At 37.2% G+C, this 102526-nt stretch overlaps 1 protein-coding gene across 2 annotated transcripts; it reads right to left on the bottom strand.

Annotated features, from left to right (window-relative positions):
• Window positions 1–8472: 8472 nt before the first annotated feature.
• On the bottom strand, window positions 8473–82387 carry SEC63 (SEC63 homolog, protein translocation regulator). Of its 2 annotated transcripts, XM_072831869.1 has the most exons (21): window positions 82192–82387; window positions 65865–65964; window positions 61175–61289; window positions 59444–59556; window positions 52460–52521; window positions 51391–51449; window positions 49806–49856; window positions 48444–48552; window positions 46002–46096; window positions 45763–45895; window positions 44164–44256; window positions 42607–42761; window positions 40641–40788; window positions 37685–37767; window positions 34902–34961; window positions 34503–34676; window positions 29666–29824; window positions 25518–25619; window positions 22216–22314; window positions 10994–11098; window positions 8473–9574 (listed from the first exon to the last, which is right to left on the bottom strand). In XM_072831869.1, the coding sequence occupies exons 1-21, from the start codon at window positions 82313–82315 to the stop codon at window positions 9431–9433; spliced, it is 2283 nt and encodes a 760-aa protein (XP_072687970.1). In that variant the 5' UTR covers window positions 82316–82387; the 3' UTR covers window positions 8473–9430. The 2 variants fall into 2 exon arrangements, with proteins under 2 accessions (XP_072687970.1, XP_072687971.1); XM_072831870.1 differs by lacking the exon at window positions 65865–65964 and having other exon boundaries at window positions 82192–82327.
• Window positions 82388–102526: the final 20139 nt, after the last annotated feature.

The raw sequence follows: 102526 nt of genomic DNA, 5'->3' as shown, positions 1-102526 counted from the left end.
TTTGCAAAGTATACGAGACACGGAGACACGGCACTCAGGTCCTCCTTCAAGGAAGGTCGTGCTGCCTAGCGGCAGAGAGTGTGCGCGGTCTGCAGAGAGCCTCCAGCCAACATTTTCTTCAGGGTTGGCCTTGATACGGAGACGTCCGCCCCTTGTCAAGGTCATGCCCCCCCTGAGGAGCCCATGCTCTTCACTGAGCAAGGCAGGACTCTGAAGACACAGCTTTTCAGCCTGACATGGGATGTACTAAGGAGCAATATTCCCTCTGGAGCACCCCCTAGCATGGCCCAGGCTTTGCTAGGCCTCCATCATGGCTCAGCTCCTTTCTCTGCCCCATCCTGCTCCCTCCCTCTTTGGTTCGCAATAAACATCTTGGTTCTCTTTTTTTTTTAATTTTTTTAACTTATGATAGTCACAGAGAGAGAGAGAGAGAGAGAGAGAGAGAGGCAGAGACACATAGGCAGAGGGAGAAGCAGGCTCCATGCACCAGGAGCCCGACATGGGATTCGTTCCCGGGTCTCCAGGATCGCGCCCTGGGCCAAAGGCAGGCGCCAAACTGCTGCGCCACCCAGGGATCCCCAACATCTTGGTTCTTAATAAATATCTGGCACCACAAACCCCTTCTCAGTGTCTGTTTCTTAAAGACTCGATCCTCACAAAGTGTCACAATCGGTGACACAAAGTGTCTTTTTAAGCCTATTGCCAATTTTCCCATTGTCTCTCTTTTTTCCTTACCAGTTTGTAGGAGTCTTTTGTTTAGTATGGATTTGAGTGCTTTGTCAGTTATGTGTGTGGTGAATATCTTGTCCCACTCAAGGGCTTCCGTTTTTCTTTCCTTATTGTGTCTTTGAAGAACAAAAGTCCTTCATTTGGATGTAATTTAATTTCTCCATTTTTTTCCCTTTTTCGACATGCTCTTTGTATCCTACCCTAAGGTCATAAATATCTCCCATATTCTAAAAGCTTTTATTGTTTTGCTTTGCAAATTTAGACTTCCAAGCCACCTGGAATTAATTGCTGCATAAGGGATGGGACAGGGGCCACGCTTCGGGTATTCCCTCCCCCGCCCCACCCCATGGGTATCCTATGATCCCAGCGCCGTATTTTGAAAATGTCCTTCCTTTCTTCGCTGTCCTGCAACACCAACTTGTCACGCACACCAGGTGTGTGAGTCTGTCCACATGTGCGGGTCTGTCTCTGGATTTCCATTCTGTATCGCTGGCCTTCTGCTTTTGTCCTAATACCACACTGTCCTAATTCCCATTCTCTCTCAAGCCCACCTAGAACAGGGCTTTGTCTCCGATTGTTCCACCAGGATTGCTCTAAGGGGATCAGCAACACCCTGCCCAGCCAACGCCAGTGTTCACCTTACTTGCCCTCTCAGCAGCAGGTGACATCCATGGTCCTTCTCCTGGCACAGTGTCTTCCAGGTCACCACACTGTTGGTTTTCCTGCTGCCACACCTCATGCTCCTTCACCGCCTCCCTTGTCCTGCCATTGCCTCTCCCTCTCCAGCCTGGTAATGTCAACCCCCCTCAGGGCCCAGACCTCTGCTTTTACTTCTTTGGGGATCTCATTCAGCATGCTAATGCCATTTAAACCCCAAATTTATATTCCTAACTAGACTTTGTTCACAAACTCCAGACCCCTATACCCAGCTGCCTCCCCTAACTTCTCTCCATTTGAAGAATTTGAAACTAACATATCCAAGCAGGATGACTCATCTTTCCCCCCCAGATCTGTTCCACATCTTCCCTTTACTTTCTCAGCTGACGGCACCTCCATCCTTCCACTTGCTCAGGCACATTCTTAGCAGCTTCCTTCCCCCTCTCTTTCTCTCATAACAGCACGTCCAGTTCATTAGGAAATCTTGCTGGGTTTACCTTCAAATGCGTACAGCCCAAATCCAAACGCTGCACCCTACCTCCACAGCTGTCCCCCCGTCAGACCCTCCGTAGGGACAAAGGCACAGCACCAATCGCCTTGGAACAAGGTAAAAATTCCAGGGAGATTTCTGCAATCACCTTCGCACTGGGTCTTCCCTTTCCAACCCCTCTCTCTGTAGTCTGGTTTTCGTTTTGGTTTTAAACAACAGCCAGAGGGATCCTTTGGAGACACAGGCAGATCTCATCACCCCCTGCTCCAGACCTGCGATGGCTCCCACTTCACCCGGAGTAGAGGCCGACGTGCTTACCGGGACCTGCAAGGCCCAGCCTGCTGTGACTCGCTGCGTCTCCCCTGGTGGACTCGGATGGGGCCGCGGGCCTCGCGGGTGCTCTGCGCGCACTGCCAGGCCGGGGCCACTGCCCCCGAGTACCTGCAAGGAGAACTTGCCACCCCTTCAAGGCCGGGCGTCGGCTTTGAGATGAAGCTCGTCTTGACCATGAAACCTGAACCTGCCCTCCCTCTACCTTCTGTACTTTACTCCTTTTGTCCACTACACTGACCGCGCTCACACGTACTATTTACATCGCTTATCTGTTTACTGGTCACTCTTTTCCCCCCTAGAGTGTCTGGAGGGGATCTTTTCCCGATTTTTCTGTTCTTTGTCCCAAGCACAGGGCCGGTGACGTGTACTGCTGGCCCTGTCCCCTGGCCCTCCTGCAGCTCCAGGGCCCTGGAGCCGGGGCCTGCGAGGAACTGGGTGGTGGAGCTTCTGCTGGTAGCTCCGCCCTAGGAGACCTGCGGTGCAGGTGGACGTGGGGCTGGGGGACGTGCGGCACCCTGTGCGGAAGGGGGCCTGCATGCCTGCTCTCGTCTGTCACCCCTGTGACAGGTGACAAGTTAACTTCTCTTCTTTCCCTCCCTCCCTTTTTTTTTTTTTTTTTTTAAGATTCCAGCCATTTATTTGAGAGAAAGAGAGAGAGCACAAGCAGGCAGAGAGGCAGGCAGAGGAAGAAGGAGCAGCAGACCCCCTCCCTTGGGGCAGAGAGCCCCACATGGGGCTCGATCCCAGGACCCCAGGATCCCAGGAGCATGACCCCAGCAGAAGGCAGATGCTTAACCGACTGAGCCACGCAGGCCCCGGCCCCTGGGTCTTCCTTTCTCTGTCTCCCTCTCACACCAACCCTCTGTGCATGAAACTGCGAGTGCCATTTACTTCAGACTCCAGAGAGGGCATCTCATAAGTTTCCAGCACTTTCCACACTTACCAGATTAAGCCTGATATCCCAGACTACAGCCCGGGGATTTCATTTCCAGTCCTTTATTCTAGCTCGCTTATGTGGGGCGTTGGCAGGCAGGTACTCTGTTCAATCAGGTTATGAGCACCCTAGGATCAAATGCAAAATAAACTTTACAAATCATACGGAGTGGAATGAAGGCAGGCTTTTTTTTTTTTTTTAAGATTTTTTTTCTCCAAAAATTTCCTTTTTAACACACATTCAAAATGCTACTCAAAACTCAATTTTTAATATTACCAAACCCAAGCTCCTATCTGAAATGTGCTGCTCCTGACATGTCACTCCTGACATTTAGTGAGATACCCTGTCATTAAGTCAGCAGACTTGAAAGATGTGGGGGCTTTCAGTGTATAAAGAAATAATGCTGTGAATCATAACACTACAGTTTCATCTCCAATTCTCAAAAGCATTTTGCTGAAAATCACATTAATCCTTATAATTTCCATGATAATAGGCCTACAACAGTGTTTTGTGTGTAGAGGGTAGGGTGAGTGGGGCAAGGGCTCCTTGAGACGGTGGGAAAAGGAGTAACTGCAGAGTTCTGAACCAGGAGGGGCTTGTGGGGCATTCCGACACTTGGGCAACCCCCAAGACACTTGGAAGGGGGGTGCCTCGCCTCCCTTCAGCTGGGACACCCCTCCTGGGGCTCCCCCTTCTATGTGTATGTTGTCACAGTAGGAGGAGAAATTTGGAAAGCGATGTACAGCACAGCCAGTGACTGAAAGTCCTAAGAATGTGGCAGAGAATCAAGAAATTAAAAAGCTGGAGAGAAATTAAGACAACACTATTAATTATACTGGAATATTATTTTAAAAGCTGGAGAAACTTTGGATGTGATGATAAAGTAAGTAGACTGATTTTGCAAAGATATAGATGCAGACTAATACATAGAAATGAAGGAGGCTATAGTTATCCCAGTATGATTATTGGACGTCTCGAACGCAATTTGATCACAATTTTTAAAGTCTCTCATTGAATTTTAGTCACATGCCTAATTCTTGATCAAAATGTCTACCAGCAAATTTGATTACCCTCCCCATTCATCTGCATAATCTCCTGGGCAACTTTTCGTAGTCAAAACCAAAAATTAATCTTCCCTCCAAGGATGATCATAGGTGGCAGCACGATTGTTCAGGGTATCTCAGAGGTTCCTCAGTTTTAACCAGAGGTCCAAAGACTTTCTCTAAATACAGGTACTATGTATTTTGAATTCCAACTTTGGAGAGACAATTTTCCACGGAGAGCTCATGTTTCTGCATACCTTGTGAGCCGAGGCACAGACCTTTTGTTCCAGGCTTTTAATGTTGATGGAGGAAACTCGCTTCGAAGACAGAGTATCTCCCTCTTGGACAGCTTTACTTGTATACCCTTTAAAGACTAGATCCAGAGCTAGAAATTCCTCAGCTGTGATGCAAGCCTATTCCATGTACAGCATCTGGGCTGTTCTGCGTAGCTCCCACAGAGCTTGGGAGACAAGAAGAGCAGATGGGGAACATGAAGCTCACGCAGTCTGTGGTGCCTCTGACCCGGGACTCCCCTGTCTTTGGCTAACACCCATGACACGGTGGCAGGTTAACTTGTCAGCCTGCACACAGCCTCAGTCTCGGACCCTCCCTAGTTCTTGATACCAATCACTCCGCAAATTTAAATTTTACAGAATAAAATGATTTTTTTTGTCCTAACTTCCTACCTCAAGCAAACGATCTAATACAATTCCAGCACAACGAATAAATATGGACTGTCTTCTGGAGTTTGTTGCAAAGGGATCTAGTATTTCCAGCCAGAAAACTGAGAAGTAAATATAATGTATTAAAGGATACGTGTAAGAAAGACAAAGGTTAGATAGGGCTAAAAAAAAAAAAAGGAGTAAAGGGGAAGAAAGTAATTCTAGAGGGTGGAAATAGAAATAAATTACAAAGCGTGTCTTTTTGTTTCATCCCACAGGCTAAATCATTCGTTACTAATGAAAATTATAGCCCTATCGCCCTCTACCGGAACCAGGCTGGAAACTGCAGGGAAATAGTTTTGAAGTTGATCTTTATGAAAACTGCTCACATCTCTGTTATTTATTGTTACCGTTTTCCAGATTATTATTTTTTTCGTTTTCCAGATTTTTAAAGCATAAACCTCAGATGTTCAGAAAGATAAAACAACACAGCTTCCTTTGCATATGCAGCCTGACAGGTTAATGCTGAACAACCTAGTGCCGAAAAGAGTAGACAATCCTCCCCACACTCACCTTTAATTTGTGGCAGCCAGATCACAGGGACCACTAACAGCATAGCCTTTGCTGGACATCCCAGCAGGTAGTCCCCAGCGCCTCTGCCTCTACCTACCCCACTTCCACTTCGTGGACGAGATCCGCTCAGAACTCGTCCCTCATCTATTAACCCCATCATGAAACAGACTCAGTTCCATCTTAATAAGTATCACTGCTCCTGGGGCCTACAGTAGGGCTCTTCCAACAGAGTAACATCACACTGTGAATTCAAATGGTGAGTGCCAAAGGTCCAAACCTTCATTTTAAAGGTCACCCTATCTATACCTAAAAGCAACATATCCAAATGTTTCGATCATGCACTGAAATCAGAAAAAGTTATAATGCACCAATAAATGTATTTATTTATGAATTATAGAAGTGTACAATTGTACAATATATTATGTACATTATAAAACACACAAAAATAGAAATTTAAAAGGATGAGAGTAAATACAAATAACCATTTTAACATTTTCCCAACGGACTGATTATCTGGATACCCCAGGGATTTAACACACCCCTACCTGAAACCACAGTCCTAAAGCATGCCAATGATTGCTGTATTTGGATTTTTAGCTCAGGTTACAGAAAAATGTATGATATCACAGCTTTTTAAAGTTTTGCAAAATAGCCCTAGTATCTAGTTTTACTGTGTGAAGATGTTAAGATGCTAACTTATGACATATTTGGCCTAATCACAGCTAGTGTGAAATGTTACTTTATGGCTCACTAATAGCGGTTTCATTTTAAGGCAAACTAAGTAGGGAATTTCACAGAGTTAAGAATCTGGAGAGGAAAAAGTGCTTTATAGAAATACTTAAACGAAAGGATGAGGATTTGCCTATGAAAAAAATAAAGAGCCAATAGCTAGCATCTGAAAAAAAATAATTCCTCTGCCTACAGTAGAAAACTTAAAAAAAAAAAAAAACCATTGCAAACAATGGCCATTAGCTAACACAAATGGATTAGAATGGATTGCTGCACATCCGCCTGTCCTAATACCGGTGAGTCCTTAAGAACAGGAATTCTTTTATTTCTATAGCCCCAGTATCCAATCATAAGCCCAGGCACACAGAAACTCAGTGAATATATGATGAATGATGAACAACTGCTCAAAAAGTATGTAGAGTACTGAATTACATTTGAAATAATTGTTGCTAAAAAACACTCCAGCATCTGGTTTTGATTTGTTGAAGCAAGTAACTAGATGAACGTCATGGTCAATGACACACTCAGAGAGCTTCATTACTTTCTTCAACATCCTCCCACTCCCTTTCCCATCATTCCTTTGGCATCCCCCAATTCCTACTGCTTGCACCCAAGGTCTGAGCTTCCCACCATGGAGTGGAGTGCAGTGGAGTCGTACAGCCGGACAGTCTTGTCCTTCTCCACCCCTTACCTTAGTGCAAGCGAGGAGAAATAAGAGTACTGTTCTATACAGAGAATCTTTTTCAAAGTGCTCCTTAATTAAAAAAAAATATTCATGAAAGCTTAAACATTTTTAGAAAGGACATGAAAATCTGACTTTTGAAATCAAGATACACACATGACAAAACACTGTGGGGCCTCCATCAAGTTTTATAACACTAAAATTTACAACTGCGAGACTTTCAGTTGTGGTCTCCTCATGACTTCTTTTAATAGGTACCTCATCAATTTAAAGAGATTAAAATATTACACAATTTAAGTAACTTAATTTCATAAATAACCAGTCTCATTTTGTGTACACATGCTGAATGTTTTCATCTATACGTTCATTTATTCTGCTGACAAAATGTCAAGTTTCTTGATGAAAACAGAACTGAAATTACACTGTTTCCATTACATTAAATGCAAACCAGGGTTAGTTATCAAATCTTGATCAAGAGAAGGGATATGGAGTTCAGAGATTTGCTGGAGATGGGAACCATATGAAAGCTTAGTTCTTTCACTATCGCAATATGGAAGGAGTTTTTTTTTACCTAAAGTACTTATTAAAGGATAATGTACTTAACGTGGTTGGGAAGTACATATGTATCACACAAAGGACAAAGGAAAACAGACTGGTGGGATTTTCTAAGGTCAAAATGATGTTTTTTAAGCACTGTGGTGAGTTACTGAGTTGCAAAATCATCCTCTCTGGAGGTTTAAAACACAGAAAGCCAGTTGTTTGGATGAATCAAGTCTCAGACAAAATAGCTACTAGAATAGAAATACTTTTCTTGAAAATTATCTTTTAAGAAAACCAGGACATGTGCACATTAAACCTTGTTTGGTTTGCTCACATGTTTTCTCAAATCCCTCCTTTTGCTTGTTGCTACAGGCTGGGCTCACTCCCTTTTATCGCACTTCGGTGACCAGCAGCTGTCTCACCGGACACTGGAGCTTCCAGAAAAACCTGACTCAAAATTGAACCCACCCACCGTCTACTTGTAAAATGAAAACAAATCCTCAGTGGCACTACTGCCTGCCAAGGAAAGGTCTCATTAACATCTTTAAAAAGAAAAACAGGTGATGGAATTTCCAATGAAATTGCTTTGAGTATACTGTTGAAATTAGATCCTAAATTTAGAACCAGAAAAACCATTCGTGTTTTTGGTAATTTTCAAATTTTATTTCCAACTACCACAGTAACAAAATACCAGTGATAATTCTGCATGGAAAGTGGCAACCTTTTAAATCAATAAGGTCACAAATTAGTATTCCAACAGTCCTTTGGCCTATGGAGATTTTGATAGGAGAGGATTATTACAATCAGTCCTATTATATTATAGACATATGCTTCCTCAGTATATAGTAATAAAAATATTCATCTTACCTCAATGATTCATCATGTATACATTCCTACTCTTTATAAGCACTATCTTTCTGGGTTGCAATGTGTGAGGGGGAAATTCCTCCCACGCATGGGTTTTTCTATACCATACAGAAACAGCAGTCACTTCAGCAGTAATGTACATTATTAATTTTTTAGTTGAAAAATAAGAGTGAATTATCCTATTATATCCTTTCTCTGGAAGTAAAAAGACACACACCATTACAAACGTAAAATGAGTCAAACTTCTATTTTATTGACAGGAGTCCAAAATGAATACAAAAGAATGCCTCCTTTGCATGTTATGTATTTTTTTCCTTAAAAGGCTTCTGAGTCAGGTAGATTTTAAAAGCTAAGAATGTACTTCAGCTTTTATAGTGAACCTTTTAAAAAAGGTTTAATAACATGAGTCACCAACATCAGAGAACACATGGTCCCACAATCATTTTTAGACCTATAGCTTATAAAAAGAATTAGATCCTGCACTGATCTGCTAAATAGAGGCTTAAAAATGTTTTAAGCCATTAAAAGCCATTTTTATAATCCGTCTGATGACTCTGGGCAATTAAGAAAAGGAACATCCTCAAATGTAGCCCTCTATATTATGTGGAATGTGATAGAATGTCAACTTATGATCAAGACAGGTAAAAATAAAAATTTCAAAGCTAAAAAAAAAAAAAAAAATTTCAAAGCTATGAATGGAACTGATATAAATAGTCTTGTATCACTGCAAAATGTCAATAAATGAATGGCAGAGCTTATCAAAAGATTAAAACTTGATCAGATGTTACTTAAAACGTGTGGTGTTTATCATACTTCAATGTTTGCTGAAAACTAAAGCTAAACAAAGAAAAATTGCTCACTTATAGATTGGTTTTTATGTACCTTTACTTTTACTGGGACCATAAACTGATCAGATAATACATAGCCCACACTTCTGGACAGTTATAACAAAGGGTTTATTATCATTTGCCCATGAAATAAATGCACCATCCCATACTTGAAAGGCTTTAACAAGCCTTAAGTGTTTTTCAGACTGTACCAAGGCATCACCACTGCCTAGTTATATTATGCACCCATTTCTAGTAAAGCACTAACACCTCCCTCAACATCAGTTCTGCACTGTTTCCGGTTTATTATACACTTCCAAAACAGCAAACATTTGCAAATACTGTGGTCCGTTCATAGTACTGCTTAGTCATCATCTTCCTCCTCTTCTTCCTCCTCCTCAAAGCTATCTTCAAAGCCTTCGCTGTCCTCCTGGTCTTCATCCCCCTCTATTGCTGTATCCCACTGTGGGTGATTTTCTGGTACAGGCTTAGCCTCATGAACTTCCAACTATAAAGAATTGAACGCAGACATCAGAAATTTTGGGAGGAAAAATGGAAGAAATATCTGATATAAAGAAAAGGTTTTCTTTGACCAGAGCAATTATAAGAAATAGATTTTATGGTTAACTCTAAATTTAACAAATTTATTATAATAGATATTTATAATCTGTTAACAGACAAATATGGTTAAATTTCTAATACAGTTTGACATTTTAATTCTATAGAGGCTATACTATTTATCCTATACAATGAAAGATTAATCACTGTGATTCTTCAGCAAGAACACAGAATTATGTCTTCATAAGTCTTTTTTTTTTTTTTTTAAAGATTTTATTTATTTATTCATGAGAGACAGAGAGAGGCAGAGACACAGGCAGAGGGAGAAGCAGGCTTCATGTAGGGAGCCCGATGCGGGACCAATCCCATGACTCGATCCTGGGACTCCAGGATTACACCGTGGGCCGGAGGCAGGCGCTAAACCACTGAGCCACCCAGGGATCCCCGTCTTCATAAGTCTTAATAAGAATTAAGAATTATGTCTTAACAAGTCTGCTGAGGGAAGAAAAACCCAACTATGACTTTCAAAACGGTATTTTGCAGGCTCCATACTCATCACGTAATATTCTATAGACAATAAGAAAAAAATATAGCACTCTCATGGGAAAAAACAGGTATGCCTTTACCAGTTCCCTTTACTTTGGGACTCCAGGGTAGCCCCGGTGGCACAGCGGTTTAGCGCCACCTGCAGCCCAGGGTGTGATCCTGGAGACCCTGGATTGAGTCCCACATCAGGCTCTCTGTATGGTGCCTGCTTCTCCCTCTGCCTGTGTCTCTGCCTCTCTCTGTCTCTATGAATTAATAAATAAAATCTTAAAAAAAAAATACTTTGGGACTCTAGCACACAGTGGAACAATACTTCAGCACAACATTTACACAACAATGCCTTTTATAAAAACCACAAATGAAGCTGGTAAACACTGACAGGAATGTGCTTTAAGTGATACTTATACAAAGTGTATACCTTGATAAAAACAAATTAATTTCAGAAATCAACATTCCAACAGAATCTGTGGGAAAATACATCTGCTTTTCTATTAAAAAAAACCCCAAAATACAGAACTCAGCTGATGAGGTCTTAGAAAGTTAACAGTATGTAACACATTAAGACTACACTTAAGTAATTTATACTTAACAATCTAAATCATTTTAGTAATTTATATTCTAGGTTCTAAAGCATTATACTACTTTAACTCAACAAATTAAGTTTATTATTGAAAGAGCAGACCATCAAGTATATCACATACAAAGTATGAGAAGACATCTTTTTCCCTCTCTTACTCTACATGTCAGAACTAGAAATGCTTTCATAGTATGTTAAACACTTATTCAAATAGGCAACCATATTTATTGAAGTCACTATTCTTACCTTCAAGGGTTTAATTTGATCCAAACCCATATAGGAGTCTGATCTCAGAAACACTGTATATTGATAATTCCCAGGCTTGCCTGGTGCAGGAAACTTCAGTTCTACCTAGAAGAAAAAAATAGCACTTAAAAATCTGTATTTTTGAGAAATGGAAAAAACATCATCTATATCTTTTATTATATTCTTTAATAATAAACTAGTTAATATGTTTCCCTGAGTTCTATGAGCCATTTTATTAGCAAATTATCAGACCCAAGGAGGGGGTCATGGGAACCCCAATTCATATCCAGTTGGTGAGAAATACAGGTGACAACTTCAGACTTGCAACTGACATGTGAAGTACTTGGTGGGGAGGCAGTTTTGTGGAACTGAGCCCTTAACCTGGGGGATGTGATGCTAATTCCAGCTAAAGAGTGCCAGCATTAAGCTGGAGGACATTGCTGGTGTGACAAAGAATTGCTTGGTGTGGGGATAAACCCATACACCTCATCAGTCTCAAAAGTGTTTTGAGTATGATACTAGTGTAAATGAAAAACACACAGAAGTGAGTTTTTCCTTTACAAATGCCCAATGTGGAAAATATTGAATGATTTTACTCATATGTGGAACCTAAAAAAGAAATAAATGAATAAATAAAAAACAGAATTTGACCTATAAATACAGAGAAGAAACTGATGGTTGCCAGAGAGAATGGTGAGGTGACTAGCAAAATGGGTGAAGAGGAATGGGAGATACAGGCTTCCAGTTATGGAATTAATAAGTCATAAACAAGAGGCACAACATAGAAAATATAGTCAATAATATTATAATAGCATTGTATGGTGACAGGCAGTAGCTATACTCATTGTGAACATAATTTAACATATAGAGAAGCTGAATCACTGTTATATACCTGAAACTAATGTAACATTGTATGTCAACTATACTCAAATAAAATAATTTTTTTAAAACATGCCCAGTGCTGGGGTGCCTACGTGGCTCAGTCGGTTAAGTATGTGCCTTTGGCTCAGGTCATGATCCCAGGATCCTATAATCGAGCCAGTCGGACTCCCTGCTCAGTGAGGAGTCTGCTTCTCCTTCGCCCTCTGCCACTCCTCCTGGCTTGTGCTCTCCTGCTCTTGCTCCTGCTCTCTCTTAAATAAAAAAGAAAAAAAAAACCCATGCCCAGCACCTTAAAAGATCAAGAATATATTTATTACCTATTAAATCATAAACTTCATATACAGTTACAAACTCTTAAAAATTTCAATTCCAGGGAAAGGATGGCAGGGGAGCAGGAGGACTCTAGGCTCACATCATCCCATGAATACAACTAGGTAACTATCAAATCATCCTAAATACCCCAGAACTTGACCTGAAGACTGGTGGAAAAAAAAAAACGCCACAGCTAAGGGCAGAGAAGAAGCCATGCTGAAGAAGGTAGGAAGTATGGAGACACAGTTTGGGAGAAATGGATCATGGGCACTGTGGTAGGGAGGGAGCCACAGCTGTGGAGAATGGCAAGAGACAAACTAATACACAGGGGAGTGCACATGGAAAAGGAAATCTCATAGCAAAGGCCTTGGAAAACAAGAGTGCCCAAATTTCATGAGTTCTTGCAACTAGCAGGGCTTAAAGCCTGGAGTTTTAAAGGTCAGCATGCTTGGCTCTGGGAGAGCTCAGAGGGCATTGGGGCTGCTCTTAGAGAAAAGGCAGGGCAAACAGACCATGGACATACAGCATGGAAACAGTGACCTGAAAAATAATGGGGCACACAGTGGGGAGGGCATGCACTCACTTCAGAGGGCATCAGAGAGAGATGGTGTTCACGGAGAGTCCTCTGGCTGGGGCCATTACCCTCCCCTACCCCTCGCCTCAGACAGGAAGCAGCAAAGTACCAATACTCACTACCTAACTTGCTCACATGAAGCCCCCCAACACCTATGTTCCAGCAGAACCACCCCTTCCAGTCATACTTGCCTCAGTCCCAGCACAATGGGCCCTAAGTTTGGCAGGGCCTCAGTTCCCATGGAGGTGGCAACAAGACTCGTTTTACAAGCAGAGCAAAACAGAACCTAGTTAAAACACGCCACATTCAGGGGACCAAACACTGCCTACCAACAAGCAAAGGGACCATCTGTAGACTAATGGCCTGAAGGATAAAGCAGCCAAAACACAAAACCAAAGCCCACAAAGCACACACTGGAGACATTCTCTGAAGCACCAGGCCCTTGGAAACAGGGGACACTACACTACAGAATACTACAGGACCTCCCCTAAATAAAGCCATTACTCTCAAGAACAGAAGACATAGCTGACTTTCCTACACAAAGAGGCACAGAGACTTAGACAAAATGAGAAATCTCTCCCAAATTAAAAGAACAAAGGCCACAGCAAGAGATCTAAGCAAAACAAATATAAGTAACATGCCTGATAGAGAACCTAAAGCAATAATCATAAGGATACTCACTGGGCTTGAGTAAAGAGTAGAGGACATCGAGACCATTAACACAGCAGAAAATGAATAACAATAGTAGAGATAAAGAGCTCAATGAACAAAATAAGAAACACCTGATGGAGTGAATGGCAGGCTGGAAGAAGCTGAGGAATGAATTAATGATCCGTAAGACAGAGTAATGGAAAGTAAATCAAGCTGAACAAAGGAAAAAGAATTATGCAAAAAACAAGAATAAAAGTAAGGAACTCAGAGACTGCATCAAGCATAGTAACATTCATATGATAGGATCTCAGAAGAAGAGAGAGACAAGGGAACAGAGGCTTTATTTGAAGAAATAATAGGGGAAAACTTCCCTAATCTAGGAAAGGAAACAGATATCCAATCCAGATCCAGGAAGTATAGAGAACCCTCAACAAAATCAACAAAAGCAGATCCACACCAAGACGGATTATTATTAAAATGGCAATATAAGGTGATAAAGGAAAAAAATATTAAAAGCAACATGAAAAAGACAATTACATACAAAGGAAATCCCATAAGGTTATCAGCAAATGTTCCAGCAGAAACTTTCCAAGCCAACAGGAGTAGCATGATATCATGCTTGGAAAGTTATTTAAAATGCTTAATAAGGAAAAACCTGCAGCCAAGAATACTCTATCCAGCAAAGCTATCTATCATTCAGAATAGAAGGAGAGAGAGTTTCCTAGACAAAAATAAGGGGGTTCACGACCACTAAACCAGCCCTGCAAGAAATATTTACAGGGGACTCTCTGAGTGGAAAGGAAAGACCAAACATGACACTATGAAGGTAGAATATATAAAAGCAGCAAAACTAAATAGTTCTGTAAAAAAAATCAGTCAAGAAACTCACAAAATTAAAAGGATATAAAATATATATCTAAAACATGGGGAGGAGTAAAGAATGGGTTCAAACTTAACCATCAACTTAATATAGGCTGCTATATGCAGAGATTTATATACAAACCTAATGGTAAACACTAATCAAAAATCAATACTAAATATGCAAAGAATAAAGAGAGAAATCCAAACATACACTAAAGAAAACCAACAAACCACAAAAAGACAAGGATCGGAGAAAATTTTCAGAAACAACCATAATACAAGTAATAAAATGGCAATAAATACGTATCTATCAATAATTACTCTGAATGTAAATTAACTAAATGACCCAATCAAGACACAGATGGATATGGATAAAAAAATAAGACTCCTCTACATGCTGACTATAAGAGACTCATTTCAGATTGAAAGACACCTGCGGATTGAAAGTGAGGGGATGGAGAAGCATTTATCATGCAAATAGATGTCAAAAGAGAGCTACAGTAGCAATATTTATATAGGACAAAAAAGAGTTTAAAACAAAGACTATAACAGGAGACAAAAAAGGACACTACATAATAGTAAAAGGGACAATCCAACAAGATGATGTAACAATTGTAAATATTTATGCTCCCACCATGGAAGTAACCAAATATATAAACCAGTTAATAAAAAAACATCAATGAATTAATAAAAAATTACACAATAACTATAGGGGACTTCAATACCCCACTTATATCAATAGATAGATAATCTAAACAGAAAATCAACAAGGAAATCAAGGCTTTAAATGACACACTGGACCAGATGGATTTAACAGATATATTCAGAACATTCCACCCTAAACAGCAGAATACATATTCTTTTCAAGTGCATGTGGAACATTCCCCAGAAAAGATTACATGTTAGGTCACAAAACAAGTCTCAACAAATTCATACCCTGCATCTTTTTTGACCATAACACTATGAAACTAGAAATAACCCACAAGAAAAAATCTGGAAAGACCACAACCACATGGAGGTTAAATAATCTGCTACGAAACAATGAATGTATCAACCAGGAAATAAAAGAAACAAATGAAAACACAATAACTCAAAACCTTTGAGAGGCAGCAAAAGCAGTTCTGAGAGAGAAGTTTATAGCAATACAGGCCTACCTCAAGAAGCAAGAAAATTCTCAAATAAACAATCAAACTTTGCACCTAAAGGAGGCAGAAAAAGAGTGGCAAACAAAACCTAAAACCGGCAGAAGGAAGGAAACAATAAAGATTGGAGCAGAAATTAATGATCTAGAAACTAAAGAAAACAATACAACAGACCAATGAAGGCAAAAGTTGGTTCTTTAAAAAAAAAAAAAGGAAAGGGAAAAAAAAAATCAATAAAACTGATAAACCTCTACCCAGAGTTATCAAGAAAGAGAAAAGACCCAAATAAAATCACAAATTAGAGAGGAAAAATCACCACCACCACAAAAATACAATTTTAAGAGATTATTATGGAAAACTATATGCCAACAAAATTGGACAACCTAGAAGAAATGGATACATTTCTAGAAACATATAACCTACCAAAACTAAAACAGCAATAGAAAACTTGAAAAGACTGATAACCAGCAAAGAAATTTAATCAGTAATCAAGAAACTCCCAAAAAAACAAAACTCTGGGACCAGATGGCTTCACAGGTGAATTCTACACCATCTAAAGAAGAGTTAATACCTTCTCCAACTATTCCAAAAAATAGAAAAGGAAGGAAAACTTCCAAATTCATTCTATGAGGCCAGCATTACCCTCATACCAAAACCAGATATATTACGAAAGAAAGAAAGAAAGAAAGAAAGAAAGAAAGAAAGAAAGAAAGAAAGAAAGAGAAAGAAAGAAAGAAAGAGAAAGAAAGAAAGAAAGAAAGAAAGAAAGAAAGAAAGAAAGAAAGAAAGAAAGAAAGAAAGAGAGAACTACAGGCCATTATCTCTGATAAGAATAGATGCAAAAATCTTCAAGAAAATACTAGCAAAACAAATCCAACAATACATTAAAAGAATCATTCACCATGATCAACTGGGATTTATTCTTGGGTTGTAAGATTGGTTCAATATATACAAATCAATGTGATACAGCACATCAATAAGAGAAAGAATAAGAACCTTATGATCATTCCAATAGACACAGAAAAAGCATCTGACAAAGTACAACATTCATTCGTGATTAAAAACCCTCAATAAGAGGCACTTGGGTGGCTCAGTTGGTTAAGCATCCAACTTTTGATCTCAGTTCAAGGTCATGAGTTCAAGCCCCACATTGACCTCTGTGCTGGGTGTGAAGCCTACTTAAAAAAAAAAAATTAAAAATAAAAAAAGAGCCCTCAATGAAGTAGGTGTAGAGGGAGCATACTTCAGTGTAATAAAGGCCATCCTCGTATGCAAAACCAAAGTGCTAGCATCATCCTTAATGGTGTAAAACTGAGAGCCCTTCCCTTAAGGTCAGGAACAAGACAAGGACGTCCACTCTCAATACTTTTATTCAACAGAATACTGTAAGTCCTAACTACAGCAACCAGACAACAGAAAGGTATCCAAGTCGGTAAGAAAGAAAGAAATCTTTCAGTATGTGCAGATAACATGATACTAGATATAGAAAACCTGAAAGGCTCCACCAAAAAACTGCTAGAACTGATAAAGTCACAGGCTACAAAATCAATGTACAGAAATTTGTTGTGTTTCTATACACCGAAAATGAAGCAGCAGAAAGAGAAATAAGAAATCAATCCCATTCACAGCTATACCAAAAATAGTAAGGTACCTAGGAATAAATCTAACCAAAGAGGTTTACTCCTCTACTCTGAAAACTATACAATACTAATGAAAGAAACTGAAGAAGTCACAAAGAAATGGAAAGACATTCCAGGCTCATGGGTTGGAAGAACATATATTGTTAAAATATCTCTACTACCCAAAGCAATCTATATTCAATGGAATCCCTACCAAAATACCAACAGTATTTTTCCAGAACCAGAACAAATAATTCTAAAATTTATATGGAACCACAAAAGACCCCGACTAGCCAAAATAATATTGAAAAAGGAAAGCAAAGGTGGAGGCATTACAATCCCAGAGTTCAAGTTATATTACAAAGTTGATCAAAACAACTTTATATTACAAAGTGATCAAAACAGTATGGTACTGGCACAAAAACAGACACACAGATTAATGGAACAGAATAGAAAATTTGGAAATAAACCCAAAATTATATGGTCAATTAATCTTCAACAAAGCAGGAAAGAATATCTAGTGGGAAAAAGTCTCTTCAACAAACAGTGCTGAGAAAAAAGGACAGCAACATGCAAAAGAAAGAATCTAGACCACCTTCTTATTCTTACATCATACATAAAAATAAATTCAAAATGGATTAAAGGCCTAAATGTGAGACTTGAAACCATAAATATCCTAGAAGACAGGGAGTATCTTCTTTGACATTGCCCAGAGAAACTTTTTTTCTTGTCTCCTGAGGTAAGGGAAACAAAAGCAAAAATAAACTACTGGGACTTCATCAAAATAAAAATCCTGTGCAATAAAGGAAACAATCAATAAAACTAAAAGGCATCCTATGGAATAGGAGAAGATATTGGCAAATAATATATCTGATAAAGGGTTAGCATCCAATGGGGCACATGGGTGGTTAATCAGTTAAGTGTCCAAGTCTCGATTCTGGTTCAGGTCATGATCTCAGGGTCATGGGACTGAGCCCTGTGACAGGTTCCTCACTCAGCTGGGAGTTTGCTTCTCTCCCTCTTCCTCTGCCCCTCTCCTGCTTACACATGTGCACGTTCTCTCTCTCAAATAAATCTTTAAAAAAAAAAAGTGTTAGTATCCAGTATATGAAGAACTTATAATTCTCAACACCCAAAACCCAAAAAAATCCAATTAAAAATGGGCGGAAGACATGAACAGATATTTCTTCAAAGAAGACATATGGATGGCCAACAGACACATGAAAAGATGCTCAGCATGACTTATCAGGGACACAGAGGTCAAAACTAAAATGAGATATCACCTCACACCTGTCAGAATGGCTAAAGCCAAAAACATAAGAAACAACTGGTGTTGACAAGGATGTGAAGAAAACAGAACCCTCCTGCACTTTGGTAGGAATACAAACTGGTGCAGCCACTGTGAAAAACCCAAAAAGGTTCTTCAAAAAGTTAAAAATAGAAGTACCCTATGATTTAGCAATAGCAGTGCTAGGTATTTACCCCAAAACACAAAAACACTAATTCAGGGGCACCTGGGTGGTTCAGTTGGTTAAGCGTCTGACTCCTGGTTTCAGCTCAAATCATGGTCGTAGGGTCATCAGATCAAGCCCCATGTTGGGCTCCGTGCTCAGCAGGAAGTCTGCTTGAGATTCTCTCTCCCACTCCTGTGCCCCTCCCCCTGCTCTCTAAAATAAATAAATCTTAAGAAAAAAAAAAACAAAACACTAACTCAAGGAGATACATGCATCCCTATATTTATAGCAGCCTTATTTACAATAGGCAAATTATGGAAGCAGATCAAACATCCACCAACTGATGGATGACCTTAGATGTGGTATATACAAACAATGGACTATTAGCCATAAAAAAAGAATGAAATCTTGCCATTTGCAATGAAAAGCTAGAGAGTATAATGCTAAGTGAACTAAGTCAAACACTGTAAGATTTCACTCATATGTGAAATTTAAGGAACAAAACAAATGAGCAAAGGAGATAAAGAAAAAAAAGAGAGAGAGAGAGAGAAACAAAGAAACAGACTCTCAACTATAGAGAACCAAGGGTTACCAGAGGGGAGGTGAGCAGGGAATGGGTGAAAATGGTGATGGGGATTAAGAAGTGCAATTGTGATGAGCACCAGATGATTAAAGAAAAAGTTTCAATTCCACTTAAAGGAAGGATAAATTATTAAGATGGCATTTTGATGTTCTGGTGATCTGCCTCCAATCTCCAAAATTTAGATTTTTGTAGGTAAGATTACTAAAACAAACTAGAAAAAACAAACTAGAAAATTCATGGAAATATCATTTTTAAAAAATTAATCTCACAGTTTGACCTAAGTACACCACAAAACCCAGAAATTATAAAAGAAGAAATCTAATCACATTATCAAAAATACACCAAGTAAATGAATAAATATTTGTATTTTTGCTTGGTAAAAACAACCATAATAGTAAAACAAATTGGGGAGAATATTTGCAAAAAATATCACAACGGGATATAATATTTAAAACAAGAATTCCTCCAAACAACTGAAACATCAATAACCCAACAAAAATGAAAAATAGTCACAGACACACAAAAAAGTACAATTCAAATACACTGAAAGATGTTCAGTTTCACTCTTAAGAGAGATACAAAACTGACATTACGAGAATAATTAGCATAGTAAAAAGTGATTCAGGCAAGAATCATCAATGTATAATAAAATGAATGGGTAAAAGACTATTAGAGAACAAGATATTAACATAGTGCCCAAGTATTACCCCAAAGATTAGAGGAAAAAAATATGTTCTAGAGTAGAGAGAAGCCTTAATTAAATGTTCAACCATGGCATGTGGGGCAAACTGATATAATGTGCCCCAATGCAACCAACTAAGATTATATCACTTATGTAGTATTTTTGCCAAAAATATTTAAGATGAATATAATCACGAGTAATCAATGAGACAAATTAAAACTGAGGGATATTCTACAAAATATTTTGCCTGGACTTTTCAAAAATGATGGCATGAAAAATTTAAAAACAAAAATGCCAAAAAGAGTTCTAGAATAAAGAGGAATGAGAACCAAATGCAATGTATGATCCTTGAGTTTAAAAGCAAAACAAGAAGCACCTGGGTGGCTCAGTGGTTGAGTGTCTACCTTTGGCTCAGGTCATGATCCCAGGGTTCTGGGGTTGAGTCCTACATCAGGCTCTCCATAGGGAGCCTGCTTCTCCCTCTGCATATGTCTCTGCCTCTCTCTCTGTGTCTTTCATGAATAAATAAAATCTTTAAAAATAAATAAAAATTGTAACATATGTTAGTGAAATATTTAAGGAAATCTGAATATGGATTGCATTATTAGATGAACACCATATCAATGCTAACTCTCCTAAATATAGTAATTTTATTGTGCTTATGCAGGAGATGGCCCTTGTTCTTATGAGATACGTGTCAAATATTTAGGGTTATAATTTTATGATGTTATAGATATCATGTAGAGAAAAATATTAAACTATCTTAAATATAAGAGAAAATGTTAATTCATCAGTGTAGATGAAGGATCTTATGATGGAGCTCATGATCGTGTGCTTGCAACATTTCTATAGGCTTGAAACTTTTTAAAATAAAAGATCAGAAGGAAAAAATAACACTAAGATGCCATTTTCACCTTTCTGATCAGCAGTGACACTCAAAATGTCTGACACATTGAGAAATAAAGGGCATTCTTAAACATTCATTCTCCTTATGGAGAAATAAATATCTAGCATACATCTAACAAAACTACAGTGTATACACAGCCTCTGATTCACTAATTCTACCTCAATGAATTAATCCTGTATGTTTATACAAGAGCAAAATGACATATGAACTTATTTACTGAAGCAAAAGAAGTAATTTTTAAGTCTATTAAATGGTAGAGTGCTACATAAAAAATAAACCACTCAAAAGAGTATTATGCAGCTGCAAAAACAAATGAGGAAGGTTTTTCTGTAGTTAACTTGGAACAAATTCCAAGTTATATCACTGAGAGAAAAAGGGAAGGTGTATGCTATTTATATGCAATACTGGAGAAAATATGCATATGTATTTGCTCATAATTTACATACAGTATCACATGAAGAATACATAAAAATTTGATAATATTGATGGCCTCTAGGAAAGGAAATGGGTGACTGAGAGACAGGGATGTTTCAGTGGGTGCGCTTTTGTATATCTTCTGAAATATTAACTAGAGGAATATATTATCTATTCAAAAATAAGTAAAACTTAAATTAAAAAAAAATAGAACTGCTCTATCCAAGAAATACCCTTACTTTAGCTCTAGGTGTCAAATAAACAAAAACAAACTATTCATGTATTTACTACTCGCTTATAAAGTTGGAAAAATACTTTTTGGATTAAAAATCAACATCATAGAACTATCTTGATATTCAAAAAAAAACCTTGCTCTTGTCTACCAAGTCCAGGCAGAAAGAATCTTCTTTCTAGAAAAGTAGCATGAAGAAAACAAGAAAACAGAAAGGAGTTCCCAAGGACAAAATATGTTCATCGCAATGATGTATTAGTGATGTCATCAACAATGAATAATGCCACATATTTAAAAATTCCACTCTAAAAACTTAATTACCATTTTTTTCAAAAGATTTGTAAATTTATTTATTCATGAGAGACAAAGAGAGAGAGGCAGAGACATAGGCAGAGGAAGAAGCAAACTCCCTGCTAGGAGCCCGATGTGTGGGACTTGATCCCAGGACCCTGGGGTCACAACCTGAGCCAAAGGTAGACACTCAACCACTGAGCCACCCAGGTGTCCCTAATTACCAGTTATTAACTTTGTTTTTAAGACCAAAGACATTTATCTTAGCACTAATCCAATGAAGGTAAAAATCATAAATTTTTGTAAAATATAATTAAATTCTGGACAACAAAACAAAAAGCATATATTCTTAGACATTAACAGTGAAAACTCCCAAAAATAAGTTGAAAACAAGTTTTTAGGACTGATCAAGTTGCCTGCCTTTAACAATACTGTATAAATTTCCAATCAGCTACCAGCCCAAAAAAAGACGCAGAGAAAAGTTATAAAATGTGTCTTAACAAAAAAAACAATAAGCAAAATATGATAAACTGATTTCTAAAACAGACTTTATGAAGCAGCATGATGGTGAGACACCATACATTTGTAAAAACGGAAATAATGTTGTTGGATAATTACCTCTTCTGTATCTTTTAGTGTACACACATGATATGGCATAGATATTAATGTCTGTTCCTTCCTATCTGCAATATAAAGCCACCACCATTCTTGTTTTTCCTGCAAAGAAAAAAAAAGAGTGTGTGTTATCAGAAAGAATTAGATAATTGTTTTGCCTTGTCTTCTTTTAGAGGCATTGTTCTGGTTTTATCATTAAAGTATTTCTAGCACAGATACAGTGCCTGGTACAAAATATTCAATATTTACTGAATGAATAAATCGTTCTTAACCATTTGTAGATCTATTGTCCAAAAGAATTCTGTATGTAATTTTGGGGTCTTAAATGGCCCCTTAAAGAAATCCTAATGATGGGCCTCTGTATTAAAAACCCCTGTACTAATCTTAAATAAAAGATAGTCTAAAAAATAAAACATTATAAGCTACTACAATAACATCTAACAAATAATCTTAGTAATCTTACCTAGTAATAAGCAAAAGCCAGAAAGTAGGAGTGGAAGGGACTCGGGCAACCAAATCAGAAATCATTGAAACTTACTACTCATAAGAAAGCATCTCAGATTCCACTCCACATGATTTTAGAAGTATAGTATTTCTAGTTGTACCTCATAAAAGATTAGGAATAGAAAAAGAGCTCAGTAAAGAAATTGTCAAAATGCAGGAAGAACTGCAATGACAACTGGAAGAACTGAAAAGAGATAGAAGAGCTTTTTTTATAAAGCCCCCAAAACAGAAGCCCAAGTAGTCTGGAAGCACCAAATTTCAGTGTGATCAGTGAGCATGGCTGTACAGGACACATCAGTAACTATTAAGTCATATCTTGGTATCTACTGCTTAAGAACTGATCAGGGAAGATAGCTTTCTAAAACGGCTTTTTTGGGGCTAAAAAAGGAAAAGGTCTTTTTAAGCCAAATCACTTGCACTTTCTATTTTATTTTAACCACAAGACATTAAAATTTGATCATCTTTCTAAGAATGCTACACTAAGGTCAACTAAAAAAAAACTCTTGTAAACTACAAAGAACTACAACAACATTAATAAGCAGAATAAATAAATCACAAGTACAAATAAATCACAATTTAAGTTAAGCAACTTCTGCTTAACCCAAGATGGATTACCACAATAGGTGTATGTATGCATGTTTGTCTATATGTGTCTTGTACACACAAAGCAGGTAAAGACATAATGGACTCAAAGTGGGCCAGAGTCTGAGTCACAACTACTCAACTCTGCCAATGGTAACATGAAAAGAATGAGTGTGACTGTGCCCCAATAAAACTTCATTCAAAAAACAGGTAAGGAGGCAGACTTGTCTGCAGGCTGCGGTTTGCTGATGCCTGTTTAAAAGCCACACAGACTGTTTCATTTCTCTAAACCTCGCTTTTCTTCTCTGTTAAATGATTGAGTGTCTACCTCAGGCTGTGTTATGAAGATGAACGGAGATAATACAAGCAAAAGATATGTTGGAATGTCTAACATATTGAGTGTGATAAATGAAAATCATGATTGTTAATGAAATAAGGTAGACACATCGATCATTTAAGTGGTTCTGGCAGTTCACTGTCAAAAATCTCATTACCAGAACATATACATAATGTAAGCAGCACAGGGATATGCTCAAGAATGTGCAATTCTTCTTTATCTCTCCACCAAAAGAATGCCTTTCCCTCTTCTCTCCCAGATTATTTGATTAAAATGAGATTCATTCAAGAATATTTATTAAGAAACTGGTGAATATCAATCCATAGCAACGTACCTGTGCCTAGACTCTTTGATGCACATGGTGGAAGTGGAAAAGATGTTCTAGCATGAGCTATTTGCACCTTCAACACAACAGTTTTTCTGTTATGTGAGAATCCTTCCATTCTTAACACATTAAGTATAATGAATGAGTTTCAGTAACATATAGGTCAATTACAATCATAAAGCTTCAAGCAATTTAAGCGGGTAGTCTGGTTGTTAGGATAGTTCGGTAGGTACACGGGAAGGTAGGTAAATGTTAGGAAAATCCTAACTAAATTTATCTAATAAATGGTACATTGAGATGTTTACAGTGTAGTTGTAACTTAAGTTAGAAAAAAGCGTTTTCAAGGTTAACATGTTCTAAGGCAGTGAATGGATGTTTTGCTTATTAACTAAGCATAGACTAAAATGAACTATTAAAAGGGTACAAATTATACAGCTTATAATATCCCATGGCACTTTTAAAACCAATCAATGAGTGGATCTACTTGCTTGATTTCGGGAGCCCTGGGGCTGGCAAGCTACCACCGCAATGGGCAAAGTGCCTTTACCAGATGGGCTAAAGCTCAGGACATGCCAGAAGATCAGCGAGCGTATTAACATGGAATCCTAGGCTGACTTCTTTCCAAGTCAAAACAACAGTCTGTGCAGAGCCATTCATTTATTATTAGGAAAGCCAAATTACTTGGGAATTTGCCTTCAGCAGCCCCCAGCAACTCTGGATTGACATTCTAAAGCAGAAAGCAGATTTATACATGAAATCACCTGCCAAACATGAGTGCTGAGCAGAAGGTTCTATGGCAAAGCTCAGAGGCAGTCTGTGGAGCAGCATCACTGAACTAAGAGGCAACCAGTTCTTGACCCCTGGCCATAGACAGAGTCATGGCAAAAGCAAAACGTCATGCAAATCCCAAATTCATTTGAAAGACAAAAAACTCAAGGAGATCGAAAGTTGAGCAGGCCACAGCCACAAACTAAACAAGGACAAGAGAACAAACATCACTGATCTGTCCTGAACTTGGGGTTCAGTCACTCTCAACTCCTACTTGAACTTAGCTGGTCCCACAGCCATGGACTGGGGAAATTACTAAGGCCAGAGCAAGTGTAGTGGCTCCAGGTGGCCAGTATAGGACCATCAGAGAAAACCCATGGGAAAAATTTAAGCACTTTTAAAATCCTTTTTAAAATTTGATAGAAGTGACAGATTCACAAAACCCATGTAGTCCTAGGATGAGGACAAAATACACATTTGTCTGAAAGACTGCCTGAACTGCTAAAGAGAAATTATTATTCAGCACAACCTTCAGTAATCCAGGCATGAAAAAGACAAAACCCAGAAAACTATAGAAATACTTAAAAAGTTAACAATCCTCTCAATAAATACCACGTTCACTAAATTTAATTCATACTGAAATGTATCCTTCAAAATGTTGCCTATCAAGAACAGACCATCTTTAGCACATTTAAGCCAGTGTACACCAAAGAGGGATAAAGGGCATATGAAAAATCCCCAAAGAGAAAGTAAATGGATAAGGAAAACATTGAGGCATGAATAACTCACCTCAGGAAAGTAAAGACTATAAACAGGATGTGTTATCTTTGATTTGGTTTCCAGTAGAGCTCTCTCCTTCCGCTGTATACTTTGTTGTAATTCTTGCCACTCCTAGTAAAGCAAAAATCAAACATTTGAAATCAAGTATGTTTTTAATGAAGTTTTCATCTTCTAACTATTATTCCTAACAATGCTAACTACCACAGAGTTCAGTTCCACAAACCTGATCATTTCCCTGCTCAAAACCTACAATGCAACATTTCATAAATCAAATCTAAGCCCTTTAGCATGAACTACACAGTCATGATCTGACCTGGGCCAATCTTTCCAATCTACTGCCACTGCCTATCTTTTTGCACTTTCCATTCTTGTCAATTCAAACTACCTTGACTTCTCTGAACTCACAAAGCTATCTCACTTCATGTCTGGATTTTTGTTTTCTCTTTCTTTCTCTAATCTGGCAAATTTCTATTACTATTCCTTCGGGAGCCACTAAAGCCTAAACCACGAACTCTTGAATACCAGAAATTTCCCTCAAGTGAGCTGACCACTCACTCCTTTGTGCTTTCACTGTACCTTGCACAAAATGTGCATAATCTCTTTTGTACATTAATGTTTTATTTACAAGTCTGCCTTCCCCACTAGCCTACTGTATATCATGCAAGGGCAGAAACTGTTTTACATTTGGCTTGCATTCCTCTCATCTAACATAGTGCTTGCAATGTGACAGATAATGAATAACTGTTTGTATAATTATTTGACAACTGAATGAATGTATTTTTGGTATCTAAAGAAACTAGTCTGTCACCTCTATAATCCTAATACTATACTCAGAAAGTAATATGTCAACTTCTCAAAGTGCGGCTGGGGAAATAATTTCCTTTAATAGGCTTTAATTTCTTGGCAATCAATTTAATTCCCAAAGTACAAAACCAGTCGAGGGCCAGCAACTGCTAAAAAGTCATCCTCATTTTTCCCCACCATTCTCAAGGGCAGGTACATTACAGGCATACCTCATTTAATTGCACTTTGCACATTCATGCTTTCCAAATATCGTGGCTTTCACAAATTGAAGGTTTGTGGCAACCCTGTGTCAAGCAAGTCTATTATTGCCATTTCTCCAACAGCATTTATTTGCTCACATCATGTCTCCGTGTTACATTTTGGTAATTCCTGCTACATTTTAAACTTCATTATATTTGTTATGGTAATCTGTGATCATTTATCTTTGACGTACTTTAATAGTTGTTTTGGGGCACCACGAACCATGTCCACATAAGATGGCAAATTTAATCAATAAACGAGCATTCTGACCCATCAATGGGTTGTTCCTCTATCTCTTCCCCTCTCCTGGGGCTTCCCTGAGACACAATATTGAAATTAGGCCAATTAATAATCCTACAATGACCTCTAAATGGTCAAGTAAAAGGAAGAGCTGCATGTCTCTCACTTTAAATCAAAAGCTAGAAATGTTTAAGCTTAATGAAGGAGATAAGTTGAAAGGCCAAATAGGCCGAAAGGTAGGCCTCTTGTGCCAAACAGTTAGCCGAGTTGTGAATGCACAGGAAAAATTCTTGAAGGAAATTGAAAGTGCTACTCCAGTGAACACACGAATGGTAAAAATGCAAAACAACCTTATTGCTCATATGGAGAAAGTTTTAGTGGTCTGGAGAGAAGATCAAACCAGCCACAATAATTCTTTAAGCCAAGTCTTAATCCAGAGCAAGGACCTGCCTCTTCAATTCTATCAAGGCTACAAGAGGCGAGGAAGCTGCAGAAGAATAATTTGAAGCTAGCAAAGGTTGGTTCATGAGGTTTAAGGAAAGAAACTGTATCCATAACATAATGGAAGGTGAAGCAGCAAGTGCTAGTGAAGAAGCTGCAGCAAACTATCCACAAGACCCAGCTAGGATAATTAATGAAGATGGCTACACTAAATAACAGATTTTCAATGCTGACAAAACAGCCTTATACTGGAAGAAGATGCCATCTAAGACTTTCACAGCTAGACAGAAGTCAATGCCTGGGCTTTGAAAGACAGGCGGACTCTCCTCTTAGGAGCTAATGCAGCTGGTAATGTTCAGTTGAAGCCAATACTCACCATTCTGAAAATCCTAAGGCCCTTAAGAATTATGCTAAATCTACTCTGCATGTGCTCTCTAAATGGAACAACAAAGCCTGAATGACAACACATCTGTTTACAACATGGTTAACTGAATATTTTAAGCCCAGTGTTGAGACAGATTACTCAAAAAAAAAAAAAAAATCCTTTCAAAATATTACTGCTCACTGACAATGCACCTGGTCACCCAAGAGCTCTGATGGAGATGCAGAATAAAATTAATGTTTTCATGCCTACTAACACATCCATTCTGCAGCAAATGGATCAAGGAGTAATTATCACTTTCAAGTCTTACTAGTTTAGAAATATATTTTTTAAAGTGATAGCTGCCACAGATAGTGAGTGACTTCTCTGGTGGATCTGGGCAAAGTGTATTGAAAATCTTCTGATTCACCCTTTTATGTGCCATTAAGAAATATATATATATATATATATATATATATATATATATATATATATATTTAAACATTTATGATTCATGGGAAGAGGTCAAAATATCAGGATTCACAGAAGTTTGGAAGAGGCTGATTCCAACCCTCACAGATTACTTGGAGGGGTTCAAGACTCCACTGGGGGAAGTAATTGCAGATGTGGTAGAAACAGCAAGAGATCTAAAATTAGAAAGGTGCCTGAAGATATGACTGAATTGCTGCAACCTCATGAGAAAACATGGGCATATAAGGAGCTGTTTCTGATGGATGAGCAAAGAAAGTCACTTCCTGAAATGGAATTCACTCCTGGTGAACATGCTGTCCAGACTGTTGAAATGACAACATAGGATTTAAAATATTGTAAAAACTTAACTGACAAACCAGTGGCAGGGTTTGAGAGGTCTGACTCCAATTCTGAAAGAAGTTCTACTCTGGGTGAAATACTATCAAACAGCATCTAATGCTACAGAGAAATCATTTGTGAAAGGAACAATCAATGCAGTAAACTTTTTTGTCATCTCATTTTAAAAACCCTAAAGAATTAGCAGCCAACAACACTTAGGCAAGAGCTTCCACCAGCAAAAAGGTTTAACTCACTGAAAGCTCAGATGATGGTTAGCATTTTTTAGCAATAAAGAATGTTCTAATTAAGGCATGAATATTATTTGAGACAATGCTATTGCACACTCTATAGACTACACTACAATATAGTGTAAACATAACTTACATCCACTAAGAAACCAAAAAATTTGTTTTATTTGCTTTATTGCAATGCTAGTTTCATTGTGTGTGTACTAAGCCTGTAATATCTCCAAGGTATGGCTGCCGTTCCTTATACTTTTATTCTTTGCCCTTTACTTTTTTATTCTCTTTCTGGCCTCAACCTGTGTCTAACAGGTTATTCAGGGGTAACTTTTAAGGTCAATGGCCCAATCAGAAAGAACAGAACACCACAAACATAAAGGAATTGCTGATCAGCTTACAGTTCATTTGCAGTAAGCCTCTCAGGACCCATTATTTGTCCACCAAGTCCTCTTTTCTAGAACCCAACCATAAACCAGGTATAACTTAATGCCATACTATGAGATTTTTTTCAACTCTCTCTACCCTCACCATCTAGTAAGTTCCTTAGAGACTCCTCCTTTCCTTAATGTTTCACATATCTCTTGAAACAAGGTGGCATTCTGTAAATGTTATCTTCCCCTTAACCAACCTCTTGTCATTCAAGTCCACAGTGAGGTTTCTTTAAGTATTACCTGGAACTTCTGAAAGATTCTTCTAAGTAACTGGTTAGGCCATAATCCACCTTTCCTAATTCATTTGCAGACTCAACTTTAATGCTAAAAACTACTGTAAGATACCAAACTGACTTTACCTCAAATCTACATCCTATACTAATAGCAATTTAATATTTAAGAAAATTAAGAGGTCTAATCCTTGTTGGAAACTATTTTTCTTTATAATTTTGGCCACCATCCCACATATTCTTACAAAATAAGATTATAACATATATTGGTATTAAGACAAACAAGTAAATAAAAAAAAAAAAACAAAAATCAAAACAGAGGTATATAATTACTATTATTTAAACCTATAATTCTTACTGCTTCATCATCTTTGTTTTGTTTTTCATCTTGCTCTCTATCAGAGTCTCTGTCACTACCATCATCTTTTTCACTTTGGGATTCTCTATTGGTTTCTTCTTCTTCAGAATCACTGCCTTTGTCAGAAACTTCTTCTTCATCTTCCTTTACCGTAGCTTCCTAAAAGAAAAAGCAAACACAAAAGTTCTGAATATCTCAGTGAATTCTAAGTCCCTGAAGCTAACTTATTGCCATTATAATTAAATTAGCTCAAGATTATAATTTTACTATTCACACATAATTTTAGAGAATTAAAAACGCACTTATTTGTAAACATGTGGTACTCAGACTAAAGACTTTAACATTTAGCTTATTTGTCCATTGTTAATCATTTTTCACGTTTGCAAAACATCTTTATTTGCAAAGTATACTACACAATGGCAACATGGCACAACTTTCAAAACACCAATTATATTATATATGCACACACATATATATACATACATTTATTTATTAAAGACAATTATTTATTTGAGAGAGTGTTGCATGGGGGTGGGAGGTGTAGAGCAAGAGAGAATCTCAAGCAGACTTCTTGCTATGCTCGGAGCCCAAGAACACAGGGCTCCATCTCACGACCCTGAAAGCTCTCCCTGAGTTAAAACCAAGAGTCAGACACTTAACTGAGCCACTCAAGCATCCCAATTATATAAAATATTTTATTTAAGATGAGGAAATGGGAAGCTCATAGAAAAGTACTGCTTTGAGAAATTAATATGGTCTTCTATAGCTGACATAGTATAATGTAGTAAGGAAAGGCAACATCCCAAACAAAATATTTACTAATCCATTTCAAGAAGAAAAAAGAACAGCAAATTAAGTATTAAAAAAGTCAAAGTATGTAATACAGACCCAAAATCAAAGAGAAGGCAGATATACAAAGGGAAACTTAAAGCCATTAAGTTGGTTTGTTGAAAAGATTAATAAAGCCGAAAGACTTTTATTAGGCACAACTGATCAAAGGGAAAAGAGAATTTGTATTTCTTTTTGAGAATTTGTATTTGGTAATACAAATTACCAATATTAGGGAGAAAAGAGACATTACTATAGATTCAAAAGATATTACAAATAAAAAATATTATGAATAACTTTGTCAATAACTTTGATAACTTAGAAGAAATGGACAAATTCCTTGAAAAATATAATTTACTAAAATTGATAGAAGGAAAAAAGGAGAATTTGTTAAAGAAATGGACTCTATAACTAAACCTTTTAAAAAACCCTACACCCAGATGGTGTCTCTAAATAGTTCTTCCAAATAAGAAACCCAATCTTATACAAACTCCTCCAGGAAAAAGAAAAAGAAAGAATACTCCCCAACTTAATAAGGCCAGCATAAACCTGATATAAAACGTGGCAAAGGGGGCAGCCCAGGTGGCTCAACGGTTTAGCGCCACCTTCAGCCCAGGGTGTGATCCTGGAGACCCGGGATCAAGTCCCACATCGGGCTCCCTGCATGGAGCCTGCTTCTCCCTCTGCCTATGTCTCTGCCTCTCTCTCTCTCTCTCTCTCTCCCCGTGTGTCTTTCATGAATAAATAAATACAAATCTTAAAAAAAAAAAGTGGCAAAGGTACCACAAGAAAGGACAATGGCAAACCAATATTCTCTCATAAAAACAGATGTAGGAATCCTAAACAAAGTATTAGCAAATCCAGATAAACATGAAAAAGGATAATATGACAAAATGGATTTGTCCCAGGAATGCAAGGATAGTTTAAAATGTTTAAATACATCAACATAATTCACTACATTACAGAAAGGAGAAAATTTCATCATCACCTCAACAAATGGAGAAATGGCATTTAATAAAATTCAGCAAACTGGGAACAGAAGAGAACACTTCCTTAATCTAGTAAGGAAGATCTGCAAAAAAATCCTAGAGCTAACATCACACTTAATAGTTTGTTCCCTTTCTCCTGGAGATAACAAGAAGACAAGGGTGACCACCATCCTCATTCCTAACCAACATTACACTTAAAGTTTCAGCCAATACAGAAAGACAGAAAGGAAGAAAAAGCAAAAAAGATTAAAAAGAAAAAAGTAAAACTGTCTTTATTCTCAGATGGCATGATTGCATACCCAGAAAATCTTTTAAAAACTACCTACAAATGGTTAGAATTATAGGCATACCCTGGAGATATTGCAGGTTCAGTTCCAGACCAATGCAGTAAAGCGATTATCACAATAAAGTCAAATGACTTTGTTTCCCATTACATATAAGTTATGTTTACACTATACTGTAGTATGTTAAGTGTGCAAACAGTATTCCGTCTAAAGTACATGCCTTAATTAAAAAATACTTTATTGCTAAAAAATGCTAATGACTGTATGAGCTTTCAGGGAGTTGTAATCTCTGATCACAGATCACCATAACGAATATAATAACACAAAGTTTAAAATAATTGAGGGAATTACTAAAATGTGACAGAAACACAAACTGAGCAAATGCTGCTGGAAAAATGGTGCTAATAGATTTGCTCAACATAGGGTTGCCACGAACCTTCAATTTGTAAAAAAAAAAAAAAAAAAAAAAAAAATGCAGTATCTGCCAAGCGCAAGAAACTAAAGTACAATAAAACAAGGTATGCCCATATTGTCAATTCAAGACTCCAGGTCAATATTTAGAAGGCAATTTTATGTCTATGCACCAGCAATAAACACTGAAGGATGTCTTTTTTTTAATGTTACATGCAACAGCTCTAGAAAGTATCAAATACATAACGGTATTTTCTAACTAAAAGGTGCCATACTTCTGCTACTGGGAAATTACAAAACACAGTTGAGAAAAAATTAAGGAAGATCCAAATTAATAAAGATAAAAAAAAAATTAAAAAAAAAAGAAAGTGACAGCATTTTGCCACTGCCACTTCAATTGCCAAAACTCCCTTTCAAAAAAAAAAAAAACAAATTAATAAAGATAAACTATGATTATGAATAAAAATACTCAATATTGAGGGGCACCTGGGTGGCTCAGTTATTAAGTGTCTGCCTTAGGCTCAGGTCATGATCTCAGGGTCCTGGGATGGAGCCCTATGTCTGGCTCCCTGCTCAATGGGGAACCTGCTTCTCCCTTTCCCATACCCCTCCCCCCACTTGTGCTCTCTCTCTCTCTCTCTCTCAAATAAATAAAACTTTCAAAAAAAGACTCAATATTGTTAACATGTGAATTCTCCCCACACTGGACCACAGAATCAAGGCAATCCTCATCTAACCTCCAGCAGTTTTTGGTGGAAACGGTCAACCTTATTTTTAAAATGTCAAGGGAGGGGTGCCCAGGTGGCTCAGTTAGTTAAGCATCCATCTCTTGATTTCGGCTTCAGTAATGATCTCAGGGTCATGGGATCAAGCCCTGAGTCAGGCTCCACCCTCAGCTTGGGATTCTCTCTCCCTCTGCCCCTCCCCCATGCACTAAAATTAAAACACACACACACACACATACACACACAATTAATAAATAAGTTGAGGGAAATGCAAAAAACCTAATATAGGCAAGATAATTTTAAAGAAGTAAAATAAGAGTTTGAGGACTTATACTAACATATTTCAAGACTTAATATAAACTCATGATAATTAAGACAATGTGTTTTGACCCAAGAATAAACAAATAATCAATAGAATGGACAAGCAAATCCATAAATCGATCTGCACATATATAATTATGGTCACTTTTTTTGGTAACAAATCACTACTGCAATTCTGAGAAAACGATGATGTTGTCAATAAATGGTGCTAGAATAGGTGGTCCAAATCCCTATCTCACACTATTTGCAATAATTAATTCAAGATGTTATCTAGAGCTAAATATAACATGTAAAATAGTAATAGCTTCTAGGAGAAAACAGAAAAACATCTCCATGTTCTTTGACAGGCATAAGTGTCAACAGGACACAAAAGCACTAACCATAAAATGGATGAAAGACTTCCTTAAAATTAAGTACCATCAAAAGCTACCAGTAAGAGAGTAAAAAAAGACTCCTATCCAGAATATATAATGGAATCCTACAAATCCATAAGACAACTCAAAGAAAAAGGATATCCAAATGGCCAGTAAGTATATGAAAAGATGCTCAATATCATTGTTATCAGGTAAATACAAATAAAAATCACACAAGAAGAGATACCACTACAGATCCACCACAGTGGTTAAAATAAAAAAGATGGTAAAACCAAGCATTAGTGAGGATGTGGAACAATTGAACTCATGTTTTGCTTGTAGAAACATAGAATAGCACAACTTTGGAAAAACAGGCTCTTTCATGGAGTTAAATGTACACTTCTTTTATGACCCAACATTCCACTGCTAGGTTCATACCCAAGAAAAATGAATGTCCACAAAATGACATGTATATGAATAAGTACAGCATTTTAATTGAATAACAGGCAAAACTAGAAAGAACCCAAATGTCCACCAACCACAGAACAGTTAAATTGTAGTCTATTCATAAAATGGAGTATCACATACACAGAAAGAATGGGCAGCTGCTACACACAACACAGATAAATCTCAGAGTCATAATGCTAAATGAAAGTAGACAAACATATTTCTACTAATGTGAAATTTAAGAATAGATAAAACTAATCTGTGGTAGTAACAGCCAGAAATGTAGAGTATGGAGGTAGATGGAAGGGTCACTGACTGAGAAGAGACACAAATGAGCTATCTAGGATGCTAAGGTTTTCTATCTTAATGTGGATATCATGGGTGCATACATATGTAAAATTTTAGGAACCATTCACATAGGATTTGAACATTTTAGTGTAAGTATACCTCAATAAGGATAATAACAGTAATAAACTTACACTCCCAACAATTCCATTTGCCTGCTTTTGTTTCTGTTGCTTTGACTGTGGTAAGGGCACAGGTGTAGGTTTTTTTTTTAAAGGCTTCTTTTTTTTTGATTTAGCAGTTTTCTTGGGTCCTTTGCTCTTCTGTTGCCATCCTCCTTTTGTTCTGTTCTTATTAGTATCACCCTGCTGTAAATCACAAACACACATATAAACTCTGAAGTTACTTTGAAGTTACTTTGAACTCTGAAGTTACTATTGCTATAGTTTCATTTGGAAGTCAGAGTAATTTTGAAATGAAAATGGCTACACTAAATGTTTTCATAAATTGAATTACTCCCCTACAACACTATGAATCAGAAAACTAAATATTTCCTTCACCAGGAAAGATAGGTAAGAAAAATCAAGTTTTACCCCATCTTCTGCTGGCTGTTCCTCTGCAGCACAGATTGACTGTTCCTTTTCAAATACTTCCTAGAGGCAGAGAGAAGAAAAACATAAAGTCTATCAACCTATATTTATCTTTCAAATAAAGCAATCTTCAAAATAGATGACCAATAAATTTAACTGATGACAACTTGATTGGGGGGGGGAGAACAAGAGACTTGTAGCAATTACTAAATGATGTGTGCAAAGTTAGCAATTACTATGACACTTTAGAAGATAACTTCTGAAATATCTCACATCTGTCTTGAATACATTTTAAAAAGTACAGTCTACTTAAATTTACAAATGTCATGACTTAAGATTATATAAACTCATTATAAAGTCAAAAATATTTCTTAGTTTAAAATAACTATGGAAGGGCACATGGCTGGCTCAGTAGAGTGCGCAACCCTTGATCTTGGGGCTGTGACTTCAAGCACCATATTGAGGGTAGAATTTACTTAATAAAACATTTTTTTTAATTTTTAAAAATTAATTACATATATAAATAAATAAAATAATTAATGGGTGGAACACCAAGAAAATCCATATAATCTAAAGATATAAAAAATAAAAATAAAGATACGTCTATCATATAATTCACTTAGGATCAGTATAGAAAGCATAAATTTAGGATTTAAATTCTAGTGAGATTTCAGTTAGAATCTATACTAAAAGATAATAAGCGATGTTTGGCTGTGTTTAATAATCTCCCTGGAATTTAATTACTAAAGTTAACAAGTAAAAACAATAATTTAGGCTCTAAACTGTTAGCCTAATTCAGGAGTCCACAAACTATAGCCCACTGCCTGGTTTTTAAATAAAGTTTTACTGGAACTCAACATTGCCCATTTGTGAATTCAACAGTTGTTACAGAAACTATGTGGCCTATAAAACCTAAAACATTTACTAACTGGACCTTCATGGAAGTTTGCCAATCCCTAATCTAATTCTACCATCTGTTTCTTTCTTTTTTTTTTTTTTTTTTTTTTAAGATTTTATTTATTTATTCATGAGAGACACAGAGAGAAAGAGGAAGAGACACAGGCAGAGGGAGAAGCAGGCTCCATGCAGGGAGCCTGACATGACTTGACCCCGGGTCTCCAGGATCACGCCCTGGGCTGAAGGCGGCACTAAACCTCTTGAGCCACCAGGGCTGCCCCATTTGTTTCATTTTTATATTTATTAGCTGGGTTCTAATACTGAGTTACTCTGAAGTTCAGTTCATACAAGAACTTGAAGATAAATGCTTGATTCTTTCCCTTGCTCCAGGGCAATTTTGCTTTTTTTTCCCCTACCAATTATCCCGTAAGTGTCAACAGCCCATTTTTGCTCATTTTTTCAGGCTGGAATTCCAAAACATGTAGGTAGTACAAATTTGGATTCTACAGCCAATCCTAGCCACTGGCTTTGAGTTTCCTCTTCTTCTAGGGGGGCACTCCGAATCCAGAGTCCATGACACAAATGCTTTCTTACCACTTGCTACTAATAAAACCAAAATCTTTGATTTGATATATCCTACTACAAAGTATGCTTTTCTGACCAAAAGTTTTAGAGATGGACATGCAGAGTATGTTTCCTGCAGATGTTCACAGACCTCAGAGTAGAATAGACTAAAATCTACCACTAGTTGAATATGTGGACTTAAAAATAGAACAGTCAACTAAAAACAAGTTATAATGATAGTTCTAAATTAGGAGGTAATAGTTGACTTGGAGGTAACACATGTTATAGAAACTAAGAAAAACAAAATACAGGAAACATATACAATGTGACTGAATTTAATGAAAGAGAATGAGAAAAGTATCAGTGTGTATATATATATACATACACTATAAAGGCCCAGACAGTAAATATGAGCATGGGGAGAAAGATATGCAAGGATACACACAAGACTAAATTCTGGTCATCTGGGACTGAGACAAGGGGTTTCCTGAGGGAGATGAGTGAGAGAAGGAATCCATGATAGTAAAAACATCATTTAACCCCATGGGTATTCATCCATTAGGATAGCTAAAGTGATGAGCTTCAAAATCAATAATCTCAGAGTGGCAGGACTTTAGGTGATTTTAATTTCTTCCTATAGTTTTCTGCATTGCCTGAATTTTTTTCCCAGGTAGTATAAATTTTTCATATAAGTAGAAAAAAATATTTTCACTGTAATTTAAAAAATTAAGAATAAATTCAGAATTAACCAAGAAGAAATAGGTAATGAAATTCTCAAAAATAATCAGTAATTAATCTTTGTATAGCACTTTGGAGTTTAAATACTATGCTCACATTACCTTGTTATTATAATGTTTTACAGGGAATTAACAAATCATCACATGAAGAATTAATCTATTTTCCAAGGGTTTTTGTATGTAAAACCTAATGTAAGAAATTATAAAAATCAATTTAAAGTATCAAAACAGCTAATAGGACTTGCAAAATTAGATTTTACCACTATAATAGTTTTGACTTAGAGAATATGTGACTTAAAGTGAGAAAATAAATATAAGAACTTCAGCACATAACTTTTTTCTCTTTTTCTCCTTGAAGTATAGTTGACACACATTATGTTAGTCTTAGGTGTACAACACAGTGATTCGACAACTATACTCTATCACCTTTTAACACTACTCTAATATATATGCCCTATGCTATACCTTGAGTCTCATGACTTATTCCATAATTGAAAGTCTTCACCTCCTTTTCCCCTTCATCTCTTAACACATAACTCTTTTTAACACATAACTCTTAAAGCATAAAAATAAAAAGAGATTACTTACTGCCATTGTTTGCCTTGTCAATTTAACCAACACTGTAACTAGGGATCCTACTGTGATGTTGTTGCTATCTTCATCATCCAATACTGTAAAATAAGAGTAAAAAAATCAGTAAAAAATAAAATTCAATTTGGTACTTCACCATTTCAAATATATTCTAACCTTAATAAAAAAAAAAACTTGACTATATAAAACGCTCCACTAGCTACCTTCAATAACATACTCATTTCATCTTTAAAATAGCTCTATGAAGCATTATTATTTCCACTTTAAAGAAGAAAGTGAGGTTCAAAACTAAAGTAAAATGCCTGAGGTCACATAATGGCTATACTGGCACTGCCAAGTTTCAAACTCAGGTCTTTTAAAACAAAGTACAACATGATGACTATTGTACCCCAACTTTTTTCATAGTGATATAAAAATCTGTCACTCTATTAAATTGTGTAAACCTTGTATTCACAAGATTTTACCTTAATTATCAATGCCACCCTGCTTGTCAGAAATAAAATAATTAGAACTAGTATTTCCAAGCCATATTAAATTTATTTTTTAAGGCAAGAACTTCAAAGTTTTGTTTATATTAAAAATCACCTTAACAAGTTTTCATAATGTTTTTGCAATTGTTTAATTAAGACTACATTTGCTACACATATTGCCAAAAACTAATAAACTTATCATTAAAATAAACATTAATGTTGGGCAGCCCAGGCGGCTCAGCGGTTTAGCGCCACCTTCAGCCCAGGACGTGATCCTGGAGACCCGGGATGGAGTCCCACACTGGGGTCCCTGCAGGGAGCCTGCTTCTCCCTCTGCCTGTATCTCTGCCTCTCTGTCTCTCATGAATAAATAACTTAAAAAAACACACACACACATTCATGTTAAAATTAATAAATAAAATTAGTGTAACTAATCAAACATATCTTTCCTACAAATTTTATCTTTAAGAGTTCTTTCACTGTGTATTTCTGCTTATGTTCTAAGTTTGTTATGTTTCTTTTATACAGATTTAGATTAGCATACTCTGTTCTGGCCTACATTAATACACCACCAGATGGAAAAGAACAGCCTCCAACAAACTAGAACTGCTTTCACCTCCTTTACTGGCTGTGAGGTGCAACAGCTGGGCCTTGAGAAGGATACAATATTCTGGGGTTGCCTGGGTGGCTCAGTCAGTTAAGTATCCGACTCTTGATCTCAGCTCAAGTCATGATCTTAGTAAGGTCTGAAGATCGCATTGGACATGGAGTCTGCTTAAGATTCTCTCTCCCTCTCCCTTTGCCCCTCCCCGCCTCTCTACCCCTCCCCAGACCACTGCTCGCTCTCTAAAAAAAGAAAAAAATAATAATATTAATAAAAGAAGGATATAATATCCTTTCTTCAATCTGAAAGTGTCCATCATTTCCTATTAAATCTGGGCTACACATTCATCAACACTGCACAATTTTGTGTGTGTGAGTACTGCATGTGAATTAACAGCTATAACCATATCTGTCATGTGATGCTTTCAAGTGGAGAAAAAGCCTAAAGGAGATTCTATACAGCCTGTAAGCAGTATGGGAAAGAGATCCATCATCTCTAGCACTGGATCATGCAGATGTCCCTTTCCTGCTTGTCAAATTCTTCTCTTCTCCCTCCATTAACTGTATTACTCATATTACACATTTGGATAGCACTGTGAGAATACAATAAATTATCTACACAAGATGCTATGGAATGGGGGTGCCTGGGTGGCTCAATCAATTAAGCATCTGCCTCCTGCTCAAGTCATGATCCCAGGGTCCTAGGATGGAGCCCCACATAGGGCTCCCTGCTCAGCGGGGATCCTTCTTCTCTCTCTCCTCCCTGCTCATGTTCTCTCACCATCTCTGTCTCTCTCAAATAAATAAATAAAATCTTTAAAAAAAACCCTGCGATGGGATGAAAACATCATGAAGTTTCCCAATGAGATCACAAGGAAATCCAAACTCCCCACCAAAGCAGTCCCGGTTTCATTCCATGCATCCTACACTCCAGCCAAACTGAAACCAGTTGCAGTTTACCTTACTTCCCAAATACCCTAGTCTTTGAGAGCCATTTCTCTCTTTTCAATTCCATTAGAATACAAACTCAATAAGGCAGAAGCTTTGTCTGCTTCCCCAACACCCCTCCTAAAAAAAATTGAGTGGCACTCAATAGCTGTTGAATGAACGAATGGCACAATGTCTGTGTTATTCTCTTAACCTCTGCCTTGTTCCCTTATTTTTGATCCTATGTTTACATCCTATTTCCTCAACTAGACCATAAGCTCTTTATAGACAGATACCATTCCTAATGCATCCTTGTATTCTTGGTCTCACAAGAATGTTCTAACAGGAACTTACTAAATATCAAAACTGAGAATAAAGTTCCAATGAAGAAATGGAGCAGATAATCTCTAATTCTGCCCCCACTATAAGATATTATACAGCTATTAAAATGGGCACTTACAGGGCAATTCTGTAGATAGAAAAATCGATTTTTTCACCGCAGCAGAGACAGGTTGAGAAAAACACATGAAATCTGGCATAGAACATGGTCATTTCCAAGGCTTTTTAAAGTAAATTGGGTTTTTAAAAAATTAATTTTAGAGCTAAGCAGCTATTTCTTTAACACTACCAGTATATATTGCAGTATCTTTCAGCACATCTAAAAATCTCTTTCATTCTTTGAAAAATTAAGATATTCCCAAAATCTGAACTACAGAACAGAGGGTTCTCAAGCGTAATCCCATTCTGAGGATAATCAAAGTAAGATTCTGTGGGACTCTATCAGTGTTCTCCAAACTATTAAGCATACATCATAATAGTCCATTCACAGCCAATCTGACAGGTAAACTGTAGTTCTGCAAAGTCTAATTATACATTATGATATTAAATGTTCGAGAACCTTAAGCCACATAAACAAAAGGAAAAAATGTTCAATAGGGAAATCTCCCACTTACCCTGTGATTTTATATCCATAGTCACATATGGGAAACTCCCAAGGACAGCCATAACCTCTTCATATTTTTCATCTTCAAGGAAGTGCAGTAGACTGTGACGATCTGATTCTTTTAAACTCACCAAATCCTGAATAGTCTTAATTTTGTACTGAATTTTAAAAGAGAGAGAAAGAAAATAAATCCCAAAGTCATAGAATTTTTCACAAAAACAAAACTACCATGTTTCACTAAAACAAAATCCAACAACTTTTAGAAAAATGTTAAGATTACACTTGGTCCCAAACTTACAATGGTTCTACTTACAATTTTTCAACTTTACAATGCTGCAAAAGCAACACCTTCAGTAGAAACCATACTCTGAACTTTGATCTTTTTCAGAACTAGTGATATTTCATACAATACTATCATTATGCTGGGCAGCTGGTCAGAACCATAGCTCCCAGTCAGCTATGCATCACAAGAGAAACAATCCATACACTTACAACCATTCTGTACCCATACAACCATTCTGTTTTTCACTTTCAGTATAGTATTCAATAAATTACATGAGACAGATATTCAACATTTTATTATAAAACAGGCTTTGTGTTAGATGACTTTGCCCAACTGTAGGTTAATGTAAGTGTTCTGAGCATGTTTAAGGTAGGCTAGGCTAAGCTATGACGTTTGGTAGGCTAGGGGTATTAAATACATTTTTGACTTAGGATTTTTTCAACTTACGATCGATGGCTTTATGAGGATGTACCCCACTGTAAGCTGAGGAAGATCTGCATACACATTTCAAAGCAAAAGATACAACTTTATAGCATTTCATGGCCTTTTATCCAAAGAAATTCAAATTTAGGATTTTTTTTTAATTACAAAGTTAATACAGGGTAATTTTTTTAATTTAGAAAAAAATAAAGTCAGGAGAAAAAAAAACTTAGTAATATTCATAGAATCTTGACCCAACCAAAACAACTGTCATTTTGATATGCTCAGTTTGCTGATCCATATTTTCAATTTTAATGATAAAAACCTTAAGAGTATGGAATTTATTTCCATGTACAACTGCATCCTTAAGATTTATAACGATGCAATATTCTCATTTTTATTACTTTCTAAATATAGCAAGTAGTCTGTTATTGCAGTAATATCCATCTAGCCTAAAAGGATACTTAGGAGAGTGTTAATTTCCAGGCATCTGGTATTAGTTATTAATTTTTACTTTCACAGACAGGGATTAGATCATGAGACAGGTGAAATGCCCACTTTTTGATTACACAGTTTTCAATTTAAAATGTGTACAAATTTATAAGGGCAATATAATTACCTGAAAGGACAGAGAACTCATATGTGAATTTCTAATACACACTACCTTACATCTACCTTAATATATTATCAAATCCAAAGTCGATTTTCTGCCCACTTTGTCTAATGTATACAAAGTAATGTTTAAAATCTAAAAACTATAATTTGCTTTTTCTTATATTTCCTCCAGTTTTTTCATTTACACATATTTTTGCCACATCTTAAGATTCATCATCAGATCTTTACTATCGATTGCATTATCTAAATTAGAAGCATCTGTATTTGATCTACTATTTTCTGAAAGCTTAATTTTTTTGTTCCTATTCAACCAATACACCATTGCCCAACCTTTAAGCCAGGCCTGAAATGACTGGAAAGCATACAGTGCATTTTTACTTTGTACATTTATTTTTGGTAACATACTATAAAGAATAGTTCTAACTGCTAAAATGCACTGACCCTCAAAGTAGTAAAATCACTTAGAGTAGATAAAATATAAAATATCTCCATAACCAAGAAAATGCTAATTGAACCACTTCAGGGATAGTTTTAGTGTTTAAGACATTCTAAACCTAAGAAATTCATAGTAAACACTTTTAGAATCCTTTTTATTCATGTTACCTTTAAGTAACATGACAAACTGCTTAAAGCTGATTTTAAAGTAGCAAAGAATTACCTTTTTATGATTAGAAACCCTCCTAAGATTGTCCTCTTCAATGTGAGGGAGCTGCAGAAGGGGAGACTTAAACTGCTGAAGGCCCTGCACAGCCATCTGGGAAAGCTTCATGCAGTTTTCTAGGGATGCCAAAGTTGGAGCACGAAACTCCCTTTCTTAGAAAGAACAGGAGCAAAAGAAAAAACAAGGCTGGACTTTTTATATGTTCAGGACTATACACTTCATCACAAAAACATGATTCATTGAATATCCTTAAGACCTCAAGTTTTAAGATCATAATGCTGATTTTCCTCCAAAAGTTGTAAGATCCAGTATGGAGATACCTCAAAAAGTTAAAAATAGAACTACCCTATCACCCAGCAATCACACTACCAGGTATTTACCCCAAAGATACAAATGTAGTGATCTGAAGGGATATCTGCACCCCAATGTTTATAGCAGTATTATCAACAATAGCCAAACCACAGAGAGAGCCCAAATGTCCACTGATTGATGAATGGAGAAAGATGTGGCATATATACACAATGGACTATTACTCAACCATCAAAAAGAATGAACTCTTGCCATTTGCAATGACGTGGATAGAGACAGAATGTATTATACTAAGTGAAGTAAGTCAGAGAAATACAAATACCATATGATCTCACTCACATGTGGAATTTAAGAAACAAAACAGCTGAATATAGGGAAACGGAAGGAAAAATAAAATAAAAACAGAGAGGGAGGCAAACCATAAAAGACTCTTAACAATAGAGAACAAACTGAGGGTAATTGGAGAGGATGTGGTAGAGGACGGACTAGAAAGGTGATGGGAGGAAAGCACTTGTTATGCTGACTGCTGGGTGTTAAACGTAAATGATGAATCACTGAATTCTACTCCAGAAACCGGTACTGCATTGTATGTTAACGACATAAAATTTAAATTAAAAAAAAATTGTAAGATACCAAAAATATACAAACATGTTCAAATGCAACCATCATTATCAAGCAACAAGCACCGATTTAACAGAAAATTTTTCCATCATCTCCCAAAACTTTATCAGTATCAATAACATACTGACATCATGCCAAGAACTGACATCAGCTGTAACAAAAAACCACAACCATTATCTCCTTTAAGGGTCTCCCTTTCCATTATTGACCACAAACTCTCTCATTCTTTTTTTCTTTCTCCTCATTCTTTTTTCCCTTCATGTGAAATACATGTCAGATGAATTATTATTACATCACTTAAGGAATTATTTCAAACTCATTGTTAAAATACAGAATAACCTAACTCTAAAAATATTCAAAGGAAGGAAAAGGTATCTTAAATCTTTACAAACAGTAAGTGATGACAAAAAATAAAACAATAAATTCAAAAACATGAGTTGTGATAAAGACTTTACATAATGGAAAATATAGAAGAAAAACCATGAACAAAAGTGGGAAAGCTGATTCAACATAGATACAAGGCAGAATTACTGTAGGTACTCATAAATCTTAAAAATTATGAAGTATAATCTGCATATGCCTGCAAGAAAAACTACAACATAATTAATTACATTTCTACCTCACCTTCACGGCTCCGAGCCATTATTATTAGTTGGCAGATTACATTAACCATTTCTTGAAGTAGGGCAGGGCACTTTTTCAACATAAATTGCTGATCTGCAAAACAAAGGAAAATCTCCAACAAATCATTCTACTCTTATAGTTAAAATACCTTGATCATCTGTGGTGTAAGACCAATACTAAATTTATATGACATCAGAATTTTACAGGTTGAACGCAACGGTTTCTTCTAAGTAGTACTGTCAAAATCAGTCAGAAAACCTTCGGTTCAGATTAGATGTTTCAAAGGCAAATTTTTAATATAACGGTGGTGTGCTTCATAAATTGTTTCAGAAGAAACAGTCTCAAAACTTAATCCTAATCTTATTATACTTAAAAACCTTAAGAATCTTCTTTTGCACATAAATTTCTGTAACTATGAATAAGTTCAAAGACTAAGATTGGGAATAAATGTTAACTCAATGCAAAAAGAGAAGGGGGGGAGGAGGAAAAGGGGAAGGAAGAGGGAGACAGATTCATTTTTACTGCATATAATGGCTATTAAGATCATGGACTGGAGCTGGTACCCAGCCTAAAAAAAATTTGTTCCCTGTTTTTCTTAGATAATTGGTAAAAAATAGAGGTGGCTTTATATCTGTACAGAGCATTAGGAAAATCAGAATTACTAGTTAATTTGCAACTCCAATAACAATGCCTAAATAGTGACCCTTCATTCCATCACAAGTATCTTATCTTATCACCAATTACTAAGCATCAACTGGCCTTGTTTTCAAAGGCATTTAGTTATATTATTGGCTTTAAAAACGAAGAGGAGGAGCTCATTCAGAAAGAACATTTATTCCCTAGGGATAATAATTTTCTTTTAAAACTTCAAATGAAATAATACAAGTAAAGAAGAAATGATGACACTCAAATTCATGACATTCCTGGGAACACCACTGTCCCAAAACACTGCTTTTCTTTTACATATAGAGGGGGCTTCAAGCACTAGGAAGCTTGCAATAAAGATTAAAGCCTTCATCAGCAACCCCTGCTGGAGGTAGTGGAGTTCACAGAGATAACTGCTGTGAAATCCATTTTTTCTTTCCCTGAAAAGTTTACAAAATCTTTTTAAAAGTCACTAGGAAAGTACTGTATATCTGCAACTAGCTAAACATTTCTCAGAGTATTCTCTCACCTTGAAATACTAAATTTTAACATTTGTCAAAATACGATTACTTTTAGATCTTCAAAATATTTGTGAATTATGCAGCATAAAATTTCTTTTTAAAAGGTCCTTGGGCAATTAGTTGAGCAAAAAAGAACAGTGACAAAAAACACTATACCATGAGGTCTAATTAAACCCATTGCTTTTGTACCATTAAAACCCTGCAGAGGGGTGCCTGGGTGGCTCAGTTAGTCAAGCATATGACTCCTTGTTTCAGCTCAGGTCATGATCTCAGAGTCATGAGATAGAGCCTCACCTCAGGCTTATGATCAGCTGAGTCTGCCTGAAATTCTTTCCCTCTCCTTCCCCTCAGCTCGCATGTGGTCTCTAAAATAAATAAATAAAATCTTTAAAAAAACAAAAAACAAAAAACCCTGCAGATATTAGAACCATACCTTCTTCAAGGGTCTCAGGAATCTTCATTCTAGCAAGATGAGACAGTAAAAGAACTCTGGCTTTCAGGCTATACGGACAGGTAAGTGGAGGCTCATTCTTCTTTAAATTAATGCTGCCAATTTCTCTGATTAGCTAGAGGAAATAAAATAAATAAAATAATAAAAAATATGTACTTAAAAAAAGCATTAACTTTAGTACCTATATGCTTGTATCAAGGAATCTGGGAGATAGGTCTAACCTGAGGTATCAGAATATTATCTGTTGGTCTGCTTGTGGCATCTTTGTTATACTGAGGATCAAATTCAGAGGCTCCAGCCAAAACCATGATAAGACCTAAGAAAACAAAAAAATAATATGAAGGTAAATAAATTGTTAACCTATTAATTTCCTCTCCTATAATACTTCATTAATCCTAAACTGAGGCAATTTTCCACTTGCACACAAAGTTAAAAATCATCTGAACTCCACTAACAAGTACTCATTTCTCTCATAAGAAAAAGAAACATTTTGCTTTTCTAAATATGTAGAAAATTACCTATAAATAAACATATTCATCAAATTAAGGGTCCCAAAGCACTGGATGCATTAAAATCACTTCAAATAGCATCTGTTTCTGTACTTAAGCATGTGTTCCACAGAAACTTTCTATAGGTAATTATTAAGTATCCCATGTGATTTATATAGCTATTATGTGGAAAAAGCAGGACTCCATAGTTAAACAGGGCTGAAAAACAATGAGTTAAAAAGAGTTTTAGGGTTCCTCACTTCATGACATCTCAGCACCTTAAGTAAACTGAAATACTCTGTAGTTTAGACAAATTTTTATTATGGAACCCCAGAGGGTTTGTGGGAAGTGCTCTTTGACATACACATGATTCGCAGCCACATATATTTAGCATTACCCTCATTAGTCTATACAAACTCTTTAACAACTGCTACTATAGTTCATCAATCACACCTTCCAGAAGATACATGCAATGTACTCGCAAAAAGCAGGACAGTACAAAGATTAAAAGAGCATAGACCCTAGAGTTTTCACTAATTAAATGACCCAGGACAATATCCTTCACCTCTCTGTGGACCTCAACTTTTTCACAGATGTGCCTGACACACAGTAAGCACAGTTATTAATATGTGCAACTTACTACACCATCATTATCCTCAAATATTTCATGAAACACCTATTCCTAAGACAACTATATAATAAATGATGCCAACACTAAAGTAACCAAGGATACGTAAAACCAAGCCTACTAGAAGCTAAACAATGCTTTTCTAATAGAACTGTGTAAGGCTAAGTGTCACTCTCAGAAATAAATCAGAAATCAAGATCACTGATGCAAAAAACACATCATAAACTTGAGACATTTTCATAAGAGGGTTTCTGTATTCATATTTCAATTCAACATAAGAGTGATATGTGTGCGTGAGGGAGAGTTAACAACCACTTGTACCTCAGAAATAAAAGATCTGCTCATTCCTCAAAAATAAAAGATTTGTTCACACAGTCGCATGATTCAGAGTCTCTTTCTCATTAACAACAAAAATTAATAAAACTGGCAAATCCAAATTATAGAAAAGTCCATTTTGGTTTTGGAACAAAAGTGTATTCGACAATGAGGCACAATTTAAAACTTTTTAAAACTTGTATCTTCTTTTTTTTCCCCCAAGGAGGGGAAGCAGGGTTTGTCTAGGATATGTCTATAATTTCTGCAGAGCAGTGATTCTGAAAGGCATAAATGTTAGCTTTACGGAATCAAAGAAAATACTTTAAATGGAGCTTCTTTTTCCATAAAGTAATTCTGAATTACGACTCCGGGAATGAAATATTCTGGCAGTTTTCTTTCAACACACAAAATCTCTACTTATTTTTACTAAGATTAATACAGTATAATGTACCGTTTTAGGGCCTGGGAACCAGACTGCTTGAGTTCGATCCTAACTCTACCACTTACTGTATCCTTAAGCTCAGTTTCTCAGTTTCCCTATCTATAAAATATGCTTAAAAACAATAACTTACTTATGAGAGCAAAATAAAGCTTAAATGAATTAACACATACATAATCCCTAGCAATTCCTGGCACACTACACTCAAGAAATGTTAGCTAGTATTATTACAAAATTAACTTATATGAAGCTTTGCCTTAAAATTTCTAGGAAAAAAAAAAAAAATATATATATATATATATATATATATATTTCTGTTATTCCCAATTACTCAGATATCTATCTATCTATATATAGATATATATATTGGGAATAACAGAAATAAATGTGATAAAGGGTGTTAGCATTTTCCTCAGCTTTAGTTATACAAATGGAGTATAACACTGAAATGAAATGTCTCCAGTTGAATATATATCGACCCCACATGAATGACTCAGAAAGGGTAGCCTAGGTGGCTCAGCAGTTTAGCACCGCCTTTAGTCCAGGGCCTGATCCTGGAGACCCAGGATCCAGTCCCACGTTGGGCTCCCTGCATGGAGCCTGCTTCTCCCTCTGCCTGTGTCTCTGCCTCTCTCTCTCTCTCTCTGTGTGTGTGTGTGTGTGTGTGTGTGTGTCTCATGAATAAATAAAATTAAAAAAAAAAAAAGAAAACACTAAGGGAGAAAAAATATATATATAAAAAAAGAATGACTCAGAAAATAATCTAATATCATGCCTACTTAAATTTACTTACGTTTCATATCCATATTTCGGGTTTTATAAACAAAATATGTATAAATCTGTGTTGTGCGTATTAGAATCTGGTCTCCACTATAGCGTATTGAGCGATACCACCAAGAGCCCTAAAACGCAAATAAAATTGAACAATAAATAAAGTATCAAAACCACCATAAATATTAGGTTTGATGCAGAATATGTTTCTGGCCAAATTTTCTAAATGTTCGTAAAACAAGTAACAATACCTGAACTTTAGCACAAATGTTTTGTTACATATTTCAAATTATTTAGCAAGTATTTATACTGCCCAAGACCTAAACAGCAACCTACACCTCACTATATATATATATATATATATATATATTTATTTATTTATTTAAAAAATATATATATTTTAAAACATTTATGTTTCAGCTAGAAACTGAAGACAAAACAGAAACCAAAACAACCCACTGCTTTAAAAGCAACAAGCTGGCTCCTGACACACAGGTTGTATTCAATAAATATTTGTTATATAAGGTCAGGAGCAATTTTACTGTTAATATACTACTTTCATTCATTTGATTCCATACAGCTGTATCCTCACACAACAAGCCTATGATGAAGGCAAGACAACTTAATTATTAGTTTACTATGAGACTCAGGAACTATAAGACCTGAGAGAAAACCACCAGTCACAAAAGAAAAGAAAGTCACAAAATCATAAACTTTGTTATGTCCATATTGAGGTATTATTGCACTTATTTTTAAAAATCAGATTGCTATAATATAGGAAGCAAAAGAAGTCACAGAACAATACATACAGTAAGATGATTTTTTTTTAAGTGTGTATGTATACAAAATTCAAAGAAAAATATCTGAAAGGGGCACCTGGGTGGCTCAGTTGGTTAAGTGTCCAACTCTTGATTTCAAATCAGGTCGTGATCTCAGGGTCCAAGGGATTCAGCCCTGCACTGGACTCCGTGCTCAGCAGGGAGTCTGCTTGAGATTCTCTTACTCCCTCTCCCTCTGCACCCCCACTCAAAATAAACAAATAAATCTTTTAAAAAAAAATCTGGAAGGGAGAACACCAAATTTAGCTGTGATTATCTCTAACAAAGAAATGAAGTTGAGAGAGGTAGGAAGGAAGACATTCTTAATTCTAAATACATCTGTATATTTCAGTTGTGTTTAACTTTTATTGGGAGGAGCTATATATACTTTAACATACTCAGATGATATCACTTTTAGAAGACCTTTAAAGTACAGCTGAATACAAGATTCTTAAAATTCAAGGATCAATTGATTATACTCTAATACAAATTACAATCTTATAGACTCCAAAGCATGCCACCAATTCCCTTTCCAAACATTGTTAATAAAAAGAATTAGAACTTACTACAACAACTGGAAGGATAACCATGAATGCCAATCCATATACAAGTAAAACCTAGAATTGAAAAGGAAATAATTATGGTTTTCACAGATAAATTATAACATCTAAGAACACTTATTTTTAGGCTTACATGGCGGAGGCACTATCAAAAGCATTCCTCATGTATTATTTGATTTAATCCTTATTTTCAAACTTTAGGAGAAAGACATCATTATTATTTTCCTTTTGCAAATAGAGAACCTGCAGCACACACATAGGTAACATGACTTGTCCTAGGTCACAAAGCTAGTAAGTGGTGGAGCGAGGATTGGAATCCAGGCACTTCAAATCTAAAAACTTATACTCTTATCCACTATAATAAATTATCTTTTAATCTCCTCTGTAGATAACACCAGCAAAACAGCTTTATAAATTATATTTTCAAAAAAAATAAATAAATAAAAAATAAATAAATTATATTTTCCTTCCAGTCAGGTACTTATAGATGCACACTTTAGCAAGTAGTTAGTGTCTTGGAAATAAATACTAGAACCCTGGTTCTTTATCAAGGAGCAATTTCCTAATGTTCTGTTTACAAGTAATTTCTGTCTATTGGTCTTAGATTTTTCTGCTACTACTTAATCCCAAATCTGATAGCTAACTATCTTTCTCTTCTCCAGTATTCCCAAAGTAATCCTAAGTGTGACAAACATTCTTATATACAGAAACCATATATCCCTGAAAATAACAAATGGTCATCCACTAGAACATTAAACCCTCATTTTCAAAAATTTCAGATTATATGAATTTTGTTTTTTATTGCTACAAAGGCAGCTCCTAATCATTTTTAAGAAATGTGAAATAGGGAAACATCTATTCCTGAACAATAGGTTAAGATAATTTCTGATGTTTTAGAGTTGCAGCATCTATCACTGATTAAAAGTCTGATATCTGGGGAGCCTCAATGGCTCAGTTGGTTGAGCCTCTGACTCTTGGTTCTGACTCAGGTTGTGATCTCACAGTCATGGGATCAAGCCCCACACTAGGCTCCACACTCAGTGAGGAGTCTGTTTCAGATTCTTTCTCCCTCCCCCTGTGCCCCTCCCCATTCACTCACTCTGTCAGGTAAACAAAATCTTCAAAAAAAAAAAAAAAAAAGGTCTAATATCCTACTGACTTCCTAAGTACCATATGGAATATATATATAAACAAAATCTTCAAAAAAAAAAAAGTCTAATATCCTACTGATTTCCTAAGTACCATATGGAATATATATATATCATTAAGCATATATTAACATTAATTGAGCTTGGATAAACGTGAAATGAAGGATAATTTAAATTCTGAGTACTACTTAGGATACCATATAAAAACCGTAGTTCTCCAAACCAAGGATAAGACCCAACCTGAAACTGCCTCCAAAAGAAATCACAACTTCAAAGTTTTAAAACTACATTTACTGCCCAAACAGCAATCTAATCACGAGAACCAATTATCTTCTCTATTATGTAAAAATAGTTTTGACAATACACAGTTACATTAAAAACAACATAGCAGTATTTTGTTACAGCTCTCTTTATTATAATGTGTCTTATTTACATGCACTCACCAAAATTGAGTTTTTCTGGTCAACTATCCAAGCTGGCAAGGCAATTCCAAAGCTTGTGGCTAAAATAGAAAGAGTATTTCTGAAGAATCTCCTCCACTTCCAGTTTTATTAGTTATATCCCCAAATTCTGCCTCCCAAACTATCCCCCTTCCTCAAAAAAAGCTTTGAGAAAGACTGTATTTTTTTTAAGATTTATTTGTTTGTTTATTTATTTATGATAGACATACAGAGAGAGAGAGAGAGGCAGAGACACAGGCAGAGGGAGAAGCAGGCTCCATGCCTGGAGCCTGATGTGGGACTCGATCCCGGGGCTCCAGGATCGCACCCTGGGCCAAAGGCAGGCGCTAAACCACTGAGCCACCCAGGTGTCCCAAGAAAGACTGTGCTCCCAACACATAAAAGTTCATGGATTTTTCAGGAAGAGGGGGGGAGCTCAACCAAAGTACATAAATTCCTTCTTATTTAAATCTAAATTCTTTTGGGGCGCCTTCATAGTTCAATTGGTTGAGCGTCTGACTCTTGACTTCAGCTCAGGTCATGATTTTGGAGTCAGAGTCGAGCCCCACCGTCAGCTCCACACTCAGTGGGGAGTCTGCTGGATATTCTCTCTCTCCCTTTCCCTCTGCCTCTTCCCCCTGCTCACATTCTTTCAAATAATAAATCTTTAAAACATTAATAATTAAATCTAAATTCTTTAATATATCCTGAGTAAACTCTATGAATACATAAGAAAACGTTTAAAGTCAGTAAAGAACAACAGATTTTTTTTTTTCAACAATTGTTTTTATCCAACTTTTATCAACTGCTAGCTGGAAATGATGAATAATTAGTGATTACTCTTCTCATCAAACCAATCTAAGTTCTATCTTTCAAACTTGTTGCTAGAAAGAAAAAGTAAAAATTAGCTAAAGAGGACTCAATTTACGTATCTATTTAATTCTTTGAGGTTATAATTTTCCGATTCACAAACTAAGAAAATCAAGAATTCTTTTCAATCTATTAATATTTTCATTACATATAAAAATGTGTGTATATAACACCAGTAATTTTTAATTATCATTTATCACACCTTGAGGGCCGTCTGGATTTCCAAACTCTTCCCAATTTTTCCGGGACTCTTCATCAGTTAAACTAGCATCAAAAGAAACAAAATTGTGAAATTAGAAAGCCACATATGAAAAGTAAATACTCATACATACAAACTCTATTAACTAACCAATTCATTTCTTAAAGATATTAATTTCAGAAAAATCAAGAAAAGCCTCTGAAATCAGAAAACAAGAGAGAGAGGAAAGCAAGGAGTTCTACATTAAAGCAAATGAGAACTACTGAGCCTTTACAAAAATTCCTGGTTGGCCCATGGGTTCTCAAGTTTTGCCAGTTCAAGCTGGAATGTAAAACATTAAAGGTAACTACATTTTTATGAGAAGACAGTAAGGATTATAGGTGACTTTTCTCTTATATTCTTATATATTTTCCAAAATTTCTTCAATGAGCATTGTTTATACTTTAATAATATATACTATTTATAAATTTAATACAAATAATAATATTCCTTCCAAAACTGGTACCACATTCTCAAAAAAAAAAAAAAGAAACCACCTGTAAAATTCCATTGCTATAGTAAAAGTTATTTGCATTGTGCTGAGGTCACAATTTTCTCCTAAAACAACTGCCAGAAGGACTAGGTAAATACTTTTTAAACCAACAGCTTCCTAATCCAGCAATATAAAAATAACAGTGATCTTTTTTAAAAAACTTAAAAGGAAATATAACCTTTGACCTGGGCAATGGCTCAAAGCACAGAATGAGAGTGTTTTTTTTTTCCAGGTCCCAAAATAGATGTCAAAAAAAAAAAAAAAAACACTTAAAGAAAATTTCAAATCCTTCAAAAATTTTACAATGTTCTTAAGGAGACAATGCAGACACACACAAAATGACCAGTAATATCATTAAAAAGGCATTTTTGAAGACCAAGTGGCAAAAGATTATGTTTATGTCCAAATTTAGTTTTAATATTTCTATTTCCCAGAACATACACACAGAGGATACAATGTGGTTTTCATTCAACAAAGCTCCACATTGAGGGAAAATGCAGAAGTACCTTAAAAAATTGTAAAATTTTTCAATGATTTTAATTTTTTTCATCTAAACCATAATTTCTATTATTATTTTTAAGCAAGCTCTACACCCAATGTGGGGCTTGCACTCACAACCCTGAGATAAAGAGTCACACACTCTACTGACTGAGCTAGCCCCCTAATTTTTTTTAATTGAAGTATAGTTAAACACAGTATTAGTTTCAGGTGTACAAATAGTGATTGACAAGTTTATAATTATGCTGTGCTTACCACAAGTGTAGCTATCATCTGTCACTCTACAATGCTATCATAATACCATTCACTATATTCCCTATGCTATTTATCTCTTATTCCCTGCCTTATTTCACTTAGCATAATACCCTTATTTGCTCTACCTTATTTCACTTAGCATAATACTTCTAGGTCCACTCATGTTATCATATAGTAAGATCATATCAAATAGTAAGATCACATCCTTTTTTATGGCTAGGTAAGAGTCCTGTGCGTGTTCGTGGGTGTGTATACCACCATCTTCCTTATCCATTCATCTATCAGTGGATGCTTGGGTTGCTTCCATTACTTGCCTATTGTAAATAATACTACAATAAATATAGGGGTGCATGTGGCTTTTTGAACGAATGTTTCTGCTTTCTTTGGGAAAAATCCAGTAGCAGAATTACTAAATCATAGTGTATTTACGTATTTAATTTTCTGAGAAACCTCCCTACTGTTTTCCACAGTGGCTGTACAAATTTACATTTCTACCAACAGTGCACAGACTACCTCCTTGCCAACGCTTATTTTTCTTTTTGATTGTAGCCATTTTGACAGGTGCAGGGTGATAACTCACTGTGGTTTTGATTTGTATTTTTCTGATCATTAGTGCTGAGCATCTTTTCATGTGTCTGTTGATCATCTACCTATATGTCTTCTTTGGAAAAATGTCTATTAAGGTTCTCTGCCCATTTAAAAAAAAAAAAAAAGGTTCTCTGCCCATTTTTTAATTGTATTGTTGGTTTTTTGATGTTGCTTTGCTTAAGTTCTTTATATATTTAGGAAATTAACCTCTTGCTGAATGTATCATTTGCAAATATTTTCTCCCATTCAGTAAGTAGTTTTTGTTTTATTGGTTTCCTCCACTGTGCTAAAGTTTTTTTTTTTTAATATTTTATTTATTCATTCAAGAGAGACACAGAGAGAGAGAGAGGCAGAGACACAGGCAGAGGGAGAAGCAAGCTCCATGCAGGGAGCCCCATGCGGGACTCAATCCCAGGACCCTGGGATCACGATCTCAGCCAAAGGCAGATGCTCAATCACCTAGCCACCCAGGGGCCCCTGCAAAAGCTTTTTATTTTGGTGTAGTCCCAATAGTTCATTTTTGCTTTTGTTTCCCTTGCCTTACAATCTTTTTTTAAATCTTTTTAAGTAGGCTCCATGCCCAATGTGGCGCTTCAACTTATGACCCTGAGATCAAGAGTCACATGACATGCTCTTCTGACTGAGCCAGCCAGGCACCCCTGCCTTACAATTTTTATCTAGAAAAATGCTGCTATGGCAGATCTCAAAGAAATTACTGCCTAAGTTCTTCTGAGTGTTTTATGGTTTCTGGTCTTCTTAAGTCTTTAATCTATTTTGAGTTTATTTTTATATATAAAAGTGGTCCAATTCCATTCTTTTGCATATAAGAATTCTTTTCCAGTTTTCCCAGCACCATTTTTGAAGACACTGACTTTCTCCATTGCATATCTTGCCTCCTATGTCATGGATTAATTGACCATATAAATCCAGGTTTATTTCCAGACTCTCTATTCTGTTCCATTGATCTGTGTGTCTATTTTAGTGCCAATACTATATAGTTTAGTTACTATAACCTTATAGCATATCTTGAAATATGGAATTGTTATACTTCCAGCTTTGTTCTTCAGCCTCAAGACTGTTTTGGCTATTCAGAATCTCTTGATTGGGGAACCACAAGTGATTCCATATAAATTTTAAAATTATTCTAGTTCTGTGAAAAATGCTGTTGGTATTTTGATAGGGATTATATGGAACCTGTAGATTGCTCTGGGTAATACAGACATTTAAAAAATTTAACTCTTCAATCCATGAGCATAGAATATTTTTCCATGTTTGTGTCATATTTTTAATTTCTTCCACCATTGTTTTAGTTTTCAGAGTATGGGTCTTTCATCTTAAGATTATTTCTAGGTATTTTATTCTTTTTTTTATTTTTTTAAATTTTTTTATTTTTTATTTTTTTATTATTTTTATTTATTTTTAATTTTTAATTATTTTATTTTATTCTTTTTGATGCAATTGTAAACGAAATTGTTTTTCTTAAATTCTCTAGTTCATTATTAGTGTGTAAAAATGCAACCAATTTCTAGGTATTAACTTTGTACCCTACAACTTTACTGAATTCACTTATTATTTTTAAAAGTTTTTTTGGCAGTCTTTAGGGTTTTCTATGTATAGTATCATGCCATCTGCAAATGATTATAGTTTAACTTGTTCCTTACCAATACTGATGTCTCTTTCTTTTTTTTTTTTTTTTCTTGTCTGACTGCTACGGCTAGTACTTCCAATGCTAGGTTGGATAAAAGTGGTGAGAGTAGACATCCTTGTCTTAATTTGCTCAGTTTTTCACCACTGAGTATGATGTTAGCTGTGGGTTTTTCATATATGGCCTTTATTACGTTGAGGCATGTTCCCTTCTAAATCCACTTTTGAGAGTTTTATCATAAACAGATGCTGAATTCTGTGAAATGCTTTTCCTTAATCTATTGAGATGATTATGTGATTTTTATTTTTTTGCTCTGTTAATGCAGTGTAGCACACTGGTTGATTTTTGCAAATACTGAGCCACCCTTGCATCCCCAGAATAAATCCTACTTGATTGTGGTGAATGATCCTTTCAGTGTATTGTTGAATGCAACTTGGTAGTATTTTGTTGAGGATTTCTTTACCTATGTTCATCAAGGATTGAAAATATTTTTAGATTTATCAATTTGGTCATTTAAAAAAAACAAGTACATTGACATCTTCAGTCCCTTTGTAACTCCACTTACACTACTTGACCTAAGTCCACAGTAAAATACAGAAGCCAACAAAAAGCACTGTCGAAGAGACTGCAAGCTCATAAAGAGGGGTATTTATGGTGGCTCTTTTTTAACTAAGGGAGGGACAGTTCTCAAAATATTTTTCTCTGGTTTCCCAGTACAACTGTCCACCCACCCAGGGCTTTAGCTACTATTTTTCTCAATATTCTGTCTTCTAATCAGATTCTTTTCCCAAAAGTAATTATCTGTCTGCTCTACCTTCCTGATGATGGCAGCATAATAAACTGTTCTGTTCTCTATACAATGCCCTCAGATTTTGCAAAATAAAGCATAGCTCACATCATAGAAGCACTCGATTTTTTCAAACTGCAAACACAGCTGATTACCATTCCATTAATTCATTAAGCTGACTTGTACAAATGGTGTGTGACAGGCACCATGCTCCATACTCAAATTAAAGGAATTTTATCAACTTTTTAAAAGTGTAAGAAAACAAATAATTTTGGCTACTTATTAGTGCTTCAGTATAATACCATTACTAAGACTTAAAGTACTTAAAAGTTATGTAATTTTGGTATAATTCATATATAAGCTTATATATATATATATATATATGTATATATATATATAAGCTTAAAAAGACCAATGATATTAACATAATTTTTAAAAATTCAATGAGTATAAAGTTTCCTAAACATGATTATATCCCTTAACTTTGCAAGTGGGAGGTTGTGTCATAGATCCTATTACAAATCCAATAAAATCTGTAACCCTTCTGCCCTGGAAAAATGCACAGTTACAAATACACATAAATTCTGTGTACAGTTTCAGGGGCCCCAGATTTTATATCATAACCTAGATAATAATTCATTAAATTATAGGTGACTGACCCTGAGTTGACTATATAAAGCTAAGTTACATATTTATGTATAGGAATACATGAAAACACAGGCTTTTTATTTAAAAAAAAAAAAAAAAAAGTAGCTTTAAAGTAACATCTACGGTGTTCACTTGTTATAAAGTAGGTTAAACATAGGTTTTACACATGAAAGCCAAATCCCAACTACATCCAAAAGAGAAGCCAGAAACTATGAACCAGAAAATTCAATTGCTGGTCTAACTCCTCTAAAATAACCAGACTTCTTTCCTTTAAGCTAGAAACTGGTATGAAGAAATAGGAATGACCCAGCTTATTATTATAATGGACAAATAAGGGAAAACTATCCTGAACAGCCAAAGCAAATTCTAAAAAATTTTAGAATTCAGGGATCCCTGGGTGGCTCAGTGGTTTAGTGCCTGCCTTTGGCCCAGGGCATGATCCTCGAGTCCCGGAATCGAGTCCAACATCAGGCTCCCTGCATGGAGCCTGCTTTTCCCTCTGCCTGTGTCTCTGCCTCTCTCTTTCTGTGTCTCTCATGAATAAATAAATAAAACCTTTAAAAAATAATAAAAAATAAAAAATTTTAGAATTCAGTTCAAAGCCTATAAATGCATTTCAAAAGCTGCTTGAGTTATACTTAGGCTGTTAGAGCTATGCATAAAATGGGGACTTCAATCACTCAGAACTTATATTTAGTAAAATGTACCTTTATCTAACTCATTTATACTTCCACAAGTTATAAGATCTTGAAGTTCTGGGTCCCACAGTCATTTTATTTCTTCATTTGCCTAATGGACCATCAACTATTTAAGACATTTTACTTATAAAATATTCTACAGCTTGATCATGTAACTGAGTTAAAACCAAAGGCCAGATATTATTCTTCTGTACTTTTTAGAATAGTGACCATACATCATAAAGAGTCAGATTTCCAGTAACCTGAGAACAAAATCATCAACTTAAAAATGTTACAATACTTGAAAACTGAGGAGGAAAAAAATAACTGTACCAAAGGCACTAAAATTAAAATTACTAATTAAATAGTCTTAGCTATCTGATTTTCCTGAGTATCTTCAGTTCTTTTTAAATTACCTGAAGACAGCAATTAAGGCACTGAAACACTTGGGCAATGAGAATAAATGCTTGGAGGAGACACAATGAAAAAGAGAGGAGACATCAACTGAAAGACAGCAATCTGGAGGATATCTGCTATACAGAAAAGAAAACGTAGTACACACTTCAGGAAGCTCCTGAAGGCACTGCTTTATCGCAGAATCCTATTCACATACATAACAAGCGACTCAAAAAAAGAAGGGAGAGGAGGCACAGTCAATATATACTTTTATTAAGCACAAAATGAGTATTTCCCAAACTTCTGTAATTCATACACCACTTTCACAGTTTGCTATTATACCTGAGTATCCTATCATTTACTTCCATTTTTAAAACTAGCTTACAAAATTATACATCACGGAGTCCTAAAAACAGACATCTTGTCTGTATTTTACTCTTTAATTTAAAACATAAGAGCTATATGGGGATATGCCTATCAGTCCTGAAGAATCCAGCTAACTTTTATCTCTTGTAATATTAACACTCAAGAAGGAAAAATTACTTCCAATTTTATATACTCTATCCTGTTTCTCCAAAATTAAATTAGTCTTTAGATAGCTTAATGAGACAAGCTACATTGCCAAAACAAGAGAAGTAGATCTAGCCTAATAAAAGCCTAGAAATGAAAACAAGGTGTTAAGTGTATCCTCTTCTAATCAGCATGCTTGGAAAATAACTCCATTAATGTATTACCTACTACTTAATTTAACAAACTTCATGGGCAAAAGTACTACTCTGCTCTAAGTTACTTAAAATTCAAGTTTAGTTAAATTAGCACTTTAGGGTTGCCAAGGTAGTTCCATAAGTAATAGACTCAACACATGAGGTCAGCATTTAAAAGTGTATAACAACTGTTTCATTCAAATAAAAAACTATCTTTACCACTCCTAAAAATGTGTAATGGGTTCTATGATACTTACGCTGCATAAGCTTTTGCTATCCTCATGAACATAACTTCATCACCTCCTTTATCTGGATGATATTTAAGTGACAGCAAACGATATTGTTTCTTAATTTCTGCTACTGTTGCCCCCTAAAAGGAAAGCTTTGTTTTAATAAAAATATGCGCAATGCTGTAAAACCATAATTCATCCCATTTTGAACTTTAAATATAAACTATTCATGAGATGCCTGGGTGGCTCAGTGCTTGAGCATCTGCCTTTGGCTCAGGGCATGATCTCAGAGTCTTGGGATCCAGTCCCACATTGGGCTCTGCATGGAGCCTACTTCTCCCTCTGCCTGTGTCTGCCTCTCTCTCCGTGTCTCTCTCATGAATAAATAAACAAAATCTTAAAAAAAAAAAAAAAACTACTCAATATTTTCAAAAAGAGAAAAATGCTTTCATCCTGTATGTTTGTCCCATAAATTTCAGCCCATGTATCTTTTAAATAAAAATATACTTATTTTGTCCAATATATTTATTTTATTGAGCACCTACTAGGAGTCATGTGATTCAGTAGGCACCAATAATTTAAGAATGAAAACCACACAATGCCATACTGAAATAAAATAAAATAAAATAAAATAAAATAAAATAAAAGGATAGTAACATTTAAATATCAAAGAATTATCACAGTAAATTAAGTCTGAAGAAACTCTCAAATCAAAGGTTAACTTCCTTTCTAAGAAATAATCTGAAGAACATCTGGTTTCATTTGTTTATCAGTATTTTAATTTTAAACACATAAGTTTATCTTAGCTTTTCCTAATTAGACTCAATTTCTATCAATAAATTTTTCATATTTTTATGGCATTAAATTGTCCCTAAATATTTTAACCTTAAAAAAACTCTTTGGAAAAAAAAAAAAAAAACTCTTTGATGACTATCACCATCACAATAAGAAAAATCAGATATGCAAATTTTGCTTCTACAAAACATAAAACTAGAAAACATGGTTTGTATTTGTATTATATTAATATCTGGATAAAGCCACCTACTGAGCAAATACTAGAAGTAAACAAAGTGGTTCGGGAAAAAAAATGGAAAGAACACTAGATTCAGCTTGACTAATAAGAAGTTATGGGACTCTAGACAAGACAAAAATTTTCCAGGCCTTGTTTTCTCCATTGGCAAAAAAAAGCTAGATGATCTCTAGCATTCATTTCAATTCTAACTTTCCACTGATATATCTAAAAGACAAATTTTCTACTGGGATGCATCAATCAAGTTCAATTAAGAGATCACCTAAGGAGTCTATCCAAAGTTAATCTGAATTTCCATTAACAATGAAACAATGAAGTTCTTTATAAGACATAAAGACTTAACACACTGCTTTAGTGTTAATTAACACAGGATCATGAGATTTTTACCACCCAACATACATGATCCTCCTGGTTTTAACTTTGCATTAAACCAATCTTATAAAAATCTTTAAAATACATACTTCCTAAAAATAAATAAAATAAAAAATATATTACTTTCTTATCTCATCTTCAAATATTCTTATATTTCGCAATTTCAAAGTAAGCCTTACAAGGATGGAAATTAACATCTATAGCTTAAAAAACATGCATATATTAGAATAATAATGGATAAGATACATCCCCAAAGTCTGATTTCTTTAGGCACAACCCAATTATTTAGGATATGGACTTATAGTGTCTTCATACAGTCAATAAACTACTGCACATTATGTAAAAATACTACTTACAGGATCCAAATTTAATACTTCATAAGGATTGTATTCTTGGTATTCTCGGTCTGTTTTGGAAACTTTGTATGCAAGAAATAAGAACAATGCCCATCCTGCAAGCAGAACTATTTTCCTGTTTAGGAAAAACATAAGTGAAATATAAATAAATACATGTATGTAGTATTCCTTTAAGAGTCTATGCAGACATTATGGCAGATCAAGACAATAAAACAATCTAAAGTGTTTTACATCATTGATACTGACTCCATTCTACAATTTCTTGAACAGTGCCCTTTTTACCTTTGAATTCCCTAGAATCTATAGTGTGCATCTAGATTACATGTAATATTCCCTCAATAACTATTTACAGAATTTTATGTATAGAACTTAATGCAACTTATTAACTAATGGTTTTAATTTGATCAAAACATATTAATACTAAGTATTTAATAAACCATTTAATGTAAAAAAAAAAAAAAGAGCTGCTCTTAACCTAGCAATTAGACTTTTAGTAAGATAAACTGCAAAAAATAATGGGTCAATTGTGCAATGATGAATGAATAGTCTTGTTTATAACAATTAAACTTTGGAAACAAATTAAATGTCCATTTATATGGAACTAATTAAACAAACCATTTATAGGAGACAAAACAAACCAATACACAGCCAAATAACTAGCCAATACAGATATAAGAAGATGTACATAATAGGATAAAAATGGGATATAAAGGAATATATAGTTTGAAAAAAAAAAAAAACAATTTCTCTCCAATATGTTGTTTAGTAAAAATATTTAAAAGACTGATATTACCAGTGTTGGAGAGGCTAAAGAAAAAAGAAACTACACTCTGAAGGATGATCTGGCAATAAAGTATCAAAAACCCTGCAGAAGTACACACCCTTTTAACTATCCATTTCAAGAAACTTAGAAATAAACTAGAATTAAGCTTATAAAATATAAGGAGGGCTCTTGAGATGAGCACTGGGTGTCATACTATATGTTGGCAAACTGTATTTAAATATTTTTAAAAATAATAAAAAGTAAAATTTAAAAAGCATATAAAATATAAAAAGCTGATTACAGATACAAATAACAGAAAACACACACAGAGATGTCCATCAACATAGTAGTAGACAAATAAATTAATGGTATATTAGAGATGTCCATCAACAGAGTAGTAGACAAATAAATTAATGGTATATTAATGACGTAAAATGCCATCTAGCCAATAAAAACAGTATTTGCTGTGGAAGACTATCTACCTTGTATTGTTAAAACAAGAAAAACAGCTTTCAAAGGTATACGTATAATATAATGCTATTTTTAAAAAATAAAAGTTTATTAAAAATATAGAAATATATAGAAAAAAATATAGAAAAATATAGAAGATAAATCATCTTAATAGTGGCTATCTTTAAATGATGGAATTGAGTAATTTTTATTTTTTATACTCTCTATATCACAATTTGTTATGCTAAACAGGAACTGCTAAACGCATAAAATGAATCACACAATGCCTAACCAAAGAAAATCAGAGTGACCTATTTTCAAAGATAGAAAATGTTCCACGTTTAATTAAGCTAATTTGGTAGAAACCTACCTTATATATGTTTATTTGGAATGAGCTTCACGGATCAAGTTCCAACTCAACTACTGACCTTTATCATCCATTTAAAAAAAAATCCCCATCTCCCAAGTTCCCACCATCATGCTTTTGCTCTTGAATCTTTCTACCTAGAATTCCCATTCCCCAGATCTGCCTATCTAAGCTCTATTCATCCTTCAAGACTCACTTCAAAGCAATCCTTACCCTTGTCAAGGTGATCAATGGGTAAACCAGGGTTACAATCACAAAGAAGCAAAAACCATGATCTTTCTCCTCTAATTCACTGCAAGCTCCTTGAGCACTTGGACAGGATCTTAGGAGCTTTGACTAACCCCAGAGTAGCTTATACACAAGTGGCATTCAGATGTAAATTTCTTTCCATCTGACCAAAATAATGTTCTAATCCTAATTAAGTACCTAATACTGCAAACTGCTTTCCACACTACCTACATCCCCAAAGAGGAAAAGGATGCCCTACCTGGAAAACTCCCACTTTTACCTAGCTATCTAGGGAAAGGTAATTAACACAGGCTCTGGAACAAAACTACTTGAGGTCAAATCCCAGCTTCACAACACTTTCTTGGAATGTTGCTTTGTCCTTAACGACTCAGTTTCCAATTTTTAGAGTGGGTTTGAGAATTAAATGAGATAAAGGTATGGAAAGCACCTAGAAGGCACCTCACAGATAGTAAATAATTCCTCTTAGCTGTTCTTAGTATTTCTTACCCAAATTTCAACCCTGAGTGGGAAGCCCTGAATCTCAGGCCAGAGTTTAGCACCCTTCCTCTGCTCTATCATAGCACCCCCCTCACAGCCCTTACTAAACTCTATTATCACTACTTGTTTACTCCACCCCTTTCTCCCACAACTGTCAAGTTGCTGAACCACATCTATTTGTTAATTACAATGTATCAGTTCCTGATATAATACCTGACACATAAATAACAGGCACACAAGAACTACTTATTGAATAATGAAAATAATTTACATAGTAATTTTTAATTCAAACCCAAAGCTTGCTATATATACCCTTGATATGCTACAGAACACTTGAAAATCTAGGGATCCCTGGGTGGCGCAGTGGTTTGGCGCCTGCCTTTGGCCCAGGGCGCTATCCTGGAGACCCGGGATTGAATCCCATGTCGGGCTCCCGGTGCATGGAGACTGCTTCTCCCTCTGCCTGTGTCTCTGCCTCTCTCTCTCTCTCTCTGTGACTATCATAAATAAATCTACAAGTTAACAATTCCACATTTTGTTTTGCCCATGCCCCAAAAGGCTATAAAAGCTCAGAAAACAAAGATAAAAGTAAAATTGAAAATCACTAAAACAAGATTTAAAAGCAATCATGAGTAGAAGAGGAATCAAAACACCTAGGATATGTTATACCCCATGATAGAGACTTTACATGTTGCACCTGGCTCCCTGAGCCCAAGAATGAAGAAAGAAGTTCGTAAGAGAACCCTGGAGACTGATGACAACTGTAACAACCAGTACAACTATGCTTTAATTTCCTGAAAGTCAAAGCAAAGGTGAAAACATAATGGATTTCATCATCATGATTTATACTCAATTTTTTAAAAACATATTTAGGTCCTGTGAAAAGATAAGCATTTTTCCCTACATACAGCATCAGTGATCAACTTGTGAAGTCTTGTGTTTTTATTCTAGGCATATATTAAAGGTCATTTTGGAAGCAACTTCCAGAAATTAAAGCATTACATAATGACTGCTTAATTACAAAACAATGCTTTAAGGTTAATTAAGTAGCACAAAGGTTTTGATGTTTATCTTATCTAAATTATTCCTAGTTATCCACTTAATTCTTCCTTATTTATAAACATCCCTTACTCTGTGCTTCCATTTAAGTAAATGAGTTTACTAATCACTGAAGAGATCTTCACAGAGTTGGGTTTTTTCCTTGAAAACTGAGGTTCGCATACCCACAAATTACTGACCAAAACTCAAAAAGGAAGAGATTGGGAGGCCAAAAATATTTGTCTTGCTACCTCATAAAACTTATAATTTAAAATGAAAAGCAAAAAAATAAAAAAATAAAATAAAATGAAAAGCAAAAGCAAAGAATAAACTGTGAACATAAAACTACTCCTGTAAACACTAATTCTGCCTTTTAGTTTCACATCAATGAAGAACTCTTAACGTGAAAGCTAATAGTTCCCTCCCTTTGCAAAGAAACTAAACCAGGCAAAGTAAAACCTTACAAAGAAAAACTATTTAAACTCCTTGAAGTTACACAGATATGCTGAAAACTATCATCATCATTTAAACCAAAATTAAAAAATAAATGGTTCTACTTTTGCTAATTTCCTTTGCTCTTATCTACTGGATAGATAGATATAAGTAATTCACAAGATACAATCCTCCAATGGCAACTTTTTTACCTATCAGATTAATCTATTATCTCAAAATTGATGACTTGGGGTGAAGGCCCAAAGCCTAGGCTCTAAAGCTTACCCCAGAACCTCACAAAATCAAACAGGCCTACTCTAATTTAACAGGCTGATGATTTGTTTAATCAGATTGGCCTGCCAAAATAAAGGGCGACTAGGTCCCCACTCGAACACTTCCAACTTCAGGACCACAGTCAAGTTACTTCATCTTACTCTTAATTTTTTTTATTTGAAAAAAAAAAAATAGCAAAAATATCTACTTTGAGATAATAATAAAGTTATGAGATAACAACATATAAGCCCCTAAGCACAGCATCTGGCACATAGTATGTACTCAATAAACTTTAATTATCACTATGAAATGCAAACTTGAATTTGTCACCTCCCTACTTTTCATTTTCATAATCTTTTAAACATTTCCCCATAGTCTAAGGCAGAATTCTAATCCTGACAAGATGCACAAGTTCTTCCTTCAAGATTTGACTTCCCCTTCTCCTTTCCTCCCACGTCAGAAGTACATTCTCTCTCCTCTGAACTTCTAAATCACTGTTTATAAACTCCCAAATTCACATTTTATCCCTACTAAGACTACAATTTCTTTAAACATATGTTTTATTCATCTTTATATGCATATTTTTGTTACCTAGCAAAGAATAAGCACTAAGTACTTTTTTACTGAAACCAATTACTTACTTTACTGTAGGAATTATATTTGGCTGGGGTTTTAATAACCGTAAACGATACCACATACATCTTCCATATACTTTTCTGATATTCTTTAATCGAATTTGCTCTGTCAAAAAAATAAATAAATAGGGTGTTAAGGTAAAGCATTTTTCACAGTGAAGGCGAAACCAGTTAATACTATACTAACCATTATTATTATGCTAAAATTTTACTGGAACATAAAAGACTACCTAATCAAATAACCTTTAAGAAAAATTCACATTATAGGTTAATTTTTCTGTCACTCAGAACAAATGATCTACCTGGAAAATTTTGTTCAACTATCAGGCAATCATTTTTCATGTGAGACTTAAATAACTTCTAACTGAAAAACACAAAAAACTGACTTGAACCCAAAATATTTAGTCACATAGTAATTTCTCAGAAATTCTCTCTTCTTTTCCCTTCTGCTATAGAAGGTACAAAAGTATAAAACAAGTGAAACATGCAGCTTAGTAAAGGAAGCTAAGCAGAAATAGTATTATTCAATTATGTAAATAATTATGTTAAGTTAGAAAAACCACCCAAACCTCTGAGAAGTTAAAATAGGTTCATATAGGAATGAGAAAAGGCATTATTTTACTCATCAGGAAAAATGTGTAACTCGATTAAAAAGGAATTAAACCAAGCCAAAATATCATGTATCGTTTTACTAAACTCATTACTATCACTTGAATACAAGTTAAAAAAAATATGTTTTAAAATAAAAATGTACCTTTTTACAAAGATGGCATGCAAAAGCAAAGAAAAAGCCCCTCCCCCTAAAGCTGAAGCCTAAACAAAGGCCTGAACGCCAAGAAGGCAGTGCTAAAAAGCAACCTCAGCTACAAAAAAAAAAGGAAGATCTGCATGTCACCCACTTTCTGGTGGCCCAAGACACTCCAAAGGCAGCCCAAATATTTTCCTTGGAAGAGCAACAAGCTTGATCACTATGCCATCATCAAGCTCTCCCTGAGCAATGAGTCAGCCATGAAGAAGATAGAAGACAACAATAATTGTTGTATTCACTAAGGATGTCAAGGCCAAGAAGCACCAGATCAAACTGATTATGAAGAAGCTCTATGACACTGACAAGAGCCAAAGGTCAACACCTCGATCAGGCCTGATGGAGAAGGCATATATATGGTCCACTGGCTCCTGACTATAATGCTTTTGTTGTTGCCAAAAAACTGAAATCACCTAAACTGACTCCAGCTGGCTAATACTAAATAGAAATTTTTTCACAATACTAAAAAACTACAAAACCACACTACTTAAATGAGATTTTAGATAAGAGAACATACATTGCATACAACAGAATGTTCCAAAGCTACCATGTAAGATGTCCAACTACCCTGTTAACCACCATGCTTTGAGGAAAGCATCCACACAGGAGAGGTATGTGGCAGGAGATATCAGAACCAGGTGTGATGAAGACAGATCCACATACAGGAAGGAGTGGTGACAGAAAAGAAGACTGGCAATATGCAGGGGAACTGATCAAATAAGTTAACATACATAACAGATAACTGGAATCAGTTTTTCACAGTCAGAGAAGGGAGATACACACATGAAAAAAATAAAAAGAATGAATCCTATGGTACTGAATAGGAATTAAAGATATCTATAGGGACTAATAGATTTTCATAGAGAAATACAGATGTATTCTATACATATGTATTCACTAGCACTATTAAGTGAGCCTAGGAGCAGTGAATGAGATCAATAGCAGTCAGAACATTGGCACTTTACTGCTAGTTTCTAGGTTCTAAATACCATTCTCCACTAACAAGAACAAGGGATCCAAGTGTCTCTCCACAGACTATTACAAAAGGGAAAAGAATGATTTTACAGTGGGAAAGTATGGTAGGCTGAACAACTGACATCCAAGATGTCCACATCCTAATACCCAGAAATGGTGAATGCATTATTTTACAGAAATAGTCTTTTAACAGAAAAGACTTCACAGATCCAACAAAATTAAGATGAGATGGGGAGATGTATCCTGTTATCTGGATGAGCATAATATAATCACAGGGGTCCTTATAAGGAGGCAGGAGGACCAAAGACAAAGAAGATGATATGACAATGGGAGATGCTGGAGTGATGTCCTCTGAAGATGGAGGGAGGAGTCATAAGCCAAGGAACACATGCTGTCTCTAGAAGCTGGGAAAAGGCAAGAAAAGACTCAACTCCATAGCCTCCAGGCAGAACCAGCTCTACCAAACACCATGATTAGCCAGTGAAACGGATTTTGGACTTCCACCCCCTGAACTGTAAGAGAATAAATTTGTGTTGTAATAAGCCATTAAGGTTGTGGTAATTTGTTACATCAGCAATAGGAAACTAATACAGAAAGCCTGGCAGACATTATCTTAATCAGGTGATCAGTGAACATCAATAGCAATGGGACAAAATGCAATCACATACCATCTGACAGAATGCAATAAGAAACACACAACATCAGTTTCATAAAATTTCTGCCTAAGATATATAACCTCAATCTAATCATGAGAAAACACCAAACAACCCAAATTCAGGTTCATTCCCAAAACAATTGGCCTGTAATCTTCCAAGTCAAAAAACTGAAGATGTGTTCCAGACTAAAGAAGATTAAAGAAACATCAACTAAATGTCATGTGTGATTCTAAACTGAATTTCTGCTATAAAGAACTTCACTGAGACAAGTGACAAAATGTAAAGAGTCCGAGAATGAAATGACAGTAATGTTAACTTTTTTATTTTCCTGGATAAATTATGGACACTTTTGAATATATCACTGGTGATTTTTTAATCTATATTTCATTAAATTAAGCCTCCACAGTCTCCCATTTTCAACTATAAAACCAAGGGGAAATTTTAATAAGGTTATAAGAATAATGCTGAGGTTTCTATTAACCAGATGGCTTGACCTATTCAAAGGAATGATATTCTCCCAATGTTTCTCTTTTTTTTTTTTTTTTTTTTTTATGATAGTCACACAGAGAGAGAGAGAGAGAGAGAGGCAGAGACATGGGCAGAGGGAGAAGCAGGCTCCATACACCGGGAGCCCGACGTGGGACTCGATCCCGGGTCTCCAGGATCGTGCCCTGGGCCAAAGGCAGGCGCCAAACTGCTACGCCACCCAGGGATCCCTCTCTCAATGTTTCTGAACAAAAAAATGTACACATGGTTTTCAGCCCCGTAATTTTGCACAATGTGTATGTGTACATTCTATGCCTCACTCTTCTGATCCAAAACTCAAATCTTAACTTTTTAGGATAATACCGAAGTCAATCAGTTAGTACTACAAGCTATGGTTTACACAGTAACACACTGGCATTTAGATTTCCTGCACAACTAAATATTCAGAGCACACATTCCAAATCTCTACAACAATGACCTCAAAGTCAAAGTAAATATCACAAGTAGAGTCCTTCCAGGCAGGGTTTTAGAAGAATCTTAGAATTAAAACAAAACAAAAGTTCATTTTTAAACTTCTAGTTTAGAGAATTACTAGTGTCATGCCTAGTAAAACTTATGTTAAGTAATACCATTAACTTATGATAGTTTTTAAAGAAATTATCCACATTTGTAGAAAAGGGGAAATTACAAAGTCATAAAACAATTCTGTGATTTTAAAAAACAATATAACATATTATGATCGCTCTCAGCAGCTGAACATAAAAGTTTTTATGTCTGTGGAAATAGTACAGGTTTGGGGGAAGGCTATTATGGTTGTGCTTCATAAGCTATATAATGTCTTTGCTAAAATAGTCACAGCCATCTGTCCGTGCCAGAATGATCTGTCAGGGTTTAGTATAACTGAGTGAACTCTTAGCACCATATTCCTAGAACCCAAAAGAGCCGAAAGAATGTTAACCGGAACTGAAGTCTTCAAACCTGTCTGCCTAAGAATTTTTAAAGAATTTTTAAAAATCATGTATCTACTTGTAGATTTCTAATACAGCATCTCAAATTTTTTATCACAAAGATGTCATTTTTGACATGAAATTGACATTTTAAAATAGTTCCATCACTTTTAAACACACCAATGAAATCTTGAAAGCCACAGCAATTTCATACCTACCATCATCCATTCACAAAACCTCATGAACAAGCCAACCCTTCATTTTACATCCCGCACATAGTTTTATCCTAATGTGATATATTTTTATCCTGACAAACCATTTCTTATAATACTGACACATTATTTCTTAAAATTAATTTTTTATTCCCTGTGACTATGAAGTTTTTCCTAACTTTTTATTTTGAAAATCTTCAAAACTTCAAAAAAGTTGAAAGAATATTACAATGGACAATATATCTCACCTATATTCACCAAATGTTAACATTTTGCAACTCCTGGCTTTTCCTCTAATTTCCTTTTCCCCACTCATTTTTTTTTTTTTAACTTCCTATAAATTGCAAGCATCAAGATGCTTCACCTCCAAATGCTTTAACACATTGTAAAAGAACATCAGGAAGTTTATCATGCTCAGGTTTGACATCTATAAGCTTTTTTTTTTAATTTTTATTTTATTTTATTTATGATAGACACACAGTGAGAGAGAGAGAGAGAGGCAGAGACACAGGCAGAGGGAGAAGCAGGCTCCATGCACCGGGAGCCCGACGTGGGATTCGATCCCGGGTCTCCAGGATCGCGCCCTGGGCCAAAGGCAGGCGCTAAACCGCTGCGCCACCCAGGGATCCCTACAAGCTTTTATATGTTAAAATTTGATGTACTTTTTTTGGTGTTACTAAGACAAGATAAATATTATAAGTTGATAAATTACTAAAATTAGAGAAAAATATCTGCTATGCTGTCACTTATAAGCTTGTAAAAACCCCATAAATCCCAAAACTTATTTTTAAAAATGAAAAGTACACTTTTGCCAACCTGACACAATTTTAGACAAAGTAGCTCTACCTTCTAATTTAAGTATATTTTGTTAAAACTCCAAGGTGAAGACTACCTTGCATCATTCAATTTATAGAAAATATACCCTATATAACCAAATTGGCAAAGGCAGCCCTCATTGTTAAATTACTTAGATAAATCAAAATCAGTCAAAGAAAGTATGGGGCAGCCCGGGTGGCTCAGCGGTTTAGCACCGCCTTCAGTTCAGGGCGTGATCCTGGAGACCTGGGATCGAGGCCCACATCGGGCTCCCTGCATGGAGCCTGCTTCTCCCCCTGCCTGTGTCTCTGCCTCTCTCTCTGTCTCTTGTGAATAAATAAATAAATAATCTAAAAAAATAAAGAAGTATGACTTCAGTTTTCAGTGCAAATAAACACATCACTATATATTTTGAAAATACCTGAGAAATTTATGAACATGCCTCAAATATAGATTACTTAAATTAATAGAGCTAAATGATATAAAGAGGACATAATTTACTTAAAAAGAAAAAGTACCACACTTCTCTTCCCAAAATTCAGTGACTGCTAAAACTACTCCTAAATCCCTGAGGGGTCCAAGAGTCAGGTTATATTCAATAATCCAAAAAGTCTAAAAAGAGAGATGCCTGAGTGGCTCAGCGGTTGGGCATCTGCCTTTGGCTCAGGGTGTGATCTCGGAGACCTGGGATTGAGTCCCGCATGGGGCTCCCTGCATGGAGCTTGCTTCTCCCTCTGCCTGTGTCTCTGCCTCGATCTCTGTCTCTCATGAATAAATAAAATCTTTAAAAAAAAAAAAAAGTCTAAAAATACATTATACATCAGTTTTCTAGATACCCAAAGTCTTTCTACAGCTAGTCGAGAATGTATTACCTCACCATCATGATAATGGCTCACTCACTGTTGGGACAATTTTGTTTTATTAATTTGAAAAAATAGTAAAACATGTTTTACTATAATAGTGCAGTCTGGGTCCCAGAATGCTTCAAAATGAGAGGCACAGAATGATAATTTGATAGTGAAAAATTAGGAATTGCTGCTCTAGGCCTACAGCTCAGAGGTAAACAATGTAGACAGGATCTCTTTTCTCTTGAAGCTTTCATCCTAGTGTGGGGGAGATGATTGACATAGCTCATATTAACAATAAAATATTAGATAGTGATATATACTTATAGCTCAGGCCTAAAGCATCCTAATCTCAAAATACACTAAGATAAACTAAAGCTTCTGTTATGATCTTAACTGGAATCTGAATGCCAAAATGTGTCATTCTCAAGGCCAAGTCTGAACCATTTGGATTTGGGACAGATAGAGGACTGACTAAACACTACTTGCCACCACCACTACACCAGTGCATATGATCACAGATTACCTAAATTGGAAAATTCAAGAAACCTGAGTTTATCTGTCACCTACACTCGAGAAGGAAACCCACGTAATTTGTTAAATACCGTACTGAAAGTAAAAAACAGAATGGGAGTATATGTATATGGAATGGTTTTAAGTGTATCCATTGTTAACCGTAGTGATCACATAGCTGACTGGGAGCCAAGGTTCAATATTGCTGCCCAGCATCTATTGCTGCCCAGCATCATGAGAGTACTGTACCACATATCACCCACCCAGAAAAAGACCAAAATTTAAAATTTGAAGCAGTTTCCACTGAATGTGTATCAATTTCACACTTTATAGTACAAAAATCATAAGTTGAACTATTATAACTCAGGACCATCTGTATGATATTTTATAGTATGTAATTTTTTAAATATACAACTAAATTTTTTCATTAAACATTTTAAGTAAGAAAGCCATCATCCATAAAAGGATACATAGGCAAGGTGGCCAAAGAACTATTTTCACCTCATTTTTTTTTTTTTCACCTCATTAATAGGAGAATAGTAAGTCAAGATCTTGTCATTTCTCTGCTTAAAAACCTTCAATAGCTTCCCATTGAACTTAAAATAAAATTCGAACTTCTTACCTGCTCTGCACCCCAGCTCCCTCTCTGACTTTATCCCAGATTTCTCCTCACTCTAGCAAACTCCTTCCATTCTGGTCTTCTCTGTTCATGGAATATGCCCAACTCCTTTTTTGCCTTAAAGGCTCTTGTACACACACAACTGTTCATCTAGCCAACAGGCTTCAGGTCTCTGAAAAACTGACTTCCTTTTGTCACTCAGCTTGAAGGAACGTTTTCAGAAGACTGTCTCTGAATATTTCTCTACACGGTATATATCACTATCTAATATTTTATTGTTAACATGAACTTAATATAAACTATGTCAATCATCTCCCCCACACTAGGATGTAAGCTTCAAGAGAAAAGAAATCCCATCTACATTGTTTACCAAACACTCGACTGCCTAAACATAATGCCTGGCACATAGTAGGTGCCTAATAAATATTTGCTGACTGCATCAACTTTCTTACTTAGACCTTCCAATAACCTGGGGGATATGTATATATGTATCATACTTGGGGAAAAAAAAAAAAAAAACAGAGGCTCCAAGAGGTTAAGTAACTTGCCTAAAGTTATAAATGGTACAATGGAATAGTGAATAATCACTAAAGAACAGATAAAGGACAAGGAAAACAAAAGTGAAAATGAACTATTGGGACTACACCAAAATAAAAAGCTTTTGCACAGCAAAGAAACCAACAAAAAGGAAAGGTAACCTACTGACTAGGAGAAGACATCTGCAAATGATATGTCCAACAAGAGGTTAATATCCAAACTATAAAGGACTTGCACAACTCAACACCAAAACCGTAGTAATTCTCTTATATAAAAAAATATAGGGAGAACTTTTCATGACCTTGGATTTGCCAATGGATTCTTAAATATGACAACAAAAACACAAGCAATAAAAGATATACTGGACTTCATCAAATTAAAACCTTTTGGGGATCCCTGGGTGGCTCAGTGGTTAAGCATCTGCCTTTGGCTCAGGGGCATGATCCTGGAGTCCCGGGATTGAGTCCCACATCGGGCTCCCTGTATGGAGCCTGTTTCTCCCTCTGCCTGTGTCTCTGCCTCTCTCGGTGTCTCTCATGAATAAATAAATAAAATCTTTAAAAAAATAAAAAATAAATAAGAACTTTTGTGCATCAAAGGACACAATCAAGAAAGTGAAAAGATAATCTACAGAATGAAAGAAAATATTTTCAAACCATGTATCTAATAAGGGTTTCATATCTAGAATATATGAAGAACACCTACAAGTCAACAAAAAAAGATAAACTCAATTTAAAAATGGGCAAATTTTTAAAAATATTTTATTTAAATTCAATTTGCCAACATATAACACCTAGTGCTCATCTCATCAAGCGTCCTCCTTAGTGCTGCTCATCACCCAATTACTGGGCAAATTATTTGAATGGACATTTCTCCAAAAAAGATATACAAATGGTCAAAAGACAAATGAAGTGATACTCAACACCATTTGCCACTATGGACACGCAAATCAAAACCATCATGAAATACTACTTCACCACATCTATTACAATGGTTATAATTTTTTAAAAATCAAAAGTAAGTGTTGAAGAGGATATGCAGAAATTGGAGCCCATGTATGCTGCTGGTAGAAATGTAAATGGTGCAGCTACTATGGCAAACAGTTTGGCAGCTCCTCAAAAAGCTAAACACAGAATTATCATGACTAGCAATTCCACTCCTAGGAATATACCCAAAAGAACTGAAAATAAGGACTGAAACAGATACCTGTATGGCACTACTATGTTCACTACAGCATTATTCACAATAGACAAAAAGGGGAAACAAGCCAAGTGTTCATCAAGAGATGAATAAAAATGTAGTATATCCATACAATGGAATATTATCCAGCCATAAAAAGAATGAAGTTCTAATACATACTACAACACAGATGAATCCTGAAAAATTATGCCAAATGAAATAAGCTAGACACAAAAGAACAAATGTTGTATAATCCCACTTACATGAAATATTTAGAATAGACAAATGTATAAAGACAAAGACTTGAGAGTTTTTCAGGGGCTGGAGGAAAGAATGAGGAGTTACTGTTCAATAGAGTTCATTTGGGGTGATAAAAATGTAAACAGCACATAAATGTAATGTGCACAACACCATAAATGTAATTAATTTTATTGAACTGTTCATTCAGAATAGCTAAAACTACACATTTTATGTTATATATACTTTTCGACATAAAATTAGAAAAAAAAAAAAAGATTCCTCCTCAGTACCAACTCAAGTATGTCCCTTATCTTCCTATTGCCACCACCATTGTTCAGGCCCTCATTATTTCTTGTCTGCTTCTTAGTCTCTGTTCTTTCTCATTCTAAGAGAAGTTATTACATTAATTAAAAAATGTAAAAAAATGTAGAAAAAAGACATTCTAAAATGCCCAAAAATGACATACTGTCAACCATAACCCATATGAACTCTTCAGCTAGGAATATAAGATTCTCCATCATATGACTTAAATCAACTTTCCGGCCTTTTCTCACTTATTCACTAAATGAATTCTGCTCAACTGATCAGTACTTTGAATACGTTCCATGCTTTCCAGCCTCTGTACTTTTCCTCATATGATTTTGTTTTTATCAAAGATTTTATTTTTAAGTAATCTCTACACCCAACGTGGGGCTCAAACTCACGACCCCGAGATCAAGAGTCACATGTTCCACCAACTGGGCCAGCCAGGTGCCATGCTCATGGGATTTCTTTTTTGCACTACCACCCCCACCATTCTACCCATTAAATCTTTCTCATCCTTTAGTCAAAATACCTCTAGATCCCCACTATCATTCCCAAGTAGATGCAAATACTTTTCAAAGAAACAATGTGATGGTGAGATGGTGTAACATTTCTTATCGATAAAGCCTGGTAATAGGAAACATTCTTTAAAAGGAAGCCCAAGTATAATGTAGATTACTTGCTGTAACCTCCTTTAGTCTGAATAAAAAGTATGACTAAGGGAACAAACATCTGAGAAAACGAAAATAAGCCTATTTTTGTTTTTCAGATTCTTCCAAGATCAAGCAAGTATGCAATATGACCTTTAAGTGAAAACAACTGTACGCAATGCATTTACTAATCCAAAGCTTGTCACCACACGTACAAAGCCTAGTATGTTGTACTATAATTCATACTGCCAAGGTCACAGCTGGTTTCCTCTACTGTGTAAGCCTTAAGGGTATATAAACTACATGTTTGATACCCCTTTCTGTCAGGATAGAACACAGAGGGGAATGACTTTATTTTCAAATGACACAAACTTCTCAGATCTCTAATATCCCTTCAAGAGCTAAAGTCTTAGGAAGATTATATGCTCTAAATTAAATATGAACACTCATCAAATATATTCCTGTGAATACACAAAGCTGATTATTAGCCAGTTTTTTTTCTGTTAAAATCCACAAGAGACTGAAATAATCAACCCTACTGTAATTAGAAACCTAGATAAATCAACAGATAAGGCCAATACTTCATGTTAAATAAAAATGATCATCCCCATCCTTTTCCCTGCACTCAATCCCAAAACTGATAAAAGTAGGTTATTACTGGGCCAATCACCAAACAGCTTTTGAGAGAGGGAGAAATAAGCAAACACAGAAATAAGTGAAAATTCAAAATCTGCACTCTACTCTCTCATTCCCTCCAAGGTACTTTTATATTCCATAAATAGTCCAAGCTGTCTTAGAATTCTCTTTCTAATCTGTCCATTCCCCTACATTTCAGTGGACTAATAAACCTCTGAAATGGACTCCATCTCCATCTAGTCTTTCCCCACACCCCGTAACCACCACCTCCCACTCTCCTCTGCCAAATCATTCTCTACACAAAAGCAAAACTGATCAAATCATTACCCTACCTTAAAAACTACCAATAACTTACAAGATCAAATAGAAGCTTCCTAAAATGGCAAAACTGACCATGTCACTAACTACTTAGAAACTTCCATTGTTTACCCAAGAACTTACAAAATAAAGTAAGTTAAATCAGCCTAAAATGGTTGATTTACATTTAAGTGCATGTTAAATCTTTACCATTTATTGAACATCTCCATGCCTTTGCATATACTTTCTCCTACCTAAGGAATACACTTCCTCCATTTACCTTTTATGACCTATCTCAAATTTCCTCCTCTGCATGAAACACCCAAATCCCCAAACAGAATTATTCATTCCCTCCCATGTGTTCCCACAGCAATTTCCACTTACCATTTTAATACTTACTATAATGTGTTATATTAATTATAGGATGGCTAACAAGAGAAATTCTAGCATTAAGACAGGATTGAGGGACACCTAGATGGCTCAGTGGTTGAGCATCTGCCTTAGCTCAGGGCATGATCCTGAGGTCCTGGGATCAAGTCCCAAATCAGGCTCTCTGCAGGGAGTCTGCCCTCTCTCTCTGTGCCTCTCATGAAAAAATAAATAAAAACTTAAAAAGAAAAGAAAAGGAAATACAGATTTGAATCCAACACCCAATCTTCCAACTAAAAGCTATATGGCTTTAGGTAAGTTGGTTACCCCTCTAGGACTTAGTCTTCTCATTAATAAGATTGGAATAATATGTGAGTCTAGCTCAAAACACTACTGCAAGTGCTATCAGCACTACCCACCTTGGGGCAGCAAACATTCAAATGAACAGCAGCAGAGCTAAGATGAGGAGAATCACAATTACCTGTCTCAGGCTGGGGTGGGGCAGGGTAGGGCCTTCCCCACCAAGAGGTGGGACCATGTCTAAATTCATCCCCATAGCTGGGGTGGGGGGGGGGGGTGGGAATACAAGGGAATGTTTCATTACCTTTGGATGATGGGATTACAAGCAATTTTTGTTCTGGTTTTGCTTTTCTGCACTGGGTATATAGAACATGCACTGAAAAATCTGATGCCTAGAAGCGGCATCTAGCACAAAGTTAATGCTCTATAAATACCTACTAAATGAAGGAACTTCTACAGTGTGTTTGGTTTTGCAAGTATGTTTATATGCATTTATTGCTTTGCTTCTCATAATAACTTCTTATGGGACATATTATTATCACACCTAAAAATAAGGCTAATCTCAGAAATTTCTAACAAAATAGGGACTAAACTAGAACTTAAAATCAAAACACGCTACTAAAGCACTAAAAGTGGATTCCTACTCACATTCCCAAGTCAGAGAGCTGAATCACTTGTGCAGTGTTTGAAAGGGGGCAAGCAAAGAATAAAGAAATGTAACTTTTTTTTAAAGTTTCAATAATCTGGGCAGACCAGTGGCTCAGCGGTTTAGCACCACCTTCAGCCCAGGGTGTGATCCTGGAGACCCGGGATCGAGTCCCACATCAGGCTCCCTGCATGGAGCCTGCTTCTCCCTCTGCCTGTGTCTCTGCCTCTCTCTCTCTCTCTCTCTCTCTCTGTCTCTAATAAATAAATAAAATCTTTTAAAAAATAAAAATAAAGTTTCAATAATCTTTTCAAACCATGGGGGGGAAAACCTGAGTACAGTATATTAATCCTCATTTTAATTCTGTAAAACAAATAACTGTGTCTATTTTACAGATGAGTAAATGAAAACAAGGAAGTTAAGTAACTTGCCTAAGACCATACTGTTAGTAAAGCAGCAGATCCAGACAGGTTTCAAAACCAGGCAGTTTTGAAAAAGTAAGATCAAGGGTAAGGTCAAACAAGTTAAAAAAAAAAAAATGTCAAGGAGTTAAAACAAAATCTTGGAAAAGGTAATGATAACATTTTATTTCAATTCAAATGATCAATAAGCCTTCACCTATGGGAACAGATAAAAGCATGCTCTTGGTTATTTGAAATTCTAATAATTACAAGCAATTTTCTCTTGTTAAATACCATTGTAAACCTCTCTTATTAACATTGTTATAACAAATATACCCGGCTTTCAACTCTAAGAATTTTACAGCACTGCTCCACAGTAAGTGCTTCTTAACTTTGTAAAACAAAAAGGCTAAGGCACATATTAAAAGAAATAGACCGTCTCCCAAAATGACAACTCCAGCAGAAAACCACTCTAAGGAAGTTCTCCTCTTTGCTAGCTACAATTTACAGTCACATAGGGACCTTTGAAAAAACCAATAACACAGCACCCACTCTGGACCAATTAAATCAGAATATCAGGGGGTGGCTAAAAGTGTTTTTAAAAGCTCCCCCAAGAGATTCTAATGTGAAGTCAGGGTTGAGAACCACTGTTTTAAGGAAATCTAAACCCTCTGTTATTACTTCATCCAGAGCTTTTGTCCATAATGGTCTGAAAAAGAATTCAGTCAACTTATTCAGCCAATTTGCAAACAGCCAGGAGGAGAGTAAGATAAATAGAACCCCTCAACTACTAAAAGGGGTATTAATTCTAAGTGCACTTAGCCCAGTATATTAGACAAAAATCAAGGCAAAAGGATTCCATTAGTGTTCTGGATAACAGTAACTTCAATTAATATATCAAATATGCCAACAACCAAGCTACTTCTATTTCTCAAACCCTAGATTTTACCATCTGTGAAATGGTGCCATGCTTTCTAATGGACTCGAGTCCAGTAATTCCAGAAGAGCGACACTGAAAGAACTAAACCTTGAAACTAAAAGACCCACATATATCAACTATTTAAAAAAATTAAACAAAGATTACTTAAACTGAACTTTAAAACTATAGAATTACTGGCAAAGAAAATCTTTTCATGCTTTCCTACAGAGAGTGTCAAGACCACCATAAGAACTCTGAACTTACATGCCTACGTTTTTATATTTGCCTACTTACAGTTTCATGGGAAAATGAAATAAAATAAGCTCCAAAATCAAATATGAAAATATCCTGTTGTGTTAATCAAAAATATTACTACAGGTCCACATGCTTTATTCAAAACAAACATGCTCTATTCAAAAATTTCAGAATTTTTAAGATTCCAAAAAGACAGTAGTGTCTCTACCTTTACAAGCCCGAGGTCTAAAACAGCACCAATAATCAAAGAACTTAATATTCCAAATTAATACGCTATATTAATGAGTTTTCTAAATGAGAAGAATAAAGACTGTAAGTAGCCTCTTAGTGATACAAATGACCAAATTATTTTTTCTGCAAACATCTGAAAAAAAAACCTTTCTTTCTCAGAGCTTCAGGTGATCCTACTAATTCTAAGATTTCTCTTTGAAATTCAAGACAGTGCAAATTGAATTTCAGAAAAAAGTCCTTATGATAAAAACATCCTTTTAATAGCACTGTAATTCTAAAGAAACAACTGAATTATGTTAGATACACAGAGTCCAAGTGGTGTCCGCCAGTGTTCACGAAAATGATTAGAAGAGCATTTAAGCGTCCACCTTCGTTTTCACAGTGCAATTGTGAGCAAGGCCAAACACACACATCAACACCTGCACATTTACTGACTAAGGCAAGCCTGAAGCAGAGAGCCAGATGTCAAGACGGAGCAAATCAACACCTTTCTATCTAGCAATGCAGAGACCACAGAGGACTTTGCAGCTAGGCTGACCAGGCTCCACCACAAAGGACAAAGTTACTTAAGCTGTCTAAACTCCAGCTTCTTCACAGAAGGGCAGAGATAACAGTAATAGTACCTACTTCATTGTGTTTTAAGAGAATTACATAAAGTGACATCTGAATGCCAAACTTAGCGTCATTATTAATTCCCTACCACTTTTCCAAAGACCACTTCTATGCTGTGACGGAGCTCATGTATCACTTGCCTGCAAGTTATCAGGCAAATTTTATAATACAAAACCCACCAAGAAAACAGGGCTTTCAAACTTCAAAAATCCAGTGTAGATTAAAATGACTAATTTCTGAAATCAGCAGCTTCTCAAAACACATTCTAACCAACCCTACCTACTCTCCTGGTACCCTTTTGTCTGCCACACGGCCAGCTGCACACACAAAGGGATAAGTGAAAATAAACCACTATACTGAAAAGTGCACTTTTAACTCAAAATAAAATGACCAGAATTTTTGGTAATAGGTTAGAGGCTTTGCAGATAAGGGAAACCATCACAGTATTAAGATCTCTTCATTTATATACGACCCCTGTCCAAAGAACCCAGACAATTCACACACTTAGGAAAAGGAGGCACAACAGTCCAGAAATCGGATTTTCGTCAACTGTCCACTGAATAAGAAAACCGGTAACTCTGGGCAGATTTTTGCACCTATTGGACATTTTTAAACTTACTATCAAACGTTCTACAAAATGGAATGCTTTGTTATTTACCTTAAATGCAACCTAATTCCATTATGTAACTCAAGAATTTTACATTTGAGCATTTGAGTCAGTCTTAAAACGTTAACAAGCTCTCAGCTGAGTCAATGCTCCCCCAGAGGGTGTATAACCTGGACAGCCTAGACTTCCACCCCACCCGGCTTCAAAGAAGATCTCTAATCAAGTTATTAGCATAACAGCGTAGCTCCTGTGATATGCCAATACCCCCCCCCCCAAAAAAAAACCTACTGATTACTGTTAAAATAACCTATTAGGCCCCGCAGGCAGTTCCATCAGCTTTAGAGAGATCACTTACCGTATATCCTAGGACAGCGGACCATAAAATAACCCCGGGAAGGAATCTATGTTAGTTAGTTGGTGCTCTAATCCCGGGTGTTTAACGGGGGGGGGGGGGATTCAGGCCTGAAAGCAGATGGACCAGCTGGCTACCTCGCAACTACCTGCAGAGGATGAACTACCTCCAAGACTCAATCCTTCATGCTCGCACTTTTTTTTTTTTTCCGCCATCAACAGGAAACTCCAAAGAGAAGGAAATAGAGAACAGGATCTTTTTTTTTTTTTTTTTTTTTTTTTTTTTTTTTTGCAAAGGGTTAGGATAACGACATTGCTTCCAACCCCAACCCCACAGTGTTAGTGAGCAAAGGGAAAAGCAACAGGAGGAAAGGGCGCCGCGGGCGGGGGTGGGGTGAGGGGGGTGAGGGGGGCAGGTGAGCCCCGCTGGGAGCCCCAAGCGCGACGGTGCCCTAAACGGGGCTGCGAGGGCAGAGGGAGCATCGGGGGCTCGCAGTGGCCGCGGGCACGTCCGGCTTCCTCCCCTCGCCAACTCTGGTCTCCCCTCCCCGACCCGCATCCTCCCCATCCCCATCTCGCTCCCTCCAGACGGGAAAACGACCTATACGATCCGAGGCAGGGAAGACAAAGAGGCAGGAGGAGGCTGCAAGGGGCGCCCGGAACAATGGGTGCGAGCGAGCGAAGCGAAACTCCTGAAAAAAGACAATGAGACGCGGGGCGGAGCGGAGCGCGGAGCCCGGAGCGCGGAGCCCGGAGCCGGGAGCGCGGAGCCGGGAGCGGAGCCCGGGGCCCGCGGCCGCCGACGCCTCTGCACCGGGCGGGCGGCTGCACCCCGACGCTGGGGGCTGGGCCGGGCGGGGGCGGCGCGGCCCACGGGCACCGGCGGGGCCTGCGCGGGGCCGCGGGCGGCGGCCGGCAGGACTCACCGGCGTTCTGGTCCCGGGGCCAGAGGTAGTAGGTGGCCGGGATCACGATGAGCCCCACGAAGGAGGTGAGGAAGTAGAAGAAGGTGTTCCCGCTGTCATCGTACTGGAACTGCTGTCCCGCCATGGCACCCCCCCCTCCGCCTCGCTCCGCTCGCCGCCGCCGCCGCCACGACCCCGCCGCTCTGCGCCCCGGCCCCCAGCGCCCCGGCCCTGTGTGGCGTAGCTCGGACGCCGCCGCCGCCGCCGCCGCCGCCTCTCCTCCCCGCCCCCACGCTACTCTCACGGACACGCCGCCGCCGCCGCCGCCGCTGCCGTCGCCACCTCTCGCGAGAAGACAGAGTTCCCGCCCCGCTCGGCTTTTCCCTCCCTCTGCCTCTCCCCCGCGCACTCGCTAAGGGAGACGTGGCGCGCGCAGCCGTGGAACTCCGCGAGGCCCCGCCCTTGACTCCGCCCCCAGGGCGCGGCCCCGCCCCCTTGCTCTTCTGTGGCTCCTCCCCCCTCCGGAGCCCCGCCCCTAGCCTTGGAGCTCCCCGGCTCTCCCCGCCCTTTCTCTTCCGCCTGCTTTCTCAGCGATCCAGCCGTGTCGGGGGGCAGGGGGGCGTTTTAGGGGGTTCCGGCAAAGACCCGCGGAGCAGTGGGTGCACGCGGCTCACCTGGCTGCGCCCGGATCCGCAGCTCTTCCGAGCAGAGCTGAGGCTTCCTTGCCTCTCCCTTCTCCCATCCTTACCTCACCTTGTCCTGCCCTCTCGTTTATTTAATTTCCCTGGTCGAGATAACATTTCTTTAGGTTCCAGGTCCGTTCCTCCAGTCCCCACATTTTGAAAACGAGGGTCATTCAGAGTTGGGCGGCGCAGGGGGGTTTTGTTGGCAAAGTAATGTTTGCTACTAAAAGACTGCGGTCTGCACTGAGCCCATTTTGCAGATGGAGCTTCTCCAGGCGGACAGAGACGGTGACCTACCCATCCCAGAGGCAACACGTTGTAGACACCAGGTCACCAGTGTCTTCTTTGACCTCTATTGCTTTATATAATTTAATCGTCAGTAAAGGGATGTCTGGATGGCTCAGTGGTTGAGCGTCTGCCTTTAGCTCAGGGAGTGATCTGGGTCTGGACAGGGTTGCCGGCTTCTCTATCTCTCTGCCTCTCTCTGTGTGTCTGTCCTGAATGAATGAATGAATAAATAAATGAATAAATAAATAAATAAATAAATAAATAAATAAGTCTTTTAAAGAAGAATAATGATAATAGTCAGTAACCCCCTTGGAGTAAATCAATGCATGCTCCCTCTCCAGATGAGGAAATTGAGGCTTAGAGAGATCGCCTAAAGTCATGCACAGTAAAAAAAAAAAAAAAAAGAAAGAAAAGAAAGAAAGAAAACAGTAAAAAAGGTCTAGGGATTCAAACCCAGATTACTCTGATGCCACAAAGCCAGTGCCCTTGGCCACCATCTCGTCGTGGGCCTCACATTGCCCTCAGAGTGGCTGGCACTTGGGAGGTGTGGGCATGGTCTGTGCTTGGAGAGGGACAGCTAGGGAAGCAGTCGCTGTCAAGAGGCTCTCTCTTGGCTGCCTGTTGAGGTCCCAGAGGCCCGAATCAGCTGAGCTAGGAAAGAGGGCTGGTGCCCTGATCTGGGAATGACTCCCCACGGTCCCACTGTAGCCCTGGCCAGAGGCCTATCCCAGTGTCTCCATCTCCCCTCTAGGGATCAAAAGGAAAGACCCACCCAATCTACCTCACAGACTGGTTGTGAAGATTAAAGGAATGATAGTGGAAAATGCTTTGAAAAATGTAATAAGCAGGGGCGCCTGGGTAGCTCAGTCCGTTAAGCATCTATCTGCCTTCAGCTCAGATCATGATACCCGGGCCAGTGGGGAGCCTGCTTCTCCTTCTTTCTCCTGCTCGTTTGCTCTCTTGCTCTCTTGCTCTCTTTCAAATAAATAAAATATTTTTAAAAAGAGAGAGAGAAAAATGTAATAAGCGAATACCACACATTGCACTATTTTTTAAAATGTGTTTTAAGACTATGCAATCTATTTACTAACTTCCTTTCAATATGCTTTCACATGTCTTTTATTTTGTGTCCTCAAAACTAGCTTTTATCATAACTGGTAAAGCTTTTCTTCATAATGGATTATTTTCACCTGGAATGTCTCTTCCTTTTCAAGTGTCCTACCTACCCATTTTGAAAAGGAAATTTTAAAAAATCGTCTTCTCTGCATTTCCTTCCTCATTTTTTTCTGTATAAAGTTTTCAAGGCTGTTTTAGAGGAGAAAAAAATAAAAGAGATGTGAGAGGAAGAGGACTGAACTGTGAAGTCAGCACAACATTCTGATTACCCCAACTCAGATATGCCCAGAACAATTTGCCTTGCTTCAGAAACAAATTAGCCATAAAATTGGCTCAACTGAAGTGGGTAGGTTCCTGAAGTTTCTTTTGTTTATGTTGAATTTGTTATTAAGTCTTCCCAGGTTTTCATAATGCTGAACAAGTTATTTTTTATTACTCTGATTATACGTTTTACTCAGCATTTGTGCAAAGATAATACATCAGTTTTATAACCTTGTGACAACATAAATTATTGATGATAAATATCTTCCTTCTGACTTTTTTCCTGCAGGAGTAATCTTTTCACTGCAGCTTTGGGTGTTTGCATAAGAGTGGCTTGAACAAAACTGAAGTATGAAATAACATTTTGAATGAATCATATTTATTTGCTAACCTCCAGACCAATCTAAAACATGAATTTTTTAAAGCAAATTAAAGAATGTGAAGGGAGGTGTTGGACAGATATTAGGGCTTGATTACGCTCAACTCTGAAATCATGAAAACAACTTTAAAGAGGGATTGAATGCTGTGGTTTGTCCTTTAGTATTGGGAGCAGGTCTGTATTTTGGCTCCTCTCTTTTCATAAGTATCTTCTGTTTTTAAAGATATAAAGACATTTTATCCTAGAACTTAACGATAAGTTAAAAACTTAAGAACACAAATAAACTCAGATCACTCAAATATTCTCCAAAACAAATCTGAACTATATCTTTAATTAATCACAATTTCTGATTCAGGGTATTTTCAAATTAACACAGTAGTTTCTTTCAAAGGACTATTTTAATGAAACATTTAATAATAGTAAGTGAATATGGTGGAACCAGATCTACATACACATTTTGTTCTTAATCTAATAGCATGTTTTAAAAAGGCATTTTTGTATTATCTATGTGTCTGTAAATTAATATTTTAATCAACTTTATTTCGACTGCTAGGTAGGTAATTCCTCTCAAGTATAGAAAGCCTGACTATTTTTAGTTTCTTCTTAATAATTTACTTTTTCCTTACTTTTCCTTTATGTGGCCGTAATCAACATTATTTAATTTTCCACTTAATGGAATTAGCCTCAAAGAGACTGGAAAGACCCAAATTATTAGGTAGGTACATGCAATTATTTCTAGTCATTTCTCCCTCCCCCTACCCTGTAATAATCTTCACTGCCAAAGCCTATCAAATCATCTTTAATGTTAAACTCCTTATTACTTTGTTTCAGAGTTAGAATGTTCTTCCATTAAGAGCTAAATTCAAGCATCTAGGTGGCTCAGTGGGTTAAGTCTCCAACTCTTGATTTCAGCTCATGATCTCAGGGTCATGTGATTGAGCCCCACATGGGGCTCCATGTTCAGCCAGGAGTCAGCTTGAGATTCTTTCCCTCTGCTGCTCCCTGTGCTCTCTCACTAAAATAAATAAATAATTTTTTTTAAAGAGCTGTATCTCTTCTAATACAAATTAACCAATTTGTTCTTATTTGTCCTTAATAGACATGAGGTTACCCCCTTAGTAATGGCAATAGTAACATCAACAAAGTAACATTTGTACCAGACTTACAATTTACAAAAAGCATCCACCACATTATTACAGTTAAAATTTCAGATCATGGCCTACACATTGGAAATTTGACTAGATAAAAGGTATCAAACCATTTTAATCCTTTCATTCCCTACGCCTGTAAGAACCTTAGGATGCAATGAAACCCCAGTCTTACACTTGGAGAGAATGCGAAGGGATGTGTGGAAAGACATTAGGACTTGATTATGCTTAACTCCAAAACCATGAAAACTACTTTTTTTAAAGATTTATTTATGAGAGAGAGAGAGAGAAACCATGAGAGAGTGAGAAAGAGCATGATTCCAGGGGAGAGGCAGAGAGAGAAGCAGACTCCCCACTGCTCCCCAGGAAGCAGACACTTAACTAAGCCAGGACCTTGACCTGAGCAGACACTTAACTGACTCAGCCACCCAGGCACCCCATGAAAACAATTTTAAAAGAGAAATTGAGGGCAGTGGTTTTTAAGTGTTAGGAGTAGGTCTCTTTTTTGGCTTCTCTCTTTTCATGAGTATGTTGGACTTGTCAGTATTCTTACTCTACCTCTACTTTTGTGATTACAAAGCTGAGAATTTATTGTACTAAAACCAGTTGTCAATGATGTATCAAGAAACTCAGGTCAGGGGCACCTGGGTGGCTCGGTGGTTGAGCATCTGCCTTTGGCTCAGGTCATGATCGCCTGCTTCTCCCTCTGCCTATGTCTTTGCCTCTCTCTCTGAGACTCTCATGAATAAATAAACAAAATCTTAAAAAAAAAAAAAAAAACACCTCAAAGTCATTCCTTTATGAATTAATTACCAACATATCCAATTGCTTGATTAAAAAAGATAATGATTGACATTGCCCAGTAAGCCATAAAATAGCTCTGGATGAAATTTCCCACCTTATTCTTCTTGGAAGAATGGCCCTATGTAGACAGAAGAGTTCATTATGGACAAATATCAAAGGCATATACTTGAGTAGGAAGAAAAAAAAATCTCAATAGAGATCAGGACTTCAGGAAAAACATAAATCATCTTTCTGAAAAGCAAATATTTGTGGGTCCTACCGCATATAAGATTGGAGGACCCTAATTAGAAAGAAGAATATAAAATTATGATTATAAAATTAGGCACAAAAATCAATATTTGCTTTGGACTTTGGGTGATAATGATGTGTTAACTAACATAGGTCCATTAGTTGTAACAAAGATTTGCCTCTATGAGGGATGTAGATATGAGGGAGGGGCCATACATGAGTGGGGGCAGAAATTACATGAGGAATCTCTGTACCTTCCATTTCATTATTCTTTGAACCTAAATCTGCTCTTAATAATAAAGTCTACTAAAGATAGTTAATATTTATAATAATTATAATTGCTATAGGGTTGTGTACCATAAACAAAAGAATTCTGATAAACTCTATTTTCATGATTTCCATCAGGATTTTTTAAAACTATGGTACATTTGGGGGAACCCGGATGGCTCAGCAATTGAGTGACTGCCTTCATTGGCTCAGGTTGTGATCCTGGGGCCCTGGGGTCTAGTTCTGCATCAGGCTCCCCATGGGGATCCTGCTTCTCCCTCTGCCTATGTCTCTGCCTCTCTTTCTGTGTTTCTCATGAATAAATAAATAAAACTTAAAAAAACTATGGTACATTTATAAATGTACACATTGCATATTGAATATATTCCTACTAAGAGAGATTTTCCTTTTTGATAAGCCTCAAGGAGAACCAAATCCTCTGCCCACAATTTTAACACGTACTAAGTGGAAGAATTTTGCACAGAATAGTTTCTGGTTCTGTATATTTCAAACTATGTTTCTCCTCTACTACCTATTTACTTCAGGTACTGGGCCTCCTGGGATATATTCATATCTTGAATCAAGATGTATCACTCTTTCATGTGACAATAGGGCATGACTGCCTAGAAGGAGTATTCCTGAAGGTGGTAACAACTATACACAGAACTCTACACTACATAAAAATACCTCCCTAACTCCAAAATGAATATATACCCTAACCTCCAAATATACAGATTATTATAAAGAAGAAATTCAGGGATCCCTGGGTGGCACAGCGGTTTGGCACCTGCCTTTGGCCCAGGGCGCGATCCTGGAGACCCGGGATTGAATCCCACGTCGGGCTCCCGGTGCATGGAGCCTGCTTCTCCCTCTGCCTGTGTCTCTGCCTCTCTCTCTCTCTCTCTCTCTCTCTCTCTCTGATGACTATCATAAATAAATTAATTAATTAATTTAAAAAAAAAAAGAAGAAATTCAGTCATTCAACATTTAACATTCACAGAGCTCACACACTATTAGCCAGTGTGGGGAATGTAAGTGTGGGAAGCTTAAGACAGAGTCTCTGACCTCCAGAAATTCACCTACAATTTTAATGAAGTGGACATACTATCTCAATAAGTAGTAAAAACCCAAGGAAGGGACTGACAAATGCAATAAGAAGTATACTGATAAAAATATTTACAAAGCTCATAGGAAAGAGGCATTTGTTTGTCAGAGAACATCAGAGATCTTCAAGGAAGAGATGGCAATTGAGGTAGGCCTCGAAACTTAAATAGAAATTGAATTTTAAAAATCCAGATGGAGTCAGCTCAAAGAACATTTGGAGAATACCATAAAGTCCAGTCTGTGAATGGGACTAACAGAGTTGAAAAAAATACTTTTAAGTCAGGCTTCCAGTTTCCAAGCTACATACTAGCAATATTGCTTTTAAAATGAACTTTGTTGAAGGAGTGCATGAGTGGGAGACATTGCAATCCCCTTGGGATGCCTTAAAGAAAGAGAAAAAAGGAATGGTTTGAACTAACATGGTTTAAGGACAGTCCTGCAGGAAACAAGAGGGCGAACTAGGCCACCATTTCTATTATTTTCTTCTTTCTTCTTTACCCAGGATATAGTTTCCACTCTTTGATATCAATCAAATCTTCTTAAGATCTAATACAAAAGTTGTGTCCCCAAAAAGACTTCTTTGACATGCCTTACCTCACTTGGCTGGCTCTTCAATTTCACATCCTGTTCCCCCCTCTACTTCCAATCTTGCTGCCCACTCTGTCATTCCTCACATCTGTTCTCTACACAAGAGCCAGTAATCCTTTTTTCCCCCTTCTTTTAACTTTTGATTTTGAAATAATTATAGATTCACAAGAAGTTGCAAAAATAGTAGAGAGAGGCCATGTTCCCTTCACTCAGCCTCCTCCAGTGGTAACATCTTATATAACTAAAGTACAGTATCAAAATCAGAAAATTGTCACTGGTACCACCTACAGATCTTATTCAGATTTCACCAGGTTTACATATACACCTGGGTGTGTATGTGTGTAAGATCTCTCAAAAACCTATGAGATCATTTAAAAGCCGCCTTTCCTCAAAATCCTCCACAGTCTTCGTAATTTACTAGAAAGGAAGCCAAGGGTTTGGGTCTGCAAGGTCCTAAGTCAACTGCCCCCCCACTCCACCTCTCTGGGGTTCATTGCTCCCACTGCCCCCTCATTAACTTATTCCAGTCACACTTGGCTTCCTTTCTGTCCTCAGGGCCTTTGCACATAGTGTTTTTCTGCCTGGAATATTCTTTCCCCCCAGCTATCCCAATGGTCCCCTTCAAAGCCCTCATCATTCAGGTCTCTGCTCAAATATTACTTCTTCAGTAGACGCCTTACCTGATCTCCTTATAAAGTAGCATCTGGGGCGCCTGGGTAGCTCAGTTGTTTGGGCAACTGACTCTTGATTTCAGCTCAGGTCTTGATCTCAGGGTTGTGAGACTGAGCCCGTCGTTGAGCCCCCACGTTGGCCTCCACGCTGGGTATGGAGCTTACTTAATTAAAAAAAAAAAAAAAAAAAAAAAGTAGCCTCCTCCTTCATTTTCTATCTCCTTGTTTGTTTGTTTGTTTTTTTTTAATTTTTTTATTTATGATAGGCACACAGTGAGAGAGAGAGAGGCAGAGACACAGGCAGAGGGAGAAGCAGGCTCCATGCACTGGGAGCCCGACATGGGATTCAATCCCGGGTCTCCAGGATCGCACCCTGGGCCAAAGGCAGGTGCTAAACCGCTGCGCCACCCAGGGATCCCTGTTTTTATTTTTCTTCAGGACATTTCTCACCAAGTGACATATTCTATACTGATTTGTTTTTCTTTTTTTTTTTTTTTTTTTTTTTTTATTTGTGATAGTCACAGAGACAGAGAGAATGAGGCAGAGACACAGGCAGAGGGAGAAGCAGGCTCCATGCACTGGGAGCCCGATGTGGGACTCGATCCCGGGTCTCCAGGATCGCGCCCTGGGCCAAAGGCAGGCGCCAAACCGCTGCGCCACCCAGGGATCCCCCTGATTTGTTTTTCTTTATTGAATTTCTTCTCCCACTCCTCCACAAAATTGTTTTTATTTTTATTTTTCTCTTAAATTTTATTTTTAAGTAATCTCGACACCCAGTGTGGGGTGCAAACCCACAACCCCAAGATCAAAAGTCACATGCTCTACTGGCTGAGCCAGCCAGATGCCCCTATAATTGTTTTTGTTATAGTCTATCCTTTTACATGCTATGTAAATTCATGTTAATTGTTACAGTCTCCGAAACTGTATTTTCTGCTTAAATTTGAGCAAAAGCCTGGTCAAAACCTTCCATTTAAAACAAGTTTCCCTGACTCTTTTTTCCCTTTCCTTCTTTTCCGGTTTCTCCCCCACCTTATCTGGTTCACACTATGGAATAGCAGATCACGTAGATAATGGGAAGTAGTGTATGTTGTGGGATTTTTGCATTTGTATAGGGAGGGGGCTTAAGTCATACAGTTGTGGTCAATTGGTGGGTCTGGGTCACAGCCATGCCACAGTTGCAGAGGAGACTGGGAAAGTGAATTTGGTGAGATGAGAAAATGAGTATCTTCTATGGTGAGTTAAATGTTCTGCCTCATGTGGTGAGAGATTCCCAAACTTTGGAAGGGGCACAGATGCCACTAAGAATGTCAGTGGTCCGTGGAAACTGGGCAGTTAAATGGTGAGATCCTCTAGACATTACTTCCTGGGCTGCAGTTAGCATCTGTCTGAAACCCTTAATTGAAAGAAGAAGATATTAGAAGTTTGACCTCACTCAGTTGCTAAGGTTGGCAACCTTTGCATGGCAGCCTAAGACCAACACAAGCAGCTGGATGGGAGCTTGCTTTGTTCCTGGGCTACCTAGGGGTGAGCAGTTATGGTCACTATGGGGTCCCCGGCTCTCATGGCCCACTTAGATTAGCACAGACTCAGGGTAGCCACCCTTGAGCTGAAGATATTTCAGCATCAGTGAACATTTCCAGTCCACCAAAAGCACATTTCTATAGGTTATCCGCGCCAACACTAACTACTCAGAGGAAGGGAAACTTTGACTTGTAGGCCGCTTAGATTCAGCCCTCATTTTAGCTTCTGATTCATGGGACAAGTTGGCAAGAGACCGTAAGTATTAAAGGAATAAACTTGCCCTACAGGTTAACTCGTTACCCTGCTTTGATAGGTGATGAGATAGACTAGACCTCTATGACAATAGAGCTGTAACACATAACCTTGCCAGCAACCAATCCAGGAATTCAAAACACGACTTCTTCAGCCATCAGCTCAGAACATCAGGTCTAGGTCAACTGCCAGCTTTCCAGTTTTTTGCCCTCATGTTCAAATTGGGATCAACCAGCCAAATACCAGGCCTAAGCCCATCACGCAGGATGACCCGCTCCAAGTTAGCCTGTCTCCTCCATTTCCATGCCAACAACCTATGGTCAGAGCACACGTGAAGCTTTCCCTTCTTTGCACTGCAAAGCTTCCCCATTCCCCTGCCTGGCTTTAAGTCTCTGCCAGATGCAAGTGATGGTGGCAGATTCCCTTGCTGTAGCAAGCTCTGAATAAATAGCCTCTGCTTGTCCTCATTTGGATCATCTTCATTTGTTTCCACACTAGGTAAATACTACACGAATTACTTTGAACAGTTGTTAGGTATAGTATTACCCACTAGTAGCCTAGCATACATGTCTTAATTATCTGCCAAGTGCCTGCATCTCCTCTCACCAAAACTCTGGGGAAACCAACCAAACAACCTGAGAAGGCAGCTCGTTGTTTGAAATCTGAGCTAGGACCACAGAAATAAAAAGCCTTGTTATAACGGAAAGAATGTTCTTCCTTAGCAGGGATTACTGATTTGATCCTTATAATGAGCCCTTCTGCATACCTATTTCCATGACATTCTCTGTTCACATGCATGAGAGCTACCAAACCTTGTACAATATATATAGCTGTGCTTTTCAAGCTATCTTTGACCATTCTTCATAGCAAAAAATATATTTTACATTACAGCTCATCTTATTACTGGGGGGAAAAAGTCAGAAAAGAGAACTTGACTCTCACCCTGTGCAATGTGCTGTGTTATTTTTCTATATTACCCTATAAAGTTGTTCATATTAAATATAAGCAAATTGTACTTATTTTTATATAAAATGCTTTCTTAAAGAAATACCCAACTGCAGTCTGGAAGCTTTCTGAAGATGGATAGGGATACTTGGCCACAGAATACAGATAAGGCCTCCTTTGACAATAAGTGTATTCTTGAAAATATTTTGTCTCGTTTGTGCTGGGGAATGTGTCATTTAAAGTACTCCTCTGGGGCAGTTCTCAAACTTTAGTTGCAAAAGAATCACCTGGAAGGCTTATCAAAACACAGATTGGTAGGCCCCATACCCAGAGTTTCTGATTCGGGCTATACAGGGTGACCTAAAAATTTGCATTTCTCATGAGTTCCCAGGTGATGCTGATTCTGCTAGTCTGGGAACCACACTGCTCTAATGAATCATATCTGTAAATCAAATCACCCTTTTGTGCAATGAATAACCACTTCCTAATTTACCTATTTGTTAAATGTCGAGTCTACTGAAGCAAAGTATACAAAGTATGGTGTAGTGGTTGGATGTGTGTGAGTATCATTCGGGTATGAGCAGGAGGTCAAAAGTCAGGAATTAAGGAAGATAGTCTGCTTGCTGATTCCTTCTTCCAGCCACTCTGGTGCTCCTTTTCAGAGCCATTTTACCACTCAATAATTTATTTAACAAATATTTGAGACTCTGTGCCAAGAGCTGTGCTAGACTCTAGATTACAGTCAGCCTGAGAATTTTATAAGAAAACATTTTCCTTTAGAAAGCTGTAGAACGATGCCAAGACCATTTTTCTATGCTTTTAAGCCCAATTAGTTCCTGACAGGTGAAGGTCAGTTACCCTTCCAGAAATGAGAAGATGAGAAAAGCAGGCAACTGCTACAGATTTTAGAGTTTCTAATCCACTGGTCTTTGGAAGCAGTATCTTCCAAATCTCCTCTATGAGGAGTTGCACAGCACCTAGGTGCTGGTTAAAATTGTAGTTCCTGGGCCCTTGCTGATTCTGACTCAGCGAGTTGGAGTGAGGCCTGATTATTGTATTTTTAGCAGTTACTCCAGGTAAGTCTTTAAATCAAGCATGGGAAACCCTGTGTTAAGCTACCTTAGAATTCAATACAGATTTTAGAATTATATTAACTGAAAAAAGAACATATTTACAGTAGTTCAGCGGTCCTCAAACTTTGGTGCATATAAGAGCCACTTGGGGAACTTAAGAAATTTCCGATGTGTAAGCCATTCTCTATACCAGTTATATCAGAATATTTCTTCCCACCTCCCACTGTGATTCCAATCGGCAGCTATATTTTAGAATGACTACTATCATTTATAAAAGTTAAGCTCCTCTTCATATTGAAGCACCTAGTTGCCTCCAATCACCATGAAAACCTGCAGCGTGCTTAAGTGTTAGAGGCTTAAATGTTGGGGTAGGTGATACCCTATCAAGTAATTTGAGGGCTCTTGAACTGCTGAGCAGCAGTGTATTAGCTTTAGAAAGCTCTGTACTGAATCAGGAACAACCTCAAAAAGTTTGATGGCTTCAGAGATTCTGCTCAAAGCTGTAGACTAGTGCCTCTCAAAATCTAGTGTGTATATGGATCCCTGGGGACCTTATTAAAATGAAGGTTCTAATTCAGTAAGTCTGAGGTGGGATCTGTGATTCCTCATTTCTTTTTTTTTTTTTAAGATTTTATTTATTTATTTGAGAGAGAGAAACAGAGAGTACAAGGTGGGGGGAAGGGCAGAGGGAAAGGGAGAAGTAGACTTCTCACTGAGTGGGGAACCCAGTGGGGCTCCCAGGACCCTGAGATCATGATCTGAGCCAAAGTCAGACTGAGCCACCCAGGGGTCCCTGTGATTCCTCATTTCTAACAAACTCCAGGTGATAACTTATGTGGTTGGACCATGAACTACACTTTGAGTAGCAAAGTTGTAGAACTCCCCCCACCCACCCAAATTTACTGTCAGTGGATAAAAACTGCAAAAGTATATAGTGATGGCTAAAATCGAAGAGACCGGCCATGTAGGCAAGACACCATATGCCTACTGAACATCATAAAAGGAGTGCTTTAGGAAACAAACGTAAGAAGAACTGTAGACCAAACTGATGAGATAGATTTGACACAAAGTTACAGAATGTGTGCAATACTGGAAGATATGGCAGGAAGTGTAGATAAAGAAAAGCAGACTAGTGTAGAAGGGAAGAGTTTGGGCTTCCAATCAGCTTACAATTCAAAACCTGGCTTCCTATTCACTACCTATGTGATCTTAGGTAAATGGCTTAACTTCATCTGTATAATGGGAATAACTTTTTCTCATGTATGCTTAGTCAATGAAAGGTGCCCAACCTAGGGCCTGACAACAACAGGTCGTCAATAAATGATTGCCATCAGTGTATAAATGTAGCCTCAGTGTCTACTTCCCCAGATTTAGGTTCATTCATCCAATTTTGATGGCTCTCCATCCCCTCTTGGCAGGCTGCAGGAATCCAGCTTCATGTGGACGTTGCACAAGTGACCAGGGGAGCTCTCCTGTGTGCCCGTTTTGGATTTGCAAATTGCTCTCCTCCATGGCTAATTAGGTTACAACCCTGCAGGCACAGACTACAATGGAATCCAGAGAGGCCATTGTCCAGCCTTCACCACCATTGTTGCCACTGCTTAAATTCTAGAGCCTTTGCAACTGATTGTTGAAGTCCATGATGTCATTGCTCTTGCAAGAAGAATATACCCCAGTATTACTATGTTGTTGGTGATGGCTGTAGAGTGTTCTCTGAAGTTGGGGGTGGGGGATAGAAGAGCCAATGGAGAAGTCCACAGAAAGGATTCTTGAGTGCCCAAGAATCACAGAGCCTTCCATACATATATGAGAAAAGGCGTTTTTCTCCCCAGAGCGCACAGGGTCAATCTCCACTCTATCCAGAACTGCTCATATGAACTCCTTGATGCTAAAGCCTTATTGTTGATAACAGGAATGTTTGCTGAGAACTTTACATTCATTAGTTCATTTCATTCCCAAACAACTCTGTGAAGTAGCTACTAGAACGGCACCCAATTTCAACATGAGGAAAAGGAGGCTTAGAGGGATGGAGAAATGTACCCAGGGACACACACAGGGGGTAAGCAGTGGAAGTGAGTTTGGAATCCAGGCAGTTGGAATCCAGGACAGGGACGTTCCTCTTTGCATCTGCTCCCTACCCTGCTCCCTGCACCAGATTCCCCTTACTTACCAACATGTTATCCCAGCTTCCACCTGGGGGCCCAGTCAGTCAGACTTATCTATATATGTCTTTACCCCAACTGTGGACAGGGTTCAAGTGTTTTACCCATAGGGCTCCTCAGTCCTGATACATGTCAGTAAATGGAAATAGCTACACAGTAAAGAAGGCCATCAGGTTCCACTCTCCTAGAGCATCTGAATCTTAGGTCTGTTCCAGCAAAGTCCCCCAGTTATGGGATTAAGATGATATTGATGGAACCAGTTTGTAAAGGGCTTTGAAGATCAGAATAAGGAATCTGGACTTTAACCTATCGTCAAATTCTAAGACTCTATCAATATAATGTCAGGGGGTAAAGGGGATTTCTAAAAAGGGCAAAAGGAATAAAAAATTTAATCTCCGTTTCATTTGTTCAGGCTGTCAATGACTCAGATTTGGGTTCCAAAACTAGTGATAAGGGCAGCCCAAGTGCTTCAGATAGAAAGTTCCACAATAAAAGAATATAAGAACAAGTGAATAGCTGTCAGACTATTATTAACTGTAATACATACAGGGTTACAACTGCTGTGACCCACCCCTGACCTGCAGGTATCAGATGAAGGTGTCCCAAACTGGAACCAGGCAGGAAGAGAAAACAAGGAGAGGAGAGGGGATTGAAACACACCCCCGAACCCTTGCTATGTTAACAGGAATGTACATCTCTAAGATGAAGTTATAAGATGTGAGGCTTCCCAAAGTATTTGGTGATTTCCCCCTTAAAAAAGAAAAACCAGGCATCACAAGGGTCTGCAGAAACACATTTTGGGAAATCCTGGTCTTGTAGGTACAGCATGGTGGCTGCCACCGATGGATGGCTTTAAGAAAAGCACTTTCAGTGGAATAGTTGGGGTAGGGAAGTGTAGGGATTAGAAGGTAAAGGAGAGACAGGGACAAGTGAAGGTGCTCCGCCTCTGGACTACCCTGTGAGGAACAGAAGGAGCAGGATTGAGAGCTGCAGGAAGGGGCACAGGATGGAGGTGTGCACAATATCAAGGGAGAATCGATGGTTGCATTTTTTTTTTCTTTTTAAATATAGACGACTTGGCCATGTTCATCTAATATGCTCTCAGCCTCTCTGTTTTCTTTCCCTCATAGGATGCATCTAGCTACTTTTCCAGGTGGAACATAAGAGAAATCACTCCTGCTGCCCTCCTCTGGGGCGAGGCTCCCTGGTCAGCTGTGAGGTTCCTATGCCGGCCGTGAAGGGGCCTGAGTCCTCTGTTCCAGATACAGACTTGCCTTCAATCCCTACAGAAGTTTAAACAATAGTTTATTCAAAGGTTGAATAAAGAGCCAACCTTAGGAAAGGTCCAGAGCCAAGCTTTACGGTAGATGGGAGATAAGGAGGAGGTTGGTTAAGGTCCTCAGGCCCCTAACCAGACACTTTGCTCCAAGGCACCATTCACAAACCAAATCCCCAGTGTGAGGTTTCTGAAATCCTACAGTCTCAAAGCTGCTGGCTTTGGCCTTTAATGGCCAGGGAAGGGCCGATCTCTGGTCCCGTGGATGAAGTGAAGAATAATATCCGTTCTTAATAGATCTTACATTCAAGGATTGTTGCCAATGCCCTCTGACCTCAAGCATCTAAAATCAAGCACATCTCATCACTTTGAAGAGTGATGTTCAAACCCTGGGTAGTCACCCTAAGAAATCCAGATTTCTCTTAGTAACTACACTCTGATTCTCTATCTTGAGAGCTAATGACTTGGTCTCATTCAGTTAAGAAGGTAAGTGCCTCTTCCCTATGCTAATTAAGAGGTGGTTTCTCCCTAATTCCTGGAGTCTGTATGTGAGGGTGTCAGTGCCTGGAAAAGTTAGGGAATGGGAAAAGATGTGGAGAAGGAAGGAACCCATAGAGTAAGTGGAATCAAAGATACAGAAGAAAGGATCATCTGAACATTTATTTAGGAATGCTAAACTGGTTTTTAACTCTAATAATTAATATAGTTTTATAAATATGCTTGGCAAGAAAAATACATAGAATTTATTATCCCAAGAGATGAAAATACAAAACTTTAAAAACAGGTACTAGTTCTGAATATACCATTAACTAACCTTGTGACCTTGGGCAAGCCACTTTACTTTGCACTTCACAGCTGTGTGTCTTTGTTTTCGTCTAAGAGTGATATTATATTACACACCTTATGTCCCTCACGGGGATGCCATGGAGGTCGAACTAGATTACATTAAAATAGTTATAATTACTTACATTTGCATAGTACTTTATCATCCACAAAGCACTTCTGCATATATTATTCCATTTGCATGAAAGAGCTTTGGAAAGTTATAAAGTGCTGTAAAAGGACAAACTTGGGTTTGAACACCAGCTCCATCTCCCTCCACTTAAATTTTCTCATCAGTAAAATGAGGATAATAGTAGTATCTACCCCAAAGGTGGTTAAGAGGGTCAAATAACATGCACATCGAAGCTCAGTGCCATACAGGACAAATACTGACAAAAATTCATTGTGTTTGGGTCTCTGTGCATATGTCACCCCCTAAAGGCCTTCCCAGGCCTCTCATTTAAAACAGTCCCTCCATCTTCTATCTCTTTCTAGCCCTTGCCCTTCTTTCTTTCTCTGAGTAACACTTAGCACTATCTGAAATCATATTGACTTATTTGCTTACTGCCTGCCTCCCCATTAGAATAGAATCTCCATGAAGACAGATTTTGTGTTTCTCTGTATCCCGAGCATCTAGACTGCAGTAGGTGCTCAACAACTACTTGTGAGGTGAATGAAGCGAGGGCTTATAATTGTTATCCTTGTCTTTCCCTAGGACCCCTCTCACTTTGCCCTTTCCCATACAGCTCCGGGCATAGGACCACTCTGCTTCAGGAATGATCCCACCCTACCCCCCGCCCACTCCCTTTTGGAACAACAGCTTTCCTGAGATATAATTCATATGCCATAAAATTCATCCTATTAAAGTGTACAATTCAATGGTTTTCATATAAGTCTCAGAGTTGTGCAACCATCATGACTACCTAATTTCAGAACACGTCATCATCCCAAAAAGAAATCCTATATCCAGTAGCAGCCACTGGTATTATCCCTCATCTCCCCCCAGCCTGCGGCAACCCCTATAACCTCTCTTCTATCTCTATGAATTTACCTCTCCTGATATTTCATATAAACACAATTACATGACATGGTCTTTCATGACAGGCTTCTTTCAATTTGTACAGTGTTTTCAAGGTTCATCCACCATGTAGCCTGAAATAGTACTCTTCATGCTTTTTTGTGGCTGAATAATATTCCAGAACATGGCCATTCCACGTTTTGTTTATCCAATCATTGGTTGACAGACATTTGGGTTCTTTCTACTGTTTAGCTGAGTCATGCTGTTATGAGCACTCATGGTGTGGAGGTATGCCTCCCGTTCTCTTGGGCATGTACCTACGAGCTGAACTGTTAGGTCATCTTATTAACTATGTTTAACGTTTTGAGGAACTGCCAAACTGTTTTCCAAAGTGGCTGCACCATTTACACTGCCACCAGCATTGGATGGCGGTGAGCCAGTATGAGGGTCACAATTTCTTCGCATCCTCATCAACATTTGTTATTGTCTATCTTTTTTATTTTAGCCATTTCCAGTGAGCTTGAAGTGGTATCTAACTGTAGTTTTGACTTGCAGGTTCCTAATGACTAATGATGTTGATCATCTTGTCATAGCTTATTGGCCATTTGTATGTCCTCTTTAGAAATGTGTCTCCAAAACCTTTGCCCTTTTAAAGAATTGGGTTATTTGGTTCTTTTATTGTTGGGTTGTAGAAGTTCTTGATATACTATGATGAAAGTCCCGTATTAAAGTAAAAATTATTTTCTCCCATTTTGTGGGTTGTCTTTTCATTTTTTTGATAGTGTGCTTTGAAGCACAAATGCTTATAACTCTGATGAAGTTCAATTTATCTATTTTAAATTCACTTTTGGAATTGCTTCTTTTTAAGACCAGAGATGATTAGTCTTTGTCCTATTGCTCCAAGAGTGGCAAGGACTCATTTTTTTCTGAGCGTCATACCACCAGCTCTGGAACTTTCAATCAGCCTCTTTCTCATGTTCTGTGTCATAGAATGTGCTGTTTCCTTCTTGGAATTCCATCTCTGTCCCCATCTTCTCTCCCTAATGAGGTCTTTATTGCCCATCAACACTTAGCTCAGATATTTTCTCTTCCTCTTTTTTTTTGGGGGGGGTCCTCCATTCTTCAACACAGATGGTATCAAGCTCTGTATTCTCTGATGGAAGCCACTGGAGGTAGAAGTTTTGTTTTATTGTTTTTGTTATTGGAGAATGGAGTCTAAACTGGTCTACATTTGAGTTTTAGCCTCATGTTTAGCTGTGCAAACATGAGTAATGCAATATTTCTGATTCCTGGTCATTTTTATAAAACAAAATAATTTGTAAGTGTGGAGTTGTTGTAAGTTTAGAGATACAGTAACAAAGATAAACTATTTAACTTGGTGGACTCTCAATAAATTCCAGGTATTGTTTTTAGTATTATGCTTTTTTTTTTTTTAACGTGGAAGCTAAGAGTATCAGGCACATGTTAAGTTCTCAAGGAATGTTAGCTTTCTTATTTTCTATTTATATCTCAACTATATTCCTTTCAGAGTTTCCAAGGAGCTGATGAAACACTTAGCCATAGCAATCTCTGAGCGTCTGATAAAAATAGTGAAACATCTCCCCAGAAAATGCACATTACCTAACAGCCTGTGTATGATTTCGGCAGGACTCCTGAACACTTGAAGCCCACCATGGGCCCAGGGACTAAAGGTTAAAAATCTTTCTTGTTATCGATGTTCATGGCCAATTCTGCCCACTTAAGTCCTTTTAAAAATGAGCAACTCTTACCATACTATCCAGCAATTGCACTTCTTGGTATTCACCCAAGTAAGTTGAAAACTTATGTCCACACAAAAATCTGTACACAAATTCCTAAAGCAGCTTTATTCATAAAGTGTCAAAACTTGAAAGCAACCAAGATGTCTTTCGGTGGATGGACAGATGAACAATAGAGTATTATTTAGTGCTGAAAGGAAATGAGCTATCAAGCCATGAAAAGACAAAGAAGAAATCTAGATACATATTACAAAGTTCAAGAAGTCAATCTGAAAAGCCTATGTACCATATTATTCCAAGTATATGACATTCTGGAAAAGGCAAAACTATGGAGACCATAAAGAGATCTGTGGTTGCCAGGGGTTAGGGACATATGGATAGACAAAACACAAAGGAATTTTAGGACAGTGAAATGATTCCTCATGATACTGTAACAGTGGATATGTGTCATTATACATTTGTCAAAATCTGTGGGATGTATAACACTAAGGGTGAATCCCAATGTATGGACTTTGGGTGATAATGAGGTGTCAGTACAGGTTCATCAATTCTAACAAATATTCCACCCCGGTGCCAAATGTTTCTAGTGGGAACTGTGCCTGTGTGAGTGCAGGTGATATATGGCAAATCTCCATACTCTCTATTCAATTTGCTGTAAACCTAAAACTGCTCTAAAAAACAAAGTGTATTTTTTTAAAAAAGAATGAGCAACTGGCCCTGCAGAGTGATGCCTAGTAGCTGTGCCACCTTCCAGGAAACAACTATGCAAAGAATGTTTTCTTTTCTTTCTTTTCTTTTCTTTTCTTTTCTTTTCTTTTCTTTTTTTTTCTTTTCTTTTCTTTTCTTTTCCTTTTCTTTTTTTTCTTTTCTTTCTTTTCTTTTCTTTTCTTTCTTTTCTTTTCTTTTCTTTTCTTTTTCTTTTTCTTTTTTTTTTTTACGAGGAATCTTTCTGAGAGACATGTTTTCTGGAACTTTGGTATGACTCTCTGGTGTCATCATGGTCTTCATGGGACATTAAGAATGTTCTCTCTGACGTGTCATTCTCTCTGCCAAAATCAAGCAACAACCAGATTGTTGCAACCTTCCGGAGAATTTTTTTCTGTTATAAAGGACCACCAGCAGATGGCAATCAAAGAACACAAAATCTAAGCTTGTCCTTCAAGAAGAGTTTGATAGATTTAAGACTGATAAAATGGGAAATTTAAGATAAGCAGAACTCTTGGTACCAATTCTTGAGAGAATCACAATTTCTTATGTTCCAAACAAGTCTTCTTCCACCAGCAACTGAAATAAATATCTAGCCTCAAGAAAAAAAAAAAAAAAGGCACCAGGCCAGGGACCAATTCTGAGATTCTTTAGTTGATCAAATGAGAACTTTACTTTGGTTGCTCTTTGTGAAAATGAATTAGAAGAGCTTGTTGTTTTTATTTAGGCATTATATTTCCTTTATATCTTTTGCTTACATTGTGAGTGGGGATGAATGTTCACTGGTGCGGAAAAATGGCTATTTGTGTAAATTATTTTCCAATGATAAAAGATATACAGCTGTAGTAGAAAAGAGCTACAAAATCAGAAGGAATTTGCCTGAAATCATCCAATGCTCCTGGGGGTGGGGGGAGGGGCACGTGGAGGAGGGTGGAGGAGGGCAATGGGGAAGGAGGTGGAGTGGGCCTGGGGGCAGGAGGCGTTTTTACCAAACCCAGGGATTTTAGAACTGCTTGTACAACAACAGGACTTTCTTTCCTCCTTTTTGCTGTTGGCTTCTGGAGCTGTACTCAGAGTGGATTCTCAATTAAACCAAACATTCTCAATAATGTGACCATTAAGCATGGAAGACTTTGTGCTTGTTGGTAAACTCTGGCATTTTTGCTGCCCATTTTCTAAAATCACTATGAGTCCACAGAGAGAGTTGCAGTGTGGTAGAGCCTGCAAAATATGAATATTGCTAATTTGTTAAGTTGAGGCAAAGAAAATTTCAGCTTATAGTTTACAA

This window comes from Canis lupus, chromosome 7, assembly GCF_048164855.1.
Source record: "Canis lupus baileyi chromosome 7, mCanLup2.hap1, whole genome shotgun sequence".
NCBI classification, from domain to species: domain Eukaryota; kingdom Metazoa; phylum Chordata; class Mammalia; order Carnivora; family Canidae; genus Canis; species Canis lupus.
The sequence above is the reverse complement of the archived record's forward strand: the minus strand, read 5'-3'. Positions and strand labels throughout refer to the sequence as shown.

What these genes read in the sequence shown, in the direction of transcription:
- SEC63 (XM_072831869.1), bottom strand. Translation starts at nt 82,315, where the DNA reads ATGGCGGGACAGCAGTTCCAGTACGATGACAGCGGGAACACCTTCTTC. An exon ending in ATAGCAAAAGCTTATGCAGC is followed by an intron (nt 52,522 to 59,443) that starts GTAAGTATCATA and finishes TTTTGATGCTAG; the next exon opens with TTTAACTGATGAAGAGTCCC. An exon ending in ACCAGAAAAACTCAATTTTG is followed by an intron (nt 49,857 to 51,390) that starts GTGAGTGCATGT and finishes TTTCAATTCTAG; the next exon opens with GTTTTACTTGTATATGGATT.